General features: G+C 43.1%; 4 protein-coding genes and 1 pseudogene across 6 annotated transcripts; 3 read left to right on the top strand and 2 right to left on the bottom strand.

Annotated features, from left to right (window-relative positions):
* Positions 1-17,729: 17,729 nt before the first annotated feature.
* LOC106610740 (isoleucine--tRNA ligase, mitochondrial-like) lies at positions 17,730-25,450 on the top strand (annotated as a pseudogene).
* Positions 25,451-25,960: 510 nt separating this feature from the next.
* Positions 25,961-50,119, bottom strand: LOC106610756 (rab3 GTPase-activating protein non-catalytic subunit). 2 transcript variants are annotated; one of them, XM_014210296.3, is made up of 34 exons: positions 49,699-50,119; positions 48,760-48,842; positions 43,758-43,878; positions 43,552-43,633; positions 43,294-43,341; positions 43,103-43,178; positions 42,910-43,011; positions 42,701-42,800; positions 41,230-41,328; positions 40,889-41,037; positions 40,647-40,726; positions 40,256-40,345; positions 39,920-40,059; positions 39,562-39,751; positions 39,286-39,429; positions 39,070-39,152; positions 38,921-38,985; positions 38,735-38,825; positions 38,487-38,614; positions 36,172-36,385; positions 35,654-35,751; positions 35,283-35,388; positions 34,812-34,972; positions 34,562-34,736; positions 32,009-32,176; positions 31,813-31,919; positions 31,510-31,576; positions 31,348-31,418; positions 30,897-30,932; positions 30,712-30,786; positions 28,201-28,416; positions 27,810-28,112; positions 27,498-27,662; positions 25,961-27,294 (listed from the first exon to the last, which is right to left on the bottom strand). In XM_014210296.3, the coding sequence occupies exons 1-34, from the start codon at positions 49,805-49,807 to the stop codon at positions 27,142-27,144; spliced, it is 4,095 nt and encodes a 1,364-aa protein (XP_014065771.1). In that variant the 5' UTR covers positions 49,808-50,119; the 3' UTR covers positions 25,961-27,141. The 2 variants fall into 2 exon arrangements, with proteins under 2 accessions (XP_014065771.1, XP_082811762.1); XM_082955636.1 differs by lacking the exons at positions 42,701-42,800; positions 42,910-43,011; positions 43,103-43,178; ... (3 more) ...; positions 48,760-48,842; positions 49,699-50,119 and adding an exon at positions 41,561-42,601.
* Positions 50,120-57,499: 7,380 nt separating this feature from the next.
* LOC106610755 (mitogen-activated protein kinase kinase kinase 7) lies at positions 57,500-77,794 on the top strand. The gene is made up of 15 exons (XM_082955635.1): positions 57,500-57,779; positions 57,886-57,980; positions 58,258-58,368; positions 58,780-58,845; positions 59,075-59,120; positions 61,592-61,730; positions 62,005-62,133; positions 62,300-62,424; positions 67,300-67,430; positions 72,466-72,553; positions 72,772-72,899; positions 74,448-74,598; positions 74,763-74,824; positions 75,068-75,183; positions 75,503-77,794. The coding sequence occupies exons 2-15, from the start codon at positions 57,915-57,917 to the stop codon at positions 75,672-75,674; spliced, it is 1,530 nt and encodes a 509-aa protein (XP_082811761.1). The 5' UTR covers positions 57,500-57,779; positions 57,886-57,914; the 3' UTR covers positions 75,675-77,794.
* Positions 77,795-87,093: 9,299 nt separating this feature from the next.
* Positions 87,094-134,002, top strand: LOC106610754 (transcription regulator protein BACH2). 2 transcript variants are annotated; one of them, XM_014210291.3, is made up of 5 exons: positions 87,094-87,410; positions 113,439-113,720; positions 125,841-127,415; positions 131,245-131,451; positions 131,690-134,002. In XM_014210291.3, the coding sequence occupies exons 2-5, from the start codon at positions 113,451-113,453 to the stop codon at positions 132,191-132,193; spliced, it is 2,556 nt and encodes an 851-aa protein (XP_014065766.3). In that variant the 5' UTR covers positions 87,094-87,410; positions 113,439-113,450; the 3' UTR covers positions 132,194-134,002. The 2 variants fall into 2 exon arrangements, with proteins under 2 accessions (XP_014065766.3, XP_014065767.3); XM_014210292.3 differs by lacking the exon at positions 87,094-87,410 and adding an exon at positions 105,496-106,006.
* A 4,546-nt stretch (positions 134,003-138,548) lies between these two features.
* LOC106610739 (gap junction alpha-8 protein) lies at positions 138,549-140,149 on the bottom strand. The gene has a single exon (XM_014210267.2). It carries the CDS (start codon positions 140,106-140,108, stop codon positions 138,549-138,551), a length of 1,560 nt encoding a protein of 519 aa, XP_014065742.1. The 5' UTR covers positions 140,109-140,149.
* Positions 140,150-144,179: the final 4,030 nt, after the last annotated feature.

Raw genomic sequence — 144,179 nt, 5'->3', positions numbered from 1 at the left:
TTGACACCACCCTCCAAAAAGCAAGTCCTGCATGTTCTAGTTTTGTCTTATCTTGATTATTGTCCAGTCGTGTGGTCGAGTGCTTCAAGGAAAGACCTAGTTAAGCTGCAGCTGGCCCAGAACTGAGTGGCACGTCTTGCTCTTCATTGTAATCAGAGGGCTGATATAAATACTACGCATGCCAGTCTCTCTTGGATAAGACTTGAGACTGACTACCTCACTTATTTTTATAAGAAACATTGTGTTGAAAATTCCTAATTGTTTGCATAGTCAACTTACATACAGCTCTGACCCCCCCCAACCCCAAAACATGCCTCCAGGGGTATTTTTGTCACGGAAGTCGGCTCCTATCCCCGTTCTGGCGGCACTCGGCGTTGCCAGCCTACTTGCTGCCACCGATCCTCTTTTCCTTTGGTTTTGTGTTACACCTGTTTTGAGTTTAGTAATTAGTCGGGTATTTAGTCTTGCTGTCTGGGTTTAGGTTTTTGTGCGGGATTGTTTGTTGCTTGTCGTGGGGTTTATGTGGGGTGTTTTTGTTTTCTACATTTATTTTATGTAGAGGACGTTTGTTTCATTTACTGGACTGCACTCAAACTATTTTGAGTTGGACATTTTTTGTCTGGGTTGTTTTTCCCTAAAGGATTTTTGTGGAACTAGGCAAATAATCACCCTACTCTATATACATGGTCTCCTGCGCCTAACTTCACTCTAGTGAGTCGTGACAATTTTCACCAACCTCAAATTTAGAACAAATTCAAGAAAGCGTACAGTATTATATAGAGCCATTATTGCATGGAACTCCGTTTCATCTCATATTGATCAAATGAACAAACATGGTTTAAAAAAAAAAACATTTCATAACCTCTCCCCTATTTGATCTAGATAGTTTTTGTGTACGTCTTGATGTGTAGGCTACGTGTGCCTTTAACATTTTACTTCTGTCCTTGTATTAATCTCATGTTTTGTGTGGACCCCAGGAAGAGAAGCTGCTGCTTTTGCAACAGCTAATAAAATACCTCATAACTAGCTACCAAGACATTTTAGGCTATCAAGTTAGAGTAGCTTGTCTATTTTAGTTGGTATGCCTGCCAGACTTTAGAAAAGCAAGCGATTAAATGTTCTGAGTCACATTCTCAATATTTTAGCAGAGATGCATATTTAGTATGTAGTGGTCAAAACAGCGGTTTGCAAAAATTTTAGATTGATGCTGTTAATACATTTTGTTCAAACGCCAGATTTGAGTAGCGGAGAATTAGGTGTAACTTTGTCTAAGTTGTTGCAAAGTGGAATTATCTGATATGAAACACCGTACCCCCACAGTTATGCTCCCGCCATAGTGAAACAAGTGACAGCAGAAAGGGGTCAAGTACAGAAACTGAAAGTTGAGCTAGGCTAGCAGGGCACAGAAGGCTACCCAATTAAGCGAGTCACGTGTAATTAATGGCTGAAAACCTGCCCAAAAGGCAAACATAAGAGCCCATGGTGAAGGACTAATTGTGGGAAGTCAAAACAGTCAACTTTGAAAACCCTAGATATGTAGGGTCTGGAGACTAAAGTGACAGCCAATTAGTTGGCATGTCAAGCTTTAAAATACTAAGGACTATGCTCATTTCAAATGTTATTGTAGCCTATGAGAAAGTGGAAACATACCTTGTCACAAGTGCATATTAATACTTTATTGAACAATCTATATATTAGGCTGCAACAGTTACATTTCATGATAAATTTACAATATAAAATGTGATACTCATCAACTAAAATCACCAAGTGTATATCAACCCTCTGACAAAGTATACTTTGCAGTTGCAGGAATAGAAATACCACTGTATGGACACATGCAACAGGTCAGACGAATGGATATGTAAGCGTCAACCAACATTTTCCCCTTTAGTTGGTTTCCCTAACACAGCAAAAATGTACACTGCAAAACAATCCCTAACGACCCCTGTCGTCTGTGCACAAGAACCAAACAAGTCAGGAGTTTCGTACATCCTCATGGCCGGCCTCCAGAGCGGACCACACGTTAAGACATATGTGCTTGGGGCCAGTGTCCACGGAATGGGTAGGCCTACTGGTTTGAAGCGCCCGGGGAAGGTGTGAGCGCAAATACGAATTCCCATCCGTGAAGTAGAAAGGTGATCTCGTCCGGTACTTGAACCTCCCAATTCGCTCACATGACCGCCCGCAACGATTTTTTAAAGAGTGTTTTGTAAAACATCGTGGCTGTGTTTTCAGTGCACATGTGCCCTCTAGAAACGGCCCTGTATGAGCGAACCCACCACAGCAATATGGATGAGGAGCGTGACCGCGCTGGACTGCAAGGACGCACTGGCTCCTTTAGGAATGGTGTTGTTCTTGGCGACATCGGGCATCTTGGTCATGTTAGAACTCACGTCGCCAGCTTTGATCGTAGCATTCATGGCAGGGGACTGTGTGCTAGCATTTTGCGCGTGCACCTAAAACAGGAGAGCAGAGGGACGCGTAATTGAGGATTGGCGACAAACTTCAAGTCAAACTTAAACACTTGACGAATCGGGACAAATCTCAAAAAGCCTACATACCTTCCGACTAATTCCAAACGGGAAAAAAACATGTGCATTATGTTTGGAGAACATATTGCCATGCGCCTTACAAAACTTAAGACATGTCGTAAGTGCCATCACCTTGTGGAAATGTTATCCACAGCCTATAGGGTAACTGCCAATACCCTGCATTTGAATTGCGCAGTGGAGGAGAAAGATACCGTCGCTCTCAAATTACATTAGCCTATGCATCTTGAAGTAACTTCGTAGCAAGGATTCAGTATTTGATGGGAGGCGTCACCGTTTCACAGCGCGCTCGCACGCTAGATTTCGCCAATCAGACAGAAAACATCGGATACCAATTATATGCGCCATCATTAGCTTGTCAATGAGAACACCCGTCGATAGTCTAAATACATCTTACATTGATTCATTTTCTATGGTTTATCAACAATAATCCATATTGAATGTTGCAGCTGTACTGTTGAAATGCCTTTACTCTACAGAATGGATAGGCTAATTAAAGACACTTTGTTCAACCGAAACAAACATGTTAAAGAGTAAGTCATAGAAAATGTCTTACGTGTGATAAAAACAGGATGGCAAGGAGAAGGAATCCAATGTAAGCCATCACAATTTCAGTAATTCTGTTATCGGTTTCTTTCTCTACCTCAATTACGTGTAGTGTGACTGTCCTGTCTTTTATCACGGTGAATGACAAGAAAACAAATCCAGGGGATTTTATACCCCCACAGAGTGTGACGTCAGGTCAGAAGGTCATATCCCCAAAACCAACTGTCTGGCCTACCCCTCAAATAGAAACCTACAGTTTATCAGAAACCTCCCATAAACTAAAGGGCTGAGACCTCTTCCTATATATATCATCTTATGGGGTGACTGTCAGCAATACAAATATCCTTTGTGTTTTTAATTACTGTCTTTCTTTATATAATGTCAGTGAATATTAGGCAAATTCACAGGCTAATAATTTGAAGTTCGAGACTATTATTCTCAAAATCTTCCTCAGAGAAGGTGGACCTCCATGAGCATGATGGGGACATCTACAATATTACTCCTATAGGTAGTTTAGTTTATGGTGCTCAAAATATATTTATGGAAGATATTTTGCCTGGTAAATGGCAAAGAAAAGTTTTACACATAAACAGGTCTTATAGCAACCTCTTGCGGTAAATCAAATCAAAGTTTATTTGTCACGTGCATCGAACAAAAGGTGTAGGCCTTACAGTGAAATGCTTACTTACAGGCTCTAACCAATAGTGCAGAAAAGGTATTGGGTGAACAATAGGTAAGTAAAGAAATAAAAACAATAGAAACTACTTACCACAATACAATTCGATTCATACATTATGTCCCTTCCCCATCCGTAATATTAGGCATACTGGTCTCACATGGAAGCAGTGGCGGTTGTAGTTTGTATGGCTCCCTGGGCGAACCCCCCCCTTCAAAAATGCAACAATATGTCTGTGAAACTATATATTCACAGTATTATGAATGAATTGTGGTTTAATTTGGTAGCATTTCATAGTGTGACTTATTTTACTAATTGCGTTAGTACTGTACAAAGTTAGAGGTGTAGCTATTTGATAGATTCCCCCGCTCCCTCTACCTCGGCCTTCCAGTGGGGAGCTTGTCTTGAAGTAATATGGTTGATAGAATAGGATAGCTGGAACAGGTGACGGTTGGTTGGGTGTCTCTTGCTTGAACGGTTCTAGAGTTCGGCCTATAATATGTGTTATTTTATGTTATTTTATGCTAATTCATGCAAATTTGAATCGTTCTAATTTTTAAAAGTTTATCAATTTTTTACATTGTTTCAATGATTGTAGCTGAAATGTTAAGGAGCAGTAGCATTTAAAATGTCTATCACTGTGTTCTTATGATTGGCATTGGGAGATGCTCAATTGGGTTAAAGTCCATCCTGCATAGGGGAGCTCCAATACCCTCTGTGGTGAAATGGCAAAACGGCAGCACCCCCTGCAGAAGAGGTAAGAATTTGTGTTGTTGCATTAAAAAAAACATTGCAACTATTTTTCTGTTGCATATTTGATATAATTAATAATTGGAGTAGGGGAGAGAGAAAAACATGGGAGTTCTTTGAAGCGGTGGATGTGGTGCAATCAGAAGTGGAGAGAAGATTCGACCAGGAAAGGCTTGGGATATACGCAAAATAAGAGAGAACCATAATAGCCGCAGCAAAAGGAAGCACAACTCAACTGGATGCACAGTCCCTTGACTCCCTTCACCTCCCCATGCAGCTAGACATAGGCCGCCTGCTGCTCCAACTCCACGTTGGGAGAAATTACAAAAAATATCCCTTGCAGCACTGTCCCATGGGTTACTTCAACTCGCCCAACTTCACCCACAAACAAGAGGTCTCTTCAGAGAAGTAGAAACCCTAATCAAACTTTGACTCTGTCTTCCAATCTCTGTCGTGTCCTCGGAGAGGACGTTCTCCACCTTTCGCCGCCTAAAGGCGTGGATGGTCTGCTAAGTTAATTGAATCTCTATATAAACCACAAAAAGGAGGGACTGGGATGTCTTGCTTCCTACTCAGTATCTGGATGGACGTGTTCGAACACTTTTCCATGAGAGCAGAAGTCATGTTCTGATAATCACGCCAACTAGTAGGGAGTTTCAAGACAACGCTGAAGCTCTGAGTTAAAATGTACATACGTTTTTTGCGTAGTGCTTCCTAATGGTCGATTCTGATATTTTCCAATTAGGAAATTTCAGAGTTTTTGAGTTCTGGGTTGTCTTGAAAAGGGGAGTTAATCACGTGTTTGACTGAATGGTCATATACAGTTGAAGTCGGAAGTTTACGTACACGTTAGCCAAATACATTTAAACTCAGATTTTCACAATTCCAACATTTAATCCGAGTAAAAATTCCTTGTCTTAGGTCAGTTAGGATCACCACTTTATTTTAAGAATGTGAAATGTCAGACTAATAGTAGAGAGAATGATTTATTTCAGCTTTTATTTCTTTCATCACATTCCCAGTGGGTCAGAAATTTACATACACTCAATTAGTATTTAGTAGCATTGCCTTTAAATTGTTTAATTTGGGTCAAACGTTTTGGGTAGCCTTCCACAAGCTTCCCACAATAAGTTGGGTGAATTTTGGCCCATTCCTCCTGACAGAGCTGGTGTAACTGAGTTAGGTTTGTAGGATCCTTGCTCGCACACGCTTTTTCAGTTCTGCCCACAAATTGTCTATAGGATTGAGGTCAGGGCTTTGTGATGTCCACTCCAATACCTTGACTTTGTCATTAAATCATTTTGCCACAACTTTGGAAATATGCTTGGGGTCATTGTCCATGTGGAAGACCCATTTGCGACCAAGCTTTAACTTCCTGACTGATGTCTTGAGATGTTGCTTCAATATACCCACATCATTTTCCTTCCGCATGTTGCCATCTATTTTGTGAACTGCACCAGTCCCTCCTGCAGCAAAGCACCCCCACATGATGCTGCCACCCTTATATGGTGTTTTTCGGCTTGCAAGCCTCCCCTTTTTTCCTCCAAACATAACGATGGTCATAACGGCCAAACAGTTCTATTTTTGTTTCATCAGACTAGAGGACATTTCTCCAAAAAGTACGATGTTTGTCCCCATGTGCAGTTTCAAACCGTAGTCTGGCTTTTTTATGGCGGTTTTGGAGCAGTGGCTTCTTCCTTGCTGAGCAGCCTTTCAGATTATGTCGATATAGGACTTGTTTTACTGTGGATATAGATACGTTTGTACCGGTTTCCTCCAGCATCTTTACAAGGTCCTTTGCTGTTGTTCTGGGATTGATTTGCACTTTTCACACCAAAGTACGTTCATCTCTCAGCAACAGAACGTGTCTCCTTCCTGTGCGGTATGATGGTTGTGTGGTCCCATGGTGTTTATACTTGCGTACTGTTGTTTGTAGAGATGAACGTGGTACCTTCAGGCGTTTGGAAATTGCTCCCAAGGATGAACCAGACTTGTGGAGATCTACAATGTTTTTTCTGAGGTCTTGGCTGATGTCTTTTGAGTTTCCCATGATGTCAAGCAAAAAGGCACTGAGTTTGAAGGTAGGCCTTGAAATACATCCACAGGTACACCTCCAATTGACTCAAATTATGTCAATTAGCCTATCAGAAGCTTCTAAAGCCATGGCATCATTTTCTGGAATTTTCCAAGCTGTTTAAAGGCACAGTCAACTTAGTGTACGTAAACTTCTGACCCACTGGAATTGTGATACAGTGAATTATAAGTGAAATAAATCTGTCTGTAAACAATTGTTGGAAAATTACTTGTGTCATGCACAAAGTAGATGCCATAACCGACTTGCCAAAACTATAGTTTGTTAACAAGAAATTTGTGGAGTGGTTGAAAAACGAGTTTTAATGATTCCAATCTAAGTGTATGTAAACTTCCGACTTCAACCGTGGCTTACTGTGTAGAGCACCTAGCTCCTCATGATTGTTACAGATTGTGGCAAAGGTCCCAGTTATTATGTCTGTCTATCTCTGATAAGCTTCCCAGGACAGGGCTGAAAATAGACCATATCAATATATGTAGCCATATCATTTTTTTATTTATTTCACCTTTATTTAACCAGGTAGGCTAGTTGAGAACAAGTTCTCATTTACAACTGCAACATGGCAAAGATAAAGCAAAGCAGTGCGACACAAACAACACAGTTACACATGGAATAAACAAACATACAGTCAATAACACAATAGAAAAAATCTATATACAGTGTGTGCAAATGAGGTAACATTAGGGAGGTAAGGCAATAAATAGGCCGTAGTGGCAAAGTAATTACAATTGAGCAATTAAACACTGGAGTGATAGATGTGCAGAAGTTGAATGTGCAAGTAGAGATACTGGGGTACAAAGGAGCAAAAAAATAAATAACAATATGGGGATGAGGTAGTTGGATGGGCTATTTACTGGCTATGTACAGGTGCAATGATCTGTGAGCTGCTCTGACAGCTGATGCTTAAAGATAGTGAGGGGAAATATGAGTCTCCAGCTTCAGTGATTTCTGAAATTCGTTCCAGTCATTGGCAGCAGAGAACTGGAAGGAAATGCGGCCAAAGGAGGAATTGGCTTCGGGGGTGACCAGTGAAATATTCCTGCTGAAGCACGTTCTACGGGTGGGTGCTGCTACGGTGACCAGCGAGCTGAGATAAGGCGGGGCTTTACCTAGCAAAGACTTATAGATGACCTGGAGCCAGTGGGTTTGGCGACAAATATGAAGCAAGGGACAGCCAACGAGAGCGTACAGGTCGCAGTGGTGGGTAGTATATGGGGCTTTGGTGACAAAACGGATGGCACTGTGATAGACTACATCCAATTTGCTGAGTAGAGTGTTGAAGGCTATTTTATAAATGACATCGCCGAAGTCAAGGATCGGTAGGATAGTCAGTTTTACGAGGGTATGTTGGCAGCATGAGTGAAGAATGCTTTGTTGTGAAATAGGAAGCCGATTCTAGATTTAATTTTGGATTGGAGATGCTTAATGTGACTGTAGAAGGAGAGTTTACAGTCTAACCAGACACCTAGGTATTAGTAATTGTCCAATTATTCTAAGTCAGAACCGTCCAGAGTAGTGATGCTGTACGGGCGGGCGGGTGCGGGCAGCGATCAGTTGAAGAGCATGCATTTAGTTTTACTTGCATTTAAGAGCAGTTGGAGGCCATGGAAGGAGAGTTGTATGGCATTGAAGCTCGTCTGGAGGTTAGTTAACACAGTGTCCAAAGGGCCAGAAGTATACAGAATGGTGTCGTTTGCGTAGAGGTGGATCAGAGAATCACCAGCACCAAGAGCGACATCATTGATGTATACAGAGAAAAGAGTCGGCCCAAGAATTGAACGCTGTGGTACCCCCATAGAGACTGCCAGAGGTCCGGACAACAGGCCCTCCGATTTCACACACTGAACTCTGTCTGAGAAGTACTTGGTGAACCAGGCGAGGCAGTCATTTGAGAAACCAAGGCTGTTGAGTCTGCCGATAAGAATGTGGTGATTGACAGAGTCAAAAGCCTTGGCCAGGTCGATGAAGACGGCTGCACAGTATTGTCTTTTATCGATGGCAGTTATGATATCGTTTAGGACCTTGAGCGTGGCTGAGGCGCATCCATGACCATCTCGGAAACCAAACTGCATTGCGGAGAAGGTACGGTGGGATTCGAAATGGTCGGTGATCTGTTTGTTAACTTGGCTTTCGAAGACTTTAGAAAGGCAGGGTAGGATAGATATAGGTCTGTAACAGTTTGCGTCTAGAGTGTCTCCCCCTTTGAGGAGGGGGATGACCGCGGCAGCTTTCCAATCTTTGGGGATCTCAGACGATACGAAAGAGAGGTTGAACAGGCTAGTAATAGGGGTTGCAACAATTGCGGCAGATCATTTTAGAAAGAGAGGGTCCAGATTGTCTAGCCCAGCTGATTTGTAGGGGTCCAGATTTTGCAACTCTTTCAGAACATCAGTTATCTGGAATTGGTTGAAGGAGAAATGGGCAAGGCTTGGGCAAGTTGCTGTGGGCGGTGCATGGCTGTTGACCGGGGTAGGGGTAGCCAGGTGGAAAGCAATTATTGTGGATTTATCGGTGGTGACAGTGTTTCCTAGCCTCAGTGCAGTGAGCAGCTGGGAGGAGGTGCTCTTATTCTCCATGGACTTTACGTGTCCCAGAACTTTTGGGAATTTGTGCTACAGGATGCACATTTCTGTTTGAAAAAGCTAGCCTTTGCTTTCCTAACTGCCTGTGTATATTGGTTCCTAACTTCCCTGAAAAGTTGCACATCGCGGGGACTATTTGATGCTAATGCAGTACGCCACAGGATGTTTTTGGGAGTGGAGCTAGGCGCTGCAGGGCCTGGATTAACCTCCACATCACCAGAGGAACAGAGTAGGATAAGGGTACGGCTAAAGGCTATAAGAACTGGTCGTCTAGTACGTTCGGAACAGAGAGTAAAAGGAGCAGGTTTCTGGGCGCGAAAGAATAGATTCAAGGCATAATGTACAGACAAGGGTATGGTAGGATGTGAATACAATGGAGCTAAACCTAGGCATTGAGTGATGATGAGAGGTTTTGTCTCTAGAGACATCATTTAGACCAGGTGAGGTCACTGCATGTGTGGGGGGTGGAACAAAAGGGCTAGTTAAGGCATATTGAGCAGGGCTGGAGGCTCTACAGTGAAATAAGACAATAATCACTAACCAAAACAGCAATGGACAATTGCGATTCAGACAGCTAGCGGGCCGGGGCTAGCAGAAGGGCCTTAGGGGGACGTCGTGACGGAAGAATCTGTTGTAGCCCCCTCGGACGGTTACGTCGGCAGACCAGTTGTGTTGGATTGGCAGGGCTCCGTGTAGGCAGTAAAAGGGTCCATGCCAATTGGCAAAATAGATATTGTAGCCCAAGAAATTGGCTGATGGTCCTCTTCAGCTAACAGTCCGATATGCTCTAGACAGCTAGCGGGCCGCGGATAGCAGGCTAGCGGATGGGCCTTCAGGGGACGTCGCAACAGAGGAGCCTGTTGAATCCCCATCTGGCAGATTACGTCGGTAGACCAGTCGTGATGGATCGGCGGGGCTCCATGTCAGCAGTAAAAGGGGTCCAGGCCAATTGGCAAAATAGGTATTGTAGCCCAAGGAGTGGCTGATGGACCTCTTCAGCTAGCCAGGAGATGGGCATAGCACGAGGCTAGTTCCAGCCTCACTGGTGGTTGCTTCGGAACAGAGACGTTATCCAGGGGGTAGCCACTCGAATAGCAGCTCGCTAGCTGTGATGATCCAGGCGAAAAGGTTCAGAGCTTGCGGTAGGAATACGGAGATGTGGAGAATAAGCAGTCCAGTATGCTCTGGGTTAAATCGCGCTGTGCAGACTGGCAGGAGTTGACCGGGCTAAGGTTAGCTGATGACCACTAGCAGTGGCTAACTGACTACTAGCTAGTTAGCTGGCTAGCTTCTGTTGGGGGTTCCGGTACTAAAGTATAGAAAATAGCAGATCCATACCACATTGGGTGAGGCGGGTTGCAGGAGAGTATGTTGAAACTGAGGTTAAATATATAAAAAAATATATAGAAACTATTCCGCATTCAAGCGCCTGTCTCCTGAATCTCTTCATACCAACGTGACAACAATTCTTTAATAATCTGGACACAGGTCACTGACCTCCTCCCTATAGGTTGTCTCATCGTCATTGGTGATCAGGCCAACCACCGTTGTGCCGCCAGTAAACTTCATGATGGTGTAGGAGTAGCGCGTGGCCACGCAAAAATGGGTGAACAGGGAGCACAGGAGGGGACTAAGAGCACACACCTTAGGAGCCCCCATGTTGAGGGTCAGCTTGGCGGATGTGTTGTTGCCTACCCTCACCATTTGGGGGCGGCATGTCAGGAAGTTGAGGATCCAGTTGCAGAGGGAGTACCAGGGTCCTGAAATTAGTGATGAGCTTGGAGGGTGTGGGGGAAATTCTAAAGAAGAGAGAGAATGTAGACTCTTCCAACACACTTAATTATAAGATTAGCAAAAATGGAGTAACCAGCATCACTCAAGTAGTTCAATGCTGAAAGTCCATCGAACAAGAGTTGGGTCTCAGCTTTTATAGAAAGGTACATCCTCTTTTGTCTGCGTGGCAGTTCGCTGATGTGTGGAAACAGGGGCAGAACATAGCCAATCGCCTTTTAAACTTGTCTGTGCAGATCAAGATAGTCTGAGGTTGATAGCACGAGAGTTCAACAGTATAACTGCGTTTTGTGAACAGGGAGCACAGGAGGGCACTGAGCACGCACCCCGGAGGGGCCCCTGTGTTGAGGATCAGTGTGGCGTATGTGTTGTTATCTACCCTTACCACCAGGGGCAGCCCATCTGGAAGTCCAGGATCCAGTTGCAGAGGGAGGTGTTTAGTCCCAGGGTCTTTAGCTTAGTGATGAGCTTTGAGGGCACTATGGTGTTGAATGCTGAGCTGTCATCAATGAATAGCATTCTCACATAGGTGTGATCCTTTTGTCCAGGTGGGAAAGGGCAGTGTGGATGCAATAGAGATTGCATCATCTGTGGATCTGTTAGGGTGGTATGCAAATTGGAGTGGGTCTACGGTTTCTGGGATAATGGTGTTGATGTGAGCCATGACCAGCCTTTCAAAGAACTTCATGCCTACAGATGTGAGTGCTACGGGTCGGTAGTCATTTAGGCAGGTTACCTTAGTGTTCTTGGGCACAGGGAATATGGTGGTCTGCTTAAAACATGTTGGTATTACAGACTCGGGCAGGGAGTGGTTGAAAATGTCAGTGAAGACACTTGCCAGTTGGTCAGCGCAGGCTCGCAGTACACGTCCTGGTAATCCTTCTGGCCCTGCGGCCTTGTGAATGTTGACCTGTTTAAAGGTCTTACTCACATCGGCTGCAGAGAGCGTAATCACACAGTCGTCCGGAACGGCTAGTGCTCTCATGCATGTTTCAGTGTTATTTGCCTCGAAGCGAGCATAGAAGTAGTTTAGCTCGTCTGGTAGGCTCGTGTCACTTGGCAGATCTTGGCTGTGCTTCCCTTTGTTGTTTGTAATGGTTTGCAAGCCCTGCCACATCCGACGAGCATCGGAGCCGGTGTAATACGAATCGATCTTAGCCCTGTATTGACGCTTTGCCTGTTGGATGGTTTGTCGGTGGGCATAGCGGGATTTCTTCTAAGCTTCCGGGTTAGAGTCCTGCTCCTTGAAAGCGGCAGCTCTAGCCTTTAGCTCAATGCAGATGTTGCCTGTAATCCATGGCTTCTGGTTGGGGTATGTAATAATGGTCACTGTGGGGACGACGTCATCGATGCACTTATTGATAAAGCCAATGACTGATGTGGTGTACTCGTCAATGCCATCGGAAGAATCCCGGAACATATTCCAGTCTGTGCCAGCAAAAACAGTCCTGTAGCTTAGCATCTGTTTCAGCTGATCACTTTTTTATTGACCGAGTCACTGGTGCTTCCTGCTTTCATTTTTGCTTGTAAGCAGGAATCAGGAGGAAATAATTATGGTCAGATTTACCAAATGGAGGGCGAGGGAGAGCTTTGTACGCGTCTCTGTGTGTAGAGTACACGTGGTATAGAGATTTTTTTCCCTCTGGTTGCACATTTAACATGTTGATAGAAATTTGGTAAAACGGATATAAGTTTCCCTGCATTAAAGTCCCCGGCCACGAGGAGCGCCGCCTCTGGATTAGCTTTTTCCTCTTTGCTTATGGCGGAATACAGCTCATTGAGTGCGGTCTTCGTGCCAGCATCGGTCTGTGGTGGTATCTAGATAGCTACGAAAAATACAGATAAACTCTCTAGGTAGGTAGTGTGGTCTACAGCTTATCATGAGATACCTCAAGCGAGCAAAACGTCAAGACTTCTTTAGATATCGTGCACCAGCTGCTGTTTACAAATATACATAGTCCGCAACGGAAGGCAGTGGGGGTTTATTCGATCGCCTATGAATTCTCATTAGGCAGCCGAACTCCGTCCTCTTGACGGGGATTTGGACCTGCTCCCGGGAAAGCAGTATGTCCTTCACGTCAGGCTCGTCGGACTCTTTAAAGAAAAAAAAAAAGCTTCTGCCAGTTCGTGGCTGTACAACCACGTCAGTACTAAACGCACCCTCACATGGCAACTTTGATCCGCATAGATACTATTTTCATCTAGGCCACAGGGATTGGTGGAAATCATTTTGGCAAAACCGTTTTTTCCCGCATTCATGTGATGTTGGCACCGAAGCAGACACGTTATGCACACATTTCGCATGCCAAAGCTTGGTGTGCTAATTACATACGCCACCAACAAAGGTGATGGATACAATTTGGAATTTTAACTTTCCTGACTGGGACAGTCACTCAATACTGGAATATAAAAGAATACCAGAAACCCTTGACATGTGACTAAATATATTATTAAAGCGGTAGCAATGCTGTGCGCGTGCTCAACCGGAAAACGACGGCGCGTGGCTTTTGACAATTCAGAAACGTTATGGGGTGCACATCCAGCTGACTGTCAGCTGGCTAGATATTGTGTGTGTGGTGTAACGTTACTGATTCAAATAACCCATGGAATGTCAGAATAAAATTATAGGGATTATATTCATTCTCGGTATAATAGTTTTAAGCTAGTATACATTGCTAATTGCCTCTGTTGGGAGCATGTAGCACAAATCTATTGCTTCATGCTAATGCTAGCTACTGTCGGTAGATTTTTACATTATGGTAGGGGCGGTCAGTTCTAGCTAGGTGTCAGTCACCGTCTAAAAATCGTGTGTGTGGTGTACTGATTCAAAGAAACCATCAGATGAAATTTCAGAATATGATTCATTATAGGGCTAATAGATGGAAGTTAGCGTCAGTTTCAGATCTCTTATGGAAGCCGGTAGCATTGTTAGTCTCTGCTCGCAAGCTAGCTAATTAAGTTCTCAGATCGACATAGCTAGCTTGTTACCAGTGTCTGGGTGTCACCGTTTCAGAGCAAGTTCAACCATCATTCTCTCCCAGGAATGCTTTGCCATGTTGTGTCCCTAGATTAGCAATGTATGTGTGTGTAGCTGTCAGTCAGTGTCATACAGGTTCGATTGTGTCACTATCATAATAAAATATGATACCAAGGTGAAAGGCAGTAACTGCAGCCAAGGGCAGGTTAAAACCAAGCTAAAAGGCAGTAAGGTCAGTTACTGCCATTTACCTTGGTTTCACAGTAACTGCTAATATGACCCCCATTTTCTCCAAAACAATACGAGGCAGGATACTTGTCCACGTGATTAAGCATGTATTTAATGTAGCAAAAATGACTAACTCATTTGACCAAATGAGCAGTTACTGCCTTTTTGCTTGGTAGGGCAGTATATGCATCTAAGTAGAAAATAATCAAATGTCTGTTTACATAGTTTCACAATTGGGTTAAATGTAGAGTAATGAAGTGGGTTACCTTCTGTATTTGTACAAATGAGCCTGTGAAAGCTGTTGCCGCTGACAGGTGAAGGTTGCTGGCCAACATGTGGCCGACTGTTCGTCACAGGAATGCTCACAGCGAGGGCATGTCTGCATGATGCTAATGAGGGCCCCCTTGCGGTCTTCTCTAGGCTGCATGTTTGGCTGCAAACTGGACATCTCAAATAACTGCAGCAGGCAATCGTCTGGTAGGTCCCGACATCTGTTCAGAACTAGGGGATCAGTCTGGCACCCAACTGTGCACTAACAGAAACAGGGTCTATTGTCAACCCTCAATTATAATAGCGCGAGAAATAAACTTGTTTGGAAGCTAGTGACACCTTAAAGATGTAGACTGGTTCCTGATTGGATTAGATTCAGGCCAGTGACACCATACTATGCCACCAACTGACATTTCACTATGGCCCTGGGTTGGTTTTAGGTTTGCTGCTCAGTACACTTGTCAGACACAAGTTAGTACCATCATAACTGCATTCAATTTTGTGCCCTAGACATGGGTTGCACCGCAGGCTAATGTGACAGTTGTCAAATTACACTTAGTGGTATGGAAACACTGTACAATGACATTGCTAAACGCAAATTAGGAAACTTCCATGTCAAATTTACAATTACTAGCAAATTGTCAAAAATAACTAGCAATGCTAATATTTGCTAGCTAAAATTACTCCAAGCTGAAGGTTGTGTTCAAGCCTAGCGGTACCCATTTGTTTTAACCTGAAACCTTACCCGTTTAACATTCAAAATGAATAGCTAAACTTAATGTTTCAACCCCATCCAAAACCTTAACTTCAAAAAGGTGACAGAAACTGAATACTGCGCAGGAGTCAACCCAGGGTGTCAAACACTAACATTGAGAAAAGTGGCTCAATGTCACTCTTCAGTCAAATTGGTGAAACCAAGAGATCGTTGCATAAAGTATCAAGCAAGGTGTTCAGTATGCACCCTTCCTCCTAGGCCATGATAGCCTAGCCAGGTCTGGAGACAAAGGGAACAGAGCCAATTAGTTGGCATGTCAAGCTTTAGACTAGAGACATGTCAGTTAGGCCCATGTCATTTTATTGTAGGCTACAAGAACAAATACATTCGTCACAAGTACATTTCAAATAATTAGTTAACACATGACAATTTAAACTAAAATGATATTCCTCAAATATAAATCACATAAGCTTGACAGTGTCCAGGATTAGAAATACCACCATTAAGGCCATGCATGCCAAAGATCAGACTACTGGATACATTGTTACACAATGCACCTCAATCAACTTCTTCATATTAGTAGACTACCCAATCACTGTGCAAATTTACACTTCATAAGTTAAAAAACAACCCTGCCATCTACACAGGAACCAAACGAGTCAGAGTCCAGTTTCACACATCCTTGTCATGGCCTGCCACCATGGAGGGGGTCCACACCATAGGCCCTATGGCCAGTGCACAAGGTGTATAGGCCTACTGGTTTGAAGTGGCCAGGGATGTGTGAGCCCAAATAAGAAATCCCATCAGCGAATTAGAAAGATGTTCTTGCAGCACTGCAACCTCCCAGTCACACTTAATCTCTATGGTTAGGTGTACACATGACTGCCTTGAAGTTACATGACTGACACCCCCGATATTAGTCTTTGCAGTGTACAGGAGGAGCCTTCTAGAAGCGGCCGTGTAGGAGAGCGCCCGCCAACGCGATGGAAAAGAGCGTGACCGAGCTGGACAGCAAGGACACACTTGCTCCTTTGGGAATGGTGATGTTCTTGGTAGCGACAACATCGAGCATCTTGGTCATGTTGGAACTCGCGCCGCCAGCTTCGGTCATAGCAGTCACGGCTGGGGACTTGGTCGTAGTGTTTGCGCGTGGACCTAAAACAAGCATGGGAGCGTCACTGACTGAGCTTTGGCCACAAAGTTCACATGTGAAACTATTTAAAGAGTAAATTAAACATTTGACAAATCGGCACGATTCCCAATACATCATACTTTCGTCAGACTAATTTCAAGCTACAAAAAACGCATGCGTAAAGTTAAGATCTAGGCTACACAAGGTCTAGTCCTGTGCCTAAGACAATAACCCCACGGCAAATGTTTCCCAAACAAAATGCACTTCAGATAAAATGTCATTAAATTAAGTCGAGCCCTCACCTTGAGGGAAATGTGTTCATAGCATATAGGTCAACTGTCAAAATCCTGGATTCAAAATTGCGCCGCTTAAGGCACGTTATATTTCGAACACCTTTTGGCATCATTAGGATTTCAATAAGAAAACCCACCAATTGCCAATAAATCTTAAATTTAGATTCAATATGATCCATTTATGGTTTCAAAAACCAATGTTGCACCTGTTGAAATGCATTTATTATACACATAATGGGCACTAACTAAAACAGATCATTAGAAACAAACATGGTAACGAGTAAGTCAATTTATAAGACCTTAACCTACCTGTGATGAACAAGGCAAGGAGAAGGAATCCAATGTAAGCCGCCACCATTTTGGCCATTTTGTTGTCGGTTTTTTTCTCAGCCGCTTAGTGTGACTGTCCTGTCGATGGCTTTTCACCGTGAATGACTGGAGAACAAATCTAGGGTATTTTATACCCCCACCGTGTGACGTCAGGTCAAAAAGGTGCATCCCCAAAAACACCGGTCTTATCCTCCAATGGAAACCTTCACTTTATCCGAAACCTCATCATAAACCACACCACTAAGACCTCTTCTTTGACAAAATGTAAGGGTGTGACTTTCAGCAATACAAATAATAGCCTTTGTGTTATTAATCATGGTCTTTTTTTTAGGCCTATATGCCTGTAGACAATGAATATCCCTATTAATTCACAGGTTTATAGTTTGAAGATCTTGACATATTAGGCTAGGGTCTCCCTTCCTCCTAAGATGTATCACGGTTGTTCTCCCCAAACATGATGGGGGGATTTTCTACAATACTATTATAGGTAGCCTATGGTGTTACAAATGTTGGCTATTATGAAAAACATTCTGCCTCAAATGGCAAATAAATGTTTTACACATAAACAGTTCTTATGGCCACCTCTTGCGCTAAAAATAAACAAATTACCACAACACAATTCAATTAATTTGGCCCTTCATAGTGTCTGTAGAACTCTCTTCTGGAGGACCATATCACAACAACAAACCAACCAAATGTTCTCTTTTTTAATTTTGGTAGCTAGATCTGAATATTACAAAGTGCTTGCCTCTCCATGTTGCTGTGCCACATCTCAGCAGTGAGCCTGACCGTAGTGAGATGGTGACCGAGTGCCCGGAGAGGCGCCCTACTCCACCTCCGCACTCCCTTTCAACTCCAGCTGCTGTCAAAATGTCAGCTCCACCGAAGGCACTGTTCAGTCTGCAGCCGCCGTTCATCTCAGGATCTGACTGGTTGTTCTTGTGTTGTCATTTCTAGGGTCTGATCTACCCGGACTATACACCAGTGTTCTGGTCTCCTTCCTCCCGTAGGCAGCACTGAGTGCCTTCTGGATATCACAAGTCTTTGCTACACACCTTTGGTGGCTTTCTCAGTCCCTCATTCTTAGCCCCCCTCTCACCCCTCGTTCCATTCTCCCCCTCCATACCTCTATTTCTTCCTCTACCTTCAATCTCTCCAGGAAGGCTCTTTCGGAGGCAGAACTAGAGTATAACCCCCAGCATGTGAGCAAGGCCATCTATGCCACCTTCACCCTGGTCAACCTGCCCCCTAAGATGGCAGAAGCTGCAGGGGAGTTGGGCAACATTTCTGTGTTGGTGTGGACCACCCAACCATGGACCATCCCAGCCAACCAGGCTATCTGCCACTGTCAACAGACAACGCCCACACAGATACCTCCAGACTGCACATTCACTAGAATCCCTAACATGATAAGGTATATCTCATATCTGTTGTAAATGTTGGGGCTCCCAAGTGGTGCAGCAGTCTAAGGCACTGCATCTCAGTGCTAGAGTCATCACTACAGACCCTGGTTCAATTCCAGGCTGTATCACAACTGGCCGTGATTGGGAGTCCCATAGAGCGGCGCACAATTGGCCCAGTGTTGTCCGGGTTAGGGTTTGTCCGGAGTGGGCCATCAATATAAATACGAATTTGTTCTTAACTGACTTGGCCACAGAGTGTGTTTCGAGCCTGGCAATTCTGCTGGGCACAGAGCTGGAGAGTGTTGGCACCTTCACAGGTAAACTATACACACTCTCAGACAAACACACACACTGTCTTTTCACCTGTCATTCTAAAGCTTTTTCTTCCCATCCCTACCTCTAGGTGCAGAACTTGAGGGCGGAGTCTGCCAGCATCCCACCATTTCCGGGAAGGAGGTTCCATTGCTTCCAGCTAATCTTTTGACCATGGGAAAAGGTACAGGATTGGTCCACACAGCTCCTGCCCATGGGATGGAGGACTACAGTGTGGCCTCACAATTTGAACTAACAGTGGTGCATTCTTTTAGTTGACTGATATAGCAGCTGGATTGACAGAGCTGAGTGAGTTCACCAGCTTGGATGCCAGTTAGTTTCTGATGAGCCAACTCCCGAAACAGTCTGGCGTCCAGGCTAATACAGTAGGTCGTAAGTCTTTATGAACTTCCAATGATATATGTACGGCTGTGTGTGTTTCTCCTGTTCCAGGAGTGTATGGTGGATGAGGAAGGTAGGTTCAATGAGCTAGCTGGGCCTGAGCTACAGAATCAGTCTGTGATGGGGGAGGGAAACTACACGGGTAGGGAGAAACTGTATGTGTGTGAGCGACAGAGAGTTCTAGTTCAGCTTCTGCCACTCTGTACACGCTTTTGTTTGTTATCTGTGTGTGTGTGTGTCAGTGATTTCTATGCTGAAGGCGGTCCGTGCTCTAGTGAAGGAGGAGGAGTGTGTCCACAGCTATCCAGACGACCGGGGGAGTAAACAGCCTGTAGTCATCAGACCCACACAGTTAGTTGTACTCTTAGAAACTGAGAATGTGTCTTGCTCTAGGATTAAGAAACTCTTTCTGACTGTGTGTAGGACGGGCTGGCAAAGATGTGTGTAATGCCAGAGTCAGCGAGGGGCAGTCTGTTTGCCCAGCTGGACAGGAGACCGTCCTGGTGTATCTCTCAACAGAGAAGCTGGGGTATGCCCATAACTGTTTTCTACCACATAGAGACAGGAGAGCCTCTCATGAACAAGTAATTACATACACGCACACACACAAACCACGACCCCACGCTGACCCCTGCACTCTCCCCATGTGGCCCAGTTGTTCTCAGAGAAGGGAAGTGACTGCTGGTGGGAGCTGCCCCTGGAATCCCTACTGCCCCCTGAGGTGCTCATGGTGAGTCACTGCAGTGTAGAGCAGGGAACAGTACATATACAGTGCCTTCAGAAGGTATTCACACCCCTTGACTTTTTCCACATTTTGTTGTGTTAAAGTGGGATTAAAATGGATTGAATTGTAATTTTTCTGTCAATGATCTACACAAAATACTCTGTCAAAGTGGAAGAAAAGTTCTCAATTTTTTTTATGAATGGAAAATAAAACACTAATATATCTTGATTATATAAGTGTTCAACCCAGTGAGTCAATACGTTAGAATCACCTTTGGCAGTGATTACAGCTGAGAGTCTTTCTGCTTAAGTCTAAGAGCTTTGCAGACCTGGATTGTACAATATTTGGCCATTATTCTTGAAAAAATGTGTCAAGCTCTGTCAAGTTGTTGATCATTGCTAGACGGACATTTTCAAGTCTTGCAATAGATTTTCAAGGCGATTTCAGTCAAAACTGTAACTAGGCCACTCAGGAACATTCAATGTTGTCTTGGTAAGTAACTCCAGTGTTTATTTGGCCTGGTATTTTAGTTTTTTTCCCTGCTGAAAGGTTCATTTGTCTCCCAGTGTCTGTTGGAAAGCAGACTGAACAAGAATTGCCTGTACTTAGCTCTGTTTACTTTGTCCTAAAAAACTGCCTAGTCCTTGCTGATTACATGCATACCCACCACCATTCTTGAAAATATGAAAATACTCTGTGTTGTGTTGAATTTGCCCCCAACATAACGCATTGTGTTCAGGACAAAAAGTTATTTTCTTTGCCACATTATTTACAGTATTACTTTTGTGCCTTATTGCAAACAGGATGCATATTTTGGAATATTTTCCTTCTTTTCACTCTGTCATTTATTTTAGCATTGTGGAGTAACTACAATGTTATTGAGCCATCCTCAGTTACCTCCTATCACATCCATTAAACTCTGTAACTGTCTTTAAAGTTCCCAAACAGCCATTCTGATTCCCATGTAAAATAGCCTTTTTAAATGACTAAAATATCACCCATAATATTTTGGTGGGGGATGTAAATGCTCAACATTTTTGAAAAAGTACTTTTTTTCTCATGGCTAACTACCAGGAAGTTTGAAAAGACAGGCTGAGTGGGAGGGGAGCTTATATTCATGAGCTTGCCTTGACTGACATATCTTTGAAACGCCTATGTTAAGAAACTTGGATGCAGTGAGCAGTGTTGCAGTAATATCATCTCAAGCAAATTTGGTGTTAAACAAAGCAACTCAAACAAAATTTTGAATGACCCTCCCCCATTTTGTTCCATGCCGGCTGAAGACCTAGCTAGCCAATAACTAGCTAACACCAGACACAGACAAAAGTGCCATAGATGAATAGTGTAAACGTTTAATTATATTTGCTGACACCCTACAGTAAAATTTTGTCCAGTAGAGTAGATATCTAGCTATATAAACCATGCCCATCCAAACACACCTTTTCCACTGTTGGTTACAAGGGTCTACTTATTTAGATTAGGTAAGAGAATATCATGTTACCATTGGTGTATTAAAATGAGAGTTAGGGTGATGTCACCCTATCCCCTTAAAAATCCTGCCTCCTAAATCCAAATGTTTGAAATGAGAGAGTGGACCAGTAACTTTATGATCAAACTTTATCAATGTAGAAGCCACAGTCATTTTTCATACTTTGATCTGGTTTCATCCAAATATCACCCAATTTCATTAAAAATGATTTTGACTGTTCATGACCTTTAAAATCACCATTGGCCTCATAGTTTAATCCCTAAGCTGTTTCATTGCTCTCTGGCAACTGATTTAAGAAGGGCGCCTGTCTTTGTAGTGACTGGGTGTATTGATACACCATCCAAAGTGTCAAATTAATAACTGCACCATGCTCAAGGGTATTCATTGTCTGCTTTTTTTTTAACCCATCTACCCTTTGCAAAACATAGGAAAGCTTCCCTTTGAGGTTGAATCTGTGCTTGAAATTCACTGCTCGACATAGGGACCTTACAATTATCTGTATGTGTGGGGTACAGAGTTGGGGTAGATTGAATAATCATGTTAAACACTGTTGCACACAGTGAGTCCATGCAACTTATTATGTGACCTGTTAAGCACATTTTTACTCCCAAACTTATTTAGGCTTGCCCTAACAAAAGGGTTGAATACTTACTGACTCACTTGGCATTTCAGCATTTCATTTTTAATTCATTTGTAAACATTTCTAAAAACATAATTCCACTTGGACGTTATAGGGTATTGTATGTAGACCAGTGACACAATCTTAATTTAAGCCATTTTCAATTCAGGCTGTATAACACAACAAATGTGGTGGAAGTCAAGGGTTGTGAATACTTTCTGAAGGCACTGTAACTGCTACATTCACTCACAAGTCAGTGAATACGGTTGTATAATTTGGAGATGATTTTACCGCCGTGTGTGAAGGTTAACATGTTGTGTGTTTGTCAGAGTAAAGCAGGAGTAGGTAACAGACTATGAGCGTGGAGTAAACGTGTTGGACATCTGGTTTGACAGTGGAACCTCCTGGGCTGCTGTTTTTGAAGGTGAAGCTCAGTGTTAGCTACCCTGGCAAAGCTACGTACTACTGCTGCCAAGTATTCTTACACTAGCGATTACTTTAATTTCTTAGAATTCAAGGTTGCGTCTTCTTAGCTAAGGCTAGCTAAATCCCAATTTGGTAAGTGCCTACCTATACTCACACAGCCAGTAATGCTAAGTCTCCTTACTGCACTACACAGTTACTGAAGACTTACAAACTGCCTGGTAATACAATCTCTATTTGCCACATTGATCATTGTGAATAGCAATTACTTAAACTCTTATCTCTACATAGTAGCTTAGTCCTCTTACGTCAACAACTAGCTTAGTCTCCCTGTGGAACACAAACTGTGACACCATACGTAAGTATTTATTGTTGATGGTGAGGATGATTGTACAAAACATGAGGAACTGCTCTTTCCATGACAAATGTGTATTCATTAGTCATTTCTCTCACTCAGGGCTCCGGTGGTACATGACTTTGTGGTCAGTGAGAAAGGAGAGAAGGTTTTATGCAACTTAGTAGACCCAGATACAGTCATCCACGGTGAAGGTGAGAGGCAGTGGATATTATGCATTTTTGTATTTTTTTCACCTTTATTTAATCAGGTAGGCCAGTTGAGAACAAATTCTCATTTACAACTGCGACCTGGCCAAGCTAAAGTAAAGCAGTGCGACACAAACAACAACAGAGTTACACATGGGATAAACAAACGTACAGTCAAAAACACAATATAAAAAGTTTGTCTCTCCCTGCATTAGGCGGCAGATTGACGAGGGCGGAATTAACTGAGCAAATCTGATCAAGACGCACCTCCAACAACAACACATAAAACCTCACATAATGCTGCCCCAAAACAATGACAATTTCTCTCAACCAGTGGCATAAGGGTTTTTTAGGTGAGGGTTGATGCCGCCCTGTGATAAGCAGTGCTCACTTTGTCCCAGGGTGCTGTTGGAGAGACGCATCGCTGCAGCGCTCCACCAACTTTCCGTCAAAGAAATCATCTCACATGAATCATGTAGCAGAAAGAGTATGTGTCCTTTTCTGTAGCCTACAGGCTGGAGATAAAATGGATGACAATGACAGACACTTTTTAAATCACACAGATTTCTCCAATCAAATAGCCTAACCTAAATGACACCCAATCAAATAAAAAATGCGTTGTCATGTTAACAAAAACATCCTAAAAACAGGACAGGTCAAAGTCAAATGGACAATATGGAATGGACAATCACATCTGTTGTCCAGGAGTTTCACCCCATTGTCATAATCAGTGGTTTCAAGTTTGTATCCGTCAATTTTTGACAAGCTGATCATAGTGAAAAATACTTCTGCATTTCCTGCTGTGTAAACAGACTAGACTCACTATAACTCCTGATAAAGTTGGGTAGCTGATATTCAGAGCTTAAATAGCCAAATTGATTAGTCACAGGAATCAGGACGAATGCCAATGCAACGGCCTGTTTTACAAACGGTGGGCCTACCACATGGATGGGCATTCGTAAAATTCCATTGGGTGCCGACATGGTAGGCTACACCCCAGTAAGCACGAGCCGACGTCTTTTTTGGGGGTCCTGTCCAGACGTCTTTTTATTTTTATTTTTTGTGTGTTTTTTTTTTTTACAAATGGCAGGCTTACCACAGATGGGCATTCATAAAATTCAATTTCAGGCAACACTGTAGGCTACACCTCAGTAAGCACGGGCAGATGCCTTTTGGACATCTTTTTTTTGGTGCTGTCTGGACCAGCGTTGATTTCCACACCCAAATCTGAACCAATCATAGACGTCCGTTTGGTTTCAGATTTTGTCAGGTCCGGACCAGCCTTGATTTTGCCCAAACATAGACATCTATAAATTACGTCTTCTCATCTTTCATTCAAACCAAAAATGAGCCTGATTTCAACATCCGGAAAATGTATTTTTAAACAGCTTTTCAACTCATTTTGCTTACTGTGACTATTCTAGTTTGGCGGGGGGAGGCATTTGGTTTGGTCTCACCTAGGGTGGCAGAACGGCAAGGACCGGCCCTCTCGATTACACTGTTACTAGAACACTACTACTAATACACTGTCCTTAATGAATAGTCTGATACAACTACTCTTCCCCCTCCTTGGGTCGGAGGTCCTGTCCGATGGTTTTAGAGGCGATTCTGGACGCAGTGACACGTTCCATTTCTCCCATCGTGTCTCACCTGGTCGAGTAGGTCTACCTACACACCCCAGGACATGACGGTACGGCCCTGTGTGTACATGTGAGCGTGTCTTAGTGACTCAAGGTAAATCTCTGTATCTCCAGAGGGGGAGACCCTGTTCAGGATTGGCTGGATTGAGAGCAGTCCTGTGTGGCGGAAGCATGTGCTATCAGGGATTCCTTCCTGTCCTCTATCCCAGGACGCAGCGCAGTCGAGTATGAGCTGACCATAGAGATTGAGCCTGGCCTACTGTTCGAACTCAGTCAGGTAAGGGGGCAGAATGCACTCTGACGTCCTCATAATCACTATACCACAAACAGCTGAGCTGTAGTTGTATGGAAGTGACAGTCCTGCCACTAACTGTACCCATCTACTCTTTCTCTTTCTTCCAGTCTCTTTTACACCCAGCTAACGGAGCTGATGGTGTCATCATGGACCACCCTGAACAGCGCCCTGCCCAGAGACGTGCCCTTGCCGATGCCCTCATCAGCAAGGTCAACTTTCTCATCAACCTGGAGGGTGAAGCCGCTAACACTAACAAATTGACAGTGCTGTGGCAGCTGTCTCCATAACGAAACACAATGAGTTCAAAAGACCCAAGTATTTTAGAGGTCATACAGTAACCCCGGGTCATATTCACTACTAGAGACACTAAACAGAAGAAAATGGACCAAAATAGAGAGTAACTACCTGATCTTTTCAAATAAGAAGTGTTTCTGCTGCAAAATGTTTTACTACGGTGTGCACTAATGAATGAGACCTTGGTAAGCTTCCTAATCATAGCCCCGAGTAACCTTCCTTCCCTCTGTCCAATCAGATGGGGTTATCCATGAGGACAGTGCTTACCAAGTAGCGGCAGTGCCCACCTCTATGGTCCGGTGCGCGAGGTGCCGCCGTTACACCTCAGTCTCCCCGGACTGCCCCTGCCAGATCATCCTCACCAGGGCGCAGTGACACCCTCACCCGTCATCATTACAACCTGCAAATGACCCTCTGATCCGGTCGGTCTGCTTGAACTTAGCCCGGACAACCAGGGGTCAACAAAGAAACACACCCTGCTTAGCAACAGTACTGAGAGGGGTAACAGAGCGACAGCCACTGTCTAGCAGTGCCAAAACGACATTACCCACAATACTTTAGGTGACATTGACTCTGGCATGTTGTTGCTGCATGCAGAGTGAGGATGAATGGTTCAGCACTCATTTTGTGTTATTTAAGAAAGGAGAGAATTATCATCTGGTGTAAGAGCTATGTAGTCCTTTTGAGTTGACACGACACCTCTCCCAAAAAAGGAAACGTCAGTGATGTTCCCTGGAAAGGGAAACGTATTTACTTCTGAAATCACTCCTATGAGGCGCAGAGTACAGTAAGATACCTACTGAGAGAATCAAGTCAAAGGGCAGGCATGAAGTCAGATTAAAGTTTGTGTGTGTGCGTGGAGAGGATATATAGGGAATGGTACAATTCTGAGTGCTTTGGTTTTTATTTTTATTCAAATTTAATGTTCAAATGGAAGTCATAATGTAACTCATGTTATAATGTGACAAGTAAAGAAGAATGGGGAAGAGATGTTTGAGTTCATTAACAAACTATGATGATTATGGTTTTGGGTAATTGTTCTTCCATATTTTTACTTGTAAATGCAAACCTCTGTATTATACTCCTATACCAAACTCATTAAATAATGAATTATTATTTATTTTAGTTGGAATATTGACCAACACAATACACATGGAAGCCAGATATGGAATGTTGGGAATTGCGCTACCTTACAGTACTCATCAAATAGTCGGTGATTCCCATCACCCTCTGGATGAGGTCAGTGAGCTACTGTACAAATGTTTACGAAACGTTATAAACAGTCTGTCTACCTGAATGGTCTGGAGAGAATACTGATTGGAAAGTACCACCATGACCAGCGTTGACTGCTCTTACCCCAGACCCAGAGAGAAAGAAACCAAAGACAGACCATGCTGAGCATTAAACCTATTTAGTCTGTTCTGTCTGCCCCCAGTGGGGTTCCTCAGCCAGGGTGTAGAACTACAGAACAGTACAGAGGTTACAGTCACAGCTAATACAGTACTGCAGCGTGTATAAATAACCAGATCATCCATTCTGTCTATCATACATCATCATTACTAATCTGAGGGACAGGTGAAGAGAAAGGGATGCTTACTAAACAATGAAATGGCACACAACCACACCCTGCAACCCACTTTGATTGGATCGTTAAGTCTGTTATAATGGGCAGTACAGGGGCTGCTAGGTATAGCTGACAGACAAAGTAAAAAATAAGTAGGAAGTGACAAAAACAAATGGATATATAACACCATGCTCATATAGCATATCCCCTTCAGAAATGCAGACTTCAAACAAAACAATTATCCATCCATCTTTCATTTACAATTAGATTTTTTCAACTGAACACATGAGCCTCCCTCCTCTCAAACAGGGTGGCCATTTCCCTGACATCTCCTTCCTGTATTGTACATGATAGGTGTATAATCCTATATATTTCCTACTTCAACAGTTTACTACCTCACTCTCTCACTCCTATCCTGGATGCTAGCAATGAAAGCAGGAACGGAATTGCACACAGGCCATCTCTCTTCCTGAGCCTCTTGCTCTCCCCCCCCCCCTCTCACTCAGTCCTCTTCCTGCAGGACCTCCACAGCCTCCAGTAGGTGTAGTGCCAGGCTGTACTGGCCGTGGTTCTCAGGTAGGATCTCTATGAGGCGGCTCACCAGCCTGCTGGTCTGGCTCAGGGGCACCGACGGGCACCCCAGCTCACTGGGATCCTGGGGATAACACACACACACACACACACACACACACACACACACACACACACACACACACACACACACACACAGAGAGATAAATACAAACACCATCAGTAAACCAGGCAACACTAGGGGGTTGAATTAGGCTAAGAGAGATGTTTTTAATCACCTTGAGACAGTCGTTCTAGCATGTAAGGTAACACAGAGGTTGGTCTCACCATAGCCTTGAGCCAGGTGCAGAGTGTTGGGGGGAGGCGTGCCAGCAGCTCCATGGCGGGCTTGGTCTGGGTCTGGGTGTGCAGCAGGGAGTAGCTCAGCCTCTGGCCTGTTAGAACCAACAGCTGAGAACCCAACACGTCCTTATCCTCCACCTCCAACATCACCTGACAGATAACACACACACACACACCGGCTAGCTTCCGCTTTTTTAATATACTTCATGAGTGATCATATTCATTTGATTAATGTGTGTATAATGTTACTTGTATTTTGTATTGAAGTTGTTGTTGGTGGTGTTTATGACTACCTACCTGCTCTGCCCGGGGATCCAGGCCCTGGTTGTACAGCTCACACACCAGGTGTCTGCGCAGGATGTCTGGGTTGACTTGCAGCAGGGTCCCCAGGTCCAGACACAGAGAGGGCCACGTCTCATCCCCTGACTCAAGGTCCAGCCGGGTGGATGCAGGAGCCGTCCCTGCCTCACTCTGGGTCTTCACCCAGCCTGTCAACACCCTGAGCAGGAACTCCTGTCTAAGAGAGACCAGTCCAGGGTCCATATCTCCGCTGGGCATCAGCTGGATGGACACCAGCTCTCTGAAGAAGGCACTCTTACCCTGGAAGAAGGAAAGAATTACAGTGAGTATACTGTAGGTGTTATGCATGTGTGTACTCTTTGGTTTACGCCACATGTGTTTGTCTCACCTTGCTGTCGAACAGACTGAGTGGTTTGACCCGGAGGTTGAAGGTCATAGCAGTGTGTAGTAGAGTGGCCAGGAGACAGTGGTGTTGTACAAGGGGGTAGTGGATTCCCCTCTGCTCCAGGGCTAACTCTACTATGGAGGCAGGACCCTCCGCTCCCCCCCACACTTCCTCCACACACAGCTCTGGAGGGGTCACCTCTTCTATCCCTGAGTCTGCCTGGAGGAAAGGGGGGAAGGGGTTCAGAGTTACCAAGGAAAAGCCTCACTTGTCACTATCAATCTACAAATGCTTTAGTTCAAAAGTCATTTTTCAATGCTGCAGCAACTAACAGGGCTCGCAACTAACTTTTTTCCTCACTGTCCCGAAGTTGAACTATCCCAAAAGTAAAATACTATTTTTAAAAAAATATGGTTTTGATATGCCAACATGGGTCTGGGTCATTTGCAGTGCTTTTGTTGTGTGTGTGTGTGTGTGTGTGTGTGTGTGTGTGTGTGTGTGTGTGTGTGTATGTATATTTATTTCTGAGACAGTCTATATTATTTATTTAAGAAAATAAATGTTGAGCATCTTAATTAAAACAGACAAACATGCATTACATTATTAATAATAATAAATTGAACACGTTAACCACATGTATACAATATATCTAAGAGAGAACTATGTTATTGTGAACTGGTTACTGAATCAACTTAAGTTAGCGACATTACATTCCACCACCAGCTGCCCCATTAAAACAACATAACACAACAATAGCCTATACAATAAAGAATGTGTGTTCCCCAGCCTTCACTTTCTCTGCTTCACCCTCCCTCTTCAGTCACTGGAGAATGGTGGTCTTGACCTTTTTGAGCACCACCACTTACATAACAGCCAGGGCCTAAAATGTACATTTTGGTTCAACAGCCACTGTGGCAGGTAGATTTAAAAATCTACCAGCCACTCATATTTCAAACCAGCCAAAATAAAATAAAAATCTCTAAAATTACACCAACAAAAACACACACAAAAAAAGAGATGAGCATGCTTTGTAATGTTTCTAAAATAATACATGCATTACTAGTAAGTAGTAATGTGGTATATTGTTCTTTGAACACAAAATACCACAGACGAGACAAAATGTTCACCTGCCGCTTTAAAGGAGGTTACCTTGGTAACGCGACTTGAGTCTGTTCGTGACTGAGATTGAGAGTGACTAGTATCCACGTTGCTTCTCTTCCCTAGCTGTTGAAACTCAAACATTAAAAAACAACCTAGCTTGTGAACAAAATGTAAATAGCCAAGGAGCCCAAGGACAAAGTCTTACTTCAGTAGACTTTCGTTTAAAGTAAATTAAACTGTTATGCCTGGGCGCAGCGCTTCAAAAACGGCAGGAAGAAATACTTTGCAAATTTTACAGTGTGCATTCGATACAGGCCACGGAGATACAATCATATTCTCTGGAATACCATAGTAGCTAGCCATAGCGTAAAGACAATGCAAATGCCACAACAACTCCCGGCACACGCAACCTAAACTCTATGCCAGCAGACAGGCTGGGAGAGAGTAACATGTACATTTCAATAGGCCTATTTGCCCAACATTGTAATAATATTTTTATATTAAACATTTCCATAACTAAAATAATGACATATACGAAGCCTAGCCAATCATATCATTGTTTGAAACCTGGACGTTTTAAATAGCCTACAGCTAAAATTATACCATTGAAACCAAAGGCAGTAAGGCACAATCCTATTGTTGCATGTTTAGATATTCCCTCTTTCCAAGTTTCTACCATTAGGCAGTATATCCCGAGTGGCGCAGCGGTCTAGGGCACTGCATCTCAGTGCTAGAGGCATCACTACAGACACCGTGGTTCGAATTCAGGCTGTATCACAACCGGCCTTGATTGGGAGTGCCACAGGGCGCCGCACAATCGGCCCAGCGTCGTCTGGGTTTGGCTGGGGTAGGCCGTCATTGTAAATAAGAATTTGTTTTTAACTGACTTGCCTAATTAAATAAAAAAGGTTAAATAAATAAAATATCCATCGCATTTTAAAAACCGCTTCGCATCAGGTGCACATTTGGGAACGCTGTTCTCCCGTAATAACATTTTGGAACATTCACGCATATGGCAGAGAGGAGTGAACACATTGCTGCTCTTGTAATGTGAATTATTCATAGTTTATCAACTTTCAAGCTAAATGTTGTGATCTGTTTCAGCAGCCTTGTCTTTGTGTTTAAACATTTTAGTATGGAACCACTGTTGTATGCATTTTATATTTTTCTGGCCTATCGTCCCCCAACTTCTATTTAGAACCGTCCCAACGTCTGTTTTGAACCATCCCAGACAAAAATAATGTATTGTGCCCGGGAAAACGGGACACCCTTAATTTTGAGCCCTGAATGGTACATCATTGCTGTGACAAATCCTCTTGCACTTACATCCACTTTGCATGCAGCGCATGCTTTTTACCTGTGCTGCAGTTAATCTGCCTAACTGTATGCATCCATCCATCTATTTTTGTGTACCTCCATCAGAATCTGTAGCAGCTCAACACAGGAGCCGAGGAATGACGTCATGGCACCGTCTCCCATTCCCACATCCTGAATACACACAGAGGCACCACGAATGTTATATACCGTTATGTGTACGTCTAATCACAGCCCAATCAGAGAGGTAGACGTGTAGCTGAATAGAGCAGTGCTCTGCTCACCCGTCGACACAGGCGGTCTTTAGGGGCCTTCCCCACCTGTGGAGAGGAAACGCAAACAATCTTTCATGAAACACAAATATAGGACACCAGTTTTCTGTTCTGTTGAAAACAGAACCCATTTGAGTCCCCACACTAACATAATACTAAATAAAATACTAAAAATAGAAATACTTTAGAAAATTAGAAATACTAATCAGTTGTAATAGTGTGAGGATGTTCAGCTATGCAAATATATTGTGTACATTTCAGCTGATGTCTGCAGAAAATCCAACAACTTCGACCAAACTAAATGTAAATCATATTTCTACACAAGTGAAATGTCAGTTTTATCGCCTTTAGTTGGCAAGGTAGTCACACGTGAAGAGCATTATAAAGATAATTATGATCGTGACGTTTCATGCATCAGAACTCTCTCACATACAAACACACAAAAAAAGAAATTGCTGCTCACCTTCTCCATAAGGAAAGCAGCAGCTGAGAAACGTTTAACGATGAACGTGTTCCACATCATTGAGGAGATGCCTGCAGGAGAAAGAGAGTCTTATAGTACAAACCAAAGGACACACTGAGGAAACACAGCGTGAATATTAAATACGATTCTGTATTGTCTGACCCAGCTGGATGTGAGGACTAGAGACTAGCTTCAGGTGTTCCACTGCACAACACAGATACCGCCCCTCCTACAGGGAGAGAGAGAACAAAACATTAGATTTTACACCTTAAACTGTGTGTGTATAGATGTGACTGTGTATAGATGTGTGTGTGTGTGTGTATAGATGTGTATGGATGTGAGTGTCTGTGTGTGTAAGGGAAAGGGGGATAACCCAGTCAGTTGTACAACTGAATGCATTCAACTGAAATGTGTATAGATGTGTATGGATGTGAGTGTGTGTGCTGGTACTGTTTGGAGCCAAACCTCTGGGTATTTGTTCCACTGCACCACGTACTCCCAGCAGCAGTGGGCAAAGAGCAGGTCAGGAGAAAGGGAGTCTGGGAAACGCTGACACACAGACACCAGCAGCTCTGGAGGAACACAGAAAACACACTCTTTAATACAACAACCCCACTTCCTGTAGAGGAATCAGTTTAGTGACCATAGAGTACCCACTCACCTGCTGCCTTATTGAAGTCTGCATCCTCCTGGCTTTTCTCCCTCAGCACTGGCTGGGAGGGCTGTTCTGTTCTCTGGGTCTCCCCCCTCCTCTGCAGCATGTCCTTCAGCCGCTCAGGGGCCAAGTCCTGCCTGAACACCCACTTAGCCACACTGTCTGCTATACCACCTGAGAGAAAAAAAGGGGGGGAGAGAAAAAGGGATCTACTGTTCATGTGATTGGATTGGTGAAAGCAAAGTTTCACTTTACCACTCTCACCAATCCCAAGCCTCTCAGATCTGAGATTCTGAGATTAAGTTACGGATTATGGGCTTTTTATTCAAAGTGGCTGCAGATCCGACTTTTCTGGACCTTTCTTCCTGGGAGTTAAAGGTCTAGAAGCTTCTGCGCATGTGTGCGATTCTGTACTTTACACACAGTCTCTGCTCTACTCGTAGAGAACAGGTTACTCTGGCAAATGGTGCTCGTTTAATAGTTACCGGTAGACCAAAGCTGAATCAATGTCTGCAAGATCACAATGACAATATATAATAGCATAGTATACCGTTATTGGAATGAAGCTGAAACGGTCTAACCACAAGGACAACGTAGTGAAGAAGGCACGACAGCGACTCTTCAACCTCAAGATGCTGAAGAAATTCGGCCTGTCCCCGTGGGCCCTCTACAAGAGCACCATTGAGAGCATACTGTCATGCAGTGTCACAGCCTGGTACTGCAACTCCACCGCCGTGGACTGCACGGCTTTTCAGAGGGTGATACGTGCAGCCGAATGCACCATTGGGCGCACACTGCCTACCCTATAGGACACATACAACACCAGGTGTTGCAGGAAGGCCAAGAAGATCATCAGGGACCCCAGCCACGCCCTGTTCTCCCCGATTCAATCACTCAGAAGCGGGCAGTACATGGCAAAAAAACTGAAAGACTGGCCAACAGTTTCTACGGTCAGACCACCCCCACAACTCTCACCTACCTGCTAATCCCCCATGGACATTCTTTCTCTGGCCAGGATGATGGTGTGAATGGTGGCATTTCTCGCTCATGCGGCCATAACGCCACAGCGCGTGCCACTGGGCAAAAATACGCTAATATATATATTTTTTAATTGGACAACTCGTTGCTGACAGGTGTATAAAATCGAGCACACCGCCATGCAATCTCCATGGACAAACACTGGCAATAGAATGGCCTTACTGAAGAGCTCAGTGACTTTCAACGTGGCACCGTCATAGGATGCCACCTTAGTTCGTCAAATTCCTTCCCTGCTAGAGCTGCCCCGGTCAACTGTAAGTGCTGTTATTGTGAAGTGGAAATGTCTAGGAGCAACAACAGCTAAGCCACAAAGTGGTAGGCCACACAAGATCACAGAATGGGACCGCAGAGTGCTGAACGCGTAGCGAGTAAAAATCATCTGTCCTCGGCTGAAACACTCACTACCGAGTTCCAAACTGTCTTTGGAGGGCAACGTCAGCACAAGAACTGTTCGTTGGGAGTTTCATGAAATGGGTTTCCATGGCCGAGCAGTCGCACACAAGCCTAAGATCATCATGCGCAATGCCAAGCGTCGGCTGGAGTGGTATAAAGCTCGCCGCTATTGGACTCTGGAGCAGTGGAAACGTGTTCCTGGAGTGAGTCACCCTTCACCATTTGGCAGCACAAAAGACAAACCCCGGTTTGGCGGATACCAGGAGAACGTTACCTGCCCCAGTGCATAGTGCCAACTGTAAAGTTTGGTGGAGGAGGAATAATGGCCTGGGGCTATTTCATGGTTCAGGCTAGGCCCCTTAGTTCCAGTGAAGGGAAATCTTATCGCTACAGCATACCATGACATTCTAGATGATTCTGAGCTTCCAACTTTGTGGCAAAAGTTTGGGGAAGGCCTTTTCCTTTTTCAGCATGACAATGCCCCTGTGCACAAAGCGAGGTCCATACAGAAATCATTTGTCAAGATCGGTGTGGAAGAACTTGACTGGCCTGCACAGAGCCCTGATCTCAACCCCATCGAACACCTTTGAGATGAATTGGAACGCAGACTGCGAGCCAGGCCTAATCGCCCAACATTAGTGCCCGACCTCACTAATGCTCTTGTGGCTGAATGGAAGCAAGCCCCCACAGCAATGTTCCAACATCTAGTGGAAAGCCTTCCCAGAAGAGTGGAGGCTGCTATTACAGCAAAGGGGGGACCAACTCCATATTAATGCCCATGATTTTGGAATGAAATGTTTGACAATCACGTGTCCACATACTTTTGGTCACGTAATGTATGTGCTTTGATTGAATCAAAACACAGGTGTGCTGCAGTTTGTTAACACCATCTGCTCAAAAGTTCGCTCCAAAACATAATTAGCATTCACGATTGACAGTGAGAAAAGTGAATGGAGGGTGAACACACAAATTTGTGCGCCAAGTAACACATGCGCAGAATGTGATCTGGATCTTTCCATTGGGTTCTAGGGGGGGGGGGGGGGGGGCGGAAAGGGGCGGTTACCTACGGATTAACAGCCACAGCCTTTTTATTTCTTATAGTATTTCTTAAAAGTATTTGTTCAGTACCTCGGCCCCCCTCCAGCAGGGCTTTGACTGAGCAGTGTGGTGTGGCGCCCCCTGGTGTTCCTTTAAGAGGCGCCACACACAGCAGCGTCTGCAGGGCCAGCACGTCCTCCAGCTGTCTCACACACACCGCCCACTGCTCCAGCTCCAACGACACCGCCTCCCACTCTGACTGAAACTGACACACACACACACACACACAGTCAGTGACGAAGCACACACACATCAGTGTGTGTGTGTGTGTGTGTGTTACCTTGGTCTCGGCCAGGCTGGTGATGTTAACCTTGGCAGCGCGGTGAGCCACTATTGCAGCCAGCAGGGCAGCAGCAGCACTTTGTGACTGGACACACGCAGACCGCACCTGCTGCCACCAGGGGGAAACACACTGCATGTCCCACGACGACTCCACCGCACCTAAGGAGTGGAAGAAACACAGACGTCTCTGAAAGTCAATGGGAGTCCACCACAGGAGGCTGCTGAGGGGAGGATGGCTCATAATAATGACCGGAACGGAACAAACGGAATGGCATTAAACACTTCGAAACCATACGTGTGATGCCATTCCACAATTCTGCTCCAGCCATTACCACAAACCTGTCCTCCCCAATGAAGGTGCCACAAACCTCCTGTGGACTCCACTACCTATTATCTTACCACAACCCAACTGCTAACTCAATCGTATCACAGCACAGATCACCTTACAAAATAAGATGTGATCGCACACCTTTCATGGAGCTGAGGGCAGTGAGGAGTGTGTGTAGGTGTCTGACGGCCTTTGGTTTCTTCAATACTTCCTTCTCTCTGTGCAACCATACACTCAGCAGCAGAGACTGAGGGAAAGAACACACACATAGACAACATGGATGAGTTACATTTCCTTCTATTTCAGTCTATTCTTCCTCCCATACCCAAATCTCCCCTTCCTTGAATCGGAGGTACGGATCAAAAAAGATGGATGAATACATACAGTTGGGCAGATGAAAAAATGTCCCTGCGCTGAAGCACAGGTAAAAAGCATGTGCTGCATGCAAAATGTATATTAGTGCACGTCACACTCCCATCCTGTTGCCGTACCACCCTGCTTCCTCTCCTCACCAGTAAATGCTGTGGGCTGATGCCGGTCTCCTGTAGTGTGTCACAGACTTTCTGTAGAGGGCTCTCTCCTGTCAGACAGCCCCAGAACAGAAAGCTCCCTACAGGGTAAACAACAACACAGTCTTACCCTTTATACACATAGGTTTCAAGTTTCACGTTTTAATGTTGCGTGCACAAGTACACATTTTGCCATGGAACGAAGGGAAAATGTAGCAGTTTTAAAGCTAATTTCCTGCAATTTTACATATTTTCAATGTCACGTGCACAAGTACAGTGAAATGCCTTGATTATAAGCTATAAACTCAACAATGCAGTAATTAATAACAATGTAATACTAAAAATAACTTAAGGTAGAACAAAAACACGCAAGAAATTAAAATAAGAACACGAGAAAGCAAGAATACTATATATTGGGTCAGTCAGTTCCAATATCATATTTACAGTGTGCAAGAGATACTGGAGTGATAGATTTGTATAGGGGTAATGTGACTGTGTGTGCGCGCGCGCATTCATCCTACCCAGTTGTGTCCAGTCTGCGTCGGGCCCTGGGACCACCCTGATCTCCTCTCCTTCACACTCCATCTGGGACAGGAAGCCGCGTACAGAAAGTGATGCGTCAGGGGAGTCCTGGGCAAATGAGACGGAGGGGCGTGAGCCGGAGGTGAGCTCTGTGTAGCGCTGCAGGATAAGGGAGACACGGGCCAGCTCCTCCTCTACACCGGCAACCTCCGTCTGGATAGGAAGAGGAAGAAGAGGAGAATTGTAATTTTGAATTCTGTAAAGTGAGTGTGGTAGAGGTGAAAAAAATGACTGACAAGACAAGCCACCAGGGTCAGACAACTTGGATGGAAAATTACTGAGGATAATAGCAGATGATATTGCCACATCTTCCATTTAAGCCTACTAGAAAGTGTGTGCCCTCTTGCCTGGAGGGAAGCGAAAGTAACTCCGCTACCTAAGAATAGTAAAGCCCCCTTTACTGGCTCCCAAAAAATAATTGTTTGACCAGATACAATGCTATTTTACAGTAAACAAATTGACAGACTTTCAGCACGCAGCACTGATGATTGGCAGAGAGAAATTTATAATAAAACGATTTGGGGGACTGTTTAGTTAGACTTCAGTGCGGGTTTTGACATTATCGATCATAGTCTGCTGCTGGAAAAACGTATGTGTTATGGCTGCTATATTGTGGATAAAGAGTTACCTGTCTAACAGAACATAGAGGGTGTTCTATAATGGAAGCCTCTCCAACATAATCCAGGTAGAAATCAGGAATTCCCCAAGGCAGCTGTCTAGGCCCATTACTTTTTTCAATCTTTACTAACGACATGCCTCTGGCTTTGAGTAAAGCCAGTGTGTCTATATATGTGGATGACTCAACACCATACACGTCAGCTACTACAGTGACTGAAATGACAGCAACACTTAACAAAGAGCTGCAGTTAGTGTCAGAATGGGTGGCAAGGAATAAGTTAGTCCTAAATATTTCAAAAACTAAAAGCATTGTATTTGGGACAAATCATTCACTCAACCCTAAACCTCAACTAAATCTTCTAATAAATAAAGTGGAAATTGAGCAAGGTGAGGTGACTAAACTGCCCAGAGTAACCCTGGATTGTAAACGGTGAAGGTCAAAACATATTGATACAACAGTAGCTAAGATGGGAAGAAGTCTGTCCATAATAAAGCGCTAATCTATCTTCTTAACAACACTATCAACTAGTTTTGTCGCACCTGGACTACTGTTCAGTCGTGTAGACAGGTGCCACAAAGAGGGACTGTCAACGGCTGGCCTTTGGCTGTACAGAGAGCAAACAATAAATATGCATGTCAATCTCTCCTGGCTCAAAGTGGAGTAGAGATTGACTTCATCACTACTTGTATTTGTGAGAGGTATTGACATAATGAAAGCACCAAGCTGTCTGTTTAAACGACTAGAACACAGTTCAGACACCCATGCATACCCCACAAGACATGTTACCAGAGGTCTCTTCACAGTCCCCAAGTCCAGAACAAACTATGGGAGGAGCACAGTACTACATAGAGCCATGACTACATGGAACTCTATTCCAAATCAGGTAACTCACGCAAGAAGTAGCATCAGATTTTAAAAAACAGATGAAAAAAAGACACCATATGGAACAGCGGGGACTGTGAAGCAACACAAACATAGGCACAGATACATGCATATACACACACGATAACATAGGCACTATACACCCACGTACACATGGATTTTTTGTTGTAGATATATAAGGGCCAGAGGGCACACAGTGTGTGGTGAAATCTGTTATGAATGCATTGTAATGTTTTTAAAATGGTATAACTGCCTTAATTTTGCCAGACCCCAGGAAGAGGAGCTGCTGCCTTTATGGGGATCCATAATAAATACAAAATCCCCAAAAGTCCCCACAAGGATAGTAAAACAAGGAAAATTCTCCCTCGTGGGGACATTTTCCACATTCCCACGAGGACAAAGGTTATTTTAAACTTAGGGGTTAGGGTTAAGTTCAGAATTAAGTTAAGGCTAAGGGGTTCTTGATTAGATTTAGTTTATTTAACCTTTGTTTAACTTGGCAAGTCAGTTAATAACAAATTCTTATTTACAATGAAGGCCTACCGGGGAACAGTGGGTTAACTGCCTTTTTATCTTGTCAACTCGGGGATTCGATCAAGCAACCTTTCTGTTACTGGCCCAACGCTCTAACCAATAGGATACCTGCCGGGTTATGGTTAGGGTAAATTTGGATTTTGAATGGAAATGAATTTTAGATCCCAACGAGGATAGAAGAACAAAATGCATGTGAATGCGTAGTGGTTCTGCACTCACAGGTTTAGTGTGTGCATCTGTGCTAGCCTCCACAGTAGAGTGCAGCTGTTGGATGTCGGTGTAGAGCTGGAGCAGTTTCAGCTGGGAGGAACACAACTGGAGCAATGCTTCATCTACCGCCTCACGGTCTGCAGGGACAAGACACACACACACACACACACACACACACAGAAGCATTAAGACACATATTTGTACAAAAACATGGTTGTGATATTAATTCTCAATGAATGTCCAGAAACGCACAGTACCTTTCCCCCTGAGACTGGCCAGTAAGAGTCGGGTGATGTTGGTCAGACAGGAGACTGGAGCATTCTTATTGGCTAGCAGAGACTCCAGGGCCTAAAGGGTAGGACAGAGAGCAGCAAGTAATAAGAAACGACATTCCCTGGGTGTGCTGACCCCACCCGTGTCTGAGTGTGTGTGTGCTCGTTGACCTGTTTCTTAATGGCAGGGTGTTTGATGTCCAGCAGTACACGCTGGGCCTCGCTCTCCAGGTAATCTGAGGAGAGAAGGTCAAAGGTAAGAAAGAGCTCGTCTGTAAAAGGGCATCCTTAAACCTCTTCATGTTCCCCCTCCATCTCACCTGGTTCCAACTCTCTGCTCTTCAGTAGTGTGGTCAGTCTCTTCAGCAGGTGCAGGTCCTTCGCTCTCTCACTCTTCTTATCACTGAAACAGGAGTCAACGCTGTTTTACGTGTGCACCTTTGCCATGCATGACTATCGAGAGACCACAGTGTTCGAAATAGCTTTTCACATTCAAATAATTGTAGCCCTGATACAAAGTGTGTGTATGTACTCACCTGAGGGCCAGATGGAAGGGGACAGTGACAGTGCGTAGTGCTCCAGTAGCAGGGTCGAACAGACACACCTGCTGTGTGTGGAGCTGCCAGCCCTGACTGGTCACACTGTTCACCCCCATCAGCCGGTAGCCTGCATACAACAACCTGACACACACACACACACACACACACACACACACACACACACACACACGAGAGAAGGGAATGGTTACTGGTTACAAATGCTTTAATCAGAACTGTGTGTGTGTGTGTGTGTGTGTGTGTGTGTGTGTACACCTGCAGTGTTTCCCGACAGTGAAGGCTCCTACTCGGGGGCCCTGCTGTGTGCCCCACACCTCCAGGATGCCTCTCCTGGGGGCGTAGATGACCAGGAACTGAGCGTGGCGCCGTGGGAGGGGCGCGGACGGGGAGGACTCGCCCCGCCCCTCAGACACCTGCACCCAACCCAGCTGGGCGTCCCGGTAGCCTGGGGCAGGGGACACTCAGAATTAGATTAGAACTAGATGTATAACCAGGGCCTTTTTCCAATTCAACAAAAACTAAACCCTACACAATGTTTGCTGTCTTTACAATAAACCACAAAACTCAGTTACTGTTGAGTGTCAAAGGGAAACTCTATTTCTCTCTCTCTCACCCTTCCACATGCGGATGGCGATGCCTCTCCCCACGTCGAGCAGCATGACCCTGCCAAAGTCGTCCGTGACCCCAGCCAGAGTGTTACAGGGGGACAGACAGATAGACTCCCCATGACGCCGTGAGTCTGGGAGACCAAACCTGGGGCCGGGACAGAGAGGAAGGACAGGGTGAGGATAGGCTAGGTAATCAGTTCACTTAGAAATGGAAAACAGACCAATTGATTCATTTGTAAGTGAAAGTGGTAAGGTAACTAGGCAAGTTGACTGTGTGTCAGAGTACATGTGCAGACGAAACAACTTCCTAGTTCTTCTAATAAGAGGGACGTGTTGGTCACCTGACTGCCAGGGGCGTGGCCGGTTCCACCTTGGGCTTCTGTTTCTGAGTTGGCTCCTCCTCATTCTGTTTCTTCCAGCCCAGCCACCCACTGAGAGAGAGCAAGACAATTAGATGGAAGAGAAAGGGTAGAGAGAGAAAGAGGCAATGCAGAAGAAAGAGTGAGAAGAGACGGAAGGGAAAGGACAGGAAAAATACACGGCAAACCAAATGCATAGACGGAGCCCTGAGCTGGAGAAAATCGTAGATATTTAACTCATGGTTATAAGCAGAATCATAGCATCCACCCCCCATGAGGGTATTGACAATCACACCGTGGGTATTTCAAAATACCCCGGTATACATGGTATACCGCCCGAGCCTATCATTCACTGAGAAATACACACACACACCTGGCGGCGGTGAATAAGGCCGATGTGAGTTTGCTGGCCACAGCCAGAGCAACGTGGGAGAGGAGAGGCTGGGAGCTGCCCTAGAGGGAGGGAGAGAGAATAGGAGAGTCAGGAATCCCTGCTACTGGTCTGAACTAATGCTGACTGTTTTCTTAGCCGATAGTAACTACGACTTTCTCTCAGAGATAAATAGACATGTGAGGTGAGAAAAAGATGGACAGCAGCCAGACACAAACACACACCTCTATGGCATAGTAAAAGCCTGTGTAGGGTCCTCCCCCCACAGTTATGTACTGACTCATGGCAGGGAGGCTGCCCTTCACAGCGGCATGGAAACCCCCCAGGATAGACGCATTCCTCATCTGGTCAAACACACACAGGGTCATTATACCTGTGTAGGGAGGTACGGAGAGAGAGCACTGTTAGAATGGAGAACATAGTTACACTTTCACTCAACCGGTATCCATCCAATCGATTCTTCATGATCTTCTCCTCCTTTCTTCTCCACTCCCTGTCCTCCTTCCCCCTCCAGCCCCCCCACGTCCTCCTTCCCCCTCCAACCCTCCCTCCTCCTGTCTCTCACCCACGCTGCTGTGGTCTACAATAGCATCCATGTCCTGTAGACCCCACTTCTTATAGGCCAGAGGAGGAGGCTGGACCACCTCACTGCCTGCTGCCGCCGCTGGGGAGGAGAGAGAGAAGACACGCACATAGAAAGTTAAGAATAATGACAAAGAGAAGGATTTTGGAGGAAGAGAGGGTAGACCGAGAGAAAGAGGAGATGAGGAAAAGAGTTGACTAAATGGTATGGAATTCCAGTATACCACCTCAAGCTACAATACACAAAATATACAAAACACACTACAGGTACTATGCTACGTGTCAAAGACTAGCTTGTGTGTGCGTGTCAGTACCTGCATCCTTTCTGGCGAACCCAGCCAGCAAATAGAGAAGATGGTTCTATTAAAACATAGGATTTCTTTGAATTTTTGCATTGAAATTTCAGACAACAAAAACTGTATAAAAAAGAAAAAAGCAAATAGCAAAATAACAAATGATTAAAGAGCAACAATAAAATAACAGTAACGAGGCTATATACAAGGGGTACCGGTACAGAGTCAATGTGCGGAGGCACAGGTTAGTTGAGGTAATATGTACATGTAGGTAGAGGTAAAGTGACTATGCATAGATAATAAACAGAGAGTAGCATTAGCGTAAAAATGGGGGTGGGGGGGTCAATGCAAATAGTCCGGGTAGCCATTTGATTAGCTATTCAGGAGTCTTATGGCTTGGGGGGTAGAAGCAGTTTAGAAGCCTCTTGGACCTAGACTTGGCACTCCGGTACCGCTTGCCATGTGGTAGCAGAGAGAACAGTCTATGACTAGGGTGGCTGGAGTCTTTGGCAATTTTCAGGGCCTTCCTCTGACACCGCCTGGTATAGAGGTCCTGGATGGCAGGTAGCTTGGCCCCAATGATGTACTGGGCTGTACGCACTACCCTCTGTACAGCTGTTTTATGCTGGTGGACCAAAACCGAAAGTAACTTACCATGAGATTTAAAAAGCTGTAAAAATTATATATTTTTTTTATTGAAAATATATTTCACAGCGATTTACATGGCACAATGATAAATTGAAATTGAGCAAACAGTGTAGAATTTTTGCAACCAGGAAATGACTTAGCGATTTCCACTAGATAACACAGTCTCAAAGTCAGAACAGCTTTCCCAATTTGACAACAGATGCCGCTCCAGCGGCAGAAATCAATAGGCGAATTCCACAGCCAATCACAACACTGGGGGGTAAGTAATACTGTGAAACACTATCATTACACTACTAGCGACAGATATATTATGGATATTTTCTGAAATGACAATGCAAATATTGTAAAAAAAAAAAAATGTACATTTTACATGTATATTTTAGGCATTTAGCAGACGCTCTTATCCATAGCACCATTAATGCATTACTAAAACTAGTTTTACAACTACTACTACCATACATGTACTGCTACTATAGTACTTTAACAAACAGACACACACACATGCAGCAGTACCTCGAGCCACCTGGTTTCTGCAAGCCCGTAGAGACTGGAAGAGACTGAAGCCGTCGATGGTGACCAGGGCTGCTGGGTAAAGGATACTCAGCTCCTCATGCTGACACAGAGACAAAGAGAGAGACTCATAAATACAAAGTGTCACCAAGAGAACCTTCGTCTCCAGGCCCAGACAGCCGTCAGTGTTTCGATGTGTATTATAGTCGTACCTGCTCGGTGACACCGGGGTGGCGGGGGATCTCGTAAGTGCGACACTTGAGCCTCAGCACAGGGTCCTCATTCAACAGCTGGGCTAGGAGTAGGACCCCACTCTGACAAAACGCACACCACCGTTAGATTAACACCAGCCAGACTCCTGACGATATTCTGCCTTCCAGGTCACAGAAGTAAATGCTGCTATACCTCGGTGTAGAAGCGTACATAACCAGATGAGAAGCCCACTACAATACATGTCCAGTCTGGTCGACCCGTGGAACTTCTGAACGCAGATAGAGAGAAGGTTAATACTCATCAATAGGACAAACTTAAGATGCACACACATTGATATGGGCACAGAAGTGAACACACATGGATGGACACGTTAGGTGGCTTACCTCTTCTGGCTGGCCAAAGGTATACAGATGACGTTGCTCACACTCTCCCTGTAGAGACACACACAGTGAATCTGGAATCTCGTCTTCTTTCTGTGTCCTTTCCTCTCCTCACATTCCTCTCATCCGCCCCGGTTTCTTCCCCACCTCCCTCATCCCGCTGTTCTCTCCCCCTGCCCGTCTCATCCATCCACCCCCCCATGTTTCTTCCCCTTCTCATCCCCCGGGTTCTACCACCCCTCCCTCGCCCTGTTCTCTCACCCCTCGTCGGTGCTGAGAGTTCCACTCCAGGACACAGCCAGCGCCATCCCCTCTCTGCCTCCGTCATCTGATCGCCACTTCGCTGTCGGAGAGGAGAGAAAACAGCAACACACACCCCTCCAATCAACAGCAGTGTGTCTGTGTCATGTCTGTGCACGTGCGTGTGTGTACATTAAACGTGAGCGTCTGTGTTTTGGGAGACATACCTGAGAGAAACACAGCCTTGCTGCCTTTGGCGACGACCATCAGGTCTGAGCAGGGAGACAGAGACACCAGACAGTCCTGCAGCCAGGGGGCGCTCACTGCTGCAGTGTCCTCCTCCACCCCCTGAGGAACAACACAACAGGACCAATCCTCAGAGATCACTGACTGCTATGGAAGAGTGCTATCTGATTTTTGTGCACAGGACAAAAGGCATAATGAAGGACGTTCAGGGATTTTTCTGCCATTGTAATCCTTGGGCGGGCCGCCTAAGCGGTTTTTTTTTTGGGGGGGGGGGGGTTTCCTCCTCCGAGTCGCCTAAGTCCAAACAGTGAAATACTAAACATTTGGGATGGAAAAACGCTTTCAGTGTAAACTTAAACAACAAAAACCAGATATAAACTATGTACACCCATCTAGTACTGGGTCAGACCACCCTTTTGCCTCCAGAACAGAATTAATTATTTGGGGCTTGGAAACATTACTCAATTGGTATCAAGGGGCCTAACGTGTGCCAGGAAAACATTCCCCACACCATTACACCCCCGCCACCAGCATGTACCATTGACCACAGACAGGATGGGTCCATGGACTCAAGATGCTTACTTCAAATCCGGACTCTGCCATCAGCATGACACAACAGAAAATGGGATTTGCCAGACCAGGCAATGTTTTTCCACTCGTAAATTGTCCAGTCTTGGTGATCAGGTGCCCACTGAAGCCGGTTCTTCTTGTTTTTAGCAGATAGAAGTGGAACCCAGCGTAGTCGTTCGCTGCAATAGCCCATCCGTGACAAGGACTGACGAGTTCCGAGATGCCGTTCTGCACACCACTGTTGTTCCGCACCGTTATTTGCCTGTTTGTGGCCCGCTTGTTAGCTTGCACAATTCTTGCCATTCTCCTTCGACCTTTCATCAACAAGCCGTTTTCGCCCCCACAAGACTGCCGTGGGCTGGATGTTTTTTTTGTTTGACGCACCATTCTCGGTAAACCCTAGACAACTGTCGTGCGTGAAAAGCCCAGGAGGCCGGCCGTTTCTGAGATATCGGTGCTGCCTTGCACAGACGAACATACCACGCTCAAAGTCGCTTAGGTCACTTGTTTTGCCCATTGTAACATTCAATCAAACAGTAACTGAATGCCTCGATGCCTGTCTGCCTGCTTTATATAGCAACGGCCACGTGACTCACCTTAAAAGATAAATATTTTCGTGAACAGGGTGGTGTACCTAATAAACCGTTTAAGGAGTGTCTTTTTTTTTAATTAATATAATCTTTGAGAACTAACAATCACCAAAATAAAAAGCTAGACAGGCAGGGAAAATGCCCAAAACAATACATTTAGTAGTATTGCTTTTGTTATTATGTTTGAGCAAATGTACACATCTTATCCGTTGCAAAATGCATAGAATTGCAGGAAATTTGCTTTAAAACTGCTAAACTGTCTCTACACCGCCAAGATGGGGGCTTCTAAAATCTTCCCTACAATTTAGCTGCGCCGACCGGCAGACCAAGGCCCTTTTTGATCCAGAACAACCCTGACGTTAAATTATAAGAAAGACTACTGGGAGAAAGCTGGACAGAAGGAGAGTGTTGGAGATGTTTTGGCCTGTTTATGTGTTCCGTATACAGTTGAAGTCAGAAGTTAACAAACACCTTAGCCAAATACATTTAAACTCACAATTTTCACAATTCCTGACATTTAATCCTAGTAAAAATTCCCTGTCTTAGGTCAGTTAGGATCACCACTTTATTTTAAGAATATTTTAAGCTTTTATCACATTCCCAGTGGGTCAGAAGTTTACATACTCAGTATTTGGTAGCATTGCCTTTAAAATGTTTAACTCGGGTCAAACGTTTTGGGTAGCCTTCAACAAGCCTTCCACAATAAGTTGGGTGAATTTTGGCCCATTCCTCATGACAGAGCTGGTGTAACTGAGTCAGGTTTGTAGGCCTCCTTGCTCATACACATTTTTTCAGTTCTGCCCACAAATGTTCTATATGATTGAGGTCATGGCTTTGTGATGGCCACTCCTATACCTTGACTTTGTTGTCCTCAAGCCATTTTGCCACAACTTTGGAAGTATGCTTGGGGTCATTGTCCATTTGGTAGACCCATTTGTGACCAAGCGTTAACTTCCTGACTGATGTCTTGAGATGTTGCCCCTGAACAAGGCAGTTAACCCACTGTTCCTAGGCCGTCATTGAAAATAAGAATTTGTTCTTAACTGACTTGCCTAGTTAAACAAAAGGTCAAATTAAAAAAAATATCCACGTAATTTTCCTCCCTCATGATGCCATCTATTTTGTGAAGTGCACCAGTCCCTTCTGCAGCAAAGCACCACCACATGATGTCGCCACCCCCGTGCTTCACGGTTGGGATGGTGTTCTTCTGCTTGCAAGCCTCCCCCTTTTTCCTCCAAACATAACGATGGTCATTATGGCCAAACAGTTCTATTTTTGTTGCATCAGACTAAAGGACTTTTCTCCATGTGCAGTTGCAAACTGTAAGTCTGGCTTTTCTATGGCGGTTTTGGACCAGTGGCTTCTTCCTTGCTGAGCAGCCTTTTAGGTTGTGTCGATATAGAACTCGTTTTACTGTGGATATAGATACTTTTGTACCCGTTTCCTCCAGCATCTTCACAAGGTCCTTTGCTATTGTTCTGGGATTGATTTGCACTTTTTGCACCAAAGTACATTCATCTCTAGGAGACAGAACGCGCCTCCTTCCTGAGCGGTATGACGGCTGCGTGGTCCCATGGTGTTTATACTTGCGTACTATTGTTTGTACAGATGAACGTGGTACCTTCAGGCATTTGGAAATTGCTCCCAAGGATGAACCAGACTTGTGGAGGTCTACAATTTTTTTTATGAGGTCTTGGCTGATTTCTTTTGATTTTCCCATGATATCAAGCAAAGAGACACTGAGTTTGAAGGTAGGCCTTGAAATACATCCACAGGTACACCTCAAATTGACTCAAATGATGTCAACTAGCCTATCAGAAGCTTCTAAAGCCATGATATCATTTTCTGGAATTTTCCCAGCTGTTTAAAAGGCACAGTCAACTTAGTGTATGTAAACTTCTGACCCACTGTAATTGTGATACAGTGAATTATAAGTGAAATAATCTGTCTGTAAACAATTGTTGGAAAAATTACTTGTGTCATGTACAAACTATAGTTTGTTAACAACACAACTGTATGTTGTCTGTCAAGGGTTATTTTTACTTGTTTTGTACACTAGAGTTCACTATATGTTGGGGCCATGGGTCAGGTATGTATGTATATATATATATATATATATATATATATATATATAAATAAATAAAAACACACACACAGTGCATTCGGAAAGTACTCAGAACCCTTGACTTTTCCCACATTTTGTTACATTACAGCCTTATTCTAAAATGTATTAAATAAAACATGTTCCTCATCAATGTACACACAATACCCCATAACGACAAAGCGAAAACAGGTTTTTAGAATAATGTTTTTATAAAAAACATATTTACATAAGTATTCATACCCTTTGCTATGAGACTCAAAATTGAGTTCAGGTGCATCCTGTTTCCATTGATCATCCTTGAGATGTTTTTACAACTTGGAGTCCACCTGTGGTAAATACAATTGATTGGACATGATTTGGAAAGGCACACACCTGTCTACATAAGGTCTATATACAGTTGACAGTGCATGTCAGAGCAAAAACCAAGCCATGAGGTTGAAGTAATTGTCCGTAGAGCTCCGAGACAGGATTGTGTCGAGGCAACAAACAAACAAAAAAAATCAGGGGAAGGGTACCAAAACATTTCTGTATCATTGAAGATCCCTAAGAATGCAGTGGCCTCCATCATTCTTACATGGAAGAAGTTTGGAACCACCAAGACTCTTCCTAGAGCTGGCCGCCCAGCCAAACTGAGAAATTGGGGGAGAAGGGCCTTGGTCAGGGAGGTGACCAAGAACCCTATGGTCACTGCCAAAGGTGCTTCAACAAAGTACTGAGTAAAGGGTCGGAATACTTAAAAAGTGATATTTATGTTTTTGCTTTGTCATTATGGGGTATTGTGTGTAGATTAATGGGGCGGGGACTATTTAATACATTTTTGAATAAGGCTGTAACGTAACAATGTGGAAAAAGTCAAGGGGTCTGAATACTTTCTGAATGGACTGTAGGTAGCACAGGGGGCCAGAAAGGGTTAGCACAGGGGGCCAGAAAGGGTTAGCACAGGGGGCCAGAAAGGGTTAGCACAGGGGGCCAGAAAGGGTTAGCACAGGGGGCCAGAAAGGGTTAGCACAGGGGGCCAGAAAGGGTTAGCACAGGGGGCCAGAAAGGGTTAGCACAGGGGGGCCAGAAAGGGTTAGCACAGGGGGGCCAGAAAGGGTTAGCACAGGGGGGCCAGAAAGGGTTAGCACAGGGGGGCCAGAAAGGGTTAGCACAGGGGGGCCAGAAAGGGTTAGCACAGGGGGGCCAGAAAGGGTTAGCACAGGGGGCCAGAAAGGGTTAGCACAGGGGGCCAGAAAGGGTTAGCACAGGGGGCCAGAAAGGGTTAGCACAGGGGGGCCAGAAAGGGTTAGCACAGGGGGGCCAGAAAGGGTTAGCACAGGGGGGCCAGAAAGGGTTAGCACAGGGGGGCCAGAAAGGGTTAGCACAGGGGGGCCAGAAAGGGTTAGCACAGGGGGGCCAGAAAGGGTTAGCACAGGGGGCCAGAAAGGGTTAGCACAGGGGGGCCAGAAAGGGTTAGCACAGGTGAGAGGAGAGCTCATACAGTTGTTACCGTATCACAGATACAGCTTATAGAATGCATCTCTGCACCTTTAGTATAGGAATGTGTTTAAGCTATTTATATTTTATATGCACAATAAACTGGAACTTCACCCAAAAAGATTAACATTTGGAAAGCTGATTTTTGAGGACATGTTATTTACAGCGCTCTCCTGTGCCAGTGGCTTTTCATAGGGAATCGCCACTACAAAGAACAAGAGTGTAAGAGACAGACAAACTGACCGTGGTGTCCCCACTTCCAACTTCTTTGGCCTCAGGGTTATCCCATGACCCCCAGTTGGAGTCATCCCAGGCCAGCTCATTCTCTGAGGGGGAGAAAGGCAATCACAAATTATTTGAAGGTGCAATCCAGAATCAATTGTCAGTTTTAAAGGCTATAAAGTTTAACATTTATTCAGACCAGGTGATGACACACACACACACACACACACACACACACACACACACACACACCTTGTAAAACATATTTCGAACTGGCGGGGTCACACTAACAGAGAAAGCAGAGAGAGAAGAGCATGAAGGACAAGAGAACTCCCTTGACCCAAGAGAGAAAAGGGATGAAGTCGAGATGCTATAAATATCAGTGAGTGGGAGGAGGAAAGCTATTGACAGAACTCCTATTGACAGCCAAGGAGACGCCTGTTGCTATGGTCTGACTGAAACATGCATGCACAATGGTTCAGGGTTAAGAGCATGCATGTGGATTGTTGTGTGTGTCTTCTTTTGTCCAGTATCATGCGGTAATCTGTTCAGATGCCCTCCTGTAGGATGACTCATAGCATACGTCAAAGGGCAACCCCCCCCCCCCCCCTCCCCCCCTTTCTTTCCATCCCTGTCTGCCTCCCGCTGTTACTGCAGATCGAAACAGCTCACCTTCACTACACCTTGCGCATATCAACTGCTATAATCTCTAATTATATGATTCATTATGTGACAAGCCAAGGATTTAAAGAGATGCATTGTTTACATTCCGTGCCCCTGGCATTTTTAACATCTAGAACAAAAAGTGCGACTTCGAGAGCTAGCAAATTCTGCAGACACGAGATATAGGTGACTTCGCCCACAACTAAACATTAACGTTTGCAGTCTCTTTTTGAAAAGCAAGCACACAAGTTGGTCATAAACAGCAACTTCTCTCTCCCAGAGCTGAGCGTTAGCTACCTCCTTTCCTGTCCGCCGAGGAATTGTTGTTTTGCTGGCTCTGGAACAAGAACTCCCGGACTGCTTTGAGTTCTTGGACCCGACAGTACTCGAACAGGCAGCAGGACATTTCGATGCAGTCCCGACCAGAGCGGATACAGGGAATTAGCCAGCTAGGCTAGCTAGCAGCTACAGTCCAACAGGGGAGGAATAACGTTGCAGTACGATTAAGTTAGCGCGAATCTATACAATAAACAAGACTAGAGTCCTCGGCGATACGTTGTGTTGATATCTGTAACGTTCCCAGGAATATCGGTAGAAAAATGAAGTGTACAGGCTATTGCTGTCAGTGGTTTTCGTTACTATTTGTACCGTTTCCACTCTTTACTTTAAGTGTTTTGGTGACGACACATACCGTTGTGAAACAGGCAATAATAACTTAACACTTTCGGGTCACGGATTTTTTGGAATAGGCTACTTCAGAATAAGAGTCCCGTCCTGTATGCTTTGTAAATTGATAATTAGGTAAAAAATGATGGAACATTTGCACAATTATCATAATACATTTTGTAAACGTTATCATACAAATAATAATTTAAAGTATTTCTATAAGATATTTTGTGATTTTTATTCTTCTTTTCAAGCCTAAATGGTCAACAATGTTTTGTTGTGTGTAGGCCTACTCTTATAATTTATTATTTCACAAAAAAAGATTGAAGTTTTGAAACTGCAGTAAAAGTGTAGTAACTGCAGTCAACTGTGGTATTTTGGATGCAGTAATTGCAGAATAACTGCAGCTTACTGCACTCTAACTGCAGTTACACTGCAAAATTACTGTAGTAAAAAAAAACAGTGTTATTTTGGATGCAGTATTTGCAGCATACTGCAGTTAAACTACACTCTGACTGCAATATCTTTTGTGGGGGATCAGCTTTAATGCAGTATGTTTTTGATATTGGACATACATAGGCCTTTGGCACCGTACACAATTTCCTGTACATTGTGTTAAATTAAAAAGGGTGATCCATTCTACTCAGGAGCCCAATCAGAATCGTTTTTTTCATATGAGACCTATAGGTTATATTTACACAAATACATGTGCCACAATGGAGAACTTTTCAATTGAAGTGCAGTTTTCATAAGATAGGAAGGAAAGGAAATAAGGAAGGAAATAAACATGATTAAAAGATAAACATATTACCGTTTTGTTTTATGAATTTGGAGCAATTTCCTCAATTATGTGGTACATTTTCACAAGTCTAAGCACAGAAATCTAAACAGATCATTTTTCAAACATTTTAAGCAAACGTTAAGCACAACAATTCACTTATCGCTGATCATTTTGTGGCCATTAAAGAGTCGCAAATCAGTTGAAATGCAGTACATTTTGCATATTTAACTCTGGATATATTGTTTGTTGCTCTGTTGCATTGTATTGTGTTGTAACATACTGTTAGATACCTGCAATGACTGGGAAGGTATAAGAGAGTTGGGTGTGTGTGATATATGTAGGTCTCTGTATTATAGCCTATTGCTAGTGCCTTCAGAAGTATTCAGACCCCTTGACTTTTTTTGTTATGTTACAGCCTTATTCTAAAATGGATTAAAAAAATACATCCTCAGCCATCTACAGACAATACCATATAATGACAAAGCGAAAACAGCTTTTTATAAATGTTTGCAAATTTATTAAAAATAAAAAACAGAAATAAGTACTCAGACCCTTTGCTATGAGACTCGATTTTTTTAATTATTTTTTTATTTCACCTTTATTTAACCAGGTAGGCCAGTTGAGAACAAGTTCTCATTTTTACAACTGGCCAAGATAAATTGAAGCAATGCGACAAAAACAACAACACAGAGTTACACATAAACAAATGTACAGTCAATAACACAAAAGAAAAGAAAAATAGAAAAATCTATGTACAGTGTGTGCAAATGTAGAAGAGTAGAGAGGTAGGTAAGAAATAGGCCATAGAGGTGAAAATAATTACAATTTAGTATTAATACTGGAATGATAGATGTGCAGATGATTATGTGCAAGTAGAGATACTGGGGTGCAAGAGGGTAAGTAATAATATGGGGATGAGGTAGTTGGGTGTGCTATTGACAGATTGGCTGTGTACAGGTACAGTGATCAGTAACGTGCTTTGACAGCTGATGCTTAAAGTTAGAGAGGGAGATATAAGACTCCAGCTTCAGAGATTTTTGCAATTCGTTCCAGTCATTGGCAGCAGAGAAATGGAAGGAAAGGCGGCCAAAGGAAGTTTAGGCTTTGGGGGTGACCAGTGAAATATATCTGCTGGAGCACGTGCTACGGGTGGGTGTTGCTATGGTGACCAGTGAGCTGAGATAAGGTGGGGCTTTACCTAGCAAAGACTTATAGATGACCTGGAGCCAGTGGGTTTGGCGACGGATATGTAGTGAGGGCCAGCCAACGAGAGCATACAGGTCGCAGTGGTGTGTAGTATATGGGGCTTTGGTGATAAAACGGATGGCACTGTGATAGACTACATCCAGTTTGCTGAGTAGAGTGTTGGGTGCTATTTTGTAAATGACATCGCCGAAGTCAAGGATCGGTAGGATAGTCAGTTTTACGAGAGTATGTTTGGCAGCATGAGTGAAGGAGGCTTTGTTGCGAAATAGGAAGCCGATTCTAGATTTCATTTTGGATTGGAGATGCTGAAATTGAGCTCAGGTGCATCCTGTTTCCATTCATCATCCTTGAGATGTTTCTATAAATTGATTGGAATTCACCTGTGGTAAATTATATTGAATGGACATGATTTGGAAAGGCACACACCTGTCTATATAAGGTCTATATACAGTTGACAGTGCATGTCAGAGCAAAAACCAAGCGATGAGGTCAAAGCAATTGTCTGTAGAGTTCCGAGACAGGATTGTGTCGAGAAACAGATCTAGGGAAGGGTACCAAAACATTTCTGCAGCATTGAAGGTCCCCAAGAACGCAGTGGCCTTCATTCTTACATGGAATAAGTTTGGAACCACCAAGACTCTTCCTAGAGCTGGCCATCCGGCCAAACCGAGCAGTCGGAGAGAAGGGCCTTGGTCAGGGAGATGACCAAGTACCCGATGGTCACTATGACAGAGCTCTAGAGTTCCTCTGTGGAGATGGGAGAACCTTCTAGAAGGACAACCATCTTTGCAGCACTTTACCAATCAGGCCTTAATGGTAGAGTGACCAGACGGAAGCCACTCCTCAGTAGAAGGCACATGACAGCCCGCTTGGAGTTTGCAAAAATGGCACCTAAAGGACTCAAAGACCATGAGAAAAAAGTTTATCTATCTGATCTGATGAAACCAAGTTTGAACTCTTTGGCCTGAATGCCAAGAGTCACGTCTGGAGGAAACCTGGCACCATCCCTAAGGTGAAGCATGGTGTTGGCAGCATCATGCTGTGGGGATGTTTTTCAATGGCAGGGACTGGGAGACTAGTCAGGATTGAGGAAAAGGTGAACGGAGCAAAGTACAGAGAGATCCTTGATGAAAACCTGCTCCAGAGCATTCAGAACCTCAGACTAGGGCGAAGGTTCACCTTCCAACAGGACAACAACCCTAAGCACACAGCCAAGACAACGCATGAGTGGCTTCGGGACAGGTCTCTTCATGTCCTCGAGTGGCCGAGCCAGAGCTCGGACTTGAACCCATCAAACATCTCTGCAGAGACCTGAAAATAACGACGCTCCCCATCCAACCTGACAGAGCTTGAGAGGATCTGCAGAGAAGAATGGGAGAAACTCCCCACTCAAGGCTGTAATCACTGCCAAATATGCTTCAACAAAGTACTGAGTAAAGGTTCTGAATACTTATGTAAATGTGATATTTAAGTAAATAAGGTATTTCTGTGTTTTATTTTTAATACATTTGCAACAATTTCTAAAAACCTGTTTTTGCTTTGTCATTATTGGGTATTGTGTGTAGATTGAATATTCTGGGAAAACTCGAGGGCTGGATGGCATACCAGTTGAGGTATATCAAACCTTTTTTGATGTACTCAGAGGACCGTTATTACTATAGCATGTTTTAACCACTCCTATAAAAGTTGTAGATTATCAGATACGCAAGAAGAAGGTCTGATTTTACAATTACTGAAACAAAACCCAGGTGCTAAATATAAAGATCCAGTCCATTTAAAAAAAAACGGAGGTCCCTTACACTTCAGTGTTGTGACAAAAAAAAATCTAGCAAAATGCATAGCGCATAGAATTAAAAAGGTATTGTTGGATATTTTGAATCGTAATCAGACAGGTTTTTTACATGGACGATACATTGGAGATAATATAAGACAAGTACTGGAAACAATAGAACCCTATGAAAAATCGGGGAAACCAGGCCTGGTATTCAAAGCTGACTTTGATAAAGTGCGACTGGAATTTATATATAAATGCCTGAAATATGTCAATATTGGAGAATCTCTTATACAATGGGTTAAAGTTATGTATAGTAACCCTAGGTGTAAAATATTAAATAATGTCTACTTCTCAGAAAGTATTAAACTGTCAAGAGGAGTAAAACAAGGTTGTCAACTATCGGCACACCTATTTATTATTAAGGCCATTGACATGTTTGCTGTTAAAATCAAGGGGCTAGAAATCCAGGGCTTAAAAACAAAGGTGTCACTGTACGTTGATGATTCCAGTTTCTTCTAAATCCACAATTTGGATCCCTCCATAGCCTCATAGAGGATCTAGATCATTTTGCTAACCTCTTGTTTTGCTTAAGGCCCTGCCTACACCTAACGACTTGTTTTTTTAAAGATATGAGCAAAAAATATTCCATTTTATTTGGAATGGCAAGCCAGACAAAATTAATCAGGCCTATTTATATAATGATTATGAATTCGGAGGACAGATATTATTAAATATTAAAGCATTAGACCTCTCACTAAAGGCTTCAGTCAAGAAAAGCTATACTTAAATCCGAATTGGTTCTATAGCAGATTATTAAGAATGGCTGATCCCATGTTCAAGAATGGCCTTTTCCCCTTTATTCAGATTACAACCTCTAACATTTAGTTTATTTGAAAATGAAATAATCTCCAAAATATTGCAATTTTTTAAACAAGCCATAGAAAGTTGGTTGCAATTTCAGTTTAATCCACCAGAAAAGACAGAACAAATATTATTACAAATATTATGGTTAAACTCAAATATAATAATTCAACAAAAAATGTTTTATAATGGTATAATCTTTGTATATTATAAAAAGGAGTGTTGGAGTTATGTCACACATGTAGCTAATATATGGAAATGTCTGCTCTATCCAAAATTACAACCAATTAATTGCAGCATTACCACAAAAATGGAAGAGGCAAGGGGAAGGGGGAGAAAGTAAGGAACTTGTCTGTCGGCCCTGCATTAAAGACCAAAACTGGTTAAAGAAAATTGTGATAAATAAGAATGTATACTAGTTTCATTTAAGGACCAAAGAATTGACAGCTGTGCTATACAGATTGAAAAATAGCTGTGAAAAGATTTTCGATGTAGCAAAAATCCACAGGTTTTAGTTATTCAACTGTATTTTGTATTTGTTTCGCTTTCAATCTTCAACAGCTCAATCACCAAGTCCATGTTTTTTTTTTGGTGAAATGTCGTAATATTTTTTGTTGTTTTGATCTAGTCTTTAATAGCTCTTACATAAAGCATTCCATGACTATGCAAATTATGTTTTCTGAATCAGGGGAGGATGGACAAAAATCCATGGCTTTAGTTTATTGGAATAATTTTTGTTATTGGGGGCTTTCAATTTTCAATAGCTCTTACACAAAGCGTGCCATGACTATGCAAATGATATATTCTGAATTAGGGGAGGATGGACAAAATTCCACAGCTTTTTGTGTCAAATGCGTCCCCAAGGCCTGCGCGCTGCTGGAGCCGCGCGTCAAGGGGGGTACTGTCACAACTTCCGCCGAAGTCGGTCCCTCTCCTTGTTCGGGCGGCGTTCGGCGGTCGACGTCACCGGTCTTCTAGCCATCGTTGATCCACCTTTCATTTTCCATTTGTTTTGTCTTTGTTTTCTACACACCTGGTTTCATTCCCCAATTACATGTTCATGTATGTAACCCTCTGTTTCCCCCATGTTTTTGTGCGTGATTGTTTCTATGTTCATTCGGTACGTTATGGCTGGTTTTCGACGGGTGCTGTTTTCACCCGTGGGTAATTGATTACCGTTTATTGTTGGTCAAGTGTATTGATACCTTGTGCCTTTATTTGGAGTAAAGTACGTTGCTCACTCATTTTGCTCTCCTGCGCCTGACTTCATGCACCAGCTACACCCACCTTCTGACACTTTCAATCTTCAAGAGCTCTTGCACAAAGCGTACCATGACTATGAGAATTATATATCCTGAATGGGGGAGCATGGAGACAAATCCACTGCTTTTTTTTGTTGTTAAAATATCTTGAATTTTTTTATTTTTTGCTTTCAATCTTCAATAGCTCTTACACAAAGTGTGCCATTACTATGAACATGATACATTCTGAATCAGGAGAGGATGGACAAAAATGCATGGCATTAGTTTTTTTTTAATATTTCGTAGTTTAAAAAAATTATTTTGTGCTTTCAATCTTCAATAGCTCTTACATGCCATGACTATTAAAATTATATAATCTGAATTGGGGCGGATGGACCTTATATAGACAGGTTTGTGCCTTTCCTAATCATGCCCAATCAATTACATTTACCACAGGTGGACTCCAATGAATTTGACACTTTAAGGATGATCAATGGAAACAGGTTGCACCTGAGCTCAATTTCGAGTCTCATTGCAAAGGGTATTTCTGTGTTTTATTTTTAATACAGTTGCAAAATTTCTAAAAACCTGTTTTTGCTTTGTCATTATGGGGTATTGTGTGTAGATTGATGAGAAAAAAAATTAATCAATTTTTAGAATAAGGCAACAAAATTTGGAAAAAGGGAAGGGGTCTGAATATTTTGTCCAATATGAAAAGCGTACATAACATTGTGCAATACAAACGGGTTAATTAACAATGTGATTTAAATTATAAATATAATATAATAACTAATAATATATATATATATATATATATATATATATATATCATTATTTTTATATTAATATTGTTATTGCTATTATTATTAGCATCATACATAATTTTTGTTTATTCCCCCAGGCCATTGCTGTAAAAGAGAATGTGTTCTCAGTCAACTTTCCTGATAAAATAAGAGTGAAATAAAATGTAAATAAATGATTTGTATTACTGTTGTTACCATAATAACTATCTAGTAATCATTCGTTTTAATGCTGTTAAGTATATTGTCAATGTTATAATATTATATGTACTTTAAAATCCATTAACTATTGACCTTTTTTGATCAATTCGAAGTCTGCTAACATTTCCTAATAAAATTGTACGAATTCCGACCATTTGTATAATTTTATATCGTCATTTCCCGGAACTTTTATTTTGAATCGAAATCGCCGAGGTCACGTCGTTATTGATTGCTAGGTCTTGCTTATTCTTGGTCAGTTCTCAGCGGTATGACACATCGCAAACCATAAAAAAACAGGCACGTATACAGAGGCGCTCTCGTGTATGTCGCCCTCTATTGCCCAGGAAGGCAGATGCAACAATAAAAGTGAGCTTTGTTTAAGATCAGCAAAGGTTGACAACCCAACAAATACGCTCACCCCTCGGCTCGACCACTACAATAATAATCTGTGATATCTATCAGACCTTTGTTGGAGGTGCTCCTCTTTCCATTCTAGGGTTGAGCCTGGGATGTATTTTGAAAGTCCCGCACCGACTGTTGCTAATATGTAAGAGTTTACTATTCTTGAATGCACCCCAAGGCTGCGAACATTTCACTGCGCAAACCATGGAACAAACGGCATTTGTTTGGACTCTTCTCTGACATTAAACCTATAAAACTCGTACTAATTTCCTCTTTACTCCATTGGATTTTCCACGTCGGATGTAACAAACTTACTCAGACATAATGCTGATAAACAGCTGCTCATAGTTTATCACTTTTAATAAAATGTAACTCTTCGTCCTGAGTGTTCGAAATAGCGGCTCAGGTCTAGGAACGGACAACCAACTCATACTTCCTGTTCTGATGTACGTTTCAACAGCGAATGGAAACGATTACGGAGGGGTTGTGACATGAAATAACAAGGTTTTAACGACAGACAGTACGCTAATACAATATGTTGTTTTTTTCTAGCTTATTCAAAGGAGTCTAAAGCCGTCAAGATGCTTGAGACACCTCCTGGATATCCATTTGAAGAGATAGAATATGAGGATATAGAAGTTGAAGAGGTAAGTGTCGTATGATAGCTATACATACCAAACCATCAGCCTTCAATGAGTGAGAAAATGAAGACAGGCAGGGGTGAGAGAAATCACACTAGCTAGCCTGGTTGAATAGTAGAGAAGTTTAGTTTTGTGTTCATCCATGTAACTTCTGAATGCCCATTTCAACTAGAAAGATACCTATTTCAAAACACCAGCTACAGTATCTAGAATGATTTGTAGATTATACAGAAAAGAACGAGACAGACCACCACTCATGGATGTGTGACATTTGTTTCTCCAGGTTGTTGGCAGAGGAACATTTGGAGTTGTCTTCAAGGCCAAATGGAAAGGCAACGATGTGGCCATCAAGACCATAGAGAGTGAATCTGAGAGGAAAGCTTTTGTAGTAGAGGTACAGGAACATCCTTGCCTGAAAATACACTTTTGTTTGTGTTAAGCCTGGTTTTGGGTATAGTGTATTGTTGAAATGAGTTTGTCTTGTTATCACAATAATGTCCATCCTTTAAAAAAACCACTAACATTTATTGATACATTTTATTTTAGGTAGCAGCAGTCAAATGATATCCAATTACAATGGAAATTAAACAATATGTATGTATGTATGTATGTATGTATGTATGTATGTATGTATGTATGTATGTATGTATGTATGTATGTGATATATATATATATATATATATATATATATATATATATATATATATATATATATGTATGTATGTATGTATATGTGTGTGTGTGTGTGTGTGTGTGTTTAGATGGTGAGATCCATTTCACTTATCCATGTCTCTTCTTCATCCAGCTCCGCCAGCTTTCCAGAGTAAATCACCCAAATATTGTCAAGCTCTATGGTTCATGTCATAATCCAGTAAGTACATTCAGGAAAGTTGTCGTCTTAGTATGATTTGCCTGCTGTTCAACGATATACTGTAGTGTCATTATTCCTTTATTAGTTGTTATTATTGGTTATTATTCATTTATTAGGTCTACACTTTTTTGTCTATATTAATTTGACACCAGATTTGCAATCCCATACAGTTTGCCTACTGTAAGTGTTTTCCCTTTTTGATCACAATAATTGTAACATTCACACACAGGTCTGTCTTGTTATGGAATACGCTGAAGGTGGCTCTTTATACAATGGTAAGAAATTACTCTTTAACTCTCTACTGTCGGCATATCTATTTAGTATGGCCATCGAAATGTTAGCTATTCAAATCAGATCCAACAATAATACATAGGGGTGTCATTGTATGCTGACGACTCAAACGTCCTCTTAAATCTGCAATCTGGATCCCTCCACAATCTCAGAGGATCTAGATCATTTTTCTGACCTCTCGGGATTACAGCCGAACTAGGATAAGTGTACCATATTACATATTGGATAGCAAAAAAATGCAACTTTTACATTACCGTGTAGTTTACCAATAAAATGGTCTGACGGGGATGTGGACACACTCAGTATTCATATCCCTAAAGAAATAAAGAAGCTTACTACAACACATTTTAACAGAAAGTTAGCAAAAATAGATAAGATCTTGCTACCATGGGATGGTAAATACCTATTTGTGGAAAAAATCACCCTGATTAATTCTTTAGTCATATCCCAGTTTACCTATTTACAGTGGTGTAAAAAGTACCCAATTGTCATACTTGAGTAAAAGTAAAGATACGTTAATAGAAAATGACTCAAGTAAAAGTGAAAGTCACCCAGTAAAATACTACTTTAGTAAAAGTCTAAAAGTATTTGGTTTTAAATATACTTAAGTATCAAAAGTAAATGTATTTGATAAAATGTACTTAAGTATCAAAAGTAAAAGTATAAATCATTTCAAATTCCTTATATTAAGCAAACCAGATGGCACCATTTTCTTATTTTTTTTTTTACGGATAGCCAGGGACACACTCCAACACTCAGACATAATTTACAAACAAAGCATTTGTGTTTAGTGAGTCCTCCAGATCAGAGGCAGTACATGACCAGAGATGTTCTCTTGACAAGTGCATGAATTTGACCATTTTCCTCTCCTGCTAAGCATTCAAAATGTAACGAGTACTTTTGGGTGTCAGGGAAAATGCATGGAGTAAAAAGTACAGTATTTTCTTTAGGAATGTAGTGAAGTAAAAGTAGTCAAAAATATTAAAGTACAGATACAAAAAAAAACGACTTAAGTAGTACTTGAAAGTATTTTTACTTAAGTACTTTACACCACTGTTCCATTGAGAGAATTTCCACACTGCCACGTAGGGCTGCACGATATGGGCAAATCATATAGGACTTGTTTTTAACCAAATGTTGCAATTGCGATTTGACTTGCCAATTAGAGCAAAACTGTTGGAATCATGGAAATATAATGACTATTCTAATTCTATAGTTAGAATATAATAGTGGGCACTTTGAATAACGTGTTGTTTGAGATGACAACAAATGAAAATGCCAGGGAGGAGTTATTGCCCCAGGGTAGGAACTAAACTGTTGATTAGTGTTTCCTAGGGGACCCTAAAAGTTTTGGCTACATTGCATGTTGCTAACATATAATTTTGCTTTGCATATTCCTCTTTGATTTAGAAGATACTGTTGCACAAACAACATGCTGATTTAGGTATACACCATCGCTGGTATTATCAGTCTGTATTAGCTAGCTACGTTTGCTCTTAGTACATTTATTAGCTAGCTAGAATTAGCGGCTAACAATTAGCATCTTACAAGATTTAGGGCAACTTGCTAAGAAAATACAAACTAGCTGTTTGCTGATGTAAGAAACACAAACTAATAGTGTCATTATAGAATGATAGTGGATTTATATTAAGAAGCAAAGCGAAAACAGCATTGTTGTTGTATGTGCTGCATTTGCCATGCAGACTGAACGCAAGTGTCTCGTGGTTGAGGAACATCAAATGCGCTCCTTGAGTGACAGGGGGCGTGGCTTGGTCTGTGTGGAAAGTGGCATAGGGAGAGAAAGAGCGGAGAGGGATGACTCAAGTAGCGATGTAAACTATAAAAATTAACATTACACATGGCGTATCACATTTAACAAACCAAACATTCAAGTACCATTATAGAAGGTAAAGTAAAAACCCAAACCGGTACCTGCGTCAATTACCTGTACATTATTTCCTTTAGGAATGTAGTGAAGTAAAAGTTGTCAAAAATATAAATAGTAAAGTAAAGTACAGATACCTCAAAAAACAACTTAAGTAGTACTTTCAAGTATTTTTACTTCAGTACTTTACACCACTGCCTATGTTCTATTGGCCCTGCCTATGCCAAACGATTTGTCTTTTAAATTATTTTAACAAAAATGATTTCACTTTATTTGGAATGGCAAGCCAGACAAAATTAAATGTGCATATTTATATAATCAATATGAGTTCGGGGGGGGGGGGGGGGGCTAAAATTATTAAATATTAAAGCATTAAACCTCTAAAATGATCAGTATTACAAAATATATACTTAAACCCAAACTGGATCTCCAGTAGATTAGTAAGAATGGCTCATCCCTTGTTCGAAAATGGCCTTTTTACATTTATACAGATTACAACCTCTCACTTTCAGTTAAATGAAAAATATTGATGTATTCTGTCTTGACTGTGTTGCGTCTGTCCATTCCCAGTGCTGCATGGAGCTGAGCCCCTGCCCCAGTACAGTGCATCCCATGCTATGAGCTGGTGTTTGCAGTGTGCTCAGGGGGTCTCCTATCTCCATGGCATGAAACCCAAGGCCCTCATTCACAGAGACCTCAAACCACCCAAGTATGACTCTTTTGTGTGTGCTGTTCCTAAACTGTCTGTTTTAGGGTTGCAAAATTCTGGAAACTTTCCCAAATGTTCCCAGTTTTCCTGAACATTCCTGGAAGTACGGGGGAATAAGCAGGAACTTTGGGAATCCTCCAACCAGGATTGCTGGAAAATGTGGGAATTGTGGGAAACTTAACAGAATTTCATTAACACAAGTCTGTTTACAGTACTTACATATTTAATGAAGTTGTTGCACTCTCTGAACCTAAACCATAGAAATTTGTTTCAGTCTGCTACTTGTACAGGGGGGCACAGTGTTGAAGATCTGTGACTTTGGGACAGCCTGTGACATTCAGACACACATGACCAACAACAAAGGAAGTGCAGCCTGGATGGCACCAGAAGTGTTTGAAGGCATGTATCCTATAGCAAGGCGCTTTCCTCCTTTCATTCAAAAGCAAAAGACGAAAATGGTCTGAGCACCGATTCTCTCTGTGTCACCAATAGAACAATCTAGGGTCTCCGTCTAACCTGTATTCCTTCACTCACCTGTATCTCTCTCTGTGACTCTGTTGTCCAGGCAGTAACTACAGTGAAAAGTGTGATGTGTTCAGCTGGGGTATCATCCTGTGGGAGGTGATCACTCGCAGGAAGCCCTTTGACGAGATCGGAGGATCGGCCTTCTGCATCATGTGGGCCGTGCACAGAGGTGAGAGGTCACAGAGCCATAGACTCTTAGTGAAGTTACATACATACATACACACAGAGGAATAAATCCGAAAGAGAAAAATGTACAGTACCAGTCAAAAGTTTGGACACACCTACTCATTCAAGGGTTTTTCTTTATTTAAAAAAAATTCTACAATGTAAAATAATAGTGAAGACATCAAAACTAGGAAATAACACATATGGAATCATGTAGTAACCAAAAAGGTTTAAGTCAAAATATATTTTATATTTGAGATCCATCAAAGTAGCCACCCTTTGCCTTGATGACAGCTTTGCACACTCTTGGCATTCTCTCAACCAGCTTCATGAGGTAGTCACCTGAAATACATTTCAATTAACAGGTGTGGAATTTCTTTCCTTCTTAAGGCATCTGAGCTAGAGGTCGACCGATTCATCGAAATGGCCGATTAATTAGGGCCGATTTCAAGTTTGCATAACAATCGGTGTTTGCCATTTTTGGACACCGATCATGGCCGATTACATTGCACTCTACGAGGAGACTGCGTGGCAGGCTGACTACCTGTTATGCGAGTGCAGCAAGGAGCCAAGGCAAGGTGCTAGCTAGCATTAAACTTATCTTATAAAAAACAATCAATCTTAACATAATCACTAGTTAACTACACATGGTTGATGATATTACTAGTTTATCTAGCTTGTCCTGCGTTGCATATAACCGATGCGGTGCCTGTTCATTTATCATTGAATCATAGCCTACTTCACCAAACGGGTGATTTAACAAGCGCATTCGCGAAAAAAGCACCTTTCTTAAAATCAATACACAAGTATATATTTTTAAACCTGCATATTTAGTTAATATTGCCTGCTAACATGAATGTATTTTAACTAGGGAAATTGTGTCACTTCTCTTGTGTTCTGTGCAACAGAGTCAGGGTACATGCAGCAGTTTGGGCCGCTTGGCTCGTTGCGAACTGTGAAGACTATTTCTTCCTAACAAAGACAGCCTACTTCGCCAAACGGGGGATGATTTAACAAAAGCGTATTTGCGAGAAAAAAAACACAAATCGTTGCACGAATGTACCAACCATAAACATCAATGCCTTTCTTAAAATCAATACACAGAAGTATATTTTTTTAAACCTGCATATTTAGTTAAAAGAAATTCATGTTAGCAGGCAATATTAAACTAGGGAAATTGTGTCACTTCTCTTGCGTTCATTGTACGCAGAGTCAGGGTATATGCAACAGTTTGGACCGCCTGGCTCATTGCGAACTAATTTGCCAGAATTTTACGTAATTATGACATAACATTGAAGGTTGTGCAATGTAACAGGAATATTTAGACTTATGGATGCCACCTGTTAGATAAAATACGGAACAGTTCCGTATTTCACTGAAAGAATAAACATTTTAGTTTCGAAATGATAGTTTCCGGATTTGACCATATTAATGACCTAAGGCTCGTATTTCTGTGTGTTATGTTATAATTAAGTCTATGATTTGATATTTGATAGAGCAGTCTGACTGAGCGGTGGTAGGCAGCAGCAGGCTCATAAGCATTCATTCAAACAGCACTTTCGTGCGTTTGCCAGCAGCTCTTCGCAATGCTTCAAGCACAGCTCTGTTTATGACTTCAAGCCTATCAACTCCCGAGATTAGGCTGGTGTAACCGATGTGAAATGGCTAGCTAGTTAGCGGGGTGCGCGCTAATAGCGTTTCAAACGTCACTCGCTCTGAGACTTGGAGTAGTTGTTCCCCTTGCTCTGCAAGGGCCACGGCTTTTGTGGAGCGATGGGTAACGATGCTTCGAGGGTGGCTATTTTCGATGTGTTCCTGGTTTGAGCCCAGGTAGGGGCGAGGAGAGGGACGGAAGCTATACTGTTACACTGGAAATACTATAGTGCCTATAAGAACATCCAATAGTCAAAGGTATATGAAATACAAATGGTATAGAGAGAAATAGTCCTATAATTCCTATAATAACCTCAACCTAAAACATCTTACCTGGGAATATTGAAGATTCATGTTAAAAGGAACCACCAGCTTTCATATGTTCTGAGCAAGGAACTTAAACGTTAGCTTTTTTACATGGCACATATTGCACTTTTACTTTCTTCTCCAACACTTTGTTTTTGCATTATTTAAACCAAATTGAACATGTTTCATTATTTATTTGAGGCTAAATTGATTTGATTGATGTATTATATTAAGTTAAAATAAAAGTGTACATTCAGTGTTGTTGTAATTGTCATTATTACAAATAAATAAATGTTTTTTTTTTTTTTTTTTAATCAGCTGATTTAATTGGTATCGGCTTTTTTTGGTCCTCCAATAATCGGTATCTGTATCAGCATTGAAAAATCATAATCGGTCGACCTCTAGTTTGAGCCAATCAGTTGTGTTGTGACAAGATAGGGGTGGTATACAGAAGATAGCCCTATTTGGTAAAAGACCAAGTCCATATTATGGCAAGAACAGCTCAAATAAGCAAATAGAAACGACAGTCCATCATTACTTTAAGACATGAAGGTCAGTCAATCCGGAAAATTTTAATAACTTTAAAAAAAGGGAACTTCTTTGGTTCCTACTGTCACAAAAGGTGACGTGTTGAATAGACCAAAATGCAGCGGGTATGTGGATACTCATTCTTTTAATGGAAAAAACAAAAAGCATCCACAGGAAAAACAAAACAATAAACAGTACTCACAACTAGACAGTGTAGCAGGCTCAATAAACGCAGTGCTCACAAACAATTACCCACAAACACACCCTACTAATATAGGACTCCCAATCAAAGGCAACTCAACACACCTGCCTTCAATTGGGAGTCCAATCCCAATTAACTCTACATAGAAAACAAACCTAGAACCTATACCCACAACTAACTAACTAAACCTAGAAATAAATAAACACAGAGCAGTGCCCAAAACCCCCGGAATACATAAATAAAACAACCTACTACCTACACCACCACCCCAAACCATATAAAACAAATACCCTCTGCCACATCCTGACCAAACTCCAACAACAAATAACCCTTAACTGGTCAGGACGTGACACCTACATGATTCTATATGTGTTATTTCATAGTTTTGATGTCTTCACACTACTATTCTACAATGTAGAAAATAGAAAAATAAAGGAAAAACCCTTGAATGAGTAGGTGTGTCCAAACTTTTGTCTGGTACTCTGTGTAGTGAGGTGGAATATACACTACCGTTCAAAAGTTTGGGGTCACAAATTTGTTGTCCATTAAAATAACATCAAATTGATCAGAAATACAGTGTAGACATTGCTAATGTTGTAAATGACTATTGTAGCTAGAAACGGTTGATTAAAAAAAAAAAAACAGAATATCTACATAGGTGTACAGAGGCCCATTATCAGCAACCATCACTCCTGTGTTCCAATGGTACATTGTATTAGCTAATCCAAGTGTATCATTTTAAAAGGCTAATTGATCATTAGAAAACCCTTTTGGAATTATGTTAGCACAGCTTTAAACTGTTCTGATTAAAGAAGCAACAAAATTGTCCTTCTTTGGAATAGTTGAGTATCTGGAGCATCAGCATTTGTGGGTTCGATTACAGGCTAAAAATGGCCAGAAACAAATAACTTTCTTCTGAAACTCGTCAGTCTATTCTTGTTTTGAGAAATGAAGGCTATTCCATGCGAGAAATTGCCAAGAAACTGAAGATCTCGTACAACGCTGTGTGCTACTCCCTTCACAGAACAGCGCAAACTGGCTCTAACCAGAATAGAAAGAGGAGTGGGAGACCCCAGTGCACAACTGAGCAAGAGGACAAGTACATTAGAGTGTCTAGTTTGAGAAGCAGACGCCTCACAAGTCCTCAACTGGCACCTTCATTAAATAGTACCTGCAAAACACCAGTCTCAACGTTAACAGTAAAGCGGCGACTCCGGGATGCTGGCCTTCTAGGCAGAGTTGGAAAGAATAAACCATATCTCAGACTGGTCAATAAAAATAAAATATTAAGATGGGCAAAATAACACAGACATTGGACAGAGGAAGATTGGAAAACAGTGTTATGGACAGACAAATCTAAGTTTAAGGTGTTCGGATCACAAAGAAGAACATTCGTGAGACACGCAGAAAAAAAATCTAATATGCTGGAGGAGTGCTTGGCGCCATCTGTCAAGCATGGTGAAGGCAATGTGATGGTCTGGGGGTGCTTTGGTGCTGGTAAAGTGGGAGATTTGTACAGGGTAAAAGGAATCTTGAAGAAGGAAGGCTATCACTCCATTTTGCAACGCCATGCCATTCCCTGTGGACGGCCCTTAATTGGAGCTAATTTCCTCCTACAACAGGACAATGACCCAAAGCACAGCTCCAAACTATGCAAGAACTATTTAGGGAAGAAGCAGTCAGCTGGTATTCTGTCTATAATGGAGTGGCCAGCACAGTCACCGGATCTCAACCCTATTGAGTTTGACCGTATGGTACGTAAGAAGTGCCCATCAAGCCAATCCAACTTGTGAGAGGTGCTTCAGGAAGCATGGGGTGAAATCTCTTCAGATTTCCTCAACAAATTGACAACTAGAATGCCAAAGGTCTGCAAGGCTGTAATTTCTGCAAATGGAGGATTCTTTGACGGAAGCAAAGTTTGAAGGACACAATTATTATTTCAATTAAAAATCATTATTTTTAACCTTGTCAACGTCTTGACTTTATTTACTATTCATTTTGCAAATAATTTCATGTATGTTTTCATGGAAAACAAGGACATTTCTAAGTGACCCCAAACTTTTGAACGGTAGTGTAGGTTTGAAGAAAACCTCACCTATTTGTTAAATGAAGGAAAGAAGGTGAGTAGAGGAAGCCACTCTAGACTGACATTCCCCCACTGACTTGTTAGTCTCCTGTATGTGTTCTCAGGTACTCGCCCACCCCTGATAAAGGACCTCCCGGAGCCCATTGAGGGCCTGATGACACACTGCTGGGACAAAGACCCTGCCCAGAGGCCCTCCATGGAGGAGGTCAGAAACACCATGGCAAACCTCATGAAGGTACAGTACTGGAAAACCCCACAGACCCATGTTCTCAGAACTTCACAATCACAACTCTAATAATAACCCATATATGTTAGTAATACCTGCAATTTCAAGACTTCGCTCTTAGGGGGGAATTCAGACCCAAGTTACACGCAGAAATTGAACTTTATTCCCTTTTCTCTGAGTATTCTGACCTTGAACTTAAGTATGAGGAAACACAGCCAGCAATTTGTTTGGGGTGGAGGTCATAGAAATATAGGTGTGGCAGAGGTGTGTCTACAGGAAATCATGAATAAGTTCGAGCACCTGTCGTTTCCAAGTGGAAAAGCATTGACTATTTCCAATAGAAATAACACCATTCTCCATGCACTGAAATGTATAAATTGATAAGAACTTGATTAGTTATTTATCCGTTTGGAGAAAGGGATTATAATTAGGCCTACAAATGGCAATTGTTTTAAAATATTTTTCCTTAAGATTGCTGGAGACGAATGTGAAACCAGTCATATGGAAGCAAACTGAAAATAATTTCAACAAGACATATATTTCGGACCCTTCCGGACCCTTCAGTGAAGTAGGCTGTAAATAGGTGTGCCTTTATTCACAATTGTTATTGTATGTCCTCATAATTTGAGGGGATGAAATTTAGAGACCCAAACTATAGGCTTATTTAGCGCCTAACCTACCGAGTAGATTTATGCACTCTAGAATGTTTTAATTATATGCCAGGGCTTTTCTCCATTTTTTTATTTTTTTTTACAATTTGTATGATATACAGTGTTTTCAGACAGTATTCACACCCCTTGACTTTCCACATTGTGTTGTGTTACAGCCACTGGCCTACACACAATTATGTTTTTAGAAATGTTTACAAATTAATTACAAATGAAAAGCTGAAACATTTTGAGTCAATAAGTATTCAACCCCTTTGTTATAGCAAGACTGACATTCTGACAAGACTGACAAGTCACATAATAAGTTGCAATGTGTGCAATAATAGTGTTTACCATGATTTTTGAATGACTACGTCATCTCTGTACCCCACATATACAATTATCTGTAAGGTCCCTCAGTCGAGCAGTGATTTCAAACACAGATTCAACCACAAAGACCAGGGAGGTTTTCCAGTGCCTCACAACAAAGAAGGGCACTTATTGGTAGATGGGTAAAAAAGTGTTATGTTTGGGGCAAATCCAATACAACACATTACTGAGTACAACTCTATATTTTCAAGCTGCATCATGTTATGAGTATGCTTGTAATCGTTAAGGACTGGGGAGTTTTCAGGATAAAAAAGGCACAGGCAGAATCCTAAAGGAAAACCTGGTTCAGTCTGCTTTCCACCAGACACTGGGAGATGAATTCATCTTAGAAAACAGGCCAAATCTACATTGGAGTTGCTTAGCAAGAAGACAGTGAATGTGGCTGAGTTAAATCTGCTTGAAAATCTATGGCAAGATGGGAAAATGGTTGTCTAGCAGTGATCTACAACCAATTTGACAAAGCTTGAAGAATTTTGAAAATAATAATGGTCAAATTTTGCACAACACAATCCAGGTTTGGAAAGTGCTTAGAGCCTTACCCAGAAAGACTCACAGTTTTAATCGCTGCCAACGGTGTTTCTAACATGTATTGACTCAGGGGGTTGAATATTTATCTAATCAAGATATATTAGTGTTTATTTCTTGTATTATTTTTTTTACAAATGTTAGAATTGTTCTTCCAGTTTGGCATTAGAGTATTTTGTGTAGGTCGTTGACAAAAAATGACAATTGTAACACAACAAAATGTGGAAGAAGTCACGGGGTGTGAATACTTTCTGAAGCCACTGTATATAGATGGCTTTCTTTAATTGATCCCTAACGTTCTGAACCCGTTCTCTCTATATATTATATTGAGTCTGTTGAGAAAATTCTAATGAAAGATGCACCATATTTAAAGGGATGGCTTTAGATAAATGTAATAAAGTCCATTAGGAAATCTGTTGGACAGCAAGTGGGAGGGTTTTTCAGCGATTTAATTACATTTATTCAGAGCACATAGAGCTCGTTGCGCACCTGCATAAGGTAAGTTTGAATACCAAATACTGAGAAGTGCTTCAATCAAAATGCGTTGAAAAGGCGCATACATTTCTGACTGAAGTCTGAATCGGGCCCTTAGTTATTAAGAAATGGTGTCTTTGTTCCACAGTTTAAGTGTTTGATTTTATATCTACATTGAACAAAAATATACAGTTGAAGTCAGAAGTTTACATACACTTAGGTTGGAGTCATTAAAACTAGTTTTTCAACCACTCCACAAATTTCTTGTTAACAAACTATAGTTTTGGCAAGTTGGTTAGGACAATTACTTTGTGCATGACACAAGTAATTTTTCCAACAATTGTTTACAGACAGATTATTTCACTTAATTCACTGTATCACAATTCCAGTGGGTCAGAAGTTTGCATACGCTGAGTTGACTGTGCCTTTAAATAGCTTGGAAAATTCCAGAAAATTATGTCATGGCTTTAGAAGCTTCTGATAGGCTAATTGACATAATTTGAGTCAATTGAAGGTGTATCTGTGGATGTATTTTAAGGCCTACCGTCAAACTCAGTGCCTCTTTGCTGACATCATGGGAAACTCAAAAGAAATCAGCCAAGACCTCAGAAAAAATAATTGTAGACCTCCACAAGTCTGGTTCATCCTTGGGAGCAATTTCCAAACGCCTGAAGGTACCACGTTCATCTGTACAAACAATAGTACGCAAGTATAAACACCATGGGACCACGCGGCCGTCATACCGCTCAGGATGGAGACCCTTTCTGTCTCCTAGAGAGGAACCTACTTTGGTGTGAAAAGTGCAAATAAATCCCAGAACAACAGCAAAGGACCTTGTGAAGATGCTGGAGGAAACGGGTACAAAAGTATCTATATTCACAGTAAAACGAGTCCTATATCGACAACCTGAAAGGCCGCTCAGCAAGGAAGAAGCCATTGGTCCAAAACCGCCATAACAAAGCCAGACTACAGTTTGAAACTGCACATGGAGACAAAGATTGTACTTTTTGGAGAAATGTCCTCTGGTCTGATAAAACAAAAATAGAACTGTTTGGCCATAATGACCATCGTTATGTTTGGAGGAAAAAGGGGGAGGCTTGCAAGCCGAAGAACACCATCCCAACCGTGAAGCGCGGGGATGGCAGCATCATGTTGTGGGGGTGCTTTGCTGCAGGAGGGACTGGTGCACTTCACAAAATAGATGACATCATGAGGAAGGAAAATGATGTGGATATATTGAAGCATCATCTCAAGACATCAGTCAGGAAGTTAAATCTTGGTTGCAAATGGATCTTCCACATGGACAATGACCCCAAGTATACTTCCAAAGTTGTGGCAAAATGGCTTAAGGGCAACAAAGTCAAGGTATTGGATTGGCCATCACAAAGCCCTGACCTCAATCCCATAGACAATTTGTGGGCAGAACTGAAAAAGCGTGTGCGAGCAAGGAGGCCTACAAACCTGACTCATTTACACCAGCTCTGTCAGGAGTAATGGGCCAAAATTCACCCAACTTATTGTGGGAAGCCTGTGGAAGGCTACCCAAAACGTTTGACCCAAGTTAAACAATTTAAAGTCAATGCTACCAAATACTAAGTGAGTGTATGTAAACTTCTGACCCACTGGGAATGTGATGAAAGAAATAAAATATGAAATAAATCATTTTCTCTACTATTATTCTGACATTTCACCTTCTTAAAATAAAGTAGTGATCCTAACTGACCTAAGACAGAAAATTCTTACTAGGATTAAATGTCAGGAATTGTGAAAAACTGCGTTTAAATGTATTTGGCTAAGGTGTATGTAAACTTCCGACTTCAACTGTAAATTCAGCATTGAAGGAGTTGGTCCCATATTTTATGAGCTGAAATAAAAGATCCCAGAAATATTCCAAAAGCTTCTTTCTCTCAAATTCTGTGCACACATTTGTTTACATCCCTGTTGGTGAGCAGTTCACCTTTGCCAATCCATCCACCTGACAGGTGTGGCATATAAAGAAGCTGATTAAACAGCATGATCATTACACAGGTGCATCTTGTGATGGGGACAATAAAAGGCCTCTAAAATATGCAGTTTTGTCACACAACACAATCCCACAGATGTCTCAAGTTTTGAGGGAGTGTGCAATTGCTATGCTAACTGCAGGAATGTACACCAGCTTTTGCCAGAGAATTGAATGTTCATTTCTCTACAATAAGCCGCCTCCAACGTTGTTTTGAATAATTTGGCAGTACATCCAACTGGCCTCACAACCGCAGACCATGTGTAACCATGCAAGCCCAGGATCTCCACATCCAGCTTCTTCACCTGCGGGATTGTCTGGGACCGGCATAAGCTATGGATAATGAACACAATTGCATTTTATTGGTGGCAATTTGAATGCACAGAGATACCGTGACGAGATCCTGAGGCCCATTGTCGTGCCATTCATCTGCCGCCATCACCTTATGTTTCAGCATGATAATGCACGGCCCCATGTCGCTAGGATCTGTACACAATTCCTGGAAGATGAAAATGTCCCAGTTCTTCCATGGCCTGCATACTCACCAGACATGTCACCCATTGAGCATGTTTGGGATGCTCTGGATCGACGTCTACGACAGCGTGTTCCAGTTCCCGTCAATATCCAGCATCTTCGCACAGCCATTGAAGAGGAGTGGGACAACATTCCACAGGCCACAATCAACAGCCTGAACAACTCTATGCGAAGGAGACGTGTCGCGCTGCATGAGGAAACTGGTGGTCACACTGGTTTTTTGATCCACGCCCCTACATTTTTAAATTTTTTATAAAGGTATCTGTGACCAACAGATGCATATCTGTATTCCCAGTCAAGTTAAACCCATAGATTAGGGCCAAATTAATTTATTTCAATTGTCTGATTTCCTTATATGAACTGTACCTCAGTAAAATCTTGCGTTATCTTGCATGTTGCGTTTTTATATTTTGTTCAGTATACAATTCCTGTAAGCATTGTGCATTGCACTCTTCCTCCCATGTGTCTGCAGTACTTCCCAGGGTCTGATGAGCCTCTTCAGTACCCCCACCAGTGTCCAAGCAACAGCAGGAGTGGCTCCTCCTCAGCCACAAGCACAGGTGAGTTCCATAGATTTAGATACGCTTTGAAAGTTTATGGATTATATCAACGCTTTGAAAGTTTATGGATTATATCAACATTTGGAGACAAGTAACACTTTATCTTGTATTAACATTGAGTAATTGCTTTGGAAATGCATATTAATGAAGTTCAGAAGTTGCTGTTATTACAGAAGTTTCTGGAAAAACATTTTAAAAAGCCATCTTCTCTTCTGTAGGTTCCAATGCAGACAACACTATCAACAGCTACAGATCCGAAAGTAACATGGAGCATGGAACAAACTGTCAAGAGAGAGATGACACCCTGAAAAACGAAAGATTTCCACTTCAGTTCAAACCATCAAAGGTGATGCATTTATAAACTCAGCAAAAAAGAAATGTCCTCTTACTGTCAACTGCGTTTATTTTCAGCAAACTTAACATGTGTAAATATTTGAATGAACATAAGATTCAACAACTGAGACATAAACTGAACAACTTCCACAGACATGTGACAAACATAAATGGAATAATGTGTCCCTGAACAAAGGGGGGGTCAAAATCAAAAGTAACAGTCAGTATCTGGTGTGGCCACCAGCTGCATTATGTACTGCAGTGCATCTCCTCCTCATGGACTGCACCAGATTTGCCAGTTCTTGCTGTGAGATGTTACCCCACTCTTCCACCAAGGCACTCGCAAGTTCCCGGACATTTGGCCCTAGCCCTCACCCTCCGATCCAACAGGTCCCAGACGTGCTCAATGGGATTGAGATCTGGGCTCTTCGCTGGCCATGGCAGAACACTGACATTCCTGTCTTGCAGGAAATCACGCACAGAACGAGCAGTATGGCTGGTGGCATTGTCATGCTGGAGGGTCATGTCAGGATGAGCCTGCAGGAAGGGTATCACATGAGGGAGGAGGATGTCTTCCCTGTAACGCACAGTGTTGAGATTGCCTGCAATGACAACAAGCTCAGTCCGATGATGCTGTGACACACTGCCCCCAGACCATGATGGACCCTCCACCTCCAAATCGATCCCGCTCCAGAGTACAGGCCTCGGTGTAACGCTCATTCCTTCGACGATAAACGCGAATCCGACCATCACCTCTGGTGAGACCAAACCTTGACTCGTCAGTGAAGAGCACTTTTTGCCAGTCCTGTCTGGTCCAGCGACGGTGGCTTTGTGCCCATAGGCGACATTGTTGCCGGTGATGTCTGGTGAGGACCTGCCTTACAACAGGCCTACAAGCCCTCAGTCCAGCCTCTCTCAGCCTATTGCGGACAGTCTGAGCACTGATGGAAGGATTGTGCATTCCTGGTGTAACTCGGGCAGTTGTTGTTGCCATCCTGTACCTGTCCCGCAGGTGTGATGTTCGGATGTACCGATCCTGTGCAGGTTTTGTTACACGTGATCTGCCACTGCGAGGACGATCAGCTGTCCGTCCTTTCTCCCTGTAGCGTTGTCTTAGACGTCTCATGGTACGGACATTGCAATTTATTGCCCTGGCCACATCTGCAGTCCTCATGCCTCCTTGCAGCATGCCTAAGGCACGTTCACGCAGATGAGCAGGGACCCTGGGCATCTTTCTTTTGGTGTTTTTCAGAGTCAGTAGAAAGGCCTCTTTAGTGTCCTAAGTTTTCATAACTGTGACCTTAATTGCCTAAGCTGTTAGTGTCTTAACAACCGTTCCACATGTTCATTAATTGTTTATGGTTCATTGAACAAACATGGGAAACAGTGTTTAAACCCTTTACAATGAAGATATTTGGATTTATTTGGATTTTTACGAATTACCTTTAAAAGACAGGCTCCTGAAAAAGGGACGTTTCTTTTTTTGCTGAGTTTAGTTGTCGCAAAAGCTCAAGTAATAACTCACCCCATCCATGTTCATGCTGTTCATGTTCTTTCTCAGGGGGGAACATTACGCCCCAGCCTGCCCCTGTCCAGAGGGCCTAGTATGGAGAGCCTGCCTGAGCGTACCCAGAGCCCTGCCCCCACTGAGGTCAAAGGGCAATGTGCTGGCCAGTCAGGGCCTGAGCTGAGAGCACCTATCAGTCCCACAGGTATGGGCCCTATTTAGTATTGGTTGAAAGAATAGAGCTAGTTTACCAAAGATTGTATATGCATGGAACCTACTGTATTTCTGACACTGTCACTACAGTGTTCACCAGGGGGCAGTACCATACAACATAGAGTATATGCTCACCATTATGTTTTCTGTCCTCAGATATTAATGGTTTGGACAGCTCCATCCCCATGGCTTATCTGACACTAGATCACCAGCTGCAGGTACTGTTCTTTCTCCATTCATCCTCAATCCTGACTGATACTAAATCCTCATACTGATAACCAACTAGCAATGTTTTACATACTTACATCTCAATAGCCCACTCACTGCCCTGTTTGGATTTCATGTGTCCTCCACTTGAAATATTACATTTGTTTAAAAAGTGAAGTACTGTTCATTATAAGAATGTATGTGTAAATTGTAAGTGCAGGATGGTGATGTGTGTATTCCTGGGTTGGGTTTAGCCCCTGGCCCCATTCTCAAACTCCAAAGAGTCCATGGCTGTGTTTGAGCAGCACTGCAGAATGGCCCAGGAGTACCTGAAAGTGGAGACTGAAATTGCCCTACTCACCCAGAGAAAGTAAGTCACATATGAGCCCAGCATTCCCTATGCAGAAGATGTTTGTCCAATATGTATAACCTGTACTGAAGATGGCACTGTAATCTGGTGTTATGTCTAATTAATTACTGTTGAAGATGTTTTACTAACTTCTATTTGTTGTGATACCGGTTACTCTTAACATGAATAAATTCATTAGAATTAAATCTAATAACATTGTTTCCTGTACAGAATATTGTAGTATTTTACTGTATGTAGTAATTAGTTGTAGAGTGTCAGTGAATGTAGGCTACCTAAATGCTAAACATGTTCTCTCTCCCTTTGTCGTGGCGATGTGTAGGAAGGAGTTAATCTCTGAGCTGGACCAGGATGAAAGGGAGCAGCAAAATACGTCCCGTCTGGTTCAGGAGCACAACAAACTGTTGGACGAGAACAAGAGCCTCTCCACCTACTTCCACATTTGTAAGAACAAGCTGGAGCGGATTCAGAGTCAGCAACAACAGAAGAGTTAGAATGCCTCTTGATGTGTGCTTGTTGCCCCAGAACTGTGTTCAGATCAACAGCAGCCAAATAGACTGTCAAGGGGCCATTTTGTGATGTCTCCTTTGTAGACCCTCAACTGTTTTGGGATTTGCAGCCAAATATACCTGCCATATTTGTGAAGGCTGCTTCATATTGCTCATCAACTGTTTTCAGATGAGCAGCCCAAGAGACTGGCCATTTAGTGAACTCTTTCCTGTTGCTCTTAAGCTGTTCCTGGATCAGTGGCCAAAGCGGAAGGCCATGTCATTATGAATGCTTTGTAGATCCTCAACGGATCCACAGTCAGCAGCAGACTGCGCAAAGCATGTCTCCCCTCAGATTCTTGCTCCCCAATGCGCTGTACAGTAACGACATACTCCACCTGTCTCAATCCAGAGCTGCGTTCAGTACAACAATGTTGCGAAATGTTGTGCAAGACCTATTAAGAACAGCTAAGTTAATTTACATGCATGTTTTCATAAAGACGTCATTCTATTCTGCCTGAGGTACACTGGACTAGTTGAACAAGGAAAGTGTGGAGGCCCGGTAAAGTCATCTCCTACTGTAGCTATTGACATCCAGAGGAAAATGCAGTTGCCCATAGAGACTGACCCCCTCCCACCATTGTGCCTAAAGGCAACTTCTGCCCATAGCTCGACATCCAGGAATGATCAGAAAGGCTTTTGTAGAAAGTTATTGATGTTGTGAAGGGGGTGACTTACAGCAACACCTCAGATGACTTGAGGTGTTTCCTGTCTTGTAGCAGATGACTGTCACTATACCCTCCCCAGGACTGTTCTAGAGGTGCTAGTGGTAAAAGAAGTGACTCAGCTTGTTTTCACCGTCTGACTCTGGCCTCTCTGTGACAGATAGCTTGCTATGGAGATGACAAATAGATGACTAAGTTGTGTTTTTAAATGTTTATGCTCATTCTTATATCTGTGTTCCCTTTTTACGGACACAGAGCAAACAAAACATTAGGAACACCTTCCTAATATTGCATTGCACACCCCTTTGCCCTCAGAACAGCCTCAGTTTGTCAGGGCATGGACTCTACAAGGTGTCAAAGGTGTTCCACTGGGATGCTGGCCCATGTTGATTCCAATGTTGGCTGGATGTCCTTTGGATGGTGGACCATTCTTGATATACACAGGAAACTGTTGAGTGTGAAAAACTCAGCAGCGTTGCAGTTCTTGACACACTCAAACCGGTGCCCCTGGCACATACTACCATATCCTGTTCAATGGCACTTAAATATTTTGTCTTGCCCATTCATCCTCTGAATGGCACACATACATAATCCATGTCTCAATTGTCTCTTATGCTTAAAAATCCTTCTTTATCCTGTTTCCGCCCCTTCATCTACATTGATTGAAGTGGATTTAACAGGTGACAACAATAAGGGATCATAGCTTTCACCTGGATTCACCTGGTCAGTCTACGTCAAGGAAAGGGCAGGTGTTCCTAATGTTTTGTACTCTCAATGTATATGCAGTGGCTCCTTGAGAAGCAATGACAATATTTATAAAGGATCTTTTGTTTTTATTAATTTTATGTAGCCTATATTTTGAGATCTTTCTCAAGTCTATCTGCCTTAGATGTTTTCGATGTTTTCTCATTCTAAATTTAGAATACCATCACCACGTAGTCCACTCAGTATTAGTGTTTATATTTTGTCTTTCACTTTTCTATTCACTCCTAAATGTGTATGTGCTGGTTGTGGACTTGGAGTTTGGTCTTGTACTTCCACAAATGTGTTATACACTTGTTTGCTCGATTTGCCCTCTGTGTGCATGTGTGTTCACAAGTTGCCTTAGGTTGTATCTCACTGTGTATTGTATTTTTCTAAATAGCGTTTTGACTTGCAAAATCGGAAAGGTTGTCAATGCACTTTTGAATGTATATCTTAAGAACTTCAAAAGTACTGAAATAAAAAAGTGAATGCACACAAGAAAAGGCTGCTTTTACATTCTTGGTATTAAGGCATTCGTGATTGAATATAATATAATCTGTTGCCCTAACATATCTTTTTGATTTCATCTGCACTTTGTGTGTCACTTGACAGTTCTGAAACGCCTGTATGCTTGAGTGCATAAAACATTTCCTGTTATCTATGTTTTCAATGGTTTGATATATTCTTAGAAAAATATTTATTCAGATAGTATTTTTGGGAAGTAGAATAATATCAGCATAAATGTCCTTTATTTCAATTGACTTGTTCCCCCTTTTTGTAAATTGGTGACACCCTTTGAGCACTGTTTTTTTAATATCATTTATTTAAACATTGTCCTTGGTCATGCATTTAATGCATACCAAATCATTTTGGTAGCCCCTCTTCAAGATCAACTTATGTGCCTATGGCCATTTGCATGCTCATCAAACGTACTGAATAAAGTCATGAACTCCTTTACATCTAAATTAAGTATATGAGTAAGGTATGGAACAAATCTGAAACCATTTTTATGTTTCTGAAGTATGTTTTGTCTCCCAGTTGAAACAGCGTGATGACAAAGGGCTTGCTCAGTCCTGACAGAGGGGGTTTGCTTTGTCTGCAGTGCAGTGGGGATATGACGGCTAAATCACTGGCTAGTGATTAACATGACTGGCTTGTGTTGGCGAAAAAGACTGATGATCTCACTCTCTCTGTCATTCCTGGCATTCCTGTTACAAGCTGCTCAGCTAATGTGAAAATGCTGGTCTTCATACAGTCGTTTTCCCTGCATGTTGAGTATGCTTTGCCTTTGACCCTTACATTGACTTGTTCTGAGTATGAAGTTCTTTCCAAAAATGTAAATGTTATTTTGCGCAGTACATATATGGGATCTTAATTTGAGCCAGTTTGCTACAGCAGGAAAATAATCCTGCAGCAACAGGAAAGGTAAATGATTATGTGGATTGTAATTATTAATTTTTTTTGTAGGGGTTGATACATTTTTCATAAGAGAAAATCAATTCAAATTTCAAAGTACAAATGATTTCAGAAGGCTTTTTAAACCTCAAATACACTACAAGTTCTCCTGCAACAGGGTGGTCAAATTAAGATCCTTCATCTGTATTTATGATAGACATTGTGTTCATAATGTTTGCGAAACAAATTTACTTGAAAGTGTTTCCATAGTTACCAAAGTAGGCTATTTCAGTAGCTTAATTAGGTCAAAAGGAGTATGATAATCTTGGCTGCAATAAGACTGTGATTCCTGGCAATTTGATAAGGCTGTTCGATTTCATGTTTTGTGTATGAATGCTTCCATACAAGCCTCAGTCTTTAACAAAACATTTGGACTGAGTTTGAACCCAGTTACCCACCCACCAACCTGCCCACGCAGGAATGTAGCCTACATGTTTCCATCAAGAAAAATAACAAGCTGATCCGTCACTGCTGTGTCATCTTTAATCTCTCCTTTAAAAGAAAGTGGAGGAATTGAGAGAATTGACAGCAGAGTTTTGTTCAATTTCAGGTCATGTTCAAGTGTAGGCCATGGCCTCCTGGGGGACTTGTCAGTTTGGCTGTGTGTAATTGTGTCTCCTTGCCTCCATTATCTGTTGCAGAAATGCATTTTTGACAGTCGCTTATATGGGATTTGACTAGCAAAGCAACATTGATAATTTTCTAATGTATCTTCATTGTCAATTTTACACTGCATTTGAAGCAAGTGTAAAATGTGTGATTATTCCCATGACTGGCTCATTGCATTACCACTTACTACACCATGTCCAGCTATTGAGCAGATAGATCTGCAGTGAGAATCAGCTTTGGTTATTTATACCGCTTGACATTGAAAATGTGGGCCAATCTGAATACCAGGGGTGGATTGCCCATCTGGCAATTCTGGCAAATTCCAGATGGGCTGGTCTAAATTGACATACACGAAACATATTTTTTTAAATATAAAAATAAATAAGTGACAAGGTGACGTAGCCGGCAGCCCATGGGCCTGTTAAGATGTATTTTGAATTTTCTGGGGCTGGCCCAACTTGGTAGGGGGGCGGCCGTTGCGATCTGATCAACCAAAGGCTCATTATAGATTAGTATAACAGAGAAATTGTGCAAAAAATCTAAAAAAACTATCAGCAAATAGACCTGGTCCGACTCTGTCATCAGCTAGACAGCAAAGATCATGGATCGTAAAAACGGAAAGGGTGCCTATTCATGGGTTGCATATTTCGTCACAATATTGTTTTGAACATTAGTTTTGGACTGATGCCCGACATAGCATTCTTCTCAATGCATCGTCAATGAGCACTGACAAAGATTTCATCAAAAATACTTTACAGTGGCTTGGAAATACAATGGCATTCAAAGGGAGGCAAATAATTAGTAGAAAAACATTTTGATGTCACCAGATTGACTTTAGGTGCAGTATAACATTTGCTAGCTAGCAGGCTAAGATTGATGGGAGGCCACCAGATTTTAGATAGCTAACGTTAACATATTTTTTACGAACTTTGCTAGTTAATGACAACATTGCCATCTGTCTAAAGTAAATTTGACAACATGATAATGCTGGCAAAGTTGTTTCCTACTAAATATTTGACTACTTTAGAAATGGCATCATATTTCCAGACACTATAGTGTAATTTAGACTAAACAGTAGCTAGTTATCCTCTGTCCAGTATGACTGGGCTTATCACCACTTTAGGGCACCACTATGGCGCCACCGATAGTGGGCAGTTTGAGAACGTTCATAACGATGGCATGACGCAACTTAGTGACAGAGGTGCAACCTATAAATAAACAGAAAAAGCACATTCTACATTGTCACCTCACACAAAACGTCCTATTTTTGGATGGCTAAAACCATGATTTGGTCAAACAGTAAAGCATTATTCTCATGATTTCTGTAATGAAAGTGTGTGCCCTGCCCCTGTGCCTGTTTTGTGGGGCTTGCTGCTATAATGAGCGAGCCACTCTCCTCTCCCCCATGCGCTCGAGAGATGTGTGTTCTGATCATATAACATTTCAAACATTTCAAGCTTCGTTCCCTTGTCCCTAGTGAAGAGAGGAGTGCCTCAGCTTTCTGTAGGTATAATAACTGATTTCTTAATATTCAGCTCAATAGCAACTATTTTACAACCAAGATATTTGATAAGGCTTTGAGATATGGAGCGGCGCGCACACGAAATGGATACCGGCCACTGTGAGGGCATAGAGCTATAGGTCTCATGGGTAGTAGCCTACAACTGCAATTTTTTGCAGTTGTAGGCTACATTACATTTACTGTTGGATAAATACATGGCTACTAGCAGTGAGTAGTATATTTAGAGTAAGTGATCTAGTTAATGTGTAACCCCAAATGAATAAGCCTATGATATTAGTGCACTTAAAGATGTATGGAATTAATCTCTGTTGAACAAAAACATCTGGAAATTGACAGTAAAATATAGCAACTATAGTCTAATTGTCAACCCAAAAGTCATGGCAATTTCTGGATTAGGTTGCACAAAATATCTTGAGTCATGCATTCCTGCTTGGACGTGTTATATGAAATAACTTATTTCTTGAATACATCAGTAGTCTATTTATTACACTTCTTAATAAAGAACTGTTGTCACGCTCTGACCAGGAGAGCTGTGTTTTCTCTGTCTAGCTAGACCAGGGTGTGATAGGAGGGTGGGCATTCTATGTATTGTTTTCTATGATTTGGCCGGGTATGGTTTCCAATCAGAGGCAGGTGTCCATCGTTGTCTCTGATTGGAAGCCATACTTAGGCAGCCTGTTTTTCCTTTGTTTTTTGTGGGTAGTTGTTTTCCGTTTTGTCAGTGTACCTTACGGAACTGTTGTCAGTCGTTTTATTGTTTTGGTTCGAGTGAGTTCATTAAAAGTTTAAATATGAGCACTATACACGCTGTGCTTTGGTCTACTCATTTTGACGCCTGTGACAGAACTACCCACCACAAGAAGACCAAGCAGCGTGCACTCTCCAGGAGGAGGAGCGGGACCAAGCAGTATGGCTCAGAGGAGTAGACCTGGGAGGAGATCCTAGATGGGGCAGGACCCTGGACAAGGCCTGGGGAGTATCGCCGTCTGCAATGGGAGATAGAGGCAGCGAAGGCGGAACGGCGATACTGGGAGGAACAGCTAGGCAAGCAACAGGAGGCCGAGAGGCAGCGGCAAAAAAAAAATTGGGGGGGGGGGGGGGGGCACATGGGTAGATTGGCGAAGGTGAGGTTAAGACCTGAGCCAACTCCCCGTGCTTACCGTGGGGAGCGAGTGACCGAGCAAGCACCGTGTTATGCGGTGATACGCACTGTGTCGCCAGTGCGTACTCACAGCCCGGTGCGCTCGGTGCAAGCTCCTCACTGTTGCCGTGCTAGAGTTGGCCGGCAGCCAGGGAGAAGTGCACCAGTTCAACGTATCTGGTCTCCAGTGCGTCTCTTCGGCCCAGGTTATCCTGCACCTGCTCTACGCACGGTACCCCTCATTCACCAGCACAGCCCAGTTCGTCCTGTACCAGCGCTCCGCCCTTGCCGGGCTATAGTCAACATCGAGCCAGGACGGGTTGTGCCAGCCCTCAGTAAGCTTCCAAGGCCCAGTATACCCTGTGCCTGCTCCGCACACTCTCCCTCCAGTGCGCCACCATAGCCCAGTAAGTCCTGTGCCTGCTCCGTGCACTCTCCCTCCAGTGCGCCACCATAGCCCAGTACGGCCGGGTTCTGCTTTGAGCACGCTGTCCTCAGTGCGTCTCCCCAGTCTGGTGAGACCGGTTCCAGCTTCCCGTAGGAAGCCTCCAGTGATAATCAATGGTCCGAAGCCTCCAGTGATAATCCATGGCACGAAGCCTCCAGTGATGATCCATGGCCCGGAGCCTGTAGGGATGATCCATGGCATGAAGCCTCCAGTGATAATCCATGGCCCGGAGCCTCCAGTGATGATCCATGGCACAAAGCCTCCAGTGATGATCCACGGCGCGGAACCAGTAGTGATGATCCATGGCACGGAGCCTGCAGCGAAGGTCCCCAGTCCGGAACCTACATCGATGCTCCTCAGCCCGGAGCCTCCAGCGACGCTCCTCAGCCCGGAGCCTCCAGCGACACTCCTCAGCCCGGAGCCTCCTGCGACGCTCCTCAGCCCGGAGCCTCCAGCGACGTTCCCCAGTCCGGAGCCTCCAGCGATGGTCTGCAGCCCAGAGTCTTCAGCGACGGCATGCAGCCCCGAGTCTTCAGCGGCGGCCTGCAGCCCAGAGTCTTCAACCAGAGCCGCCGCCAATTATAGATGCCCACCCGAGACCCTCCCCATTAGGTTCAGGTTTGCGGCCGGGAGTCCGCACCTTTGGGGGGGGGGTTACTGTCACGCTCTGACCTAGGAGAGCTGTGTTTTCTCTGTTTAGCTAGGCCAGCGTGTGATAGGTGGGTGGGCATTCTATGTTTTGTTTTCTATGATTTGGCCGGGTATGGTTTCCAATCAGAGGCAGGTGTCTATCGTTGTCTCTGATTGGAAGCCATACTTAGGTAGCCTGTTTTTCCTTTGTTTTTTGTGGGTAGTTGTTTTTCGTTTTGTCAGTGTACCTTACGGAAATGTTGTCAGTCGTTTTATTGTTTTGGTTCGAGTGTCTTCATTAAAAGTTTAAATATGAGCACTATACACGCTGTGCTTTTGTCACGTCCTGACCAAACTACAATGACAAATAACCCCTTTTACTGGTCAGGACGTGACAGCTTTGGTCTACTCATTTCGATGCCTGTGACAACTGTGAATGACTTTATAAGATGATAACTCATGATTTGGGTCCAACCAAATCATGGCCTGGTGCCACCAACTGTAAAAGTTAGTGGCACCAGTGATACCAGGGGAAAATGTTAGTCTGTAGCCCTGTAATAGTAATGAACACTGAGGGTTGGTGATGAGTCAGGTGAGGATTCAGGGGATCACATATGACAGGCACTAATCTGCAATATAGCCTAAGCCATTTGCTTGGGTTTTATAATGTATAAGGATTAAGCAGACAGACTTGTTTTTTTCAATTATTTTATTTCACCTTTATTTAACCAGGTAGGCCAGTTGAGAACAAGTTCTCATTTACAACTGCGACCTGGCCAAGATAAAGCAAAGCAGTGCGACAAAAACAACAACACAGAGTTACACATAAACAAACGTACAGTTAAAACACAAAAGAAAAGAAAAATAGAAAAATCTATGTACAGTGTGTGCAAATGTACTGTAGAAGAGTAGGGAGGTAAGGCAATAAATAGGCCATAGAGGCGAAATAATTACAATTTAGCATTAACACTGGAGTGATAGATGTGCAGATGATGATGTGCAAGTAGAGATACTTTACCTAGCAAAGACTTATAGATGACCTGGAGCCAGTGGGTTTGGCAACGAATATATAGTGTGGGCCAGCCAACAAGAGCATACAGGTCACAGTGGTGGGTAGTATATGGGGCTTTGGTGACAAAACGGATGGCACTGTGATAGACTACATCCAGTTTGCTGAGTAGAGTGTTGGAGGCTATTTTGTAAATGACATCGCTGAAGTCAAGGATCGGTAGGATAGTCAGTTTTACGAGGGTATGTTTGGCAGCATGAGTGAAGGAGGCTTTGTTGCGAAATAGGTAGCCGACAGACACAGAGAACAAAAGAAGCACAGAGTGACAGCAGAGAAGATGCTGAGACAGATAGACAGCACAACAGGGAGTTAAACAAAATGGCTAGAGCAGAGGCCCAATTATAGTGATGAGTTGTATCTCCAGTGTGTTGTTACATATTTCTATTGGTTTTAAACATGAGCTTGTTAAACAAGGGGAGGACCATGTCTTGCCAGTCACTGGTACAGGAATGGTTGAGAAACGCTCTACTGGCCTGCCAATGTTATGGGTCAGCACGACTGCCTGTGTCTAAGTAGGGTCAGGGTGTAGGGTCCCTCCAGTCTGCTTTCCGTCCCCTCAAAAGTTGTCAATGACCTCCTCACCTCTGCTGATGCTGGTGCCCTAAACATTCTGATTCTCCTCGACCTGAGTGCTGCGTTTGATACAGTGAGCGATCAGATCCTCCTCATCAGGCTTGAGGGTCTAGGTCTTGAAGGATCTGCACTGTCCTGGCTACAATCATACCTCACAAACCGGACCCACTACATCTCCCTCAATGGCCACACCTCAGATTCAGCTGCAGTTACACAGGGTGTCCCCCAGGGCTCTGTGCTAAGTCCCTTACTCTTCGTCATCTACATCAGCCCCCTTGGTCAGATCCTCCGTCACTTCAATCTTGACTTCCACTGCTATGCCGATGACACTCAGTTCTACAACAGCACCAAATCCCTCCCCAACCAATCTCTGATCCACATTGAATCCTGCCTCTCTACAATAAAAACATGGATGCAACAAAACTTACTCAAGTTTAACAGTGATAAAACGGAACTCCTCATAGGCACCAAATCCAACCTCACCAAAACTGGCAACCTCACCATTGACACCACTGTCTCTTCCTCTCCCCACTTCTCTTCTTCTCCCCACACATGCAACCTTGGTGTCATCCTGGACTCCACCCTCGCCTTTGACCACCACATAAGACAGACTGTCAAATGCCAAAGTCTCCCATCCTCTCCCATCCTGCCGCTGAAACCCTCATATATGCATTCCTCTTCCTGTCTTATTGACCACTGCAACTCAGTACTTTCCGGCAAACAACTCAAGCTCTCTCCAAAAGATCCAAATGGTTCAAAACTCTGCAGCCCGAGTCCTCACCCACGCTAAGTCCTGGCAGCACATCACCCCTTTCCTTTGTGAACTCCACTGGCTCTCTGTCTCCCAACGCATTGATTACAAGACCCTCCTGACCTACAAAGCCCTTCACGATCTTGCCCCCCTCTTACCTCTCAGACCTTTTTCTCCCCTACCAACCCACACGTGCACTCTGCTCCACCACAGCAGGCCACCTTGTCATCCCCAGGACGAAGCTCCAGAGCTTCGGCGACATGGCCTTCTCCAGGGTTGGTCCTAGGCTCCGGAACTTCCTCCCTCTGTGACTCTGAGTCCATCACCATCTTTCAGTCCTTTCTAAAGCCAGCCCCACCTCTTTGACAAGGCCTACCCTTAAGCCCCCCCTCACACACACACACACATACAAGAAAAGAAATACACTACAAAGACACTCCTCTCTCCACCATACTGAGCATATGAGTTGGCAGCGTGCGCATTGATCTGGGCTGGTGTGGATAAAGTGCCTGGGCCGAATTCTTGTCCTAGCCAGCCCATGCCACACAGGGAAAATAAATGGGCTCCAGGAGCAGCAAGTCTGTGACAACCTGATAAAACGTTAAAGCGTGCAAGCTCCTTGGGGATCCGCTGTCTCTATATTAGAAAACACACTCTCTCTGCCTGACTATTGCTCCCTTGTTCAACCTATATTAGAGTGGCCTCCATACTGAACCAATATGTCTCTGCATAATGCAGAGGAGTGGACAGTCTCATGTCTGCTGTAACCTCTGAATCATATTTGTCTAATTATGTAACAAATGGCTGTTGATTATTATTGTCTATAATTGATCATTGAAATGAAATGTATGTAGGTTTTTTGTACAGTGGAGAGATTTGCCATGATATTTCACGCACATTCTGTGTTACAGCCTGAAACAATTGTCTTGAAATAGGATTTCTGTGTAGGTGACTAACAAGCATGTATCATGTCAAAGCCCACTGTTTCTTGCCTGTGGCATTCTCACCTTTAGCTGCATGCTCAAACAGACACATATGCCTTCCGTAAATATGCTTTGAAACTTGAAACTCATAGGCCATAAAATGATTTATTTTAGAAAAATATACTATCAGTAGCATTACCATTATATAGCCTATATCATCATCACTTGATGGTGATTGTGTAGGGTTTTAGTAGCATAATGGGGAATGGGGTTGTGAACACTGCTGATGCTGGCTATTGTTCAGTCAGTCAGTCATGGATCTGTAGCAGGATGAGATCATGCTTTCTGTGTCCTGAGGTCTAACAGTGATGTGAATAGAGTCTGACAAGCATCTCTGCAACTCAAGGAGAGACTGGTGATGTGCAATAAGGGGATTGTTTGCTCTGAGTGATGATAATCAGTTAATGGGGGGTTGGTCATAAATGGGTTTAAATGTGTCATCAGTGAGATGTATTATTATTATTATGATTTTTTAAATGTATTATTATTGTAGCTTTTTTATGGCTTCGGGCTGGTATGACGATAGGATGTTATTTTATTCTTTATTATTAATGGTGGATCATCATAAGATCATCGTCATTGTATGCTGTTTTCATTCCTAGCCATCCTCCTGTGCCTCGCTCCGCGCTGAATCAAACACTTCTATAGCCAAACGGGGACTTACGGTGACATGACTGTAAGGCCAATTCACCAACCCCAAGTGCGTCCCGCTATTTTGAGTAAAATGTCAAAACGACGGGGGCTGTAGCGTAATTTCTGCACAGCGCATTGTTGTGAATGAGGGACAGGGTGACGTCAGCGCTCGAATGTCAACAATGTAGCTCCTGGGAGAAGGCGTTTCATAATCGATACAAACAGCAGAGGAGGCTGCACGCTGTCTTTCAAAGGGACAAAAACCGTAACATTCACTATTCAGCAATTGTAATAGTGTAACCACACTTTTACACGTTATAAAACTAAATATTGATGACTATTGAAAAACACGCGGTTTCAGCAGTTTGGAGGGGGTGCTGCTGAAGTCACCATGTGGAACCATTCTAATTTGTAAGAGACCAACGGAGCGCTGACGTGCAAGAAAACGGGAAAGTTACGGTGAGCTTATTACTGCTTATTACCTATAACTAATTACATTATGACTTTGGTTTAAAGTGCGTTCCTTTTCCAGATTGCATGGTTCAATTTGCAGTGATTGTTTTATACTGATGTTGCCGCGCATTGCATTACATTTCCCATAAGTTCTTTGTTGACATCAAATCATATGCATACGTAAATGCATAGAGACGCGTGTATTTTTTTATTTTTTTACTTTGTTAATCAGCATAGCGAACGAATATCCTTCATTTGGCTGTACCTTGAAGTGGTCGTCCCATTGTGCAGAACGGTGACAGTGCGCTTTGTTGTGGGGGGCATGTTTTCGAACGGTCAAAGCGCAGAGGGTGGGTGGTCGCTGCGTGGTCAACATGACTCGAGCTTCCATAACGATGAGGGCACTGTCATTTTGCGGAAAGGGGGGCAGAGAGGGACAAAGGATCACATCTCGTAGCTCTTATTCCCGCCCTTGGCCGCGCTAGAAGGACATTTTATTAACGTTTTTCAACGAATTAGTGACTTGCAATCATGCAATATAGATTTTTACTCACAAAAAACGGGAAATAAATTACACAATGACAATTTTTGTTTCACGGCTAGATGTCACTCTGCTCCCCACGTGTTAGGCTACAAACACCAATTACAGCTGACAATAAATCTTAACATATGTAGATGAATGTCTGAAATTATTATTTTAAATGATCAATGATTGAATGTCCTAATCTTATTTTTTTGTTGATTAATTGCGTTGATTGATATAAGGGATTTCGTTTCAGTGCCATGCATGAATCTCGTCTACCCCTTCTGGCCATCTAATAATATTGTAATCTTTCAATCTGGAATGTGGTGTCACTCGCACTCCCTGACCTGTTATTTGAGCAGTCTTTGAACAGCTGCCTCTTTGTTTTAATCTAATCATACTAAGGTCATTTGCTTTCCCTTATCTTTCCTTGTTTATGGTCTTACATGACCGGGAAAGGCGGATTTGGGTGCAACAGCAACTCAAGGACTTGAGAGTGGAACATGTTTTGCACAGCATCTGATTCCGAGGAAGCAGATTTGCATCATTGTTTTGAAATTAAAGGATAGAGTGAGGGAGAGGGGGCAAGGAGGAGGTGGGACTTGGACGACCCTGAGTTGTTGTCAGTCTGCCAGAGCCAGTCAATGAACACATTCAACCATGCATGGGGAAGCTAGCAACATGCACACAGCCACGCACCAGGATCATGTCCTAAATTGAATAGAACGTGGCATGTGAGAGATGACTTGTGAACAGTGGCGTGTATTCATGGATGCCAAGTGAAGCCAGGTTTGCCCCCAAAATTGACCAATAAAATCATTTATCTTTCGTCTCTCTGTGTTTCATAATGTTTCATCAATTCGCAAGCGGCTGAATGTATCTCACTGGAGAAAGCATTCGAGCGAGCGAAACAGCGCCCCTCGGGTTTGTTTCAGCCCATCATTTCGTATTATTCTGTACATAAATCCGAGACACTACATTTAGTATGATATGTTACGTTTTCTATGGTATGTATTAATTTGTGGATTTCCATAACCCATTTCTTATGATAAATTACAATTAGTATTATATGTTACGAATTTGCTAAATGTACAATATGTTAAACATTTGCAAAACGTATGATATGTAACGATTTTTGCAAAATGTATGATATGCTACGAATTCTAGTAGGTGTCCCGCTAACGTTAGCTATGGGTCAGGGTTAAGTTTAGGATTTAGGTTAAAGGGTTAAGGTTAGCTAAAATACTAAGTAGTTGCAAAGTAGCAAGTAGTTGAAAAGCTGCTAATTAGCTAAAGTTGTCCGTGATGAGATTCGAACTTGCAACTTTGGGGTTGCTAGATGTTCGCGTTATACACCCACCCGTGGTGCTGTAATAGTGGTGCCAGCTCCTGTTTTCTTTGCGACTTTCAGTAACTCCATGGTTCTAAATCAATAGTTGTTTAGTGGTCCGAAAATGTCGAAAACATGAACTTGCTTGACCATGCTGTAGGTCATTTAACTGTTTGTTACATGCAATATGCTTTGTGGACGTCACCGGACAGAGGTTGCTCTATAGTTTTGTGATGAAACAAAGGTGTGGTTGAATTTATTTTGCCATTGTGTCTTCTTATTGTTTCGGCCTCAGGCCTATATATCACGGCAAGGCATATGAACTAACAGGTTATAGAGCAAACAACGCAATTATCACAACACATAGGTTGTAATATGGCTTTTTTGGGGGGCTTTTTTTCTGTGATTTTACCCATGCATGGCTACTGCTTGTGAAAGTGAAATATTCAGCATAGCTGCTACAGCATTTTATGAATGCATCAAAAACAAGTCTGAACCTAACCTAACCTGTTTTTTTTTTACTTCACTTTTTTAAAACAATATTCTCAATAATTTAACCTTATAACCACAAATACTACTGTAAAATGTAATGATGTTAAAATAGCAGTTATGATAGTTGAGGAGGATATAATCGTGTCAAGTGTGCAGTAGTGGTGCGTGGGTATAATAACTGAGGAAGCCAAGCCATGAAAAATTCCATATTACAACCTATGTTGTGATAATTGCGTTGTTTGCTCTATGACCCATTCGTTCATACACCACCGGGATATACAATAAGGCCGAGACAACAAAAAGACAACAGTCACACAGAGGCGGAGTAAATTCAACAGCACATACATTTCTTTCATCACAAAACCGGAGAGCAACATCTGTCCGGTGATGTCCATAAGGCAAATATTGCGTGTAACAAACAGTTACATGACATACATCATGGTCAAGCAAGTTAACGTTTCCGACAGTTTACTAAACCACTACTGATTTAGAACCACAGAGTTACCTCAAGTCAGCAAAAAGTAAACTGTTAAAAGTTAGCTTGGTAATTAAAGGTGAAATATGTAGAAATCGCTCCGCCATTTCCTGGTTGCTAAAATTCGAATACTTCACTTAATTTCAGTTTATGTGACAAAACATGGCTGGACGACGACATTATCAACATACAGCTGGCTGGTTATATGCTGTATCGGCAGGATAGAACAGCGGCGTTTGGTAAGACAAGGGGTGGCAGACTATGCATATATGTAAACAACAGCTGGTACACGATATCTAAGGAAGTCTCAAGGTTTTGCTCGCCATGATAAGCTGTAGACCACACTATCTACCTAGAGAGTTTTCATCTGTATTTTTTGTAGCTGTCTACATACTACCACAGACCGATGCTGGCACTAAGACCACACTCAATGAGCTGTATTCCGCCATAAGCAAATAGGAAAACGCTCATCCAGAGCGCTCCTAGTGGCCGGGGAATTTAATGCAGGGAAACTTAAATCTGTTTTACCAAATTTCTATCAGCATGTTGAAAAACTCTAGACCACCTTTATTCCACACACAGAGACTCGTACAAAGATCTCCCTCGCCCCCCATTTGGCAAATCTGACCATAATTCTATCCTCCTGATTCCTGCTTACAAGAAAAAATGAAAGCAGGAAGCACCAGTGACTTGGTCAATAAAAAGTGGTCAGATGAAGCAGATGCTAAGTTACAGGACTGTTTTGCTAGCACAGACTGGAATATGTTCCGGGATTCTTCCTATGGCATTGAGGAGTACACCACATCAGTCATTGGCTTCATCAATAAGTGCATCGATGACGTCGTCCCCACAGTGACCGCACATACATACCCCAACCAGAAGCCATGGATTACAGGAAACATTTGCCCAGAGCTAAAGGCTAGAGCTGCCACTTTCCAGGAGCGGGACTCTAACCCGGAAGCTTATAAGAAATCCCGCTATGCCCTCCGATGAACCATCAAACAGGCAAAGTGTCAATACAGGACTAAGATTGAATCGTACTACACTGGCTCCGACGTTTGTCGGATGTGGCAGGGCTTGCAAACCATTACAGACTACAAAGGGAAGCACAGCCGAGAGCTGCCCAGTGACACGAGCCTACGACAAGCTAAACTACTTCTGCCGATGTGAGTAAGACCTTTAAACAGGTCAACATTCACAAGGCAGCAGAGCCAGACGGATTACCAGGACATGTACTGCGAGCATGAACTGACCAACTGGCAAGTGCCTTCACTGACATTTTCAACCTCTCCCTGTCCGAGTCTGTAATACCAACATGTTTTAAGCAGATCACCATATTCCCTGTGCCCAAGAACACCAAGGTAACCTGCCTAAATAACTACCAACCCGTAGCACTCACGTCAGTAGCCATGAAGTGCTTTGAAAGGCTGGTCATTGCTCACATCAACACCATTATCCCAGAAATCCTAGACCCACTCCAATTTGCATACCGCCCTAACAGATCCACAGATGATGCAATCTCTATTGCACTCCACACTGCCCTTTCCCACCTGGACAAAAGGAACACCTATGTGAGAATGCTATTCATTGCTTAAAGCTCAAAGCTCATCAACAAGCTAAGGACCCTCGGACTAAACACCTCCCTCTGCAACTGGATCCTGGACTTCCTGACGGGCCGCCCCCAGGTGGTAAGGGTAGGTAGCAACACATCCGCCACGCTGATCCTCAACACAGGGGCCCCTCAGGGGTGTGTGCTCAGTCCCCTCCTGTACTCCCTGTTCACTCATGACTGCATGGCCAGGCACAACTGCAACACCATCATTAAGTTTGCCGATGACACAACAGTGGTAGGCCTGATCACCGACAATGACGAGACAGCCTATAGGGAGGAGGTCAGAGATCTGGCCGTGTGTTTCCAAGACAACAACCTCTCCCTCAATGTGATAAAGACAAATGAGATGATTGTGGACTACAGGAAAAGGAGGACCGAGCACGCCCCATTCTCATCAACGGGGCTGTAGTGGAGCAGGTTGAGAGCTTCAAGTTCCTTGGTGTCCACATCACCAACAAACTAACACGGTCCAAGCACACCAAGACAGTCATGAAGAGGGCACGACAAAACCTTTTCCCCCCCAGGAGACTGAAAAGAGTTGGCATGGGTCCTCAGATCCTCAAAAGGTTCTACAGCTGCACCATCGAGAGCATCCTGACTGGTTGCATCACTGCCTAGTATGGCAACTGCTCGGCCTCCGACCGCAAGGCACTACAGAGGGTAGTGCGTGCAGCCCAGTACATCACTGGGGCCAAGCTTCCTGCCATCCAGGACCTCTATACCAGGCGGTGTCAGAGGAAGGCCCAAGAAATGTCAAAGACTCCAGCTACCCTAGTCATAGACTGTTCTCTCTGCTACCACATGGCAAGCGGTACCGGAGGGCCAAGTCTAGGCCCAAGAGGCTTCTAAACAGCTTCTACCCCCAAGCCATAAGACTCCTGAACATCTAATCAAATGGCTACCCAGAATATTTGCATCCCCTCTCTTTTACACCGCTGCTACTCTTTGTTATATCTATGCATAGTCACTTTAATAACTCTACCTACATGTACGTACATATTACCTCAATTACCTTGACTAACCGGTGCCCCCGCACATTGACTCTACCGGTACCCCCTGTATATAGTCTCACTATTGTTATTTTTCTGCTGCTCTTTAACTACTTGTAACTTGTATTTCTTATTCTTATTTGTATTTTTTAAACTGCTTTGTTGGTTAGGGGCTTGTAAGTTAGCATTTCACTGTAAGGTCTAAACCTGTTGTATTCAGCACATGTGACAAATACGATTTGATTTGATTTTATTGATTTTATTTGAAACAAGCAATGTGTAGAGAATCATTGTAATCTAAACCTCTGTGAAATATATTTTCAATAACCAAAAATATTGTATTTTCAGCTGGTTGAAGCTGGTGTACAAAACCAAAAGTAAAAGACACAAAAACAAAACTTAAGAAAGGGAAGCATAGAAATAGCGCACATAGAACGGATCTACCGCTTCTTAGACTTGCTTTCAATGACAGATCTATAGCTCACATTTCCATGTGAATTTGGTTGGGTTGCCCAAAAATGTACATATATCAGCTTTAAACTGAGCATACTAGGCAACATCTAGGCTAGGGTTACATATTGAACTTTAGTTGAGCTCAGCTCAACGCTGATTGGCTAATTATTTTATTTATTTTTTTTATCAAGGGAAATCAAATGCTTGCAAAACATCAATCAACCTAAGGCTATGGTGGTAACATGTCATACTCTTTTTGTCCAGACAGCATCAGATACATGGGCTACACATACTGAAACAGAGGGGTGCTGTTTCCCTCACTCGGATGATTTCTCTGGTGATATAGATTCAGCGAATTGAAGGAAAATGATTCAAACACAGAGACGAAAGATAATAATATATATTTTTTAAAGTAGATATGGCATCCATCAATACACAACACTGCAAGTGTGGCTTGTCTTCTACTTCAGTAACTTCGAATGAGTAAGTGTGTAGTGGGCAGGTTCAGGTTGGTGATTTGCATCCTGTGACAGACATACATGTGGTTGGGAGGAGAGTGAAACACACTTCCTGTGCTGTGTATGTACGGAGGCGTTTTGTCACTGTCACTCGCTTAAATAACAGGATTCGCTTGTGGTAACTTCTCACTGCCTTGTCATATCAGCAACACATCCAAGATATGTGGACATGCACTGTACAGAAAAGCAAAATCAGTAGCGTTTTGACAGTCACATTTATAGTGGAAATTGTAGATTGTGTCTAAATTAAGATTAAAGGTGCAATATGCAGAAATCGCTCCGCCTTTTCCTGGTTGCTAAAATTGTAATAGTTCCCCTAATTTCAGTTTATGTGACAAAACAAGCAGGTGCAATGTAGTGAATCATTTTATCATCTAAACCGCTGTGAAATATCTTTTCCATCACCAAAAATATTGTATTTTCAGCTGTTTGAAGCTGATGTACCAAACCGAAAGTTAAAGACGCAAAAACAAAACTTAAGAACGGGAAGCATAGAAATAACACACATAGAACAGATATACCGCTTCTTAGACTTGCTTTCGATGAGAATGACAGATCTGTAACTCACATTTCTATGTGAATTTGGTTGGGTCGCCCCAAAAATTGCACATTGCAGATTTAAGATTAAGATCACTTTATTAGTCTAATTGTATCAAGCTCAAACAGAAATGTTACTTCTGCTTTGGGGTGGCAGATAGCTTAGTGGTTAAAGCATTGGTCCTGTAACTGAAAGGTTGCTAGATTGAATCCCTGAGCTGACAAGGTAAAAATCTGTTGTTTTATCCCTGAACAAGGCAGTTAACCATTGTAAATAAGAATTTGTTCTTAACTGACTTACCTAGTTAAATAAAGGTAAAAAAAAACAAATATCCCAGCCTCTCAGAAAGATACACATGGAACAGGGTGACACTATTCTATGGGGCCCATGGAGCAGTTGTTTTGGGGGGTTAAGTGCCTTGCTCAAGTCCACAACAGCAGGCGATGGTATCTAAGATTTGATACCAGCAACCCTCCAGTTGCCAGCTCACTTCCTGCCAGATGTTTCTTGTCAGACCTGGCATTTGAACTGGCAACCTCCCGGTTGCCTCTCAAACCACTATGCTATCTGCCGGCTGCCGTAATAAGAATAAATAGGACTAGCTGAACTGAATGCAGGTCTATTTTCATCTTAGATTCGTCATGTGAGGACATTGCCAGAGGGTGTTTTGTGTGTGTTTGTCCACCTTTGTGTCTGTATATGCCTGTGTGTCTGTGTCCGCTTGTGTGTGTGTTTCTGCTGCGTTTTTATGTGTGCGTGTGTGTGCCTGTCATATTCCACTCATAGTCAGTGTTTCCCTTAGGATTTATTTCAGCAGCGGTTGCAAATTTAGCGTAGGGGAGAAACACTATAACTAATTGAGAGGTCTACCATTACTTGTTACTTTTGTGAATTTTCATTATCCTTTCCTCATGAGGGAGAGAAATTAGAAAATATCTTAAAGATATGTGGGTTTTTGGTAACAGAATTTCAAGGCACAAGGCAATGTTTCTTATACTTATAGAAGGCAGAAACATTTCTCCTAAACTAAATATAACTGTTGATATTAGTTGGCAGGGGTCTTTACTTCAACATTATTCTGTTTTGATGTATTTCTTATACCTTTTAAGACTTTTTCTGGTAGATGTTTTCTTAGACTCTTTTCCTTCTGTTTGACCAGAATCAAAGCCTTTGCTTATTCCTAGTTTATAGGATGGAAAATTGTTGAAAAATGTATACAGTATATGCCTTAATTTTCAAAAATATTGACTCTTAGCTTGCATTTGACAGCCAATTTGACATGCTCCTATGTACTTCACATGTTGGTGCTCATTGGCCCTTTTACATGGAAATAGACAATTACATTATGTATGGTGAAGCCCTGTGAGGTTTTTCTCGGTGCTGTCACACAGAGGGAGAACGTCTGTATGATAGACAGACAGTGGTACCAATGCATTGGATTCAACTCCACTGGAGAAAGACATAGTACAGAATCTACCGTTACCCATGTGGAATCTATCCATACGAGACATCACCTCGTATGTTATTCTTCCACACACTGTCTGGCAGGCAGTATTGAAGCACAGCCCCCTAGTATGTACAGAGTACAGATAGTGCTGTGAGGTACATGTATAATTTAAAGTGTAGAGCGTAGTGAAAGTCAAGTGCGGGTATGACTGAGTATATCAGGATTCCTGTCTCTTTGAGAGGTTTGCTGAGGTGCAGGAAAAGCAGTCGGAGCGACGCCTCACCACCTCCTCTCCTCTCCCCATTATCACTCCCATCAATCCGTCCAAGGTGATAAGGACAGACTGTCTCTGGGGACGCCTGAGTGCCAGAGCGCTCCAGGGCAGACAGACCAGAGAGGCTGTAGATGAATATCCCTCTCTTTCTATCTATCACTTTCATTGTCTTTTTCTTTCTGTATTCTCTATCTTTAGCTTTCCCTCCTTTATGTACCTTTATTATGCTTTATATCTCTGTCTCTCTCTCTCTTTCTCTCTCTTTCTCCTCCATTAAGATATTGTCTGTGAATGCAGTAGAGGGTTTAATGGTGCTCAAGCAGCGGTGTCTGTCATGTGATTCTATTTCACACCTGGATCCCGTGATTTTTCATCATGACTGTCAGCAAACCTGCATCGAAACCTATATTCCATCAAATTCCTATATGAAATAAAATGTTTTATTTTTTTAATGCAAGATGTATGGAAGTGCACACATTGATAAAAACGTATTGACCTTTTGTGCTATTTCTTATGAAACGTGAATCGCCCATAAGTTAGAAAAAAAAATCGAGATATGATTTTTAGGCCATATCCCCCAGCCCTACTAGCACAGCAGAAATGTGCATTTTTATCAAAGTGTGAAAGGATGCATACATCCCTCCCACTGGGCACAGACTGGTTGAATCAACGTTGTTTCAATGCAATTTGTCAACGCATTGTGATGTGGAATCTGTGTGGAAAATACATTGGATTTGAAAAAAAGTCATCAATGTATCAATTATTAATTTGTATACAAACTGGAATTAAAGCCAGACGAAGTCAGTGGGACAGATGGAACTATCTAAGCAGAAGATACATCAAGTGTTGATATTTGGTTGCGTTGACAACCAAACAATTCAATATCACTTTTGAAATGAAATTAATAGCCTAATAAGTTGCCGACGAGTTAACAAATTATATGTTGGATTCACGTCTCCAACTCAAACACAAATAAAAGTTAAAGAATGGGATTAAGCCAGTGGCTCAGATGGAACTAACCAAGCAGTAGATATATCTCATTTAAATGTTTATATTTGGTTGCCTTGTCAACCAAACACAATTCAATATTACTTTTGTAATACAGCAAATAACCTAAAGTTAAGGTTATCTTACAAATGAATGTAACATTGGGTCAGTAACAGAAAGGTTGCTGGATGGAGTCCCCGAGCTGACAAGGTGAAAATCAGTCGTTCTGCCCCTGACCAAGGCATTAACCCACTGTTCCCTGGGCGCCAAAGACGTGGATGTTGATTAAGGCAGCCCTCCGCACCTCTCTGATTCAGAGGGGTTGGGTTAAACGCGGAAGACCCATTTCAGTTGTACAACTGACTAGGTATCCCCCTTTCCCTAACACATCCATGGCCACATTTTGAGGTTACTGTAACTATACATTTCTTCGTATGTAATCATTTAAGGCGTGCATGTTCAACATAGCATGCATAGGTCTTCGCAGGTCTGTGGAGATCTTCACAATTTCTGTAATAATCTGTGCAGAATCTCAAATGGCATTGATCATTTGCACCATGTACTTTTAATGTAATCACATCTCCAGTCCAGACCATTTGTTTCTGCTATTAGATGAAGCACGTTGATAACCCATTAATCTGTTGTATAAATAAACCAAATATCTGACATTGTATTCCCATTTCAACTTTGTTGTGCTTTTAAATGGTTGAATGTGCAATGATAGACATTTGGGTGGCGACTAAACCGAAAATGAGACATTGTTTTTCCATTGGAATTTGGTTGTGCTTTTAGACAGTTGAAAGCATTTAGTGATGGGAGGTTCAGCTCTTTTAACCGACTCTGATCTTTTCAACTTCAGTTAAAAGAACAAATCTTTCGACTCATTTTGTTCATTTGAGTCAGTCATGCCCAGAGCACGACTGGTGAACGATGAACTGAAAACTCGAAAGAGTCATGATTCGACAAGCCTCTCGTTCACGTCATTCACAATAGGTGTCTTATTGGAGCTGTCATTTGTGACTGAGACTTGTAAACGTGTGCTTTTAACAATGTACATTTGTTGATTGCTTGGCATACAAATGTGTTGATACATTTGAAACGACGTCTAGTTGGGGCCGCAACCGGACTAGATTATGAAAGACTCTTGACAGAGTGCATTGCTTGACTGCCGTGAGGGTGATAAGCGCAATGTCGTTCGGCAAACTGCAGAACCCCAACGATTCTTTCCTCGAGTTTGTTGAGGTTCTAGAGTTCGAGTGTTCGAGTGTGTTGAGCTTCTAGAAAGCTCTGTCCATCATAATATTCAATCATCAATGAATTGCATTCACTCTTGCACCAAGCACAATCAATTATCAATTCTTAATATGTCTTTTTCCTCTATGCTCATGATCTATTGTCCTGCGCACATATGACAGACTGTTGGTGGTCGGAGCACATCTCTGGAGCCGCTGAGCAGGAGTAGTATCTATTAATCCCGCTGTAAAACTCTGCCAGCACTAGCAGGTCAAACGAATGACTAAAATGAACGAGTCGCTCAGAAAAACAAGTCATGACTTGCGAGTCAGTAAAAGTAGTCAGTCCAAAAGCACGAGTTGTTCGCGAACTGCACATCACTAGAAACCATAGTGATAACACATTGAAAATTCAACAAACTTTTGGCTGTCTTTTTCAGTGGGTGAATATAGATTGTAATCTCATTGATCAACATCTCAATCAAATATTACCCAATTATCCATGTTGATATGATGTGGGGTGCCCAGTGGGCTGTGCTCGTATCTGTGCCACCAGTACATCACGTTTAATAGGCATGGAATTGACAATTCATGTTCACAGCATGACAGTTGTTTTCACATTGTGGTTGAATTTTGGCGTTTCTTGACAGATCATTCCACATTCATGTATTCATCCGGACCTACCGATGGCAAGAATTGTGCTCGCCGGATTGTAGGATTTTGTCACGCCCTGACCATAGAGAGCCCTCTGGGTTCTCTATGGTGTTTTAGGTCAGGGCGTGACTAGGGGGATTTCTAGTGAGTTTATTTCTATGTTGGTGTATGTGTATGTTTTTTTTACAGCATATTAGGGGATGCTTATACAATTTGGCAGCATAGTTTGACACAGACCACCATTGTCATATATTTCATACAGTCCAGAGGCTGTATGTATATGCTCTAATGGGTATGCATTGATTTAACAGAAAAGCCCAATACCAGGCTAGTCTGCTTTATAGAAACTAGAATGTCTCTAGTCTGGGCATTCTGGCCCAGTATTGGCACAGCTGATGGCTGGCTGGGTTGGGGTTGGATAACCTTGCCATATATCTGGCATGGCAGGGCATGATTAGTGGAGCCGGCGCAGATGGTGAGAAGATCATACCCTGGGTCTTTGTTGTTTTGGGGGGTGCATTAATCCATGGATTCCATGGGTGGGCCCACCAGATAAGCCAAAGCCCATGTTATTTATTCCCATTCTCTCTTGCTTGTTTATAGGCCTCCAGATACTTAAACAGTGGGGGGGGAAAGTATTTGATCCCCTGCTGATTTTGTACGTTTGCCCACTGATAAAGAAAGGATCAGTCTATAATTTTATTGGTAGGTTTATTTGAACAGTGAGAGACAGACTAATAACCAAAATATTGAGAAAAACGCATTTCAAAAATGTTATAAATTGATTTGCATTTTAATGAAGGAAATAAGTATTTGACCCCCTCTCAATCAGAAAGATTTCTGGCTCCCAGGTGTCTTTTAAACAGGTAACGAGCTGAGATTAGGAGCACACTCTTAAAGGGAGTGCTCCTAACCGCAGCTTGTTACCTGTAAAAAAGACACCTGTCCACAGAAGCAATCAATCAATCAGATTCCAAACTCTCCACCATGGCCAAGAACAAAGAGCTCTCCAAGGATGTCAGGGACAAGATTGTAGACCTACACAAGGCTGGAATGGGCTACAAGACCATCGCCAAGTAGCTTGGTGAGAAGGTGACAACATTTGGTGCGATTATTCGCAAATGGAAGGAACACAAATGAACTGTCAATATCCCTCGGCCTGGGGCTCCATGCAAGATCTCACCTCGTGGGGTTGCAATGATCATGAGAACGGTGAGGAATCAGCCCAGAACTACACGGGAGGATCTTGTCAATGATCTCAAGGCAGCTGGGACCATAGTCACCAAGAAAACAATTGGTAACACACTATGCCGTGAAGGACTGAAATCCTGCAGTGACCGCAAGGTCCCCCTGCTCAAGAATACATATACATGCCCGTCTGAAGTTTGCCAATGAACATCTGAATGATTCAGAGGACAACTGGTGAGTGTTGTGGTCAGATGAGACCAAAATGGAGCTCTTTGGCATCAACTCAACTCGCCGTGTTTGGAGGAGGAGGAATGCTGCCTATGACCCCAAGAACACCATCTCCACCGTCAAACATGGAGGTGGAAACATTATGCTTTGGGGGTGTTTTTCTGCTAAGGGGACAGGACAACTTCACCGCATCATTTGACGGGGCCATGTACTGTCAAATCTTGGGTGAGAACCTCCTTCCCTCAGCCAGGGCATTGAAAATGGGTCGTGGATGGGTATTCCAGCATGACAATGACCCAAAACACACGGAAAAGGCAACAAAGGAGTGGCTCAAGAAGAAGCACATTAAGGTTCTGGAGTGCCCTAGCCAGTCTCCAGACCTTAATCCCATAGAAAATCTGTGGAGGGAGCTGAAGGTTCGAGTTGCCAAACGTCAGCCTCGAAACCTTAATGACTTGGAGAAGATCTGCAAAGAGGAGTGGGACAAAATCTCTCCTGAGATGTGTGCAAACCTGGTGGCCAACTACAAGTAACGTCTGACCTCTGTGATTGCCAACAAGAGTTTTGCCACCAAGTACTAAGTCATGTTTTGCAGAGGGGTCAAATACTTATTTCCCTCATTAAAATGCAAATCATTTGATAACATTTTTGACATTGGTTTTTCTGGATTTTTTTTGTTGTTACTCTGTCTCTCACTGTTCAAATAAACCTACCATTAAAATTATAGACTGATCATTTCTTTGTAAGTGGGCAAACGTACAGAATCAACAGGGGATCAAATACTTTTTTCCCCCACTGTAGGTCATATTTGGTATGAGTCATGGCACCACTGGGCAAAACAATGGCAAAGGCCTTGCAGTCGAAGAGCCTGTGTGAAGCCAGTGAACAAGTCAGTAGGAAAAAGGCCTGTAGAACTCATCAAGCTCGGTGTGAGTGTGTGAGCGAGAGAGAGAGAGAGAGAGAGAGAGAGAGAGAGAGAGAGAGAGGAAACCCTTGAGAAGCTTCATGCAGAGAGAGGAGTTAGACAGGAAGGCAGGCATGGAATCCTCACGAACCACAGGAAGAAACATAGGCAGGGCGAGAGAGAATGAGCTGGATTCTTGGAATGCACTTTAGTTGGGGCTACATTCTACAGGCTGTCAGTCATTAACCAGTTGAACCCAGTGAACCTGAGTGGGGCTCTAAGGTTCTTCCTGGGAGCTAAGTTACACCGGCCAGCCGGCCAGTCAGACTCTATGACAGAGTCATGTGCTCCACGAGGAACGAGGGGTCATTGAGGGGGAAAACCACTCCAATCAAGGGAACAAAAACAAACACAGGTCATTGCTCTGGTCTGTTTGTTATGTTTGATCACTTAGTCAGCGGTTCCACCTCTTTCATTTTAATGTGGAAAGAACAGGTTTGTGCATTTCTCCTCACGCATTCTTATTCTAAAAATAATATTATTGCAGCAGCTGTGGTAAATGTTGATAAGTTATTGAGTATTATAAACTGGGCGGTTCGAGCCCTGAATGCTAATTGGCTGAAAGCCAAAGTATATCAGACCGTATACCACGTGTATGACAAAACATTTATTTGTACTGCTCTAATTAGGTTGGTAACCAGTTTATAATAGCAATAAGGCACCTCTGGGGTTTGTGATATATGGCCAATATACCACGGCTAAGGGCTGTGTCCGAGCACTCCGCGTTGCGTCGTGCTTAGCCGGTTACACTGGCCATATACCAAACCCCCTCAGGCCTTATTGCTTAAATAACCTCATGTTAATACAGTGCAATACAATACAACATTGGATGTGAGATTGTGCCCTACGTGGTGGATATTACACCTGTCTTTTTACATTATAATGCTTCCACATTCATTTCCATGTTTGTGGCTGAAAGAAGACATAGTTTGGTCTTTGATGTGAGGGGATTAGTGTTTGCGAGCCTCGACGGTTGTGGGACAGATTATATAGTACAGTAGGAGGTAAATAAACAACCGCTTGGTTATACTCGTAGGAAGTGACGCACCACCTTGCTTTTACTCTCCAATACGAAAACAAGCTTAGGTTCAAAATGCTACATCCTTCTACCACATGACTGAAATAGAAATTTCAAGTATTCTTTTTAATCCTTTACTTGGAATGTTCACTGCAACAAAACATTGTCTCTTTTTAGTTTCTTGGTCAAGTTAGAACTCTCACAAGCCCCTGCAGTACTGTCATACACATCCGATGTGACAGATAATCAAATTTGAGAGGCCTCATAAAGATTGCCATTACACATGCCTCTCTATGAATGTCTGACATATCTTAGGCAGCTGTGAATGTATTACAGATAATGATGAAGAAATGGCTGCTGTGTCACAGTTAATTGGCTGCTGTGTCATGTTAATTGCGATGTGAGAGAGGCACAATCTGCTCATTTTGTGATGGCACGAGACAGTGGTCTTTTGGGCTTGTGTTAATATTCCTCATCACGTTCCATTAACACTGATGGAGCTGTGGAGGCCCTGAGATCAGCTTCTTTTGGCGTAGTCTAATGACTTTGGTAGGGACAGCGATCATAGGGACCATATTTTGACGCATAGGTTAGCTGGAGAGAGATGTAGAAGATAGAGTTGTTAGTTGGATTGATGTCGGACATTGTTGGGGAAGTACATTGGTCCACAACCTTTCTTTCTTACTTGTTTATATCGCCCATATCTCATTTTGGCTGGATTCCCAGCCTCTAACATTTGTGTTGGCGCGAGATGCTCTACCATTGCATGACTCTACAGATGTGAGACATCCAATCATTTTTTGGGGTAACTGAGTTTATCAGAAACCCTAGAGTGTGCAAGATATGGAGACTGAAGCAAAAGACCCCAGGCCATAAATGATGTCAGCCACAGAGCAGAAAGAAGAGGAGAGTGGATGACTTCAATCTGGAAATGGACTGACAGCCAATAAAATGTCCCCACAGATGGAAACTCCCCTGCGTGGGTGAGGACAGGTGTAATGTATACACACACCTTGTCACAGAAGCTGCTCCGTTTTTATTAGGGACAGTTGTTATCATCACTGTTCCTGTGAGAAGGGAGGATGAGACGGGGGGGGGGGGGTTGCTTCCACAGAGATACTTTTAGTTGTATTGTTTGTATGTTGTTGAATTTAAAATTGTGTGACTGTTTTTGTCTATCAGTGTTTTGATACTTGTCATGTTTTCTATTTTAGTTTGTGGACCCCAGGAAGAATTTTCGCTGCTTCTGCTAAAGCTAATGGGGATCCCCAATAAACCAATAAACCAAGATGCCACTGAATATCTTGTCTTAATAATATCTCTTCCCAGCTGCATCCTGACATCCAGTAACCAGGTCACAGTGACTCAGTTTCTGGATGAAATACACCAATGGATTACGCTCGGATTTCATCAATACATTTTCTCTTTTTAGGGCTAAAGTGTCTCTTGAGTTCACATGTGGAACCTGAATGTCCTGTTGACCTCAATGCATGATTTGACACAAATATCTGAGTTAGGATCTGCTCCTTACAGAATACATTTCCAGAATCTGACAGAATATCTGCTGCACTGTAAAAACAAACTTTCTGAGTACAGTTCAGATCATGTCATTGTGTACTGTATTATCTTGCTTTTTAAACAGGTAGATTTTCCTTTATGGAAACACTGTAGGTGTGGAACGACCCACACATGTACTTTCGTTTTTCAGCTGCAGAGGATGTTAGTGTTAGCCAGTGAATGAAATATCCCACATGAAAGTGGTTGGCACAATTTTCCTCTCTTTGTGACTCATTTGTCAACAGAGAGGTTTCACACCCTCGTGGTTATCAGTCAATCTCTTTCTACTTGTATGTGGATTTTGTCCCCATACATCAATATCAGTTATCATAAATTGCATATAAGCAAAATTATTAAATACCCAGAGATATTTTGCCACTACTAGTCTTCAAGGATACAATTTTGGGATGTATTGATTATTGATTAAAGCTGATTGTTTGAGTGATGTTATGTTTTCCATGTATGTTTTAGAGGAAGTGGAAACGGTGGCTGTTGGCCATCTCCATCCTTGTCTGACCTCTCAGAGGTGCCGGAGGGTCAAGTTCCCTGTTTTTCATCTTCCTCTATGAAAGTACCTCAAAACCAGAATGTATTTAACAGAAAGTCACCCTGTGGTCTTGTCTCACACCTTCTCTCACATCCATCACAGTTTTGGCCATTCATTTCCTCCTGACTTTCACTGCTGTGATATTTCGCTGGGTCCTCCCTCACATTGACATTAAGGTATCGTTCCGTGTCATAGCTCCAAACCACATTTCCTCCCCCAGACTATTTCCACTTGATCTGAAAACGAATGCTATGCAATGGAGGCGTGATAAACTGTGAAAGCATGTCACTGTTGTTCCTGACCTGTACTGTGTTGAGCTTGTTAACCACAGGACATTGCAGTTATGAGTGGACCCCTGATGGCGTTTTCATTTTTGTGGGGGAAAATGACAAATATTTGGTATTTGACGTTTTCATATTTGTAAATTACATCCCCCCCCCCCCACTTCCCCACCCTCCTCTCTCTTTTGCTCATCTTTCTCTCCCCCACACACACACACACACACACACACACACACACCGGCTGTTGTGAGGTCGTCACCCAGCTCTGGGGTGAAACATGATCAGCCACAGTTCTCCTGGTTTGCCGCCAGCACCAGCTTTCTCGCTCTTTTTCTGCTAATCAGGCCTCTGTGTCTGAGGATCCATCCAGTCATTAATGGTCAGAGGCGGTATGGCGGGTGCTGAGGCTGCTGCCAAATTACCACCAGGGGGTATCACATGGCAGCGGGTCAGCCTTGATACAGACCGCGAGGAGACATGTAGTTCTTAGGGTTCACACAAAGCCTTTACAATCACTCCTGGATGACTTTGGTCATTTAAGCAACTTTTATGTTTTAGGAACCGTTGAAGCTGAGATGTTTTTCATGTTTTTTCTGTTTGTGGAATTTTTCAACTGAAATCCTTGTGTGGTTACTGATACATTCCGAGAACGGTCTGTTTGGACTGACATGGCTTTTGTCAACCATTAAGCAGCCACGCAGCCCCACCTCCCACACACACACACACACAAACACACACATATATACACACACTCATCCATTCAGCAGCCTGTCCATGTTTGACCATGAATGAATGCTGGTCGGCCGTGTTAGTTCTCTACACACACTGACTGACTGCTGGGGGTTATTCCTGGCCAGAGCAACAGTGTACGTTTCTGTCACGTGGCCGCTCGGCTAGCTCTAAGCTGTTTGTTACCATTCTAAACTGGGCTGTGGTGGTGACTCACCCTGGGCTGGCTGGGCTCCGACCAACAAAGCGCTGAGCTGTGGGAAGTCGTGATTCACTCCTCCTGCTCCCTCCGTTTAGTTCACTTTAGTTTAGTTACCACCACACGCCCAAAATACTCTCCAGGCTACTACGACGTGACCGCGCTCCCCACTGACTGGCTGGCTAGCATGGACAGACTGATTTTCTCCAGCACCAACATGCATTTCTGCTGTTACCTATGGGGAATATCTGCTCTGGCCCACTGAGAGAAAGGGTTTACTAGGCCTAAGGTGCATTTAACTGGAGTCACTGACCCCGACATGGACTAGAGAGAGACATTACGCCATTGCTCTGTAAAGGTTTCTGAGGTATGCACTGCATGACTCATGGTTGAGGTGGATGTTAACTCTTTAGTGAGTGTGTTTTGTCCTTTCATGGAGTGTCCATCTATGCAACATTACAAAGAAGTTGTTTTTAGAGGAGAAAGAATGTGTGCAACGTCAGTAGAATACAGCTGTGGAGTGGAGACCCAGCTATCTTGGGCTGACTAAGTTTGTGACCCACATTGTGGACCCATTGTTTGTGCATGACTTTCCCTCAGAAAATGTGTGCGTGTGCATGTCTGTGCGCTGAAGTAGCGAGCAAGGTGAAAGTGACTATTGAGAGTCAATGGCCAGAGATGGGAGCCAATGTTCAATGTATCATGTCAGCGTCTAGAGGGGAGTAGATTGTAAGTTACACCACTACTACTACTGCACACACACACACACACACCACACACACACACACTCACACTACACACACACACACACACACACACACACACACACACACACACACCACACACACACACACACACACACACACACACACACACACACACACACACACACACACACACACAGTCTCCCTCTTTTTCCTCATCTCTCGCTGGTTCTTTCTCTCTATTCTGTAGTTAAATCATGAACTACTCATATTGAAGGATCTCTCTATGATGAATGAATTTCAGATGCCGTGTGCTCTAACCTAGTTCATCTGAAATGAATCAGGCCCTTTATTAAACAGGCTGGCCGTGCACAGGTCGACTCGCCCTTCAGTTGCGTCTCGAGTAACCCTTGAATATGCCGTTTTCCTGTCTGGAGGGCCAGTGAGGAGCTCGTTTGCAGTAAATCCAATTTCACTTGACAATGCCTGGGTGACTTATAGCCGTAAAGAAGATTGAGACTTGCACAAACAGTGTTAGGTATGACCTCAGATGACATACTGTATGTCATGGGTTTCACTGACCTTCTGAAAGTGAGATCTCCTAACCCTGATTCTGGAACAAAGAGGTTTTGTTAAACGCAGATGATGATGTGAATGGTGCATTTCCGGCCCAGCAGCTCTCAGGGGAAGGCCCCTGGTAATGGACCCTGTTGCCCAACTCCTTTTGCTTTCTCAATATCACTGGTCTTATGATGTTTCATCCAACCTAATGCCTTTTTTGATGACTAATTATAAAAACAAATGTGTTATATTTTCTTCCCGAATATGTGTTGGAAGAAAGAAGTCTGACATTGTTTTATTGATTTCACACGTTGCCGTCGAGCTGGGCTATGTGTGTTTTGGTCGAGATCAACCTCACACAAAACCCACTTTCATCACCTTCCTTTTCTTATTCTCTCTCACACACACTCCCAACGCACACACACCACACACATACGCGCACACATTGTCGTGAGTTGAAAATAAGACATAATCAGGGCAGGAAGAACACAGGGTGGAGGGAAGTAGGGCATAGCAGTTGTCAGCGGTGTATAGTGTACTGTACATCACCACCAACATCGGCCTTCAAGTGGGAAGCCCTGAATTATTACTGTTTGTTAATTAATATTTCTCTGGCAGCCCAGAGGAAGACTGGGGCCCCACTCTCTGTGCTCTGTGCTAAATAATTCACAGCTAGTTGCTGATAATCCTGCTGGTTTACTTTCGATCACAAGGTTGTTTTCTTCCTCCTTCTCACTCAGGGGGCAGCCTTAGATGTGGGGGTGTTTTCATAGATGCAGATGGATTGAATATAGGCTAGCCTCACTTTAAACTATGAATGCCATGTTATAATATTGCACTAAATTACTCAAAAGTGTATGTGCATTCCCTGTGGAAACTCCAGGTCGAAACAGGGATAATAGATAATACAATTTTTTTTGTTTTGTAAGTTATCCTAGAAAAAATAAATGCACTGTAAAAACTGTATTTTTTTCTTATTTTGATTTGGTACTATGGGTAGTGTTGCAAAGCTACCGGTAATTTACTAAAGTTACTGGAATCTTCACTAATTTTGCTAATTAACAGAAAATCTATGGCAATCTATCGTAACTTTGGTAATTTATACTTGAATAACATTTTAAATATATATTCATATATAGTATTCATTTTTTATATCAGTGTCCATATTGTCCATGAGTTTCGAGTAGATAGACCATGTGGTTCAAGAGAAAATAGCCTAATTAATGAAAAAAACATCAACAATGGCATTATTTTGCAACTCTTTCAACTACTGACTTTTTTCACAACTCCCACCATTTTGATGCCAAAACATTGACAACAAATACATATTGACATAGTAAAATAAATAAAAGTGTGTAAAACGTTTTTTTAAAGGATATTTCATGCTCAAACACGCATATTAAATACCAATGGTATTCACTAAGTTTATGGTTTATATTTAGGATAATGTTTTACAGCTTTGTCATTAAATTTGTTCAAAAAAATATTATTATTTAATAATTTAATGTGATAAGGCCACACAGAGGGCCAGAGATAATTACAGACACGTGATAATCTGAAGGACCCCAAAGGGCCACTGAATGTCTTGTGATAGATTACATCAGCTGGGCTAGAAAATCTGGACCCTCTCTTTCTAAAATGATCCATCGCCATTGTTGCAACCCCTATTACTAGTCTGTTCAACCTCTCTTTCGTATCGTCTGAGATTCCTAAAGATTGGAAAGCTGCCGCGGTCATCCCCCTCTTCAAAGGGGGTGACACTCTAGACCCAAACTGTTACAGACCTATGTCTATCCTACCCTGTCTTTCTAAAGTCTTCGAAACCCAAGTTAACAAACAGATCACTGACCATTTCGAATCCTACTGTACCTTCTTCGCTGTGCAACCCGGTTTCCGAGCTGGTCACGAGTGCACCTCAGCCATGCTCAAGGTACTAAACGATATCATAACCGCCATCGATAAAAAACAGTACTGTGCAGCCGTCTTCATCGACCTGGCCAAGGCTTTCGACTCTGTCAATCACCGTATTCTTGTCGGCAGACTCAACAGCCTTGGTTTCTCAAATGACTGCCTCGCCTGGTTCATCAACTACTTCTCAGATAGAGTTCAGTGTGTCAAATTGGTGGGCTTGTTGTCCGGACCTCTGGCAGTCTCTATGGGGGTACACAGGGTTCAATTCTCAGGCCGACTCTTTTCTCTGTATACATCAATGATGTCGCTCTTGCTGTGGGTGATTCCTTGATCCACCTCTAAGCAGACGACACCATTATGTATACATCTGGCCCTTCTTTGGACACTGTGTTAACTAACCTCCAAACAAGCTTCAGTGCCATACAACACTCCTTCCGTGGCCTCCAACTGCTCTTAAACGTTTGTAAAACTAAATGCATGCTCTTCAACCGATCGCTGCCCGCACCCGCCCGCCCGACTAGCATCACTACTCTGGACGGTTCTGACTTAGAATATGTGGACAACTACAAATACCTAGGTGTCTGGTTAGACTGTAAACTCTCCTTCCAGACTCATATTAAGCATCTCCAATCCAAAATTAAATCTAGAATCAGCTTCCTATTTCGCAAACATACCCTCGTAAAACTGACTATCCTACCAATCCTCGACTTCAGCGATGTCATTTACAAATTAGCCTCCAACACTCTACTCAGCAAACTGGATGCAGTCTATCACAGTGCCATCCGTTTTGTCACCAAAGCCCCTTATACCACCCACCACTGCGACCTGTATGCTCTCGTCAGCTGGCCCTACATATTCGTCGCCAGACCCACTGACTCCAGGTCATCTATAATTATTTTCTAGGTAAAGCTCCGCCTTATCTCAGATCACTGGTCACCATAACAACACCCACCCGTAGCACGCACTCCAGCAGGTATATTTCACTGGTCATCCCCGAAGCCAACACCTCTTTGGCCGCCTTTCCTTCCAGTTCTCTGCTGCCAATGACTGGAACGAATTGCAAAAATCGCTGAAGTTGGAGACTTATATCTCCTTCACTAACTTTAAGCATCAGCTATCTGAGCAGCTTACCAATCGCTGCAGCTGTACTGTACATAGCCCATCTTTAAATAGCCCATCCAACTACCTACCTCATCCCCATATTGTTTTTATTAACTGTTTTGCTCTTTTGCACACCAGTATTTCTACTTGCACATCATCATCTGCACATCTATCACTCCAGTGTTAATTTGCTAAATTGTAAATACTTCGCTACTATGCCCTATTTATTGCCTTACCTCCTTTCTCCATTTGCACACACTGTGTATAGATTTTTCTAATGTGTTATTGACTGTACTTTTGTTTATCCTATGTGTAACTCTGTGTTGTTGTTTGTGTCACACTGCTTTGCTTTATCTTGGCCAGGTCGCAGTTGTAAATGAGAACTTGTTCTCAACTGGCCTACCTGGTTAAATAAAGGTGAAATATATATATTTTTTAAAACATAAAATCCTTGAAAGATACCAAAATTCTTGTAGTTTACTGGTAAACGTAGAAAGTTTCCAGTAATATAACCCTCCCTTTACAACCCTAACTGTGGAAGATGATGTGGATCGATGTGGCATTCCTTTGAGTTGAGCGTCTGAGGCTAACCCATTGAGATCAGGGTCTCATTCACAACGGTGCCCTGATCACAGTAACGTAAAAATCCAAAATACGATATGAAACAAAACAGCGATCAATACAATGTACAATTTTATAAGAAAAACAATTACATTTCTCAGCTACTAGGACCTCAATCAATACTTTCATTTGCCCAAGTGGCACCAGAACATCCAATTGTAATGAGTTTTGTAAATCGTTCCAGCAGTGAGGTGCATTAAAACTAAAAGCGGATTTACCTAATTCGGTGGACACCCGAGGAAGCTCAGGAGTTAACCAACACTGTGAACGGGTTTGGTAACTAATGTTTTTATACTTCAACAATGAAGTTAGGTCGGTGCCTATCACAGCTGTGCTATCTAGTGCTGAGCTTGTTCATTTGAACAGAAGGCAGAGACAGTGAGACCCAGAGGAGCTGATCAATATTTCATTGTTAATTGTTGTCGCTGATACTGTACAACTTCATAAAGTCATCTACAAAGGAGTAGGGAGACCCTCCCACTGTGCCCTTTGTTAATGTGTTTGTTTATTGCCTTTGTAATGCCACACACACACACACACACACACACACACAGTTCCTCACTGAGTCGTTGCTCATAATAATAGTGATTATTTCATTCTGAAAGACGAATTCTCTTCCTCTTTGTTAGTCTGTTGTACTCTAAAATGACAACTGATATTTATCTCTGAGTTGATGTCTGATTTTGCCTACGCAACCTCCGTGTACACTGTAGCCTATGACAATGTAGTCACCTACAGGCACACCAAGGAAAAACAGTCCTACAGCACTTTCTATATGGTGTATACCCCGCCAACCTCAATTCACGTCCTGTTTATTTCACCCAACTAGCTCTACCCTCAGTCTGAACCAGCCAAAGCTCAATTATCTCCAATATGATCCCAGAACTGTGACATGCTGAGAGTGGAACGAGAAGGGATGAGAAGGAGGGGTGAGCAGGGGGATATGCTCTCCTCCCCTGGCTCTCGTCAAGTATTAACAGTTGGACTCCCAGAAGCCTGGAGTAATGATTATACAGTTTGCTGCCTGTCTGTCTAGAAGCTGTCTGTCTGGCAGACAAATATGATGTAGAAATATGTCATCCACACACAACAGACAACATGATGAAACGGCCTGCAACGGCTTGTTTACAGAAACAGACTGTTTTTTAATATTCATCTGGTGTTTGTGGTGAGTTAATGAATTCGACTTTGAAGATCAAGTGTCAAACATAAGAATGATAGCTAGTCTAATTTACAAAGGTATGTCATGTGGTTGCTAGTCTAATTCGCAAGGTATTGGAGGGTATTGACACTGGTTTGAAGTTACGGCTCATTTCCATTGACATATCGGTGTATTAAAGATAATGAGGGAAGGTTGTGGTTGTCCTGTAGGTGAGCAGAGAGAGATGGAAGGTGTGGAAGATTAGGCCATGGAAAGGGAACAAGCTCTTTGTCTGTGGCTGATTTGTTGCTTTGTCCGAACGTTTCGTCCTCCACGTTGATCAAACCGTTAAAGAGACAATTGTTCTGTTCTACTGCTGGCCTGCTTAGCTCACAGAGACTACTAATGAAATAATCTATGGACTAGGGCAATGAATCTGTTCAATCAACGGCTGATTCTGTTCAATCAAGAACAATTAATGGCATCACGCGTATTACTGTAATAGTACTAGTCAACACTGCTCTAGAAAAAAACAGTATTTTGACAAAGGGGAAAATATCAATGCTGAAATTTATATTCTATAATAACTAAAATATTATGAGGAGAGGGACACCAAGGTGCCTTATTAATAGTATTTGCAAGCATCACCGTTTATTTATTGAGCTACAAAGAAAGGGAATGTTATGATGCTACTCTGAGCCATTTCTCCCCTAGTCATAAAGGTAACCTGAGGGCAAATAGTAGACGATATAGAATTCTGAGAAGATTCCCCCCTGGAGTCTGTTCCTCTGCAGCAGGCCCCTGGTTCCAGGCTCTGCACATTAAAACACCGTGACTCAGCAGAAAGAAACCCCTCCAAGCATGATGAGTCCACACACACACACACACACACACACACACACACACACACACACACACACACACACACACACACACACACACACACCACACACTCCTGGGCTCAAATAGACAGACTGCAGCCTCAGCTGTCTGTAGGGCTGCAGGAGCTTTAAGTGCTCCAGTGTTGAGATGAGCACAATGAAAAATGCCTCCGCATTGAACCACTTTGAATCAATGTGGAACCATATTGAGTGACGCTACCTTAGACTTCCTGCACATAACGTATTTATTTCCGATGCTTTTATTGTCACATCATATGATTTCCAATGTGCTTTACATTCTCTTTTTTTTAATGAATTTTTTTTACAATTAACACTAAATCGTTGTTGACTGTAGCGCGCTAGAGCCCTTAACTAATGTCATCGTTGTCCTTTCCTAGGTATCAGCACAACAAGATAATGCTGTTTGTGCTGTAGGCTAGTAATCTCAAATCGCCATGAACGTCTGAGCTATGAATGTGGGTCAAGAGAGACTAGTCCAGAGACTACATGTGTATCCTATTAGGAAATAATCACGGGATGTATGTCAGGTTTGTCTTGCAGAGGTGTTGAATCCAGGATTCTCTGTTGAAGCTAGTGGCGAAGAGGTGATAAAAACATATTTGTGGTATGTCATTACTGTGGTATGTCCCCTGTCTAACTGAACACCTGAACAGAATACAAGTGTGTGCGCTTGTGCGTACATGCACGTGGGCACGTTTGTACGTGTATGGAGGAGAGAGACAGCGTTTTCTTTTCTCCATATTTGTAAAAGAAAGAAAGAAAAAAAGAAACCTCCGAGAAATGAGGTCCTTTGCATCCTTTGGGTCCATTGACTGTGTATCCAACAAACATCTTGTCTGTGTGTTGTGTTCTCTGCAGGACGTGAGCAGGATGTCTGCGGATGAGGGGGCTCATGCCCACGTCAGGTCCGGGGATGCTCCCATGTACGTGTATGAGTCGACGGTGCACTGTGCCAACGTGCTGCTGAGTCTGGAGGACCAGCGGCGGCAGGACATTCTGTGTGATGTGACGGTGGTGGTGGAGGGGACGGAGATCAGGGCCCACAGGGCCGTCCTGGCAGCCAGCAGCAGATACTTCCTACAGGTGCTGCTGGGACACACACACCCCGAGCAGGAACCAATCATCAGCCTGTCTGACAAGGTGGGTAATGACCAATCATGTACATGTATATGTATGTCTAACAGCCCTTAGAAAGCGCTAATAACTTGACATGAAAGTCTTTATGCACCCCTGGGCGTGGCCGTTTTATACTGTTACAATGTATTATTACACAGCCCTTCCATTACATTCAGATACCTGCAATAGAGTGGTAAAAAGGACGTGTCAGTCAAAGCGAGAGACAGAGAGAGAGAGAGAGAGAGAGAGAGAGAGAGAGAGAGAGAGAATCTAGACTTATTGAGTACTCAAAATTCATGATCTTTTGTGTCTGTGTGAGGCAGAGAGAAAGAGAGAGTGAGATAGAGACAGGGAGGCGAACGGGTAGCTTGCTCAGGTGTCACACTGAAGCGTTCCAATAGCTTGTTTACCTAGTGTTGGAAGGATTCCTGAAAACCCTGTGTGAATTTTCAGAATCAGTAATACGTTATCTTTCTGCCGTTTCCGCCGCTATATCTAATCGCGGGCGGAACAGCCCCGGCCCACATCCCAGTGGCTGCTATTAGCATATAATGTCCTAGATCTGTCAATTTGATGATCTCTTTGACTCTACCTCATATAGTAATCACTATCAACGCCTGAATCACTTCACATGTCAAAATCCATCCTCTAAGGACTAGAAAGCATGGCTTATTTCAGTTGTTGTTTGTTTCAAAAATATATATCTTTATTGAAATTTTCCACATTTTACAATCATAAATAATTCACATTAATATAAATCAACTTTCACATCAATACATTTAAGTTCAGAATTACATAGCATGGTTTACAGATGTAATAGTTTCCACAGAGGTTCTTCTTGTTTTTAATTTAATTTTGGTTTGTAAAATAAATAGTGTTTGAACAATAATGTTGTTTTATAGTTTTATAGACATCTTGTCTTCCACATTTTACTGTTCATAATGCATATTATTGTCCACAATATTTGTTTAGTAATGTCAATGCATAATATTGTCCACCATACTTCTTTAGTAAAGTAATCCATGCAAATATTGAAGACACCTTGACTTGGGATTTATACATACATCAAACCCGATAATTCTCATCAGATCCCATATTTCTTTACTTCTGTAGTATTTCACTAAAAGGTTTTCTAAATTCTCTTCATCGTGACAATTAGGCATAGGACATAATTCACTTTTGACAAAACAACTCCACTTTACTGCAGCATGCACTGGTCATTTTATTCAAAAGAAAAAGGTCAAATTAAGCCATACAATTTTATTTAACTAGGCAAGTCAGTTAAGAACACATTTTTATTTTCAATGATGGCCTAGGAACAGTGGGTTAACTGCCTTGTTCAGGGGCAGAACGACAGATTTGTACCTTGTCAGCTCGGGGATTTGAACTTACAACCTTTCGGTTACTAGCCCAACGCTCTAACCACTAGGCTACCCTGCCTAAAATTTGGGCACACAGGTCCATATATGCACACACGCAAATGAACATGTGCACACACGCAACACACAAACACGCAACACACACAATTCCTAACTCTGGCACTCATTGTTCTAAACTGACCTGCCTAATTGGCCTCCCATTCTATTCCAACCACCTCTCGCCGTCTTTGTATTCATGTTACCTGATGAAATTGCTGTACAATATGATCTTGTTGCCATCTGACGCACATTCAGATGTCATAAATCAGCACTGCAGATCTATCCCTGTCCTCTGCCGTGCCTTGATTGTATTACTGTTGATGATATCTGGAAATGTGCATGTACATCTACTGTTGCTAGCCCCAATTCTGACTTGTGCTCTGATATCTGCTTCACTGATTTCTGCTCTCATAAAAGCCTGGGTTTTCTGCACGTTACCTAAAATGGATCAATTGAAAGTGTGTGTTCACAGCTCCAATCCAGATATGTTGGTCATTACTGAGACGTGGTTAAGGAAGAGTGTTTTGAATACTGATGTTAACCTTTCTGGTTATAACCTTTTTCGGCAAGACAGATCTTCCAAAGGTGGGGGAGTGGCAATCTTTACCAAGGATCACCTTCAGTGCTCGATTGTCTCCACCAAGTCTGTCCCCAAACAATTTGATTTGCTGGTTTTATGCATTAAACTTTTAAATAGCTCTTTGTTGACTGTTGTTGGGTGCTATCGTCCTCCATCAGCACCGGCCTGTACCCTACCTGCCCTAAGCTCACTCCTGGCCCCTTACACTAAGTCTGAATTTGTCCTGCTTGGTGACCTAAATTGGGACATGCTTAAACCACCTGACCAAGTCCTGAAGCAATGGGACTCCCTAAATCTTTCTTAGATTATTACCAATCCCACAAGGTTTGACTCCAAACACCCAGAAAAGGCTACTCTCCTCGAAGTTATCCTCACAAATAATCCTGATAGGTATCAGTCTGGTGTTTTCTGTAATGACCTTAGTGATCACGGTTTTAGAGCCTGTGTTTGTAATGGCTGCTCAGTGAAACGACCTGTCCTGATTTGTCATAGACGCTTACTAAAAAACTTTAATGAGCAAGCCTTCCTTCATGATCTGGCCTCTGTAAAATGGTATAGAATCAGCTTGATCCCCTCTGTCGAAGACGCTTGGACCTTCTTTTTTGATTTTTTTCAGTGGTATTGTTCACAGACACGCCCCCATAAAGAAAATTTGAATTAAAAACAGGTTCAGCCCCTGGTTTGACCGGTGATCTTGCAGATGTCAGGTATACTCCCTCTCCAGGCCTCTAGGTCATCAGGCTGCTGATTATCCTGCACACCTGTCACCATCGTCTCGCACACCTGCGCCTCATGACACTTACCTGGACTCCATCACCTCTTTGATTATCTTCCCTATATCTGTCGTGCCCCTTGGCTCTTTCCTCAGGTGTTCTTGACTCTGTTTTCATGTCGGTGCGTTGTTTGTGTTTCGTGTTCATTGTTTCTTGTGTTTATTAAAACACTCATTCCCTGAACTTGCTTCCTGACTCTCAGCGCACTCGTTACAGAATAACAGCTCACCTAAGGGAAGCATCAGGGATGCTTTTAATTGTATTTTTTGTGTCAGAGTAATGACATCCGGGAACTGCTACAGGCTCTCATGCCTCAACCAGATCGCCAGGTTTCCCTGCCTCAGCCGGCTCGTCAGGCTCTCATGCCTCAGCCGGATCGCTAGGCTCCCCTGCCTCAGCCGGCTCGTCAGGCTCTCATGCCTCAGCCGGATCACTAGGCTCCCCTGCCTCAGCCGGCTCGTCGGGCTTTCATGCCTCAGCAGGATCGGCCGGCTCCCATGCCTCAGCCAGCTCGTCGGGCTGACATGCCTTAACCAGATCGCCAGGCTCCCCTGCCTCAGCCGGCTCGTCAGGATTTCATGCCTCCGCCGGATCGCCAGGCTCCCCTGCTTCCACTGGCTCGTCAGATTCTCATGTCTCAGCCGGATTGCCAGGCTCCCCTGCCTCAACCGATCTGTCAGGTTCCCACGCCCCAGTTGACTCAACAGTTTTTCGCGCATCAGCAGAGGTGACCGGTCCGCTCCTGATCCCCGTGTTCGTCCCCTTTGATGGCGTCCTGCGGCTGGAGCCACACGTTGGAGGGGGTACTGTCACGTATACTTCCTCTCCGGCCTCTAGGTCATCAGGCTGTTGATTATCTCACACACCTGTCACCATCGTCTTGCGCACCTGCAGCTCATGACACTCACCTGGACTCCATCACCTCCTTGATTATCTTCCCTATATCTGTCACTCCCCTTGGTTCTTTCCTCAGGTGTTATTGACTCTGTTTTCATGTTGGTGCGTTGTTTGTGTTTCGTGTTTATTTTATTTATTAAAACACTCACTCCCTGAACTTGCTTCCTGACTCTCAGTGCACTCGTTACAGCGGAGTTACTCCACCTCAAGAATTGCATTTGGTCCAAGAATTGCATTTCCTCCTCACAGCTGCCCATGTCCCTTAATGTTGATGATGTGGTTGGTACTGACAATAAGCACATGGCTAAGCTCTTTAATTACCACTTCGTCAGGATTCCTATTTAACTCAGCCATGCCTCCTTGCCCATCCAACATTTCCTCATCTCCCACCCCTTCTAATGCGACTATCCCCGACGGTTCTCCCTCTTTTTCCCCTGCCCCGCTACAAAGTTTTTCCCTGCAGGCAGTCACTGAGTCCAATGTGCTAAAGGAGCTCCTTAAACTTGACCCCAAAAAAACATCTGGGTCAGATGGTTTAGACCCTTTCTTCTTTAAGGTTACTGCCCCTATCATCGCCAATCCTATCTCCAACCTTTTTAACCTGTCTCTCCTTTCTGGGGAGGTTCCCATTGCTTGGAAGGCAGCCACGGTTGGTCCTTTATTTAAAGGGGAGATCAAGCTGATTCTAACTGTTATAGGCCTATTTCTATTTTGCCCTGTTTATCAAAACTGTTGGAAAACTTGTCAATAATCAACTGACTGGCTTTTTTGATGTCTATAGTATTCTCTCGGGTATGCAATTCTCTCGGGTATGCAATCAGGTTATGGATGTGTCACTGCAACCTTAAAGGTCCTCAAAGATGTCACCATTGCCCTTGATTCTAAGCAATATTGTGCTGCTATTTTTATCGACTTGGCCAAAGATTTTGATACAGTAGATCATTCCATTCTTGTGGGCCGGCTAAGGAGTATTGGTGTCTCTGAGGGGTCTTTGGGCTGGTTTGCTAACTAGTGCAGTGTATAAAGTCAGAAATTCTGCTGTCTCAGCCACTGCCTGTCACCAAGGGAGTACCCCAAGGCTCAATCCTAGGCCCCACGCTCTTCTCAATTTACATCAACAACCCTCGTTCAGGCAGTAGGAAGCTCTCTCATCCATTTATATGCAGATGATACAGTCTTATACTCACCTGGCCCCTCCCTGGATTTTGTGTTAAATGCTCTACAACAAAGCTTTCTTAGTGTCCAGCAAGCTTTCTATACCCTTAACCTTGTTCTGAACATCTCCAAAACAAAGGTTGTGTGGTTTAGTAAGAAGAATGCCCCTCTTCCCACAGGTGTTATTACTACCTCTGAGGGTTTAGAGCTTGAGGTAGTCACCTCATACAAGTACTTGGGAGTGTGGCTAGATGGTGCACTGTCCTTCTCTCAGCACATATCAAAGCTGCAGGCTAAAGTTAAATCTAGACTTGGTTCCCTCTATAGTAATTGCTTCTCTTTCACCCCAGTGGCCAAACTTACCCAAATTCAGATGACCATCCTACCCATGCTAGATTACGGAGACATCATTTATAGATCGGCAGGTAAGGGTGCTCTCGAGCAGCTAGATGTTCTTTAACATTCAGCCGTCAGATTTGCCACCAATGCTCCTTAAAGGACATAACACTGCACTCTATACTCCTCTGTAAACTGGTCATCTTTATACCTGTCGCAAGACCCACTGGTTGATGCTTATTTATAAAACCCTCTTAGGCCTCACTCCCACCTATCTGAGATATTTACTGCAGCCCTCATCATCCACATACAACACCCGTTCTGCCAGACACATTCTGTAAAAGGTTCCCAAAGCACAGACATCACTGGTTCGCTCCTCTTTTCAGTTCACTGCAGCTAGCGACTGGAATGAGCTGAAGCAAACACTCAAACTGGACAGTTTTATCTCAATCTCTTTATTCAAAGACTCAATCATGGACACTCTTACTGACAGGTGTGGCTGCTTTGCATGATGTATTGTTGTCTCTACCTTCTTGCCCTTTGTGCTGTTGTCTGTGCCCAATAAAGTTTGTACCGTGTTTTGTGCTGCTACCATGTTGTTGTTATGTTGCTACCATGCTGTGTTGTCACGTGTTGCTGCCCTGCTATGTTGTTGTCTTAGGTCTCTCTTATGTAGTGTTGTGTTGTCTCTCTTTTGTGATGTGTGTTTTGTCCTATATTTATATTGTATTTTATTTATATAAATTTTTTTAATCCCAGGCCCCCGTCCCCGCAGGAGGCCTTTTGCCTTTTGGTAGGCCGTCATTGTAAATAAGAATTTGTTCTTAACTGGCTTGCCTAGTTGAATAAAGGTTAAAGAAATAAAATAAAACAAAGGTTAAATAAAACCATTTAGTAGCCTACACAATAAATAACTAATATTGATAACCATCTGTCATACTGAAATCACCCAGGCAGTATCTCTGAAATGTTTTGCAGTTGTGCACAGAGTAGAATTGTTAATTAATTATTTTGTTTTTGCAGGGGTAGGTTGCGGTATGCCACTTCACCACTATATAAATAACCAGAAATCACTTTATAAATAGTTTTGTTTAAAAGACTGTTCCAGTTAATATTTAAATGTCTGAAATTGTCTGAGATACCCGATCATTAGGTTCTGTCAGAGTATTCAAATCCCTACATATAATTACTGAATATCTCGCACATAAATAGCCCCTAGTTTCATAAATAATATATTTTTCTTATTTGCATCAGATGCTGTGTATACATTTATCGCTCTTATTTTCATTCCTCTAAAGTTGCAGTCCAATATTAAATAATCGATGGCTGCAAAGTCTGTTATTCTTTTAGATTATTTGCTTACCTTCTACTGAGAACTTGGTTTCTCATCTTTATTTTAAAATTTTCTTTGGATTGGATAGTGTGAATGGGGTTTCAATCCACCTGCTTGAGTGGTGGGGGGAACTAACTCTGGCGGGGAAGGGAGCAAAGAGAATGTGGGCAGGGGGGGACGGGAGTCATTGTCATCTCTCTCTTTCGGTGGTCGGGAATTAATACTAAAGTCTGACTCGCTCGTCTCCTCAAAGGACTCTTCTTCCTCACTCTCACTGCGGCTGGACTTGGGGATTGGATACTCTCGTTTACACTTTCAGCTCCCTCTACACCTACACCTCTGAGATCTGGTCGCCCTAACTTTTGGATTCAGCTCCCTCTGCTTCTCTCTCATTCACTAGCATCTGCCTCTAAGCTGCGTGTGGACTCGCGCTCTGTTGGGGACAATGGCAAGATGGCGCCGACAGAGAGGGTCGCCTCACTTCTAGTCCTTAGGAAACTACGCAGTATTTTGTTTTTTTATGTATTATTTCTTACATTGTTAGCCCAGAAAATCTTAAGTGTTATTACATACAGCCGGGAAGAACTATTGGATATCAGAGCGACGTCAACTTACCAGCACTACGACCAGAAATATGACTTTCCCGAAGTGGATCCTTTGTTCGAACAACCCAAGGCATTCAAACTGATTGCAGAGGCTGACCCAAAACAATGTTGCCACAGAAGAGGTAGACGGAGCAGCCTTCTGGCGCACCCGCCCACCGCTTCCGAGTATATTACTCGCTAATGTCCAGTCTCTAGATAACAAGGTTAATGAAATTTGGCGCAAGGGTTGCTTTCCAGAGAGACATCCGGGATTGTAACATACTCTGTTTCACAGAAACATGGCTCTCTGGGGGACATGCTGTCAGAGTCAGTACAGCCACCGGGATTCTTTGTGCATTGCGCCGACAGGAATAAACATCTCTCCGGGAAGAACAAGGGCAGGGGTGTATGTGTAACGACTCATTGTGTAATTGTAATAGCATACAGGAACTCAAGTCCTTCTGTTCACCTGACCTAGAATTCCTTACAATCAAATGCCGACTGTATTATCTCCCAAGAGAATTCTCGTCGGTTATTGTCACAACCCTGTATATCCCCCCTCAAGCCGATACCACAACGGACCTCATGGAACTCCACTGGACTCTATGCAAACTGGAAACCATATCTCCTGAGGCTGCATTTATTGTAGCTGGGGATTTTAACAAAGCAAATTTGAGTACAAGGCTACATAAATTCTATCAGCATATTGATTGTAGTACCTGGGCTGGCAAAACACTGGATCACTGCTACTCTAGCTTCCGCAATGCATACAAGGTCCTGCTCCGCCCTCTGTTCGGCAAATCTGACCACGACTCCATTTTGTTTCTCCCCTCCTATAGGCAGAAACTCAAACAGGATGTACCCATGACAAGGATCATTCGATGCTGGTCTGACCAATCGGAATCCACGCTTCAAGGTTTTTTTAATCACGCGGACTGGGATATGTAAATAGATTTATAGATTCGGTGAGTGAGTTTATAAGGAAGTGCATAGCAGTTGTTGTACCCACTGTGACTATTAAAACCTACCCTAACCAGAAACTGTGGATAGATGGCGGAATTCACACAAAACTGAAAGCGCGAACTACCGAATTTAACCATGGAAAGATGACCGGGAATATGGCCGAATACAAACAGTGTAGTTATTCCCTCCGCAAGGCAATCAAATAAGCAAAATGTCAGTATAGGGACAAAGTGGAGTCGCAATTCAATGGCTCAGACACGAGACGTATGTGCCAGGGTCTACAGACAATCATGGACTACAAAAAGAAAACCAGCCACGTCACGGACACCAACGTCTTGCTTCCATACAAACTAAACACCTTCTTTGCCCGCTTAGAGGATAACACAGTGCCACTGACGCGGCCCGCTACCAAGGACTGTGGGTTCTCCTTCTCCATGGCCGACGTGAGTAAGACATTTAAACGTGTTAATCCTCACAAGGCTGCCGGCCTAGACGGCATCCCTAGCCGCGTCCTTAGACCATGTGCAGACCAGCTGGCTGGTGTGTTTACGGACATATTCAATCTCTCCCTATCCCAGTCTGCTGTCCCCACATGCTTCAAGATGGCCACCATTGTTCCAAAGATAACTGAAATGAATGACTATCGCCCCGTAGCACTCACTTCTGTCATCATAAAGCGCTTAGAGACTAGTCAAGGATCATATCACCTCCACCTTACCTGTCACTCTAGAGCCACTGCAATATGCATATTGCCCCAATAGGTCCACAGACGATTCAATCGCCATCACACTGCACACTGCCCTATCCCATCTGGATAGGAATACCTATGTAAGAAAGCTGTTAATTGACTACAGCTCAGCATTCAACACCATAGTACCCTCCAAGCTTATCATTAAGCTTGAGGCCCTGGGTCTCAACCCTGCCCTGTGCGATTGGGTCCTGGACTTCCTGACGGGCCGCCCCCAGGTGGTGAAGGTAAGAAACAACATCTCCACTTCGCTGATCCTCAAAACTGGGGCCCCACAAGGGTGCGTGCTCAGCCCCTTCCTGTACTCCCTGTTCACCCATGACTGCATGGCCATGCACGCCTCCAACTCGATCATCAAGTTTGCAGATGACACAACAGTAGTAGGCTTGATCACCAACAATGACGAGACAGCCTATAGGGAGGAGGTGAGGGCACTCGGAGTGTGGTGTCAGGAAAACAACCTCTCACACAAAGTCAACAAAACAAAGGAGATGATCATGATCGTGGACTTCAGGAAACAGCAGAGGAAGCACCCCGCTATCCACATCGACGGGACAGCAGTGGAGAAGGTGGAAAGTTTTAAATTCCTAGGACAAACTGAAATGATCCACCCACACAGGCAGTGTGGTGAAGAAGGCGCAACAGAAATTTGTCTCGTCACCTAAAACCCTCACAAACTTTTACAGATGCACAATCCAGGGCATCCTGTCGGGCTGTATCACCGCCTGGTACGGCAACTGCACCGCCTACAACCGCAGGGCTCTCCAGAGGGTGGTGCAGTCTGCACAACGCATCACCGCAGGCAAACTACTTGCCCTCCAGGACAACTACAACACCCGATGTTACAGGAAGGCCAAAAACAACCACCTGAGCCACTGCCTGTTCACCCCGCTACCGTCCAGAAGGCCAAGTCAGTACAGGTGCGTCAAAGCTGGGACCGAGAGACTGAAAAATAGCTTCTATCTCAAGGCCATCAGACTGATCAAAGCAGCCATCACTAACACAGAGAGGCTGCTGCCTACATACAGACTTGAAATAATTGGCCACTCTTAACAAATAGATCACTAGTCACTTTATTAATGCCACTTTAATAATGATGTTTACATATCTTGCATTACTAATCCCATATATATATATATACTGTATTTTATACCATCTATTGCATCTTGCCTATGCCGCTCTGTCATTGCTCATCCATATATTTAAATGTACATATTCTTATTCCATCCCTTTACTTAGATTTGTATGTATTAGGTAGTTGTGGAATTGTTAGATTGATGATTTTACTGCACTGTCGGAACTAGAAGCACAAGCATTTCGCTACACTTGCAATAACATCTGCTGTGTGTATGTGACCAATAACATTTGATTTGATTTGAAGCCCTCGCTTTGTAGACATAAGACTGGGGGACACTTGAAGAAGTCGTGTGCCTCTTTTGCACACAGGGTGCACTTGCTTGGAGACTCAGGGTCTCCACGTCTCCAACACTTCTGGGCACTGACCTGGTGGTCCAGCCTCTGGGAGATGTAACATGGAGGTGTCTGTCTAGGGTAGGAGATCTTCCCGTTGTACGGGCCCAGGAAGATTGAGTTAGGGATTGTTATCAACTGCCCACTTGTGGTTTTGCGCATGCACACTTTGTACTTGCATACCCCATACCATATCCCGAACTTCTGCACAGGTTTCACTGCAGGTTGTAAAATAGTGCAATTATTGGACTATTATTATTGGAGATAATTGATATATACTTTGGTTCGTTATGGACAACCGCGAGGTCGGTCAGACAGCGTTTGCTCAAGCGACTGAATGGCTTATTTTCCACATCTCTCTCTTCTCTTTCTTGCCAGACATCCTCTCTCTCCCTCTCCCTCTCTCGCCTCCTTTATCCTTTGTAGTGTGAATTTTCTATTTTTCTCACTCACACTCATTTTCTCTCTATCCATCCTTTCGCTTGCATCCTTTTTGCTTTGTAGTGTCTCTCTCTATCTCTTCCTCTCTCTCTCTCTCTCCATTGTCTCTCATTATGTTTTCCCTCTTTCTTTCCCTGCCTTTATTAGGAAGGATGGTAGTAACATTAATGGAGGCTCGTCTGGCTTCTGTGTGTTCATAAAGACATGTTTCTGTGTGTTCATAAAGACATGCTTCTGTGTGTTCATAAAGACATGTTTCTGTGTGTTCATAAAGACATGCTTCTGTGTGTTCATAAAGACATGCTTCTGTGTGTTCATAAAGACATGTTTCTGTGTGTTCATAAAGACATGTTTCTGTGTGTTCATAAAGACATGCTTCTGTGTGTTCATAAAGACATGTTTCTGTGTGTTCATAAAGACATGCTTCTGTGTGCTCATAAAGACATGCTTCTGTGTGTTCATAAAGACATGCTTCTGTGTGTTCATAAAGACATGCTTCTGTGTGTTCATAAAGACATGCTTCTGTGTGTTCATAAAGACATTCTTATGTAGGCATAGGAGGCAGCTGCTGACGCTAGCTGAAAACAGAGCCTCAGAGCACTCAGCACTCTACTACACCCCCCCCCCCCCACGCACATACACAGGCACACACATAAACAGGCACACACACACACAGGCACACTCAGACTCACACACATGTTCAGGTACGCACACGCTGCATGCACACACACACACCAGGCCTGCTGGCTATCAGCTACTATGAGAGAGAACAAGAGATGATGAGGGACAGGAGAAGATAGGGGGAGCTAGAAGGGGGAAAAGAGGGGAAGAGGAAGGTGCTAGGAGGTGCTAAAGTGGAGGGGAGAGATGGCGAGCTGAAGGGGGAGAAGACGACAAGGGAGGGAGAGACATATTTTAAGGTTGGGTGACTTTCACCTTCAGACACGGACTAGCCCCCAGGATTTTTTTGTGATGATGGTGTAGTGGGGAGGTGTGGAGGTGATGTGCTCCATTTAGTTTGTTCTCTCTCTCTCCCTAGCTCTTTCCCTCTCTCTCTCTCTCTCTCTCTCTCTCTCCCTCTCTCTCTCTCTCAATTCAATTCAAGGGCTTTATTGGTGTGGGAAACATATGTTAACATTGCCAAAGCAAGTGAAGTAGATAATAAATAAAAGTGAAACATTACACTCACAGAAGATCCAAAATAATAAAGACTTTTCAAATGTCATACTATGTCTATATACAGTGTTGTAATGATGTTCTCTCTCTCTCTCTCTCTCTCGTAAAAATGTCTAAATAAAAACATGAATGGGTAGTCCACACTGCAGGGTTTGTTTGCCTGTGTGCAAGCAGTGTAAGCAGCAGCTTTCTCCCCACACAAAATCCCCAGGACCAATAACAACACAACAGATGTTAACACTGCGTTTCCTCCTCTCCTCCCCTAACCAGGTCACAGCCAGGGGGTTTGCCCCGCTGCTACAGTTTGCCTACACAGCCAAGCTGGTTCTGAGCAAAGAGAACATCCATGAGGTGATCCGCTGTGCTGACTTCCTAGGCGTTCACAACCTAGAGGACTCCTGCTTCCGCTTTCTGCAGGCTCAGCTGCACAGCGACACCGCTGATCACAACAATGGCCTTCTCTGCCGCAAGGAGTTGCCACCGTCGGCGCACACTGATGACCTCATCACAGAGATGGACGGTAGTGGTGGTTCTGCATCGTCGGAGAAGCTCAGGGTGATGTCATCATCAGCGACGAGGCGGCGGCCCAATCACTCAACCCTCTCGTCCCTCACCAGCAGCCTGACCTCTGACCTCCCACGATGCCCCAAATATAGGAAGTACCAGCGGGCCTACGCCAAGCACAGCGAAGAGAATGACGACGATGACAGCGTCACCTCAGCCGCCTCGTCACACTGCCATACCTCAACCTCCCCAGGCCCTCTCTCAGAGACCAGCAGCACCCGTCAAGGGGGACAACCTCACCCCCTCTCCCCCTCCAGAATCAAAGAGGAACCCCACCCCTGGGGCGAGGGAGAGGGGAGTCCCCCAGGACTGTCAGAGGATAGCCAGGATGTCCTGGAGATGGAGATGGGGCCGGAGCCCTCAGAGCGTCCCCCCAGCAGAGGCTCACCATCCTGCCTGAGCTCTTACCTCCAGAGGGGCCTCCTGGATCTCAGTAACCCAGACAGCACTCTACCTACCACTCCTCTCACCCAGCAGCTACTGAACAACGAACTCTCATTAGCCCATAACAGGGATAGGGACAGGAACAGGGGGGCATTTCAAGGTGAGGGTGGAAGGGACCTCAGGGCTGTGTCTGCAGGGACAGTGCATTCGTCTGTGGATGGCGTGACCATGCAACCTATGCCCTCAGACGGACTCAGCAAACAGGAAGTAGAGTTGGATCGCCGTAGCAGCGTCATCTTCTCCTCCGGAGTGTGCGACCGCCTGGGAACACCGTCTCAATCCTACTGCGACCGGAAGTCTCTGGAAAAAGATCTGTTGGAGATCACATCAAAATCCCTGTGGACAGGTGTTAGTCAGTCCTTCCCCTGCCGCCAGCCTTACTCTCCCCTATCCTCCTCCACCTCCTCTACCACCCTCACCACGGCCCTCCAGGACCCCCTGCCGACCGTGGCCTGCCGAGGGCAACCCACCACCAGCTGTCCTCTGCCCATAAAGATTTCCCCCCGCTCCCCTCCATGCGAGCCCCGCACACGCACCTCCAGCTCCTGCTCATCTTTCTCCTACCTGGAGGACGTGGGCAGCGGGGACTCGCCCTCCAACTTGCCCCAGTTTGAGTTCTCCTCCTCCCCATGCTCTGTGTCGGGCTCTGGCCTGGCTCGCTGTCTGGTGGGGGAGCAGAGGGAGCACGGTGGGATGGTGGTGGGGGAAGCCATCTTCTCTCAGGGCCGTGCCAAGATCAAGTGTGAACGTTCGTACGGGGCCAACTCCAGTGATGAATCTGGGTCCTTCTCAGAGGGAGACAGTGAGTCCGGCCCTGCCAGAGAGCCAGGCCCTGAGGTCAGAATACTTCATCTACACTCTATATTACAATTGCAATCTGTGAAATGGGTTTCGAAATTGGTTTGCTCTGTGAAGATATTACTAGTGTTATGGCTAAAATTATGAACTACACCCTTAGAAAAAAGGGTTCCAAAAGGGTTCTTCGGCTGTCCCCATAGGAGAACCCCTTTTGGTTCCAGGTAGAACCATTTTTGGTTCCATGTAGAACCCTCTGCAACAAAAAAGGGTTCTTCAAAGGGTTCTCATATGGGGGCAGCCAAAGAACCCTTTAAGGTTCTAGATAGCACCTTTTTTCTTAGACTGTATGTTGTGGTAAATATGTTCTGATGGTTGGAAATATACTTTTTTAAACCAAAAGGGCAACATTTATGAACAAATTGCTATGATCACTCCACTTTATGAACTGCTATGAAAGCAGTGGTGGAGACAAAAGACACAGAAAGAGACAGAGAGACAGTGGTAAATGAATGTACTGGTTATTGGTATGACAACCATTGTTCTGGGGAAGAAGAGCCTGGAGAGTTTAGAACAGTACTAGTCATATGTGATGCTATTCATCTCTAAAGCTATAGTCATGGCCCATCCATACACACACCGTCCATACTGGTACACACCATCCATACACACAGCCTAGCCTCTTGAGGATAAGACCTTGACTGCCTTGACTTCACACTGCCTTGATTTCAAGAGAACCGCAGGGGTTGCCATGGCAATGTTTAAGCTCACACTCAGTCTCTCATGTTGCTGTGTGGAGAGAAATTTGATGATTCCTCCTGTGCTGCACTGTAGGCTAAAGCCTGTCATTCAGCTTCTCTCTGAGAGAGACACACACACAGCAGCTTCTTCTATTAACTCATCTGTATCAGCGTCCTCGTTTGATTCAAGTCCCTATTTCAGGACCAACGATGAGTCAGTCAGTCAGATGCTGTTGGAACGGGTGTGCGTGGGAAAGAGATTTATGTAATACAATGAATGTCTGCTGAAAATACACAAACAGGGATAGAATTATTCAACTTTTTTTAGGCACTGTTTTTTTTTAGATGAACGGAAGGAAATTGAAGTAACTCTCAGTCACATAGCTCCGTAGAGGTGTCATTTTTTAATTAGTGTAATAAAATGATATTCTGTTCATAAAGAGGGTTGATTCTTTAGTGATTTTTCTCACTCAAGTCTTGAAACAGAGGTGAGGAGTGTGTGTGTGTCCATATGCTCATACCAGTTCTCAGCGCTGACACACTTAGCTCAGACAGAACAGACACACACACACCCCGGGATCCACAGTGGCCAGGTTCAAGGTGTTGTGTCCCTGTACCCTCTACCATCTGGCACCCTCCCCCAGTTTAGACACTCCTAACTAGGACAGTCCACTATGCGAGCCCCCTGCCTGGAGACAGAGCACCAGGCCCAGAACCTGGCCCATATAATACAGACACACACCAGTTGATACAGATGAGGCCTACTTCTTAGCGCTGACCCACTCACAGAGCGGAGTAATGAACTGAATAGAGGGAGGCAGAGTTAAAAATGAAAACCAGAACAAGAGAGAGAGAAGGACAGGATTTACGGCTGTGTCTGAAGCTCACTCTGTCATCCTAACCTTGTTATGGGACTGGTGTGAGTGGAGGGGCTATATATAGATGTCTATCCAGCTCTGAGAGATAGAGAGATAAAGAGAGAGAGAGAGCCCCCCTCCCCCAAGGTCACAGCTGAAACCGAGCACTCCCTAAGTCCCCTGACTCTCCCCAGCTCTCTCTGAGACATGACAAAACGTCACCCAGCATATACTGACCCATTAAACACTGAATACTAGGACTTTCAACTGGGAACATCATGCAGACAACTATTTACGTTGGAGGAGTTCCTTATGACGCTAACTGAGAGAACTTTATTGTATCTCAAACATCAGTTTGAGAACATCAGTTAATCTGTATTTTTCAAAGTACTTTCTGTCCATTGGAAGTAAATGAATATCTTCGTCCCACTGTTTTTGACTAATATAAACTATTGATTTATATTCTGCGCTTCAAATACACTATATATACATAAGTATGCGGACACCCCTTCAAATTAGTGGATCCTGCTATTTCAGCTACACCCGTTGCGGACAGGTGTATAAAATCGAGCACACCACCATGCAATCTCCATAGAGAAACATTGGCAGTAGAATGGCCTTACTGAAGTTCTCAGTGACTTTAAACGTGGCATCGTCATAGGATGCCACCTATCCAACAAGTCAATTCGTCAAATTTCTGCCCTGCTAGAGCTGCCCCGGTCAACTGTAAGTGCTGTTACAGTGGAAAAGTCTTAAGAGCAATGATGGCTCAGCCACGAAGTGGTAGGCCACACAAGCTCACAGAACGGGACCGCCGAGTATTGAAGTGCGTAGTGTGTAAAATCGACTGTCCTCGGTTGCAACACTCACTACCGAGTTCGAAACTGCCTCTGGAAGCAACGTCAGCACAAGAACTGTTAGGAGCTTCATGAAATGGGTTTCCATGGCCGAGCAGCCGCACACAAGCCTAAGATCACCATGCGCAATGCCACAGCTTGCCGCCATTGGACTCTGGAGCAGTGAAACGCGATCTCTGGAGTGATGAATCATGCTTCACCATCTAGCAGTCCGATGGACGAATCTGTGTTTGGCAGATGCCAGGAGAACACTTCCTGCCCGAATGGATAGTGTCAACTGTAAAGTTTGGTGGAGGAGGAATAATGGCCTGGGCTGTTTTTCATGGTTCGGGCTAGGCCCCTTAGTTCCAGTGAAGGGAAATCTTTACGCTACAACATACAATGACATTCTAGACGATTCTGTGCTTCCAACTTTATGGCAACAGTTTGGGGAAGGCCCTTTCCTGTGTCAGCATGAACATGCCCCTGTCCACAAAGCGAAACATGCCCCTGTCCATAGAGAAATGGTTTGTTGCAATCGTTGCGGAAGAACTTGACTGGCCTGCACAGAGCCCTGACCTCAACCCCATCGAACACCTTTGGGATGAATTGGAATGCCGACTGCAAGCCTAATTGCCCAACATCAGTGCCTGACCTCACTAATGCTCTTGTGGCTGAATGGAAGCAAGTCCCGTAGCAATGTTCCAACATCTAGTGGAAAGCCTTCCCAGGCTGTTATAGCAGCAAAGGGGGCACCAACTCCATATTAATGCCCATGATTTGGGAATGAGATGTGTCCACATACTTTTGGTCATGTAGTGTATCATGTAGTGTATCTGCTGTATCTATGAGTGCTGCCTGCCTTGTGTGTTTTCTTTATTGATCCTGTCTATGATCACAGGGTTTAATGAGGGCTGCTATGGCCCTTGGTAATGTTAACCTTTTATAAACCAAGTCCTTGCATCAAGTGGAAAGCCTTCCCAGAAGAATGTAGGCTGTTAAAGCAGCAAAGGTCAGAACCAACTCCATATTAATGCCCATGATTTTGGAACAAGATGTTTGACGAGCAGGTGTCCACATACTTTTGGTCATGTAGTGTAAGTGGAACATCATGTACAGGCTTTGACCATCTACGAGAAGTAGAATGACAGTGTCACCTAGTGGACTGAGTGGGTACACCCTGGGCTTCTTTCAACTGTGTGTGTGTGTGTGTGTGTGTGTGTGTGTGTGTGTGTGTGTGTGTGTGTGTGTGTGTGTGTGTGTGTGTGTGTGTGTGTGTGTGTGTGTGTGTGTGTGTGTGTGTGTGTGTGCTATCTGGGGGAGTTGAGTAATTAGAGCAGAGGACACATTTCAGTTGTTCACTGTAACATGGACAATAAAGTTGTGTTGTATTGTACACCAGAGAAGATAGGAACTTATTTTGTTATTTGTCTGCCAGGTCAAACTTCCATTCCCGGTGGATCAGATCACCAACCTTCCCCGTAACGACTTCCAGATCATGATAAAGATGCACAAACTGACCTCAGAGCAGCTGGAGTTCATTCACGACATCCGGCGGCGCAGTAAGAACCGCATCGCTGCCCAGCGCTGCCGCAAGAGGAAGCTGGACTGCATCCAGAACCTGGAGGTGGAGATACGCAAATTGGTACGTACATTGTTTTAACATGAAGGTCTATTTATCATAGAAAGGTTCATCTTTACGGTTAGCATTTGTAGGACTGTCAGTTGTTTTAATATTTTGAGAGCAGGTTTTGGTATACTGGTTATGCACTGTATACGTATGGATTTTCTATATGTTTGTATTCCATGAGAGTAAGCTCTGTGTCTATTCTCTATGTACTCATAACATACATGTACTGTACTGTATGTGTGTTTCCTTGCAGGTGCATGAGAAGGAGAAGCTACTAAGTGAGAGGAACCAGCTGAAGGTGTGTATGGGTGAGCTGTGGCAGAACCTCTCCTACCTGTCCCAGGCTGTGTCCCAGGAGGTGTGCAGGGAGGTGCAGGGGAACCCCGAGAAGACCAAAGTCCTGCTCCCTACACACAGGCCCAGCGATCCCACCACTCCCACCAACAGCATCTCCATCATGGCCAGCATCGACCTCACCTCCAACCCAGGCTCCCCAACCTCAGAGGGCAGCCTGGCCAAGTCACCCTGCTCCTATGAAAGCCCTGTGGAGAGAGATGTTGGCTCTGGGCAGAGGCTTAGGAGGGGGCAGGGCGGTGTGGAGACAGAGGTGTCTGTCCTGGGGCAGGAGGACCCTGAGTCTTTCCTAGAGCCTGGAGCATCTCCGGGTGTGTGTAGCCCCACTGTTTCGGTGGATTTCTGTCAAGAGATGACTGAGAAATGCACGACAGAAGAACAGCCCGGACAGGTCTGTACCTAGCTAGCAACGACTGAATAGCTAGCAACCATTTGTCTTTTTATTGTTATTATGACACACATCTCTACCTTGATATGTATAAAGTTTGAAATACATTTGTTATCTGTGTTTTTTAAAGGATGACACTACAGTTGTCTTATCAGCAATACTGTTAAAACAGGTATTTGGAGTTATCAAACTCCTTAAGACATAGCACTGGCAGCTTCCCCTTCTATCTTTATCTCTCCACCCAGCTAGCACATTTAATTCCTTGGAAGATGTGGGAATGTATGTTTTTGGTTTCACATTCGTTGTGGGAACGAAGCCATACGTTTCCTGACTGGTAAAACTGAACGTTTTTTAAACAAGAACAGAAGGGAACATTTAGCCTGTTCTGGGAATGTTTATTTTTAGGTTGCAGGGAGGTTCTGATAACTTTTTACTGTGGTTCCTTGAACGTTTTCCTGGGAGATTTTATTAACACTCTGAGAACAGAAATGATAGGTTATTTGGAGGTTTTTGAATGACCATTAAAACTTTCATTAAGATGTTTAATAACACTGCTAGCTTATTTTGTGTTAACTTTTTTGAACTCCAAGCACAGATAAGACACATGGAAATGTATTTCCTTAGGCATTAATCATGCAAACGCAATTATATTTTATTGTGACACGGCATCAGTGACATTCAAACCTTTAGTCTTCTGTTCTCTATCCATGGAATTAGTCCACTGCACCACCAGGATGGAGCTAGCATGCCATGTTTTTTACGCATACAAAACTGTTCATTTTTGTCTATTCAAACAGACCCTATTTCAAGGAAAACAAGCGATCATTAAGATCAGGTGTGGCCGATAAGTGGGGGCAGTTAACACACCTGAACACGCTTAACAAGATAGAGGATAGAGAGAGTTTTGTTGTTGCTGAGAACGGAATGTGTATGTTTACGTGTATATGTTACTAAAGTTTTCTTGTGGTTTTTATGGAAAGTTTTCTTCACCTTCTGAGAATGGAATGTATGTTTTTAAATAACATTCTTAGAACGTTCTCTGAACGTTACTGAAGTTTTCTTATGTTTTTTTTTAATGGAAAGTTTTCTTAACGTTTTCTGAACAATTTGAGAACATGACTTTAAATAGAACCATGAGGAAACCTGTAGGAAACGTTATACTGAAGTACCGAAATTCCCACAGAAGAACATTGTTTCTTAACGTTCCCTGAACAATTTGAGAACATTCCCAATGTCAAACCAGTTGGAGAATGTTCCTAGAACATTACCAAAATTGAAATTAAATGTAACCACGTTTGAAGTTTTAGGAAACGTTCTCTTAAAGTAATGAAATACCAATAAAATTACTTATTGTCAAGTTCCTTAAATCTGCTGAGAATGTTCCAAAGCCAAGCAACTATTATGCACCATTCCCATAAAGTTGTGGAAAGGTTGTATGCAAAATAACCATAGGACAACCACGCTCTCACCAAGCTCTAAGAAGCATATGGTTCTCAGAACGTTATGTGCTAGCTGGGTATATATTTCTCTCTCTCTCTCCCTCGCTCACTCCCTGGCTCTCATCATGGGAGGATAAACTCAGGAATTCCTCTGAATGTTCAATAATGTCTCTGTAAAAAGCTATTTCATTACAAATTGTACATCTGAAGAGTTCTTCTGTACAGCTGAGAGTAGAATTAACTCTCATATGCAAAGTTTCCTTCAGTTCTTATTTCTCACTTTCTTTTCCCTGCATACATGTTTTTTATGAACATTCCTCTTTTGCCTGTGACACACAGTAGCATCTGTTGTGAAAGAAAGAAAGAAAGAAAGAAAGAAAGAAAGAGAGAAGAAAGAAAGAAAGAAAGAAAGAAAGAAAGAAGAAGAGAAGAAAGAAAGAAATGCAGGAATCATCATACTGTAGCTAAAGATGGAAATGGGAATAAATAAAAATGTACTGCACCATTCAGCACCTCAAAGAGGTAACATATCCTTACCAAATGCATTGAAATTGGCACTTAGAAATTAAAACTCCCAAGCCAAGTACTTACTAAACTTATATTCAACAAATATTAATGGTGTCAAAGACTATCATACTTATCTGAACCATATTGCGCTTTTAGGGGTAGAAATGTACCTTCCCACATGTAGTGAAAATGTAGTATTTCGTCCTGAGGTATTTCCACGTACATTTAGTGTAAATCAGATGTATTAAAGTATTGGGACGTAAGTGGAAGGCACCACATATTCCTTGTTTGATAATCCATGTAAATTCTTAAACATACGAGTGCAATTTATCCTCGAAACTTGTCCAGTATTCCTAATGGTGTATTATCAAGTGAAATGTTAAAAACGAATTCAAAGAGATGCTTAGATAGTTGTTGATCCATGGCAATGCCAAATGATTCCATTGTGGAAGATAGTTCTGTAGCATGTGTCAGGGTTAGCTTAGTGGTTTCTTTGTTGTTTTCTCTAGGAACTTTCAAATGTCACATTCGGGGAATCTCATTGGCATCCGTTAGTTTTCCTCACAGTAGAAAGTACCAATGACAGAGCTCCACAGAATGTACTGTTACTCTAACTACATTGAATATACTTATCACCCCATTTTGATATTTTTGAATTTAGAAAAGAAATATGAACATGTTGTTAAATTAATTTATTTTAACAATGTTTCTATGAGGATTATTTGTTGGTACAAATGTAAACTTCCTAATATTGATTCTAGTGATTTTTAATGGTTGTTGTTTTTACTGACAATTTGGATGAAAGACAAGTCTTTTGTGTGTTGTATAATTCACAATGTCCTTATTTAGTACAAATTAAGCGATGGTTTAAAAGAGGTGAGTGTTTACAAAAGTTTTTGTTACATGTTTTAGTTTTTTAAGGATTTTTCCATGACAAGAGACTTTGCATAATTGGTTCGATAAGTTCGATTTTTTTAACTGTTTTTAAATTGGAACATAAAATTGTAAGTGGATGATGTGTTCACACAAGATTTTAAAAGTACATGTTTGACAAATGCAGCTCCAAGTCTTGCCTTAGAGGTTTCAGAGGCCAAACTCATGTGAAAGGGAACGGAAGGTGTCAATTTAAAACCATACTGTGGGAAAATAACATTCTGTCCGTACCATGAAACATGATTGATTTGAGTACAAACAAATTGTTTACTTGTTGGGGAAAAACATAATTGCATTTTTCAATCAAACCAGTAAAGGTTTGATTGAATCCCAGCCTGAGTGTATGCGGAGGTCATGCCTCGTTGGAACATAATGGACTCTCACACTTATCTACCTGTAAAATTCGGCATACCTCTCATTTTGGGTCTAGGACTGTATTGTAGGAATAAGTTGTATGTGGTGTTGTTTCTATTTTTACACACACAGTGGTTATTATTGTATTTGTAGATTTTTGGTGATCCATTTTTTATGTGTAATTTGAGTAAACTGCAAAACTGCAGATTCAGCTGTTTCACTTTCCCCATTTTATCTTTGAATGTTCAAATTGCCTGAGTTTGCTATATTGTAAATAGGGTGTAACTGTGTTTTTTGTTAATTTGATATCCAAGTGTTTTGGAAGAAGAAACAATGTTTTGTAAAGACAACATTTCTGTTTATGGATTAAAACAAATAGCATGTGTCAATTCTTTGTTTGTTTTTTCTTCTGTGAAATGATGATATATCTAAAATAATACTTTTAACCCATCAAAGAGGATGACAAAAAGTGATTTTCAGTTTTAGTAAATAAGCATTTAATGTCATGAGTTAAGATTGTATATCCAACAACTAAAGACACATTCCTTAGCGTAACAGTCTCTTGTTGAATGTTTGAGGCCTGGATTCAATGTGGGCTGTGAAAGATCCGCTTTATAGTGCCATTAACACTTCATTTCCGATTGAGCCGACATATCAAGCATTTCTCATGAATGCAGTCTTCACTAACGTGGGAAAATTGAAAGTGTTCAGACCTCTTGACTTTTTCCACATGTTGTTACGTTACAGCCTTATTCTAAAATTCATTCAATTGTTTTTGTTTCAGACAATAACTTGTAATGACAGAGCAAAAACAGTTTTTTAGAAATGTTTGCACATTTTTATATAAAAAAGGAAATATCACATTTACATAAGTATTCAGACCCTTTACTCAGTACTTTGTTGAAGAACCTTTGGCAGTGATTACAGCCTCAAGGGTTCTTGAGTATGACGCTACAAGCTTGGCACACCTGTATTTGGGGAGTTTCTCCAATTCTTCTCTGCAGATCATCTCAAGCTCTGTCAGATTGGATGGGGAGCATCGCTGCACAGCTATTTTCATGTCTCCAGAGATGTTAGATCGGGTTCAAGTCCGGGCTCTAGTTGGGCCACTCAAGGACATGAAGATACCTGTCCCGAAGCCACTCCTGCGTTGTCTTGGTTGTGTGCTTAGGGTCATTGTCCTGTTGGAAGGTGAACCTTCGCCCTCAGTCTGAGGTCCTGAGCGCTCTGGAGCAGGTTTTCATCAAGGATCTCTCTGTACTTTGCTCCCTTCATCTATTCCTCAATCCTGACTAGTCTCCTAGTCCCTGCCGCTGAAAAACATCCCCACAGCATGATACTGCCACCCCCATGCTTCACCATAGGGATGGTGCCAGGTTTCCTCCAGACGTGCCGATTGGCATTCAGGCCAAAGAGTTCAATATTGGTTTCATCAGATCAGAGAATCTTGTTTCTCATGGTCTGAGAGTCCTTTAGGTGCCTTTTGGAAATGCTCCAAGCGGGCCTTTTACTGAGGTGTGGCTTCCATCTGGCCACTACCACAAAGGCCTGATTGGTGGAGTGCTGCAGAGATGGTTGTCCTTCTGGAAGGTTGTCCCATCTCCAAAGAGGAACTCTGGAGCTCTATCAGAGTGACCATCGGGTTCTTGGCCACTTCCATGACCAAGGCCCTTCTACCCCGATTGCTCAGTTTGGCCGGGCGGCCAGCTCTAAGAAGAGTCTTGGTGGTTCCAACTTCTTCCATTTGAGAATGATGGAGGCCACTGTGTTCTTGGGGACCTTCAATGCTGCAGAAATGTTTTGGTACCCTTCACCAGATCTGTGCCTCGACACAATCCTGTCTCGGCGCTCTACGGACAATTCCTTCGACCTCATTGCTCTGACATGCACTGTCAACTGTGGGACCTTATATAGACAGGTGTGTGCCTTTCCAAATCATGTCCAATCAATTGAATTTACCACAGGTGGACTTCAATCTAGTTGTAGAAACATATCAAGGATGATCAATGGAAACAGGATGCACCTGAGCTCAATTTCGAGTCTCATAGCAAAAGGTCTGAATACTTATGTTGTTGTTTATTTTATACATTTGCAAACATTTCTAAAAACCTTTTTTCGCTTTGTCATTATGGCGTATTGTGTGTAGATTGATGAGGAAAATAATGTATTTAATCCATTTGAGAATAAAATGGGGGCTCCTGAGTGGCGCAGCGGTCTAAGGCACTGCATCTCAGTGCTAGAGGCATCACTACAGACCCTGGTTCGATTCTAGGCTGTTTCACAAACTGCCGTGATTGGGAGTCCCATAGGGCAGCGCACAATTGGCCCAGCGCCATCTGGGTTAGGGTTTAAACAAGTTCAAGCTAAATAATACTTTTATAAAAGTGAATGCTCTATATAAGCATATCAAAGTTTTTCAAGGGACATCATTACATTTTCCATGCTTTTGCATGCTCACCAACATTCTTTTATCACAATAATTTGAAGTTCTCACACTACACACATTTCTGTTGATGTGCACAATCCTTTTCCCTTTCTGCCACGGTCAACCACATAAAAAGTAACTCATTTGGAGATACTGAGCATTTGTAGGTGCTTTGAATTGAAAAGACATTGGGGAAACAGCACTGCGTATGGCTTATGCCCACACATGGCACTACGTACGCCCACGCACGGCTTGGCATGGGATGGTGGCTGTTTTTGGCTCAATCAATGATGAGTGCAGTGTTATTGATATCTCCTGTGCGTTGTTTCACTCGTAGGCAACTCCTGGGTCCTATTTTTGCTCTCGTCCCTCTTCACTTTTTCATGATAGAGGAGATATCCAAGAATACGCTCTGAAAGAGAGAGAACATTTGGGATTGAGAGAGGCTAGATAACACATTGACACTAGTCATCATGACTTACTTTCTGGAAGATTTCAAAAATGTTAGTTTTTTTTACAACATTACAAATCTATTGCAGCTTTACCAGTCAAATCTATACATCTCTCTCTCGCTTGCTCGCTCTCTCTCTCTCTCTCTCTCTCTCTTTCTGTCCCACTACCTTCCCATCTTATGCTTTGAGTCATGCTCTCATGCTCTGTTGTTATCATGCTCTGTTGTAAAAAGCTCACATTACAGAGTGTTTATGGCTCTCTAAACCACTAGGTCAGAGGCTGCCTGTCTCTTGGCTCTACTTGCCATTGACATTCTCCTTCCAGGGGGTGGCATCATGGGCATGTCCCCCATGTCGCCCAGTTCAGAGTCGGATGTCCGTAGAGAGTTGCTGCTGCAGTCACTGATGGTGGACATGCTCTCAGAGGGCATACGTGTCATGAAGCTTTGCTTCCTTCCTGGGTTAGGCAAGAGGAAGTCGCTGCCCATTGAGTTCCTCCTATCTTCCTCCAGGTCTATGTCTCTCAGAGCCAAGCTTGGTCTGTGTGTTGTCATGATGCTGGGTCTGTGTGTTGCAATAGGCACAGGTACTACTTCCATGTGGCTGGGCTGGTAGTGGTCTTGAGGGTGTAAATTGGGGTCCTTATGGTTCGGCTGACCCTGCAGGTTCCTGGGCCCACTGTCTCCATTCAAGAAAACTCCTCCGTAGGCTGGAGGGTGCTGGTCAACCATGGTGGTGGTGTGGTTCTCTTGGGCTCCCTGGAGGTGCAGGGTCTGGATCATCCCTTGGCTGGGCTGACGTTGCTGGAGCTGCTGCTGCTGCTGGTAGTACTGATGGGGCTGGAGGCCAGTGCAGTTGGCCAGGTACTGGCCTGGAGCCACGCTGTTGTGCCTGGGAACCTCGTGGTTTGGTATGTAGTGGGGAGGTGGGTCCATTGGGTTCAGATCCTCTTCAGGAATGACTTTGAAGATGGTCTGAGTCAGCGGCCCATTGTGAGAAGACAGTTTCCTCATCACACACAGTTGCTGTATCATCGCTTTCTTATTCGGCTTGTAAATCAAACTGTCGTTGTCTGCTGGGTACTTGTCTCCCTTCAGAGTCTGTTTGATTTTCTTGATGCCCAGGTGGGATATCTCCAGGAGGTTCAGGAAGAGAGACACCCCGGCAATGACGATCATGAACACCATGAACACTGTTTTCTCCGTGGGCCTGGACACGTAACAGTCCACGCTGTTGGGGCAAGGCATCGTCTCGCATTTATATAGAGGCTCCAGTCCGATGCCATACAGGATATACTGGCCCATGATGAAGCCCACCTCCACCACGGAGCGCGTTAGGATATGGATGACGTACGTCCGCAGCAGGGACCCTCTCAGTGGAGCCTTCTTCACCTTCCTCTGCTCCTCCAGCCTCTTCAACTCCTTCTCAATGCGCTTGTGTTGCTCCACCAGCGCCTCCGTCTCCCCCAGCTCTGCCTTTAGCTGGATCCTCCGCCGGTGCCTCTCCTTCTCCAGGGCGCGCAGGCGGTAGAGCGCGTGGCCCATGTAGACGAGGGAGGGCGAGGACACGAAGATGACCTGCAGGACCCAGAAGCGGATGAGGGAGATGGGGAAGGCCTGGTCGTAACAGACGGTCTTGCAGCCCGGCTGGTCCGTGTTGCAGATGAACTCGCTCTGCTCGTCGTCCCACACGTCCTCGGCCGCTACGCCCAGCACCAGCATGCGAAAGATAAAGAGGATGGTGAGCCAGATCTTTCCTACGATGGTGGAGTGGACGTGCACCTCCTCTAGGATGCTGCCCAGCAGGTTCCAGTCCCCCATAGTCTCTCCTCAATGCTCACTGGTCTCTACTGCCACATGTCCTCACACTGGAGAGAAAGAGACCAGAGGGATATCCCATCTATTTTCTTTTAACAGTTTGATTGTAACTATAGTTTAAAACATGCAATGTTTATGATTATCATGCAATAAATTGACTTAATAATCGAGACAAGCGCGGTGGAAGGAAGCCACCTCAATGGAAGACAATCCATGAAAGAAAACAAGTAGGTGGCCAGGACGATGCAGAAAAGTTTAGTGAAATATTTAAAAAATATAATACATATAATAGGAACAGATCGATCTATAGTTTACATCAGGACACACAACTGCAACATGTTTTGACTACAAAAGTCTTGTTCGGGCAGCATTGAAGAAGACCTTTGTAGTTGAAACGCAGTGAAGAATTTTACCTAAGAATTTCACTTAGTTGTTGTCATTTCAGACATGCATTCCTTGTTGTCAACTCTTTAACTTTTATGTTGGTAAGACAACTGCATTACAAATCAGCATCATGATGCAGACAGTAAGAGCAGTAGGGGACAGTAGGGTAAGTTGAGACATTTGTATATTTAGCATTCCTCCATCAAGGGAAATATAGTATTCTTTCTAACAAAGATATCTACATATATTTCAGGATGTTGTGTATCCCTGTCAATAATCAGAGGTCATGTAAACGTTACATGTAAACATAGCTTGTCCAAAAAAAGTGGTCTCTTCCCCCAGGTATGGGGTAAGTTGAGCCGCGGGCCAGGGTAATTTAAGCCACCTTCAAATTTCTGTACTGAATGAAATGTTATCACTAACTTTTTAAAACCACGTCTATCTGACATTTTTAACATAGGCCCTGTTGTTAGCTCATATCCCAGCAATAATGCCTTGCATTACGCCTGGGAAGACAACGCTTCAATTTGTTCAACTTGCCATTGGCTCAACTTACCCCAAGGCAAACATTTTGACTATATTAGCCCACAAGGCTACAATGACGCACTTTCATGCTAGGTTTAGGACCTCATATTGAAGCTTATAGAGACCCCAACTGATGTATAGAATCATCTTAAAATGGTCTTCTTTGGTATAGATACAAGCATCATGAAACCTCTAAAACAACACATTCATTTGATTTGGTGAAAATCAGTTTTCTGAACCTAACTTCCTTACCACTCTTTCCATGTGGTTTCTTACATCACAGACTCCATGAAATTGTAACTTCTTCCTAAATATCGAGTCAAATGGTTTCCTAGAGTGTTGATCAACTTACCCCTTTACACCTACTCTCCCCTACAATTTTTTTTTTACAGAAGTCAATACATAATTTCAACGCAAAGAAAAACAAGCACTTACATATCAATGGTATGGGTACTTTCTTTGCCTCTCAATGCAAAACATGTTTCCCACTCGCCAAAATCACATGCTTGGTATGGTTACCCCATGGAGAAGTTGGTTTCCTTTGCAAAAGCACATATCTCCCTGAGTCAGTCAGTCCGCCACTCAGAGTGACTGTTCTGTGTTCTACCGTGCTGCTGTTGCACACAGGGTTCACAGGATGTGAGGATTGATCTGCAACCGACGGGAGGGACAATGCCCCATGGCACATCTTGCCAGGCAATTGTTGAATCCTGCTTGCAACGGCCTGCTCTCACACCAACCAACAGTGCCAACCCAGCTAGTGCCCTCTAACCCCCATTAATACCCCTCTCGCTGGAAGAGAGGGTATATTTGTGTATTGTTTTACGTTCCCACAATGCTCCCATTTCGGCCCTTTAGTTAGAATAAGAACCATCCTAAGTAGAAGCTTCAGATATTGACATTTTGAGGCAAAAGTATATAATCCCTCATATCTGATTAATGTAATGCATAATCTATAATGCCAGACACACTGGTTCAATGAGTCATGTCCAGTTTCATAGTTCGCTGCATGGGGAGTTGTTGTTTTTTGGAGTGTGTGTTCTAACCCCCTGTCTGCCGAAAGAGAACACCATAGTGCAAAATATACTCAATCTATCCAATCCAACTACTGAATACCATAGGGATAGGTTATATAATGAGTTAGTACAATTTGGTGTGAGTTGGTCGGTGTGATCTCTATTTTGCTTTGCATTTCAAAGTATTGGTTATGTCCTGTTGAGTATTGTCTATCAAAAACAACACACCATGCAAACTTAATTGTATGCTCACTTTGGTTTACAGTGCAATATTCCTGAACTGGTTTTATCCACTGAAAATGTATGTATTGAACTCCCCTTCTATCTGTTTGGGACTAAAGGCATCCATGAAGATAACCACGATAACCATGAAGATAAGCAGAGAATCACATAACCTTGTCGTGAAGTTCAATTGTGTGGTTCTGAAGTTATTCTACACAACACAAACCCCCCATACCCATGCTAAGTAATAGTACACAGTAGTAGTTGAGCTGCTGCTGCTGCTGCATAAAAAGACCAGCCAAGCCTCAGGGCTTTAATTAGCTTTCCATTGCACACTGACAGAGTCAATGGAGGATTGATTTGATTTTCCCTTGCAGAAGCTTCAACAGCAAATGCCAGATGTCACATCGGGACGTTGCATTACATAACGAGTTCATCTAGTACTTAGCTAGCGATCCATAGGGGCTGAGCCTGGATTTGTTGTTGTCTATCTGTGTTTCTGATGCCCAGACCTGCATCCATATGTTTTCATCTGATTAGCTTCTCCTTTTTCTGTTCTGACTGAACGACATGCATTTAGTCATTTGTTCTATTGCTCACTGTTAATGTTATTGACCCAACAGAGATGTCAATAACATGCGTTCATCAAAAAGTTATTAGACAAAGGTATTTGGCCATTGAGCATATGATATGATTGTTGCAGTTCGCAGGTACAGGTCGACCTTTAAACTTTAACAAGGTCATACATTTGGATGGTGACATACAATATTTTATATCAGTAGTTGCTACATCCATTTTTGGACTTATGCATGAATGATATGTACGACATTGATTATTGAAGAATGTAACTTATAAATGCCTCATGAGTTCAGTTCAAATGTACTACCCCATCAGAACCCAAAATGTAAGCTTGGTTTACTCCGACGTTTGTAAACAACTACTGTACTACTGCGTGGCTGCACACGACTCTAACACCACATCGTTAAGTTTGCTGACGAGACAATGGATTTAGGCCTGATCACCAATGACGATGAGACAGCCTATAGGGAGGAGGTCCGAGACCTGGCAGTGTGGTGCCAGGATAACAACCTCTCCCTCAACGTCAGCAAGACAAAGGATCTGATTGTGGACTACAGGAAACGGAGGGTCGAGATCGCCCCCATTCACATTGACGGGGCTGTAGTGTCCACATCACTAAGGACCTGTCATGGTCCAAACACACCAACAGTCATGAAGAGGGCACGACAATGCCTCTTCCTCCTCAGGAGGCTGAAAAGATTTGGCATGGGCCCTCAGATCCTCAAAAAGTTCTACAGCTGCACCATTGAGAGCATCATGACTCGCTGCATCACAGCTTGGTATGGCTACTGCTTGGCATCTGACTGCGAGGCGCTACAGAGAGTAGTGAGTAGTGACTCCAGCCACCCAAGTCACAGTCTGTTCTCTCTGCTACCGCATGGCAAGTGATACCGGAGCACCAAGTTTGGGACCAAAATGCTCCTTAACAGCTTCTACCCCAAAGCCATAAGACTGCTGAACAGTTGATGAAATTGCTACCCAGACTTTCTGCTATTCACCCTCTACCTACATGCAAGGAGTACTTCAATCAATCACCTAACCAAACCTACATGTACACTACCATTCAAAAGTTTGGGGTCAGTTAGAAATGTCCTTGTTTTTGAAAGAAAAGCACATTTTTTGTCCATTAAAATAACATCAAATTGATCAGAAATACAGTGTAGACATTGTTAATGTTGTAAATGACTATTGTAGCTGGAAACGGCAGATTTTTTACTGGAATAGCTACGTAGGCGTACAGAGGCCCATTATCAACAACCATCACTCCTGTGTTCCAATGGCAAATTGTGTTAGCTAATCCAAGTGTATCATTTTAAAGGCTAATTGATCATTAGAAAACCCTTTTGCA

This window comes from Salmo salar, chromosome 09 (assembly GCF_965601325.2).
Source record: "Salmo salar chromosome 09, fSalSal1, whole genome shotgun sequence".
Lineage (NCBI taxonomy): Eukaryota > Metazoa > Chordata > Actinopteri > Salmoniformes > Salmonidae > Salmo > Salmo salar.
Note: the sequence above shows the minus strand (reverse complement) of the source record. Positions and strands in the feature narration are given on the sequence as shown.

Coding starts and splice junctions, on each gene's coding strand:
- LOC106610755 (XM_082955635.1), top strand. CDS start 57,915: ATGCTTGAGACACCTCCTGGATATCCATTTGAAGAGATAGAATATGAG. Junction 72,554..72,771: donor CTCCTCAGCCACAAGCACAG/GTGAGTTCCATA, acceptor TCTCTTCTGTAG/GTTCCAATGCAGACAACACT. Junction 72,900..74,447: donor TTCAGTTCAAACCATCAAAG/GTGATGCATTTA, acceptor GTTCTTTCTCAG/GGGGGAACATTACGCCCCAG.
- LOC106610754 (XM_014210291.3), top strand. CDS start 113,451: ATGTCTGCGGATGAGGGGGCTCATGCCCACGTCAGGTCCGGGGATGCT. Junction 113,721..125,840: donor TCATCAGCCTGTCTGACAAG/GTGGGTAATGAC, acceptor TCCCCTAACCAG/GTCACAGCCAGGGGGTTTGC. Junction 127,416..131,244: donor CCAGAGAGCCAGGCCCTGAG/GTCAGAATACTT, acceptor TTTGTCTGCCAG/GTCAAACTTCCATTCCCGGT.
- LOC106610739 (XM_014210267.2), bottom strand. CDS start 140,108: ATGGGGGACTGGAACCTGCTGGGCAGCATCCTAGAGGAGGTGCACGTC.
- LOC106610756 (XM_014210296.3), bottom strand. CDS start 49,807: ATGTCCTGCTGCCTGTTCGAGTACTGTCGGGTCCAAGAACTCAAAGCA. Junction 34,973..35,282: donor TGCCCTCAGCTCCATGAAAG/GTGTGCGATCAC, acceptor TCCACTCCTTAG/GTGCGGTGGAGTCGTCGTGG. Junction 27,295..27,497: donor GCACCTGGCTCAAGGCTATG/GTGAGACCAACC, acceptor TGTTATCCCCAG/GATCCCAGTGAGCTGGGGTG.